Here is a 144,179-nt window from a genome sequence, read left to right on the forward strand (position 1 = left end):
TAAGTGTAATGATTCAACTTAACCTCTCTAAGAATGACGATAATAAATACTGTAAGAAGATTGATGTAATGGAGCAAAATAACCGATTTCTGCCAATTAAGAAGAAAGTAGAATATATAATAGCAGTTCAAAAAGAACTGTTATTATAACTGTTATTCTGTTTAAGAATGAGGAGTTACTAGACCAAGAAGTACTGCACCACCACTAGCAAGGACCACCACAGCTGCGACGCAAACGCAACGGCCGCGAAGGACCATCAAAGCGGCGAGAAGCGTCGTTACACACAACGTGTGTGGCGATGCAAACGCCGCGGCCATGGCCACCATCGCCATCGCCATCGCCATTGTCATCGTCACAAAATTTACGACCGCGGCCCTAATTTTTTTTTGTTTTCAAAGTTTATCTTAGCTTTTAGTAAAGTTCTCTAGTAGAAAATTATAATGAAATAGAATTAACATGCAGATATCAAAACAAACAATTTACAAAAATTAACCTGCATAAAAAAGAACGAATTTAATTTGTTACAAATTTACAAAGCCTGGAAACAATACAACCCTCAGATTACTCAGATTAAGGTTTCAGGTCTGCAATTTAGTGTTAAAAGAAGCACAAAGCGTCGCCACACACAACATGGGTAGCGACGAAAACGCAATGGCCGCGATAGACCTCCAAAGCGGCGACACAAGCGTCGTCACACACAACGTGTGTTGCGAGGCACATGCAACGGCCGCGAAGGACCTCCAAAGCGGCGACACACGTCCTCGTCACATACAACATGTGTGGCGATGCAAACGCCGCGGCCATGGCCACCATCTCTGGTGTGGCTGTGATCACCACAATAGCGGCGGCCGCAGCGGTATTTGTTTTTTTTTATTTTCATACTCAATCTTAGCTTTTAGCATAATTCTCTAGTAGAAAAACAAAATAGAATTACCATGCAGATAACCAAAACAAAAAATTGCACTTCATATGAAATTCTCAACTGCACTGATTGTATAATATTCTAGAACGGAAAAACCAAGATGTGCTGCTATAAACAAGATATACATCAAACATCATGAAATCATTATCAAATTGTTTAATTTTATGTGTAAGTTAGTGTTAAATGGAAATATATATACTGTAAAATTGTGTAATTCGGCTAAATAGCTGACTCCTGCCAATTAAGATTTAATTAGTAAAAAATATATTCCAAAAGGGGATTTAAAGGAATCCCTTTTTTAAGGCTAACAGGCCCGCTAACACGGTCAACAGTTGCTAATGACAAGTTTATAAGTTAAGAACATACAAATAAAATATTAAGTTATGTATGTATATATGTCGCAACGTGTTGCGACGCAAACGAAACGGCCGCGAAGGCCCAACAAAGTGGGGACACAATCGTCGTCACACACAACGTCTGTAGCGACGCAAACGTAACGGCCGCGAAGACCCAGCAAAGCGGCGACACAGGCATCGTCACACACAACTTGTTGCGACGCAAACGAAACGGCCGCGAAGGATCACCAAAGCTGCGACGCCAGCGCCTTTACACGCAACCTGTGTTGCGACGCAAACTCAACGGCCGCGAAGAACCACCAAAGCGGGGACACAAGAGACACAAACCGGAATCGAAACTGTACCCATAATAATAGGTGGAGTTCTTATGAAATCAGACTATAATACTTAAATGCCTTTAGTTGTCTAATGGTGTGAATGTTTCCTGAACCATTTCATTTTTTCACATATTCTGAATGTACTGGGATAAGTCAGAAAAATGTACATGTTTTTGTACCACATTTTAATGTTAAGAATTTTATGTAGTATGGGAGAGTCTTATATATTTCTTCACATAAAGGAAATAATGTTTACAACTGCTTTATGATATGTTTAATGTGCAATAATGATTTCATTGATTATTCAGTAGATGTTCGTAAAACAAACAGTACACAAACTCAAAAATATAACAGATAATAGTAAAGTTTTTAAGTGTAATGATTCAACTTAACCTCTCTAAGAATGACGATAATAAATACTGTAAGAAGATTGGTGTAATGGAGCAAAATAACCGATTTCTGACAATTAAGAAGAAAGTAGTAGAATATATTATAACAGTTCAAAAAGAACTGTTAGCTTAACAGTTCTGTTTAAGAATGAGGAGTTACTAGACCAAGAAGTACTGCACCACCACTAGCAAGGACCACCACAGCTGCGACGCAAACGCAACGGCCGCGAAGGACCATCAAAGCGGCGAGAAGCGTCGTTACACACAACGTGTGTGGCGATGCAAACGCCGCGGCCATGGCCACCATCGCCATCGCCATCGCCATTGTCATCGTCACAAAATTTACGACCGCGGCCCTAATTTTTTTTTGTTTTCAAAGTTTATCTTAGCTTTTAGTAAAGTTCTCTAGTAGAAAATTATAATGAAATAGAATTAACATGCAGATAATCAAAACAAACAATTTACAAAAATTAACCTGCATAAAAAAGAACGAATTTAATTTGTTACAAATTTACAAAGCCTGGAAACAATACAACCCTCAGATTACTCAGATTAAGGTTGTATTATTTCAGGTCTGCAATTTAGTGTTAAAAGAAGCACAAAGCGTCGTCACACACAACATGGGTAGCGACGAAAACGCATTGGCCGCGATAGACCTCCAAAGCGGCGACACAAGCGTCGTCACACACAACGTGTGTTGCGAGGCACATGCAACGGCCGCGAAGGACCTCCAAAGCGGCGACACACGCCTCGTCACATACAACATGTGTGGCGATGCAAACGCCGCGGCCATGGCCACCATCTCTGGTGTGGCTGTGATCACCACAATAGCGGCGGCCGCAGCCGTATTTGTTTTTTTTTGTTTTCATACTCAATCTTAGCTTTTAGCATAATTCTCTAGTAGAAAAACAAAATAGAATTACCATGCAGATAACCAAAACAAAAAATTGCACTTCATATGAAATTCTCAACTGCACTGATTGTATAATATTCTAGAACGGAAAAACCAAGATGTGCTGCTATAAACAAGATATACATCAAACATCATGAAATCATTATCAAATTGTTTAATTTTACGTGTAAGTTAGTGTTAAATGGAAATATATATACTGTAAAATTGTGTAATTCGGCTAAATAGCTGACTCCTGCCAATTAAGATTTAATTAGTAAAAAATATATTCCAAAAGGGGATTTAAAGGAATCCCTTTTCTAAGGCTAACAGGCCCGTTAAAGAATTGATCTTGGTAATATTTCTCCTAGCACGGTCAACAGTTGCTAATGACAAGAGCTGCTGGACCCAGAAGTTCTGCACCACCACTAGCAAGGACCACCACAGCGGCGAGGCAAACGAAACGGCCGCGAAGAAACACCAAAGCGGGGACACAAGCGTCGTCACACACAACGTGTATAGCGACGCAAACGCAACGGCCACGAAGACCCACCAAAGCGGCGCCACAGGCATCGTCACACACAACGTGTTGCGACGCAAACTCAACGGCCGCGAAGTACCACCAAATCGGGGACAGAAGGCCACGTCACATACGTGTGTTGCGATGTAAACGCCGCGGCCATGGCCACCATCGCCGCTGTGGCTGTGGTCTCCGGACTGTTGGGTCGATGACACCGTGGACCATGTCCTTTACATATGTCCCCGGTTCGAAGCTGAACGTACCGGAGTTGCGAGGGAACTGGAGAGAGTAAACTCTATTTTGGATCTACGAGTCAACTGGAGGACTCGTAGAGAGTGGACAATAGTTGCTGGCTTCATTCGCTTCCTCGCCCTGAGCAGGGCCGCCGAAGGGATCTAGTAGGTGATAGGAAGATGGGTGGATAGGGACCGCCTGGGCAGTTGACTGGCCGAAGGTAGGCGCTTAAGGCAGCGGTGCCTCGGTTAGATTGTATTAGTGGTATATATTTAATCATGCTGTCGGCGGAGTTGCGGCCGTTGGCAGGCGGTATTATTCTTGCCCGGTGGGTGCGGTCGCGCTCCGACGGGGGCACTAATGAGCTAATGACACTGTCTGCGGGTATTCTCTGGGTACTGCTTTGGTGGTATGCAAGGGAGTCTAATTACAATGCAGATAACTAAAACAAAAAATTGTATTTCTTTAATAAAAAAAAACGAATTTAATTAGTTACAAATTTACAAAGCCTGGAAACAATACAACCCTAAGATTAAAAACCAACTTATAATACCCAAATATGTTCGTAAAAGAAACAATACACTTGTAACATATAAACTCAACTGCTTTGATTGTATAACATTCTACAATAGAAAAACCAATATGTGCTGCTATAAACAAGATAAACATCATGAAATCAATATAAAATTGTTTAATTTTATGTGTAATTTAGTGTTAAATGGAAATACCTCCAATTTTATAAGTTAAGAACATACAAATAAAATATTAAGTTATGTATGTATATATGTCGCCACGTGTTGCGACGCAAACGAAACGGCCGCGAAGGCCCAACAAAGTGGGGAAACAATCGTCGTCACACACAACGTCTGTAGCGACGCAAACGTAACGGCCGCGAAGACCCAGCAAAGCGGCGACACAGGCATCGTCACACACAACTTGTTGCGACGCAAACGAAACGGCCGCGAAGAACCACCAAAGCGGGGACACAAGGGACACAACCCGGAATCGAAACTGTACCCATAATAGGTGGAGTTCTTATGAAATCAGACTATAATACTTAAATGCCTTTAGTTGTCTAATGCTGTGAATGTTTCCTGAACCATTTCATTTTTTCAAATATTCTGAATGTACTGGAATAAGTCAGAAAAATGTACATGTCTTTGTACCACATTTTAATGTTAAGAATTTTATGTAGTATGGGAGAGTCTTATATATTTCTTCACATAAAGGAAATAATGTTAATAAACTGCTTTATGATATGTTTCAATGTTCAATAATGACAGTACACAAACTCAAAAATATAACAGATAACAATAGTAAAGTTTTTAAGTTTAATGATTCAACTTAACCTCTCTAAGAATGACGATAATAAATACTGTAAGAAGATTGATGTAATGGAGCAAAATAACCGATTTCTGCCAATTAAGAAGAAAGTAGAATATATAATAACAGTTCAAAAAGAACTGTTAGCTGAACAGTTCTGTTTAAGAATGAGGAGTTACTAGACCAAGAAGTACTGCACCACCACTAGCAAGGACCACCACAGCTGCGACGCAAACGCAACGGCCGCGAAGGACCATCAAAGCGGCGAGAAGCGTCGTTACACACAACGTGTGTGGCGATGCAAACGCCGCGGCCATGGCCACCATCGCCATCGCCATCGCCATTGTCATCGTCACAAAATTTACGACCGCGGCCCTAATTTTTTTTTGTTTTCAAAGTTTATCTTAGCTTTTAGTAAAGTTCTCTAGTAGAAAATTATAATGAAATAGAATTAACATGCAGATATCAAAACAAACAATTTACAAAAATTAACCTGCATAAAAAAGAACGAATTTAATTTGTTACAAATTTACAAAGCCTGGAAACAATACAACCCTCAGATTACTCAGATTAAGGTTTCAGGTCTGCAATTTAGTGTTAAAAGAAGCACAAAGCGTCGCCACACACAACATGGGTAGCGACGAAAACGCAATGGCCGCGATAGACCTCCAAAGCGGCGACACAAGCGTCGTCACACACAACGTGTGTTGCGAGGCACATGCAACGGCCGCGAAGGACCTCCAAAGCGGCGACACACGTCCTCGTCACATACAACATGTGTGGCGATGCAAACGCCGCGGCCATGGCCACCATCTCTGGTGTGGCTGTGATCACCACAATAGCGGCGGCCGCAGCGGTATTTGTTTTTTTTTGTTTTCATACTCAATCTTAGCTTTTAGCATAATTCTCTAGTAGAAAAACAAAATAGAATTACCATGCAGATAACCAAAACAAAAAATTGCACTTCATATGAAATTCTCAACTGCACTGATTGTATAATATTCTAGAACGGAAAAACCAAGATGTGCTGCTATAAACAAGATATACATCAAACATCATGAAATCATTATCAAATTGTTTAATTTTATGTGTAAGTTAGTGTTAAATGGAAATATATATACTGTAAAATTGTGTAATTCGGCTAAATAGCTGACTCCTGCCAATTAAGATTTAATTAGTAAAAAATATATTCCAAAAGGGGATTTAAAGGAATCCCTTTTTTAAGGCTAACAGGCCCGCTAACACGGTCAACAGTTGCTAATGACAAGTTTATAAGTTAAGAACATACAAATAAAATATTAAGTTATGTATGTATATATGTCGCAACGTGTTGCGACGCAAACGAAACGGCCGCGAAGGCCCAACAAAGTGGGGACACAATCGTCGTCACACACATCGTCTGTAGCGACGCAAACGTAACGGCCGCGAAGACCCAGGCAAAGCGGCGACACAGGCATCGTCACACACAACTTGTTGCGACGCAAACGAAACGGCCGCGAAGGATCACCAAAGCTGCGACGCCAGCGCCTTTACACGCAACCTGTGTTGCGACGCAAACTCAACGGCCGCGAAGAACCACCAAAGCGGGGACACAAGGGACACAAACCGGAATATAAACTGTACCCATAATAATAGGTGGAGTTCTTATGAAATCAGACTATAATACTTAAATGCCTTTAGTTGTCTAATGGTGTGAATGTTTCCTGAACCATTTCATTTTTTCACATATTCTGAATGTACTGGGATAAGTCAGAAAAATGTACATGTTTTTGTACCACATTTTAATGTTAAGAATTTTATGTAGTATGGGAGAGTCTTATATATTTCTTCACATAAAGGAAATAATGTTTACAACTGCTTTATGATATGTTTCAATGTTCAATAATGATTTCATTGATTATTCAGTAGATGTTCGTAAAACAAACAGTACACAAACTCAAAAATATAACAGATAATAGTAAAGTTTTTAAGTGTAATGATTCAACTTAACCTCTCTAAGAATGACGATAATAAATACTGTAAGAAGATTGGTGTAATGGAGCAAAATAAACGATTTCTGACAATTAAGAAGAAAGTAGTAGAATATATTATAACAGTTCAAAAAGAACTGTTAGCTTAACAGTTCTGTTTAAGAATGAGGAGTTACTAGACCAAGAAGTACTGCACCACCACTAGCAAGGACCACCACAGCTGCGACGCAATCGCAACGGCCGCGAAGGACCATCAAAGCGGCGAGAAGCGTCGTTACACACAACGTGTGTGGCGATGCAAACGCCGCGGCCATGGCCACCATCGCCATCGCCATCGCCATTGTCATCGTCACAAAATTTACGACCGCGGCCCTAATTTTTTTTTGTTTTCAAAGTTTATCTTAGCTTTTAGTAAAGTTCTCTAGTAGAAAATTATAATGAAATAGAATTAACATGCAGATAATCAAAACAAACAATTTACAAAAATTAACCTGCATAAAAAAGAACGAATTTAATTTGTTACAAATTTACAAAGCCTGGAAACAATACAACCCTCAGATTACTCAGATTAAGGTTGTATTGTTTCAGGTCTGCAATTTAGTGTTAAAAGAAGCACAAAGCGTCGTCACACACAACATGGGTAGCGACGAAAACGCATTGGCCGCGATAGACCTCCAAAGCGGCGACACAAGCGTCGTCACACACAACGTGTGTTGCGAGGCACATGCAACGGCCGCGAAGGACCTCTAAAGCGGCGACACACGTCCTCGTCACATACAACATGTGTGGCGATGCAAACGCCGCGGCCATGGCCACCATCTCTGGTGTGGCTGTGATCACCACAATAGCGGCGGCCGCAGCGGTATTTGTTTTTTTTTGTTTTCATAGTCAATCTTAGCTTTTAGCATAATTCTCTAGTAGAAAAACAAAATAGAATTACCATGCAGATAACCAAAACAAAAAATTGCACTTCATATGAAATTCTCAACTGCACTGATTGTATAATATTCTAGAACGGAAAAACCAAGATGTGCTGCTATAAACAAGATATACATCAAACATCATGAAATCATCAAATTGTTTAATTTTATGTGTAAGTTAGTGTTAAATGGAAATATATATACTGTAAAATTGTGTAATTCGGCTAAATAGCTGACTCCTGCCAATTAAGATTTAATTAGTAAAAAATATATTCCAAAAGGGGATTTAAAGGAATCCCTTTTCTAAGGCTAACAGGCCCGTTAAAGAATTGATCTTTGTAATATTTCTCCTAGCACGGTCAACAGTTGCTAATGACAAGAGTTGCTGGAGCCAGACGTTCTGCACCACCACCAGCAAGGACCACCACAGCGACGAGGCAAACGAAACGGCCGCGAAGAAACACCAAAGCGGGGACACAAGCGTCGTCACACACAACGTGTATAGCGACGCAAACGCAACGGCCACGAAGACCCACCAAAGCGGCGCCACAGGCATCGTCACACACAACGTGTTGCGACGCAAACTCAACGGCCGCGAAGAACCACCAAAGCGGGGACACAAGGCCACGTCACATACGTGTGTTGCGATGTAAACGCCGCGGCCATGGCCACCATCGACGCTGTGGCTGTGGTCTCCGGACTGTTGGGTCGATGACACCGTGGACCGTGTCCTTTACATATGTCCCCGGTACGAAGCTGAACGTACCGGAGTTGCTAGGGAACTGGAGAGAGTAAACTCTATTTTGGATCTACGAGTCAACTGGAGGACTCGTAGAGAGTGGACAATAGTTGCTGGCTTCATTCGCTTCCTCGCCCTGAGCAGGGCTGCCGAAGGGATCTAGTAGGTGATAGGAACATGGGTGGCTAGGGACCGCCTGGGCAGTTGACTGGCCGAAGGTAAGCGCTTAAGGCAGCGGTGCCTCGGTTAGATTGTATTAGTGGTATATATTTAATCATGCTGTCGGCGGAGTTGCGGCCGTTGTCGGCGGGCGGTATTATTCTTGCCCGGTGGGTGCGGTCGCGCTCCGACGGGGGCACTAATGAGCTAATGACACTGTCGGCGGGTATTCTCTGGGTACTGCTTTGGTGGTATGCAAGGGAGTCTAATCACAATGCAGATAACTAAAACAAAAAATTGTATTTCTTTAATAAAAAAGAACGAATTTAATTAGTTACAAATTTACAAAGCCTGGAAACAATACAACCCTAAGATTAAAAACCAACTTATAATACCCAAATATGTTCGTAAAAGAAACAATACACTTGTAACATATAAACTCAACTGCTTTGATTGTATAACATTCTACAATAGAAAAACCAAGATGTGCTGCTATAAACAAGATAAACATCATGAAATCAATATAAAATTGTTTAATTTTATGTGTAATTTAGTGTTAAATGGAAATACCTCCAATTTTATAAGTTAAGAACATACAAATAAAATATTAAGTTATGTATGTATATATGTCGCAACGTGTTGCGACGCAAACGAAACGGCCGCGAAGGATCACCAAAGCGGCGACGCCAGCGTCTTTACAGGCAACCTGTCTTGCGACGCAAACTCAATGGCCGCGAAGAACCACCAAAGCGGGGACACAAGGGACACAACCCGGAATCGAAACTGTACCTATAATAATAGGTGGAGTTCTTATGAAATCAGACTATAATACTTAAATGCCTTTAGTTGTCTAATGCTGTGAATGTTTCCTGAACTATTTCATTTTTTTCACATATTCTCAATGTACTGGAATAAGTCAGAACAATGTATATGTTTTTGTACCACATTTTAATGTTAAGAATTTTATTTAGTATGGGAGAGTCCTATATTTCTTCACATAAAGGAATTAATGTTTACTACTGCTTTATGATATGTTTCAATGCTCAATGATTTCATTGATTATTCAGTAGATGTTCGTAAAACAAACAGTACACAAACTCAAAAATAGAAGAACGCCGCGGCCATGGCCACCATCGCCATCGCCATTGTCATCGTCACCAAATTTACGACCGAGGCCCTAATTTTTTTTTTGTTTTCATAGTTTATCTTAGCTTTTAGTAAAATTCTCTAGTAGAAAATTAAAATGAAATAGAATTACTATGTAGATAATCAAAACAAAAAGTACTGCATAAAAAAGAACGAATTTAATTTGTTACAAATTTACAAAGCCTGGAAACAATACAACCCCCAGATTACTCAGATTAGGGTTGTATTGTTTCACGTGTGCAATTTAGTGTTAAAAGAAGCACAGAGCGTCGTCACACACAACATTTGTAGCGACGAAAACGCAATGGCCGCGAAGGACCTTCAAAACTTCGACACAAGCGTCGTCTCACACAACGTGTGTTGCGAAGTAAACGCAACGGCCGCGAGGGACCTCCAAAGCGGCGACACACGTCCTCGTCACATACAACGTGTGTGGCGATGCAAACGCCGCGGCCATGGCCACCATCTCTGGTGTGGCTGTGATCACCACAATAGCGGCGACCGCAGCCGTATTTGTTTTTTTTTTTGTTTTCATAGTCAATCTTAGCTTTCAGCATAATTCTCTAGTAGAAAAACAAAATAGAATTACCATGCAGATAACCAAAACAAAAAATTGCACTTCATATGAAATTGTTTAATTTTATGTGTAATTTAGTGTTAAATGTAAATACCTCCAATTATATAAGTAAGGAACATACAAATAAAATATTATGTTTTGTATGTATATATGTCGCAACGTGTTGCGACGCAAACGAAACGGCCGCGAAGGCCCAACAAAGTGGGGACACAATCGTCGTCACACACAACGTCTGTAGCGACGCAAACGTAACGGTCGCGAAGACCCACCAACGCGGCGACACAGGCATCGTCACACACAACGTGTTTCGACGCAAACGAAACGGCCGCGAAGGATCACCAAAGCGGCGACGCCAGCGTCTTTACACGCAACCTGTGTTGCGACGCAAACTCAACGGCCGCGAAGAATTACCAAAGCGGGGACACAAGGGACACACCCCGAAATCGAAACTGTACCCATTATAATAGGTGGAGTTCTTATGAAATCAGACTATAATACTTAAATGCCTTTAGTTGTCTAATGCTGTGAATGTTTCCTGAACTATTTCATTTTTTCACATATCATACTGCAATGAATGCTCACGAAAGAGACCTTACCGAAATTTACAAAGAATTGCAGAGGATTAACGATGAGACTCCTGAAACAAACAACATAGGGACACAGACCGATGGACATTACCGGGAAGAGATGTCTGACATCTTGGACACAGATCTGACGGACGAGCAGCTGTTGGACAGCTGCTCGCAGAAATCCCGTGGTGGACTAGGAGTAGGGGAGAATTATCAAGTAATCTCACTCAGAGACGCATCTGGGATACAAAGAATGCCACAGTAATAACCACCTGTGTAATAAAACTAGTAGCTGCAAGACTTAAGAGTAGGCTGGGTAAATTGCAGAACCTATATCAGAACCGAAAATGAAAGATGCTACAGATGCTGGGGGACTGGACATGGCAGAAGGGACTGTAGGGACTGTAGAGGCCCTGATAGATCCAACCTACCTATGTTTCAACTGTGGGGGAAAGGACACACGATTAGAGACTGTCGTGAGGCTTCGAAGTGCTTAGACTGCAGAAGCCAGGAAGTCAAAGCTGTAAACAAGACATGATTAAGACGCTGCTATTAACAATAGGAGCGTGCACCTATTTGTTGTAATTAATATTCAAATGCAGTACTATTTAAACAAATAATGCATCTTTCCTATTTTTTAGCAAACTAATTTATCAGAATACAATTTTAGATAAATCTCATTTTTCAATTTATATGTACAATTGTATCTTACTGTATTTCTTTACCATAATTTTTTAATTCCTTTATTTTCTTCAAAATAATACTTAGTCCTTATCTGTAATTTCTTCGTATTTTACATATCAATTTAAATTATTTCTTAGATTGATATTATTTATTTGATTAAAATATTGTATATACTCCCGCGGTGAGTAAATAATATTTTAAACATTATTTTATACATTAAATATCAAACATTTAACATTATTTTTCAGATTTTTTTATTTCTAGTTAATGCTAAATTAGGTACTGAAAATTTTATATATATATATATATATATATATGTTACAAATTTTTTACAAAATTTTCATCAGGTATTAAAACACTTTAAATATATAATTTTTTAGTTTATTTTATCTCTCATTTTTAATTTTATTTCATTTCTATTCCTAATACTCTCAATAGTGGTAGCAATAACAAAAATGTTAATTAAAAAAGTTTTAGATAGTCCTTATCCTTAATTTCTTCATATTTTATATATCAATTTAAATTTTTTCTTCGATTGATATTTATTGGATTTAAATATTCCTGAAATGTATTTGAATAAATACATATATTTTATTATTTTGATTCAACAAAGGAAAATATTACAAAGTTTCTTTTTTTATTTGTTTGTTGTAATTAAATGCAGAGCTAATTAAATAATTTATTTTTCCTATTTTTTAGCAAATTGATTTATCAGAATAAAATTTTAGTACAACTGAATAGCAGTTACTTAGTAACTGAATAGTGTAAACTAAAATCACAAAGATAAATTAAAATAAAATTTTAATAACCTTGTAACTTTGTTCAGTAGCCAACTGTAATTTTTCAGCAATCCAATTTTCCATTTCATCAGCATCTCGACTAAACTGTTGTAGAGTTTGTGATTCCCCGAGACGAGAATGTTTTTCAATGAGAGCTTCTTTGAGATGGCACCAACAGTCTAATACCTGTCGTTTGTCATCTGTTGTGATGCATAATGTTCAGTTGCATTATGCATTCTTCTCTTCCTAAAAATAAAATATATAACTTTTATAATTGGAAATTTCTTTCTTATTAACATTGCAATTGAATAATACATATTTTCAAAACTTGCTAGAACAAAAAACCAATAAAGTTGAAATTAGAAGTAATGTTTAGCAAGGAAAGACAACTTGAAATTGTTTCTTCTAATTAACATGATGAATATGATAATCACAGACAGCTTATGAGAAAGTTTTATTTAAATTACTGTATTATTTACAAACATTACATTCATAAAAAAATTAAAGGAAAGACCACAGGCTTTAAACTGAAATTTTACTTAACAAAAAAGAAGGCTGGCATCATATCTATTTCAAAAAATCAATTGAATCATTCCAAAGAATAGTTCTATCACTCTATACAGACTGCAAACCACTAGCGAGCCAGTGAATTATATGGTTTCTGTGTGGTGGTTTTTCATTACTATTCTATTCACCACATCGTAATAGCTAAATATAATAGTAAATAGATAAGATGAGAATACAAAAAAAATCCTTTCACGAGTGCCTTAGTTATCACATGTTTTATTAATGCTAAAAAAGTAAAACCTTGACAAATTTAATAAAGAATTATAAGTGAATATGGATGAGTGAAAAATTTACTGTCTAATAAGAAATCAATTTTAAGGTTGAGCAGCATGGGAACAAAAACTGGTAAATATAAAAAACTGGTCTTCCTGGGCAACTATAAATCACAATGCTAAGCAATTAATATAATATTTATCCTTCTGTGCTAAAAAATATAATACTTAATATATATTAGGTACAAATATTTACTAAATTGTATTCAAGGGTTATATTATATACTGCACAACCCTGAATATATATTATATTAATGCTATACTATAAAAATATAAGGATTCCTAACTTTCTCTACCCCTTCACAGTTAATGGAATTACCTAATACAAACTAAAGGCAAAGTAAAGGAAATAAGTTTAATAAATTTTTTTTATGCAAACAAGCTTAGAATATCATATTAAATAATAAAATGTATAAGGTAATAAGAGAAAATAGAACAGTTCACAAATTAATTAACAGTAATTCTGTTACTCAGATTTTAAAATGAAAAACCTTGTGAGCGTTAACAAAATATATATTTACATAAAAAATACAAAGGTGCTATTTTTGTTATTTCTTTTATAGATAAAAGATGCTCCATATCAGATGATACATTGTCACTCATGTACTTTTTTATTTCTGAATATTTCAAGAAACCTTTATACTGCTGATCCAGACTGTTCATCATGTTCTCTTTCAACTTTCAGTTAAATTACTGTTTTCATAAACAAAATAATTTGTATATCTAAGAATAATATTAAATGTATGAAGTATTAATAATTTTACATTATTATAACTAAGCAGATACCTAATTAAAGTTTTTTGGGAGGGAGATGACACAAGTAAGATAAGGTTAACTAAGACATTCACATTATTAGCAACAGGAAAATCCATTTAATTAAAAATCTGTTCTCAAACAAGCCCTACCCCAATAAAGTATAGGTTTAAACCATCTCATTCTCATCAGATGGTTTCTCCATTGTACTAGTTTTCTTTTTCACAATTACCACTTTCTTACATCTCCAAAGTGCTAAATCATAAACAGCACAAATGCTAATAACTTGAGTGATAATTATACACATCAACTTAAAGAAAACAGAGTATGTTATTTAATAAACTTAATACTAATATTTTATACTCCCAGTTTTCAACTAATAAACATATTGACTACAATATCTACCTGAATACATCTTCACAAATGTGATAACATAATTTAATTAATGACATATTTAATTAATCAGAAGAAAATTAATGTAAAAAAAATATATATTTACATGGGGGCATTGATAGTTTTATCAAAATCTTTGAGCTTCATTATCTCCCTTTGAATCAACTAGTTCAGCTGCTAAGAAAGCTTCGAGCTGACATCCAGTTCTCAGCTTCTTCACAATCTCTGTAGAATAATTGAAGTTGAAGACGATCTAATTGCATTCGTTGAGCAATCCATGCTAATCAATTAGCTTATATGAACTTGAATTTCTCAGCTATATTCAACAAAACAATAAAAAAAGTATAACAATGGTGAAGTTAACATTTAAAAAATCTTGAACAGTAGTACAGTAAACATTTCTTCCATGATGATTTGATACTCATGGTCATATCTATGGCAGAATTATATATTTAAAGCTTTTAAGTACCTCATTCCTTGTGAGTGTATCAAACATACTAATAGCTAATAACATTCTCGGATTGTTAGGCCAGGATTTAATTAAACAAATCCAGAAAGATGATCACAAAAGTATAGAGGGATCTATGTTACAAAATATAACCAAAGTAGCCAGGCCTCAAACTGTTTGCATAACGTTCTTTAATCTATTTTTATTTTTTTTATTTAATGTAAGCATTAAATTTATTATTTTTCATTAGTTTTATATTTTGAGGTATGTATATTGGTCTCATTTCCTTTATTTTTCTTCTAATATATATAAATCATTTTCTTTTGGTTTTTAAATTTTATTATGCATTACTAATAGTTTTATGACTGTAAATCTTGATTTCTATGAGTCTGTACAGACTCAGCAGCATAATAAACCAATTAATTGATCTACTGCCTGTATTGTAAGGCAACTGCAAACACTCCATGACACTGACAGACAATATATTTCCATTAAAATTAAGGTAATTTATTTCATTAAAAAGTTCTATAACAGTTAACACTTCTATCAATTAATTAAATCATAAATATAGATTGATTTAAAATAAAACTTACTTTTCAAGTTCTTGATGAGCTTCAGTCATACTTTCCAAGATTTTCCTGAATTTAACTGTTGTAACTGAAGTAATTTTATTTGACTGAAGTAACTGTTGTCCAAACAATTCAAAAGCTTGAAATGTTCCAGATCTAGCATAGATTTCGGTTCTGTGTTCCTGATAAGGATAAATAAATATTTACATTTAGTACATGAGCATTATATTAGTTTCCAATTCTGTAAAAAATCCTGAGTTGTATGGTAAGATGATAAGTTTAATTTTATAGCATTAAATGGCAATAAAATTTTATATACTATAGAATAATGACACTATACATGCTCTTGTTAATTTGTAGTACATATAAATAAATATATACACACGTGATCAAGGTCCAAGCATTAACATAATCAGGCTTAGCCTTTTGTGAGGCATATAATCCTAAAATAAAATAAAATTATGCTACTTCCAAATAAACTAATATTTAACAGTAAATAATGAATAAGCTTAATATTTTTTTATTTTTTCCTTTTGTTTTCAATAAAGTCTTCTCTTCATCATAACTTCATCCCGTTTGCCTCTATAACAATGTTTCATCTGCAATATATATTGGTGGAACCTTTCTCCCAGTTCATTGCTGATGCCACCAGACTTTAAAGGGAAAAAGTCCCAATGAGAATGAAAAAAATAAATTTTCAATGACATTCTACAGCCTAAATTTTTGTAGTTCACTAAGAGTTCATTGATAAACCAATTGTTTTCAGCTTTTTGTTTCTAAGAAAACCAGTAATGATATCTTTCAAAAACTTACGTGCTGCTAGTTCTTTAAGTTTCAGTTTGCTTCAAATAAATTTTCACAAAATAATTTTCTTATTTGTGGCTCAATGAATATTCAGTCTTAATTTGGCTTCACTTAATCGTGAAAAAAATATCAGCTAAATATTTAAAGCAGTCTCCATCTTTAATGCTTTTACAAAATATTTCATCAGGCCTAATTTAATGTGTAGAAGTGGTAAAATAATATTAACATTTTCCTTTCCTGGAGGTAAACAGATTTCTATTTGGCCAGTCTAACTGCATAATGTTTATTTGTAGCCCGGTCTACCCCACAAACACGAAGAAATATATTTTGTAAAGCCGCTCTGGAGATCAAGAAGCCCTATTTTGTTTTCATATCAGTGATGTTTCACCATAAGTGTTAATCAGCTTAAAATTTTTGACACTTTCATATTCTATTTCACTCCACAGCATGTGCTATCAGTAAAGGCAACAGTGTTGTTGCCTTTCTTAAAGGCAACAACACTGCCTTTAAGAGCTTCTTTTTGATTTTAAACGCCATCATGAAAAACATCTAAAGTCCAGTTCAGAAGTAACATCATCGCAGGAACAAATTAAACCATCTCTTCTAGCATTTCAGTAAATTTTCATTTAGATTTCTATACATTGAAATTTACAAGTTCTGTCTGCTTTGACCAATACAAGTCATGAATTAGGTCACTCAGTTCTGCTTGTAGGATGAGGTGAGGTTTAATATTTGATTATTATGAAATTTAATATTTATTGAAAAATTGAGGATTCATCGATTGTGCCTTCTGGGGAATCAGATTTTGTGATCAGAATCAGTAAATTAACACCATGAAGTACCGGTCTCACAGCTGAATGAACATTTGGGTATGCGATACCTTTTATTGTTTGAATTGAAACTTAACATATGTTAAGCAAAAATAGCAGTCATGATAATGGGTAGTAGGTTCTTTCCAAATCATAGGTACGCCAAAAGGCAAATGCTCTTTTTTCTTTTTAGCCAATCAGTTAGTTAATTTAACTGAGGCATTTGATCATGCTACATATGGAGCCCAGGATTTATCTCAGTCTCCCAAGGAACAGTCAAAATAATATTTGTAACTTGTTTTCAGAGATTCAATACTAGTTTTTGTTGACTTAACAAAAAATATTTGGAGAACTTTTACAAGACAGATTTTTATTTATTGCAAAATTCAGTATGTTTTAATTAATGAAATTAATGATATGCTTTAATATTACAGAAATAATTATAAGGATAATTAAGTTATACTTAAGTTTATACTTATTACTCAAATATTTCATTGTTTCACCATGGAGTGCAATAAAAACAGAGAGAGAAACACACACACACACACACACACACACACACACACACACACACACACATACACACACACACACACACACACACACGCATACACACATACACACATACACACACACACACACACACACACATACACACATACACACACACACACACACACACACACACACACACACACACACATACATACACACATACACACACACACACACACACACACACACACACACACACACACACACACAGACACACAGACACACAGACACACAGACACACAGACACACAGACACACACACACACACACACACACACACACACACACACACACACACACACACACACACACACATTAAATTTTCAGATATGTTTCATCAAATCCATTACATATACACGTGTAAATAATGCCTGTAAATATACAATTACATACACATATTTTTATAAGTACATAAAATTTTATTTCACTAATTTATGAATCACAGGTGAATTATTAATAAATCAATATATTTAAATTTAAAAAAGAGATGAAGTCCAAATCGATGTGCCTTCCTTTGTAGATCCAAATATTTCATTTAAACTTTTATTTGGCTGTAACTGTGGAACCAATGAAAATAAGTACCACGTATGATATATCACTGAAAAGCACTCAATGAGGACTTATTACTGCAGTTAAGAAAGTCAAAAATCCAAATTTTTTGAATTTTTAGCTGTTTTGGACCCTTTTGTTTCAATCGACTGCAATCAAAGGAAAAGATGCAGAACTGATGTTACAACAGTCCTAAATCCAAAATTTAAACATCCTACGGTTAATCGTTTTTGAGTTATGCAAGATACTTACATACAAACGTCACGCCGAAACTCAAAATGGATTCAGGAATGGTCAAAATGGGCATTTCCGTTGAAATCTGATAACCGAAATTTTTCGCGATCACAATACTTCCTTTACTTCGTACAAGGAAGTAAAAATGAATTAATATATTTTCACAGATTCAAGTTTAATTAATTTACTCCAATTGCCAAACCTGTTTATATATTTCCCTTATAACTTACAGTTTTTAAAAAATGAACCTGAAATGTTCACCAGTCATTTTTTAAACGATTACTTTTCTTTCTTAATCTTAATTAAATATTAAAAAAAATAAATACCTTTAAAATACATGCAATCCAGGAACAACCATATTTTTTTAATCTAGATAACGGACGAATTAGAGCAATATTTCTATTCTTTATCGCCATTGCCAGAGAAATTAAAAAACCATGAATGCGTGAAACCAGTCAGAACTAAAAAATACTCCCATCATCAATTTCTTAACATCATAACACATATATTCTATCGGTGAATTCAGAATTTTTTCTTTTTCGCCATTAAACAACAACAGTAAGAACTGTCTATATTACTTTTAAAATGTGTGCACAATTTAAATTTTGGCTATTCGAGTCATCAGAAATCATTATATTAAAAAAAAGAATAATATATATGCGTGTATTATTTACAAATAAAGAAGAAAATTTCATAAAAATAAAAAAAAAATAATATAAACACATTTAAACTTAATTGTTAAAAGAATATTTATTTTTAATGTCAATAACAAATAAGAAAAAAATTATAAAAACAATTTCTTCTTATTTTTCTTTTTGAAAAATTGAAAATATTTATTTAAAAGTATTTTATTTTTATGTATAATTTTTTGGAAAGTTTATAAACATAATAAAAATTTAATACAAATTGTATTAGAATAATAGGATCTTATAAAAAAAAATTTCATTAATTTTATTACTGTATAACTAACATCTCAAAACAAATATTAAAAACAACGCACAAAATTAACAAAAAAAGTAAACTCAATTAGAAAAAAGTAGTGACATATGGCATATATTTACACAAAAAAGGTTAATTTGGTATTGTACCTCATAACTTATCGGGATGTTCTAGTGTTGAGCGCGTCTACCGAAAACAGCTGATTTAGAAATCGAGAGTTCCAGGGTTTAAGTCTTAGCGTTTTATTAATTACCTTCTCTTTATATTATAATTCTGTTATATCATAGAGTGACGTAGGTGTTTTAATAAGCAACTCGCTTTCACTGAAATTACATTTATTCTTTCCATTAATTGCTAAAATTACTTCTTTATTTTGTAATAGGTAGGCTAAAAATCCATTCTGTATATCACTTGAGTCCTCTAAAAAAGGACTCTGATTCCTTATAAAAATTAAGGATTCATAGGTAAATGCATATTATAAATGGAAGGAGGAAGGAAATATAATTTGGGGACTGATTTCACAGCTTCAAATAAGGGAAAATGTTGTTACTAAATTAACGTAGTGGTTTCTAAATCAGCCGATCAAAGGTTTAATCCTTGACAAGGGTTCGATATTTTTTCACCAGTAATTTTAAACATATTATCTTACTTACTAAAATATATGTCGCCAATTTGTGGCTGAATTATAAAAACTATAATTAAAACTAAACTTTATAAAACTAAATTATAAAAATTGTGGCTGAATAATAAAAATAATAATAAAATATTATTATTATTTTCATGTTAGGCTTGTCACCCATTGACAAACAGCATGAAACCAGTTCCTGACAAGCTGTTGCTTCCCATTGGGCGATAGCGCGGCAGATAAAAAGCCGCAGTTCGTCGTATTGGTGATACCTTGTCGTCGAAAAATAATCACCTGTATTGCGGCTTTCTAAATATCACTCGTCACCCGCTGGCAACCAACAGCTTGTCAAAAACTGGAAACATGCTGCTTGTCACCCAATGGCGTCCTCGTCTAAGAGAGCCGAGGATAATGAGCCCAGTGTCTCAACTGGTGCCCAGCCACCCAACGGCGTGCCATGGTTCCATGGCACAACCACCCAGTGACAAGCCTCGAGGATGTAGTATCTGCCTTTTCAGACGAGTAAAGTAAATATGAATTTGATTTTAGTTACGCATTGCTATGAAACAGTATTTATAATAATTTATTGTAACTTTAATTTAAATTTTATGTACTTGGAATTATTATTTTTATTATATTTATATATACAGAGTGTTTCGAAAATGGTGGGCTGGCTATAATTTTTTGAATTCTACTTGTAAAACTAAACAAAAACCATCGTTAGAAAAAAATGGCAATTTCTCCTTCTTTTACCCCTGGCCACCATTTTGTTATTTTTATATAAAAAATTATATCTCACGTCCGCATTAAGGAATGACATTAATATTTTGTAAGCCTCTTGGTAATAAGGTTTTAAAATTACTAAATAATCAGGAATTAAATATCTTCGCATATTATAAGATAGCGGCCATTTTTATTTTTCATTCCGTTATATCTCCATAAATATTATTTTTATCTTGGATAAAATATTAAGCATTTTATTTTGAACTAAATGACAATTCAGTTTTAAAAATCGGTTAACAAATAGTGGAGTTATGAGAGAAAAATTATGTAATTTTGTATCTGTTTTCATTTCCTCCACTTTACGTTCAATTCGATGAAATATTAATGGTTTTTATTTATTGTTAATTCTAGTATGTGTCAAATTAACATTTGACATTTTTTTTTATACATTTATTATATTTTCTATGTTTTTACAATAATAAATTTTATTTATAATAAGTTATTGCATTTGTTAATGTCTGAATATCCTTGTCGAACCTCGAACTCGCGCCATGATTTACTCGCAATAACAGTGGGATCTACTCTACTATTCAGTTCGGGCTACATCTTTTCCGATTAGTTTATAACTTTTTTACAAAAAAACATGGTGCTCACTAGTTTCGACGTGTCGTCTGTGTGTACTTATCTCACATAATTCAAAAACGATTAGCCGTAGGATGTTGATATTTTGGATTTAGGACTGACCAAAAAAAGCCAAAAATTCAAAAAATTAGGATTTTGGACTTTTTCGTAACTGCAGTAATAAGCCCTTGTTGAGACTTTTCAAGAAACTATATTATAAATGGCACTGATTTTCAATGCTTCCAGAGTTATAGCCAAATAAAATTGTAATTAATGAAATAATTGTATCTTACAATGGTAATTCAAAGTGATACGCATCAGTCTTCATCTTCTTTTTTTTTAAATTTAAATATATTGATTTAATAATAATTATTATTAACCTCTGATTGTAAAACAAAATATACTCAACACGACAATGGTTGCATATTTAACCATATTTAGATAGAGAGAGAGAGAGAGAGAGATTAATCGAGAGAGAGTGATAGAGGGGGTGAGTGAGAGGGAGAGGGTGAGAGGGAGACATACATAGAGTGAGAGAGAGATATAAAGATATAGAGAGAGAGATTGATCGAGACAAAGAGAGAGTGCGTTAGGGAGGGGCAGTGACAGAGATAGACATAGATAGGGAGAGAGAGAAAGAGATAGAGGGAGAGGGAGACACACATAAGAGAGAGAGATATAGAGATAGATAGAGAGAGATTGATCGAGACAAAAAGAAAGTGTGATATAGGGGGAGAGAGCAATAGACTTAGATAGATAGAGAGAGAGAGAGAGAAAGAGATAGATAGCGAGATTGATCGAGAGAAAGAGAAAGTGTGATATAGAGGGAGAGAGCAATAGACATAGATAGAGAGAGAGAAAGAGGTAGATAGAGAGATTGATCGAGAGAAAGAGAGAAATTGATTGAGAAGGGGAGTAAGAGAGATAGACATAGGTAGAGAGGGAGAGAGTGATAAAGAGATGGATAGAGAGAGAGAGAGAGTGAGAGAGAGAGTGATAAAGAGGGGGTGTGAGAGAGGAAGCGGGAGATAGACATACATAAAGAGAGAGGTTGAGAGAGAAAGAGATAGAGGGAGAGAGAGAGAAAGATAATGATAGAGAGAGATTGATCGAGACTAAGAGAAAGTGTGATATAGAGGGAGGGAGCGATAGACATAGATAGAGAGAGATTGATGGTGAGAGAGAGAGAGAGAGGGAGTCATACATAGAGAGAGAGTTATAGAGGCAGATAGAGAGAGATTGATCGAGAGAAAGAGAGAGAGTGATAGAGAGGGAGTGAGAGATGGACATAGATAGAAAGAGAAGGGAGAGTGAGAGATAAGCCCAATCTTTTTATAATTACCTAAAAGTTTTAGTAAATGTTTTAAGAACTAACGACCACTTTAAACCAATTCGATACTTTACCTATTAAGGAAAGTATAATTTTTTTTTTGTCTTTGAAACCCTATTTTTCCATCCCCTGTGCCAATAATTGATGATATTAAAAGATATTACTTAGATAAGTTTAGGCTGTTATCAAAAGAATAGAAGAAATTCTAAACGAATTCGTTATTTTACTTAATTAAAAATTTATAGCGATATTTTTTTTCGTAAACCCCACCCCATTTTCACCTCCATGGTCCGATTTTTCCATTAACGAAATGAACCAAGTTTTTGGGTCGTTATATTTTATGTATCAATTTGAAAGTGACTGGCACAAAATTCCGGTAGTTATCGTGTCCACAAGAAAGTGAAATATATAAACTTTTGAACTGACGGTGGTTTTGGTATCTGCGGGATGTGAAACGAGAAGATATGCAGAAATTTTCCGAAAGAAGAATCACGCACGGTACCCAATACAATAGGTAGTTTTCTTATGAAATCTACCTAACACTTTTCTTGTTTTTTACGGATTTCTTTCATAAAAAGCTTAAAAATAATCTTAAAAAATATTTCCGTAAAAAATGAAAATTTTCTGTAATAGCTTATAGGGAGTTTAATTGTGATTTATTTTATACCACACAGTTGTGGCTTCTGACAGACATTTCGTGGTGAAGTGTATTTAAATATAAGTACAACAGGTGATTGATATTTCCCCTTTAAAGTGCATACTATGTATGTTGTTTCCAGTCAGAAGTGTACATTATTAATGTGTATAGAATTTACCGATAAATTATATTATTGCTTGTAACTCAGGAGCACTGTCTCAGTAAACTTTGTAAGCTAAGACAGCAGTTTAGTATAAAAATAATGTACATGACGTACTTAAAAAAATTTTGTAATTTCTTGAAAAAAATTTATTATATGTATATTAATTAATTTTTTTTTTTTAAATTTATTAACATTTCTTGAGTTTTTTAAGATTTATTCAGATGAGTTGGTAGCTCAAATGTTGATGGTAGACGAAAAAACTGGGTGGGGCTGTGACGAAGCGAAAGACCGTTTGTTTAACCCGCAATGTTACAGACCTTGATGAAGTTACTCCAAGCAACAGACCGACGAATAGGAGAGCCACCATCGTATTTTTTTTTTATCAAAACTGAACGTCTATAATGGAAAATTTTAGTTTTTTCATTTGGTCAACTGTACAGATAAATTCGTCGGTCTGTATATCAGTGTGTATCGAATCGAAATAAAATCGAAACGCGTACTAAATTTAATTTTAACATAAAGCAGACACTAAATGGTGCATGATATTTATTTCGACTAATATTAGACGACAATTCTGTTCAACATCGGTCTGTGATATGAGAAGTAATAGACATAAGGCATAATAAGCAGAGGTAGAGGTGATCGCGCCGTCGGCACCGTTCACTGAGCGCACAGTGGCAGCTTTGAGACGCTTCCGAAACAGTCTAGCTCGCTCGGCACCGGACATCGAGGTACCTGTGCATAGCTGATAACCTCGCCTTTCCAAGGATATGTGAAATTTAAATTTCCGGCTGGCTTTTACGCGGGCTCAGGGTGACATATTCAATTTTTATACTTTTTTACATGTTTACTTTAAGTTTTTACACATAAATATTGTCCAAAATACATATATTATTACTTAAATCCATCTATCTCGAAAAACTGTAAACAGAAACACACGTATCCCTAAGGAATCACGTCTAAGTCGTAAGCTACATGAATGGAAATGAGCGAGAGCAACAGTTTTGGCAGATCAGCCCTGTGTCTTCTCCTCGCCAATCAGCTCACCAGTGACGAAAACACAAAGTCGTATTGGCGAGCTGACGATGTAAGTTATAAAATAACACCGTACTTATATCTCGGAGACAAAAGTTAGAGGTTTATTAAGGCAGGAATTTTCACCAGAACATGTTGTCTTCCGCTGTTCCAGGTCAATATAAGAAAGGCACGAATATGAAGGGCGAGTTAAAGCCACAGTGTTTCAGCGAGAGCGTGAATTTCAGACGATTAAAAAATACATTGTCACTATTATGCAAAGGAAGGATCAGGAAGCTAGTGGGAGAAGGAGACCCTCTCGTGGAGCCGTCGTTCGTCTGTGCTTGCTTGGTTAAGCAATGGCAAGTCGAAGTGGATGGACTCTGGATCCCCTGAGCTACTAAGGACCGATAAAAAGGAGTAGAATAAGCGACAAAAAATAAGAAAAGACCCGAAACCGGTGAGTGAAACCGGCAATGGTATATCCCCATTTAAATGTGCATTAAAAATAAAGATCCGACCTCTCATGCAGGACGTACAGCCGATAGCCGGGAAGGGGGAGGGCACTTCCTTGTGTCTAGTTATATATAATGTAGGTCCGGCACAGGGGAAATGGGGACAAAAAGAAAAACAAAATATCCCTGAAATGCTAATAGTATTCAGTGGAACAAGGTAAACATTCCCTCTTTGTAACATTGAGGAGTCACAGAACGAAAATTATTACAATAATTATGCAAGACAAATAACGAGTAAGAAGTTGACCAGTTTCGTTTACACCTTTTCAGGTTGTATTACATGCACTATTATAAATATCCATATTATTAATCGACTGTTTATTAATCGATTTTCAAAAATACAATGTCATTTTGTTCAAATTAAAAGGCTTAATATTTTAGAAATAACATACATTTTAATAAAACATATATTTATGAAGATATAGCAGATTGAAAAATGAGCATGCCCACCATTTTGTAATTTAAATGCTGATTTTAAAAATTTATCAAGTGGTCTACGAAATAATAATATGATTAGTTAATCCGAAATTGCAGATAAAGATTTTTATACAGAGCGTTTCATAATGTTCTTCGGAGTTTCGAAAATGCATTTACAAAAAACTATTTCACTCATAACAATAAAACAAGTACTGTACGAAAGAGCACTTCAAATAGTTTTTTCCCACATATACTAGGCAGTAAGTAAACCATTTGCTCGCTAGGCGTCGACAGTAGAGAAAATGGCTGTCACGGGAAGCGAGAAGTCGTTTTGTGTGTTAGAATTTCACTCGTCAAAGCCAGTAATTTCTGTGCAACGTGCGTTTCGGTTGAAATTTCATAAGGAGCCACCGAGTGACAAGTCAAATCGTGCACGGTATAAACAATTCAGTGAAACCGGTCGCTTGTGCAAGCGAAAATCAACCCGTCGTCCATCATCCTCAGAAGTCAATGTCGAACGTGTACGTGCAAGTTTCATTCGCAGCCCGTCAAAATCGACTGCGGCTGCAGGCAGAGCATTAGGAATTCCGAAAACAACAGTGTGGAGAGTTCTCCGTAAACGTTTATTATGCAAACCGTACCGTCTTCAATTAATCCAGCGTCTTTTTGATGGAGATAAATCACGTAGGCTCGATTTTTCTTTACGGTTACAGGAAAAGATGTTGTTAGATGAAGGTTTTCTAAACAAGATAATTTTTAGCGATGAAGCTACTTTCCATGTTAGCGGCAAAGTAAACCGTCATAACGTGCGAGTTTGGGGAACTGAAAACCCAGACGATTATGCGGAACACATTCGGGATTCTTCGAAAGTAAACGATTTTTGTGCAATCTCTCGTGATGAAGTGTACGGGCAGTTCTTTTTTACGGAAACGACAGTAACCGGCATGATATACCTGAATATGTTACAATTATGGCTTACGCCTCGGCTACTCAACGACTTCATTTTCCAGCAAGACTGTTGTCCTGCCCGTTTTCATAACGAGGTTCGACAGTACTTTAACACAACATTACCTCGACGCTGGATAGGACGTGCGTTTGAAGAAGACCAACACATTATGCTGTGGCCACCAAGATCACACCAGACCTCACGCCATGTGATTTCATTCTCTGGGGTTACGTGAAAGATAACGTGTTTAACCCACCGATGCCGCACGATATCGCTGAGCTAAAGCATCGCATAATCGATGCGATCAACTCTATCGAAAATGACATGTTAGAACGAGTTTGGCAAGAGCTAGACTTTCGTGTTGGTGTGCCGTGTCACCAGAGGAGCACATATTGAACATTTACAGATTTTAACAAAAACTGTTCCAGTCCCTGCATCACCTCGTACAACTTTCATTTAGGTAAGTGAAATACTTTTTTTGTACTGAATTTTTGTAACTCCTAATAACACTATGAAAAGCTCTGTATAAAAATAACAAAATGGTGGACAGGGGGTGAACAAAGGAGAAATTGTAATTTTTCCTAAGGAAAAATTTTTTGTTTAGTTTTATAAGTAGAAACCGAAAAATTATATCCAGCCCACCATTTTAGAAACACGCTGTATATATTTTAAATTTAAATAAATTAAGACATTTTATTAGAGTTTTTTATGAGGTATGAAATTGTTAGTTATAAAGAAACAGTAAAATTTACCTAAAATCTTAGATTAAATTTCTTTAATAATAAACAAATAATAGATTCAATCCTTTTTCGACATCTGATAGCGTGAAATCTGCAGTGGTCTCAATAGAAAGAAATACAACGGGAGGCTCAATTTTGTTTTCTATTATATTATCCAATTCCTAAATAATTGGTTCAACAGTATCCGTTACATGTTTTATCCAGTTTTTCCATTCCTGCTGGATGTCTTTTAAAAATTAATTTTTTACATCAGATATTTTAAAAACAGTATTTTCTGATTATATGTAACATTTGATTTGTCCCCAAATTAAATCGATAGGGGTTGAGTTTACAATGACACGGAGGTAATCGAAGTTCGGTTTTACCAGTGGATATTGTTAACCGATCAGTTTTATACACCTTAAAATTACTTGCGCTATTAGTCCGTCTATCACAACCGTAATGATCCTGTAACTTTGAAAATACTTCTAAGTTAAGGGATCGTTAACGTGTTTTACGTAGTAAAAATATTAACATTATTACTTATAAAAAGCATTTGTCTGTGTGTCTCCCTTTGCTTAGCAACGGATTACTAGCGGAAAATGCCGATTCGTTAGTACATGTCTCGTGGTGGTCAGTTTATAATATTATACATCGATATATCGCAAATATATCGATATAATGCGAAATATACAGAATGATTCAAAGAAACGGGAAATTTTGAAAGTTGTGTTGGTAGCCGTGGGCCATTGGTACCACTTGATAAGTGGCGCCAGCCTCTCTAACCTAACCTGCCATTTAGTTGTCATGGATCCTTGGAGTGGTGTGCAACGTGCATTTGCTATCAAAGCGTTTTACAAAAACAATGACAGTGTGGAGGGAGCGCGTAGAGAATTTCGCCGTCATTTTAATCTGGGACGGCACGACCGTGTTCCATCAGCACATGCAATTAAAACATGGATATCTAATTTTGAGGAAACTGGTTCGGCAATGAAAAAGAAACCTCCAGGCCGTGAACGAACCGTCCGTACACCACAGAATGTTTCTAGCTTTACAAGATGCTGTCACTCGAAGTCCACATCGGTCAATCCGTCGTCTCTCAGCATCTTTACAATTGCATAGTTCAAGTGTTCAAAGAATGTTAGTGAAGGACTTTCAATACCATCCATACAAGTTGCAGATCGTCCAGGAACTGAAACCGAACGATGCAGTTGTGCGAGCACAATTCTGTAATGTAATGCTTCAGAAGATAAACGATAACGAAGAGTTTGTTCACGAACTGTGGGTGTCAGACGAAGCGCATTTCCACCTCAGTGGATTTGTTAACAAGCAAAATTTCAGATACTGGGCACAAGAAAATCCTACGCAGCTACACCAGTGCCCGTTGCACAGCTAGAAAGTGACCGTGTGGTGTGCTAGTCATCTTACGGTGTTATAGGCCCTTAATTTTTTGAGGATGACAACGGTCTTGCGATTACAGTGATGTCGGCTCGTTACGTAGCCGTGCTTGAAACCTTTGTTGTGGAGCAACAAAAGAGATTTCCACCAATTCTTAACACAGCCTGGTTTCAACAAGACGGAGCAACGTCACATACTGCACGAATATCGATGGCAGCTGTACGCCGATTGTTTGGACAACGTGTAATTTCACGAAATGGTAACGTTAGATGGCCTCCCAGATCGCCTGATCTCTCAGCTTGCGATTACTTTTTGTAGGGTCACCTTAAAAGCAAAGTGTTCCACAGTAGACCTGCTACAACGGAAGAACTGAAGGCAAGATCCGAGAAGCAATCGCGGAAATTCAAGTTGAGATGTTACGTCAAACCATGAACAATTTAACGAAGAGACTTTGTGAGTGTTTACGTAGAAGAGGAGGTCACCTGCAAGATGTCATCTTTAAAAAATAAACTAAAATGTATGTATCCTAAAATGGCAACATTTGTACAATTACATGAAATAAAATTCATTTTCTAAAAAAAAATTTTCATTAACGTTATTTAATTTTTTTAATTTCTCGTTTCTTTGAATCACCTGTATATTAATAATATATTTTAAGGAAGATTTCGTAAGAAAGCTACCTATTGTAACGGGTACCAAGGTTCGAATTAGTGAAAAGTTTTACATATCTTCTCGTTTCACATCCCACACACCTCAAAACCGCCGTCAGTTTAAAGGTTTTTATATACATATATAAATATATATTTTTTGCAAATCACTTTCAAATTGATACATAAAATATAACGACCCAAATTTCGGTCGAGTTCGTTTGTCGGAAAAATCGGCCAAGAGGGGTGGAGGAGAAATGGGGGACTATAACAAAAATATATCGCTATAACTCCATTATTAACGAAAATATCGAACTCGTTTAAAGTTCGTACTATTTTTTGGATAAGGGCTTATTTCAGTAAAGTTTTTTGACATCATCATCCACTAGATCAGGGGGAGGGAAAAGGTGCTTTAAAAATAAATAAATATCATACCTCCCTTAATAGGCACAGCATCGAGTCGGCTTAAAGTGGGCGGTAGTCCTCTAAAACATAGTCTAAAACGTAGGTCTGAAACAATTTTTGATATGATCAACCCTTACGGCAAGGGATGAATAAATTTTAAGAAGATGGGGCTTGTCGTATGCTAAACATGCAACCATTGTCGTATCGAGTAAATTGAAAGTTTTTCTTAACTTCAAGGTGGAAATCTTTTTTATACCCTACTTAGCACCGGTGAAATCTACTTCCGCCAACCGGCGTGGCGAAAGTGATTTTTTTATTTATGCGGCTGTTTTTCTTCATAAAATGTAAAACTACAGCCAAAACGTAGTCACCGGAATGTACCGATCGCTAGCGGAAAATCTCGATTCGTTTGTATCAATTTCTAATTTAACTTTCGTTATATCGATTTTCATCATTCAAAAAAAGAAGATTTTTACGCAGAAATAATCGATTTTGGACACCTAATAATCCCGTTTCTCTCCGGAAGACGTGCCTATGGCAGGACTGTACAGATAATTATGAATATAAATTAACAAAACTCAACCTACGTTTGCTTCACTCGCTAACCCTGACATATTAACAGTAATGTTTTAATTATTTGCAAGAATTACAGAATTTATTATTTAAATAATGAAAACATTACTGATTAGTCAAAGATAACGAGCGAAGCGAGGGTAGATTAAGTCTGGTTAAATTATATTTATAAAATAAATAAATATAAATGGTTATATCGGGGGGTGTTAACAATAACTGAAATGTTTCCAATTTATTGGTCGACAGGTTAATAATACGCAAGGGCCAGTTAATTTTAATTCAGAACCAGTTGAGAGATATAGACTGTAATTTGAAGAAAATAGTATAACACAAAATTGATAAGGCAGTGGATTGTTTTTTATTATCGTCCACTACTATGTTTCTGGGTAGTTTGTTGTCGATATGCTTATTCGATAATTAATATTTAATCGCAAGGATAATTACTTATTTCATCTCATTAATTTCTTTTCAATTTATACATGTATAATTTTTTTGTAAAAAAATTAGAATTACGTTACATATGGTTTTATTGCTCCTCTCTCATTTTAATATGAAATCGTTTCCACTTGCATATCTAGTATTACACCGCGATGAAATAATCCAACGTTTCTATAACGCAACATTCGATTCGATACTGAAAACAATCGAGATAATAATAAAATAACGAATCATATTAATATTTGATAAGCGCCTTTGTAATAAAGTTTTAAATTAGCAAAACATCACGACTGTGGACTTTGAATCTCTATCACAGTGTAAGCTGAGTTTGAATTGAACGATTCGAATCAATAATATTACAAAAATAAAAAAATTAAATTTATTTTATACAATAAATTTAAAAAAATTGAGGACTGTATGAGAATAATCAGCGGTGTCGTATGGCAGCACCTCGTGGAAGGTTATAACGATCATCATCATCAAAAAAACGTGTTGTACCCGAGCCGCTGTTTTGGAAGGTACAATGCGGTGCTCTAATAATATCTATGCAAAAAATAGTCCGATTTTTAAAATTCAAACGGGATATTTTTTAGTTGGTTGAAGGCTAACTTTTTCACGAATTAGGTAAAATCTCGATTTAAGAGATCACGGTTTTTCGGAAATGTTTTATATATATATATATAAAATTTGTCTGTCTGTTTGTTATCGCATCACGCGTGAACCGCCGGCTCGATTAATTTCCTGTCATGCTGGACTTACAGCCGGTAGCCGGGAAGGGTCGTTATTGTTAAGGATATTTCTTTGCGCCTTATACCTCCCGCTTTATATTACACTCAAGTGTAGGTTTAGAGCAGGGGTGATGGGCAAAAAGAAAAGAAAGGTTCTCCTGAAATACTAATATTATTCGGTGGAACAAGTTAAACATTCTCTGTTTGTAACATGAGAAGTCATAAAACGAAAATTATTACAACAATAATTACGTAAAAGACAAATATCGAGTGAGAAATTGACTACTATCGTTTATACCTCTTCAGGGTCAGGTGTTCTTCGTTTCGGAACACACGTAAAGGAGGGACGTGAAAAAACCGATAGAACAAGTTAGTCACTGCCCTTCTCCCTCTCTCCCGCAGACAGAAGAAGATGGACACGCACAAGGAGGAGGAGATGGGGAACAAGTGGCAAGAACGGTGGGACGGCAGCACAAAAGACAGATGGACACACCGGCAGCTGAGAGATGTAAGGCGCTGGCGAGCCTCATGGCTCGCTGGATTACTGCCTTACCCAGTTTATGGCGGGCCGTGGGGGGGTACAGAGCATACCTTCACAAGTACGGCCTCGACGATGAACACAACTGCCCTGTATGCGAGGAGGTAAGTATAAGGGGTATGTATGTGCACCTGGTTAGTTTATGATGTAAGTTTGCTGTCCTGATATGTTTTTTTTTTTTTTTTGTTACGTATATATTTGTGTTTTGCTTTTAGTGTGTATATTATGTCTTTATGATCTTGGCTAATTCCCTGTTTCCCGGGGCCTTACGTAGTATGTAGTATTTTGTATTTACTGCATTCCGTGAGGATTAACTGTTTGGCTGCAGATTTATACTGCTGTCCGATGTATCCATTTTTAGTGTTGTGTTGCACTGATCGTGTAATATTAATGAATGTCTCTTTTCAGGCGTATTTTTAAGTTCTTGCTGTATCGGTTATAATACATTTTTTTATATGGTGTTTATATTGTTGTGAAACTTGTTTTCTTCTCTTGTATTTGTATATATTGTGACATTTTTCTTAGTATGTAGTTTCATAATCTGTTCTGTATCTTGATGTACGGTGATATCCAGGAATGGTGGTAGCCATGAGTGGTGGTTTAGTCGGTAGTGCGCAGGTTTACATAGGCATATTAATAACATTATGCGGCACCCGTTAGCGATCCCGACACTGCTTAGGCGTCCGTAAATGGGATTCCCCACCTCTTTAACAAAAAAAAGGTTCAGTTTGTTTATCGGCACCACACTTGCTAAGAGACTAGGATAAATTAAATAAACAGCAATTTGGAGCGCTTCTATTTGTTGAACTACAATACACACGCGAGTGCGCATACAAAAACACACAAAAAACATATATAAATACTGTGATACAAAGTGCCTTTTAAATCTGAGGCCAAACTCTAGGAAGTCATTCTACTTAAAATACTGAAGAATAAATGTCCAGTGAACATGGGCCTAAACACGCATATTTTTCTGTCTGTCCGCCGTTGTTTTTTGTTTTTTTTTAAGAAAAAAAAAATATTTTTCAAGAACGGTTGAAGAAGACGCAATAAAATTTTGTTCTTTATTTTAAACTAACATTTTTTAATAGGAAAAAAATAAGGACACTCTTCGTTGACAAAATTGAAAACGGCGGTCGTTTCAATTTTTATATTTTAAATATCTTAGGAATTATTAGATTTATCAAATCGTGTTGTATTATAAACATTATGAACCATTTTTTGAACAAAACATCTTAGTCGTAAAAATTCGACGACACATTACAGAGTTATTGCAAAAATTCAGCCTATACAGAAATAGCGGCCGTCTTGTTTTTTTTTATTACAGTGACTCACTTGATAACTAAATCAAATATTCTGATTAGAGTTGCTAATTTTTAGCAATATTAATCAGAAACAACGGTAATAAAAAAATAAGATGGCCGCGATATCGGTTTAGGTGTACTTTTTGCAATAACTCTGTGGGTTGTCGTCGGATTTTTACGACTAAGGTGGCGTTTTGTTCACCGAAAAATGAAGACGATTTTGTTGAGTGTTAGCTTCCTGTGAATAAACCAATTTCTAAAATTTTTTAATTCGTCCTTTTTGAAAGGTGATGAAGAAAGGTACAAATTGAAAAATGATTGCAAATTTTTCCATCCCAGAATATACTAAATATATATATATTTTATATATTATATTTTATATCTTTGCAATTAAAATAAATAAATAGAGAAATCTTCGGCTTTTACCTTTTTTATCTAAGTTATGTATCAGAAGAAATCCATATCTCACGTTATATCAGCTGCTTGTTTATTGATAATTTGGTTCTTTTTGGCAGCCATTTTTTTTTTCAATGTTTTCTTTCAGGTCATTGGGTATTTGCAGAGAAATTAAAAATATAATCTACCCAAACTAAATCTACGCTCCCTAATCTATTTTTTTATTTCCAATCGTTGATTTCCAAATGTACCCGAGAGAGGTGCAATATATGCTTATAAATATAAATACAGAGTGTTTTTAAAACGGTGGGCTGGCTATACTTTTTCGGATTCTACGTGTAAAATTAAACAAAAAAATTATTTTAAGAAAAATGTGGATTTCTCCTCCGTTCTCCCACTGTACACCATTTTGTTATTTTTATATAAAAATTTATATCACAAGTTTGGATAAACGAAACACATTGTTATTTGATAAGCGTTTTTATAATAAAATTTTTAAATTAGCAAAAATTCACAACTGTGGGTTATGAGTCTCTATCAAAGTGTAAGCCGGGTTTGACCTAAATGATTCGAACGAATAATATGACAAACATAATAGAATTAAATTTATGTTATATAAAATAAATTTAAAACCTTTCTATTTACAAATAATGAGCTTCGCTTGGGAATGCGTGTGAAGATACAACGGAGTCCTCGTGGAAGGATATAACAATCATCACCATCAAACTAATGTAGTGTCCCTCAGCCTCGTTTTGGGAGGTGCAATGCGGTGCTCTAATAATATCTCTGCCAAAAATAATCAGATTTTTCAAAATTCAAACGGGATATTTGTTAGTAATCTGAAGGCTAACTTTTGCACGAATTTGGTACAATGTCGATTTAAGAGATCACGGTTATTCGGAATGTGTATATATATATATATATATAAAATTTGTCTGTTTGTTATCGAATCACGCGTGAACCGCCCGACTAATTGTTTTGAGATTTGAAGTATACATTTGTGATATTGCAGGGAAGATTTTAAGTCATCGACCGAAAACGAAGCTCCCTGAAGTGTGTATTAAAAGTATTCATTTTTCTTCGTCACCAAGGAGAGTGAAGTTGTAAATTAAGGATATTCATTAACGAAAAATTAAATTATTAGTTTTACCTAGTTATTATATTTTTGCCATGTGGCAAAGATAAAAGTTATGAATTTTTCTTCGTTAAAGGTGCGTGTACTTTAGTTACCATGGTTACTATTATTCTATCTTTCGTAATTTATTCTCATTTTTAGGTTTCTATACAGCCTCAATTTTATAATTATTATTATTCTCACAACTACGAGAATAAGGTGTTATGCAGGAATCGAAGGGGTGGAGCCCTCTGGTTGGGAGCAGCGATAATTTCCAGATGAGGATAACGACTAATGCAAACTGTGCGAGTAACCAACCCGGTTAGTATAGTGGTGAACTTGTCGTTTAAAATCCGTTAATTTTCAAAGTCGAGAGTTCTAAGATTCAAATTCTAGTAAAGGCGGTAACTTTTATACGGATTTGAACACTAGATCGCGGATACCGTTGTTCATTGGTGGTTGGGGTTCAATTAACTACACATCTTAGGAATGGTCGACCTGAGACTGTACAAGACTAAAATTCATTTACATTTATACATATCATTCTCTGAAGTAATACCTTACGGTGGTTCCAGAGGCTAAACAGATAAACGAGGAAACTTGTGTTGGTGTCCAGGACGACAGTTTCCCTGGCCGATTGGGAATGCTGAACGAAGCAATTTCTGCGGCCATAGAGTAGAATGGCCACGCGGAACACATCATTTGGCTGTGGGATTCACCTAGGCCAACCTGAGCCTCGAGGGTCCAGGTTCTGGCTAGACGTTCGGCTATTTTATATATATATCATTTAGCAAACAAAAAAATATTTATATGCCGTTTTATTCTTTATTATAACCTGGGTAATTATTTTTCATTGTTAAAAATAATACTATTTATTTATAACTACATCAGATGATCAGGTTATATATATTGTAATAGGTATATCTATATTAGTTATATTAAAATCCCGCTTATAGCCAACTGCTCTACTCATACTGAATCGAGTCAAAACCAAATGCATCGATAGCTACCTATTATCGATTCAGTTTCTTTCCTCGAGATATTCCCATTGTAGTATAAATATATATATTCTTTATAAATATATAAAATTAGTAATGAAATTTTGTATTCTCACACAACTTACATCGCTGTGTAAAATGTGAACGTCGTATGACACGGGAAAATAGTTTAATTAAGGTTGCAATGTTTGAGGACACAGTAGAACTATTTTAAGTTTAAGAAATGCATTTAAGTTTTCTTTACCCATTTATTTATCGAAAAGTATTTTTAATATTTCCAATATTTTAATTTTGAGATCTGCAAAAACGAGCCGGGAACACCGTAAATTATATATATAAACACGGAAAATTTAATGTATAATTTTTATATATTAATTTATAACAACCTCCTCTTTTGATTGCAACTGACTGAACCAAAAGTGTCTAAAAAAAGGCCGAAACCTAATGTGTTTTATGGATTTTCGAATTTTCTTAACTGCAGTAATAAGCCCTAATTGAGTGAGAACTCTTCAAAGATATATCATAAGTGGTACTTATTTTCATTGGTTCCAGAGTTATAGCCAAATGAAATTTTAATTAATGAAATATTTGGAACTCACAAAGGGAAGGCACATCAGTTTGATCCTACATCAAATATTTTTTTTTTTTCATTTAAATATATTGATTTATTAACTTCTGATTGTAAAAAAGTTTTACAATAAATAATAATTCACTAATAACAAAAAAAAAGTATGAAAAAAACAGAAATTATAAATGAAATAAAATTTTATGTACTTTTCATTTTAAAATAAGTGTAAATGTAATATAATAGGTGTACAAGGAAGTCATGTGGTGTCCACATCCCGTATTTTGTGTATGAGAAAAGTACATCAACAAGGCTTCGTGGAGGAAAATTTAAAGTTTTTAATCGAAGGAGTACTGTAACTTATAAGAATACAAGAAAACTAATTTGAAGTTGGGGCAAGCTCGACGTAAATAATACAGGCTTTTTCTTTTCCTTCTGTTCACTAAGGATCAGATTTGCAAAGTTTTTATTTCTTTTCCTTTTCCAAATGTCACATTTATTTGGTCCATCTATTCAGGTTTATACCCTTCTTTTTCTTTTACACTGGAAACTTAGATTTTCAAATTAGTTTTCTAAATTTACCTCTTTCTTTACACAGATCATTAGAAATGTTAGTATTTTTAGATCTGTTTCTATTCCTTTGGAGCGGGTGGTGTTTGAGGCTCTGTTTATGTAGATATTAAATAGGGTTTAATCAATCTTTGCTTACAGTGTCAGCTTGTAGCTAATATAAGTGGGGGTTCTGCCCCAATAACCTTTTTACTGGGCTTTTTCAAAGCCGGGGATAAAGTTTTCTGTAAAATATTAGAACTGAAAAAAAATGAATAGAATACCTGGAAGCCGGATAATAATCTAATTCTACACTTTATCACATTCAAGAATACAGTACGCGGTTTTTTAAGCACATTATGTTTAAAAACCGTATTCCGTTTAACCAAATAAATAATAAAATGTCAATACAGATAATACTTTTCAATATTATTAGATAACTTAACAAAATCTCCCCTTAAAAACACTATAGTCCAACAGAGTATAAATTTCTATGTACACAGAAATAAATACATAATTAGTTTTTCCTAATTACCTTCTCTTTATATTATAATTTCGTTATTTCATAGAATGACGTAACTGTTTTAATAAGAACTCGCTTTCACTGAAATTACATTTATTCTTTCCGTTAATTCATAGAATTAATTCTATTTTGTAGTAGACTAAAAATACATCCTGTATCAGTCGAGTCCTCTAAAAAGGACTGTGATTCCTTATCAAAAGTGTTGATTCATGGGCAAATGCATTTACGCAAAACTGTCATGAAATACTTGAAGAAATTATTCAGTGAATATTATTTACATAAAATAATTTTTGTGTGTTAGTAGAATAGAAATGCCGGTTTAAACGCAATTTCAAGGTCATTCGACGCTGTGAACCCCTGGTGCGAGGCTAGATGAGGCGAGGTGAGCACCTCGTGCGAGGCTATAACAAGGCGAGGTGAGCACCTCGTGCGAGGCTATAACATTGAGCTACTGACAGCTCCGTGGCGTGAGTGGTAGAGTTTAAGCCTTTCATCCGGAGATCCCGGGTTCTAATCCCGGTAAAATAATAAAACCTTTTAAAATATAAATATACAAATTTAATAAAAACTATAACAATTACGTCAACGAACAAGTAGATATAAATCGTTATTATTTTCCTTATGAAAAACGCTAAATAACTGCACAATCATGTTATGTGAACACTGGTGCGAGGCTAGATGAGGCGAGGTGAGCACCTCGTGCGAGCCTATAACAAGGCGAGGTGAGCACCTCGTGCGAGGCTATAACATTGAGCTACTGACAGCTCCGTGGCGTGAGTGGTAGAGTTTCAGCCTTTCATCCGGAGATCCCGGTTCGAATCCCGGTAAAATAATAAAACCTTTTAAAATATAAATATACAAATTTAATAAAAACTATAACAATTACGTCAACGAACAAGTAGATATAAATCGTTATTATTTTCCTTATGAAAAACGCTAAATAACTGCACAATCATGTTTAGACCTGCTTATCTATTGCACACACATCTGCTCAAGTTTTAACAACAATTTTTTTCCTTATAAACAGGAAACGCTTATCAACCGCTTGTTTCGACATCCTTATCACCAATCACATCCGCTCGACTCTGATTAAAACAAAAATTAATCTTTTCCTTATAAAACAGGAAAACAGTCAACCCCGCATCCTACCAACTGGTATAATTAGCGAACTTCGAACAGTGCACTACCATTTCAAAAGTGGATTTGATTGCAGACGAAGAGTTTATACTGTACGTTGTTGAATGTGATATATTTGAAAATTTTGATCCGAATATTGGTATATGTTTATATTGAATCAATTCGGAATATATATGAACGAAAGAAGAAGAAGCATCATAGTAAATAATCAGGTAAGTGTTTTGATTCTTAATAAGATAAGTTATGTAGAAAGCATTAATGGTGTTCTCACCTAACTTTTAGTTCAAACACTATTTAAAAAACTACCTAAGATAAGTCAGTGTCTTAAGAAATTAGAAATAATAACAGTAAAATCTCTGAAAATATAAATTTAATAAAAAAGTAGAATAATAAATTTTAAAAATTAAAAGAGAACTATTAACAATGTCCGCTATTATGTTATGGCATATAGATATAATTAAAATTAAATTTTGAAATATATCTGAAAAGTTAAACATATTTATTTAAACAAAATCGAAAATGTATGACTAGTTTACGAGCTCAAAATGCCACATCCATATCGTTAATATCGTATCGATTATAATTCGATATATCGTCCTAACCTAAAGTATTCGATATATCAGCATAACGTATTTTTAGTCGATGTTAATTTACGCGCGCAATTTTCCACATCTAATACCGTTTATATCGTTTCATCCTAACTTAATTAGTCGGTGTTAATATTAAGCATGCAAAGTGATACATCCAGTATAATTAAAATATAAATTATCCATATCTAACATTAATCAAAAAACTAGAAAAAGTATTTTTTCTTATTTGTTTAAGATATGCTCAATAAGCTGCCATATAATATCGTATTACAACTTTACGTAACTCTTCAAGTTTTTTCGGCTGCAAATAAAAATTATTATAAAAATTACATCATGCTTCATGTGGGTAACAAAAAAAATATATGTAAGGTACATAAAAACGATGTAAACGAATATAAAATGAACATAAAAGATCATGAAAGAACCATAATCAAACGTGAAACATACATAAACGAACATGAACCATACCTGAACAGTATACGAAACGAACATGAAAGAAACTTACATGATAAAAACATGAATTCAACATAAACGAACATGAAACAACTTAATCAATCATAAAATGAAAATGAAAGAGTTATAATTCGAATATTAAAGATCATAACAGAAACGTAAAAAGTCAAACAAAATGAAAATGAAAATTATTATAAACAAATATGAAATGAGCATAAAAACAATGTCAACTTTGGACGATTTCTTCATGCTTACATTGGAATTCGTAAGTGTAAATCGTAGTTGTGCCTTTATCTTCTGATAACCAGCATTAGAGTTACTTAATCAGTCAAATTTAACAAGATACATAAAAACGATGTAAACGAATATAAAATGAACATAAAAGATCATGAAAGAACCATAATCAAACGTGAAACATACATAAACGAACATGAACCATACCTGAACAGTATACGAAACGAACATGAAAGAAACTTACATGATAAAAACATGAATTCAACATAAACGAACATGAAACAACTTAATCAATCATAAAATGAAAATGAAAGAGTTATAATTCGAATATTAAAGATCATAACAGAAACGTAAAAACGTCAAACAAAATGAAAATGAAAATTATTATAAACAAATATGAAATGAGCATAAAAACAATGTCAACTTTGGACGATTTCTTCATGCTTACATTGGAATTCGTAAGTGTAAATCGTACTAGTGCCTTTATCTTCTGATAACCAGCATTAGAGTTACTTAATCAGTCAAATTTAACTATAACTCAGTTGAGTTTGGTTTGATTTACGACTACATTAAAACTTAAGTAAATGTACAAGACATCTAAATTTAATTATCAAATGGACTTTACTCGTTTAAATCTGATCCGATTTCAAATGTTATTTGAGTTCCATCATATTAGTGGTCATATGTTGTATACCTGACTGGATACACATAGACGAGGTAACGCACAGGCTTTTAATAATCGTTTTTTCCTGTTCGAGGTCAAGACGTCGCTATCGATCACGTGATACCATTTCAATTTTTTTGTAATATCTGAAACAAATTAAAATAACATATATCGTAACATTGTTTTTTTTTTTGGTGTGTTTCATTATATATATTATTTATTTTATTTGTTTAAAAGTATTTTTTAATTGTATTTATTTTAATTGTTTAAAAGTATTTATTTTTTTTTAATTTATAAAGTATTTTTTTAAATTTAATTAAATAATTTATTTGATTTGATTTGATTGAAAGTTATTTGATAATACCATACTGTTCCATTAGTATTTATTTTTTTAATTAATTAAAGTAAAACTTACCTTGCTAATTAAGATGAAAATGTAATGATCTCTCTCCGATCGATGTATTCACTTTCAATAACAGATTGCGAATAATGAAATCACACAAATTTTTTCACTTATTTACAATCACAACCGGATTTAAACGACGCAAGTTATAGGTAAGAAATTAAAATAAATACGATTCGTGGAATTATTTATCGTGTCGATAAGAACAAAAAAAAAATAATTGGCTTGTGGTTTTAATTATTAAAAAAAAAAAAACATTTTCCTTATCGCATCCGCTCTTATTAGAGACGACGTTCCAGTTCGCACGTGCGCACTAACGGCTAGTGCGCATGCGCCGATTCATATACAAAAACGGCCCGAAAGAGAGAAGAGAGAAAATAAAGAGGGAAGGGGCAGGATAGGCATTCGTGTATCGGAGACTGCAACGATGGTATAGAAACGGTGGCTGTGTGTGTGTGTGTGTGTGTGTGTGTGTGTGTGTGTGTGTGTGTGTGTGTGTGTGTGTGTGTGTGTGTGTATTAATATTACTGTACCATAGCAAATACGATTCTTGGAATTATTTTTCGTGACGATAAGAATGATTTGATAAGAAAAATAATTGACTCAACCAGATGTTGTTAAGCAATTAAAATAAATATTGATAATAATAATTTATGGCTTTGATAAAAAAAAAAAAAAAAAAAAATTGGTTCAATTCGTGGAATTAATTATCGTGACGATAACAATAAAAAATTATTTATAGCGTTGATAAGAAATAATTGGCTCGACCGGATGTGATTAGTAGATAAGAACTTAAAATAAAAATAATTTATGGCTTTGATAAGAAAAATAATTGACTCAACCAGATGTTGTTAAGCAATTAAAATAAATATTGATAATAATAATTTATGGCTTTGATAAAAAAAAAAAAAAAAAAAATTGGTTCAATTCGTGGAATTAATTATCGTGACGATAACAATAAAAAATTATTTATAGCGTTGATAAGAAATAATTGGCTCGACCGGATGTGATTAGTAGATAAGAACTTAAAATAAAAATAATTTATGGCTTTATAAATTATATTAGGTATACATCATATTAGTGGTCATATGTTGTATACCTGACTGGATACACATAGACGAGGTAACGCGCAGGCTTTTAATATTCGTTTTTTCCTGTTCGAGGTCAAGACGTCGCTATCGATCACGTGGCTTGGGTGTGGTACTTTGTGCGCGTATGATAATTTCCATGTTTCTTTTGGTCGAGATGACGTAATGGTTTTTTCCTGTTCAAACATGTTTGAGCTCACGCGGCTTGGGTGTGGTACTTTGTGCGCGTGTAATAACTGTCATGTTTTCTATTGGTCGAGATGACGGCATTGTGTGAGTGGTGGGAAGAAGAGGTATATAATGCGTTATTATAAATACTGTTTAACTCATTCACTTCTTGTAACTCGCTGTGTTCGCTTGTATCTCATGTTTATATTGATTCAATACGGAATATATATTTGAACCAAAGAAGAAGAAGCATCATATTAAATAACAAGGTAAGTGTTTTGATTCTTAATAAGATATGTTTATGTAGAAAGCCTCTAAGCATTAATGGTGTTCTCACCTAACTTTTAGTACAAACACTAATTAAAACCTTCCTAAGATAAGTCAGTATCTTAGAAATTAGAAATATTAACAGTAAAATCTCTTAAAATATAAATTTAAAAAATTAAAAGAGAACTATTAAAAATGTCCTCTTTTATGTTATGTCACATAGATATAATTAAAATTAAATTTTGATGTATATCTGAAAAATTAAACATTTATTTAATTAAACAAAATCGAAAATGTTGTTTCCATTATAGAAACATCTAATTAAAAAAGTAAATATAATTACATTGTCTATGCATATAATCTTCGCTCATATTATATAACGAATCATGTTTTTTTAAATTGCAAATTTTATTGTAATCTGTACAACGTAAGTTATAGACTACTCATGCTTCATGTGGCTAACAAAAAAAAATATGTAAGGTACATAAAAACGATGGATATAAACGAATATAAAATGAACATAAAAGATCATGAAAGGATCATAATCGAACGTGATACACGCATAAACGAACATGAACCATACCTGAACAGTATACGAAACGAACATAAAAGTTCATGAAACTAACATGATAAAAACATGAATTCAACATAAACGAACATGAAATAACTTAAACAATCATAAAATGAAAATGAAAGTCATAATTCGAATATTAAAGATCATAACATAAACGTAAAAGCATCCTAAATTATTATAAACAAATATGAAATGTGCATAAAAACAATGATAACTTTGGTCGATTTCTTCATGCTTACATTGGAATTCGTAAGCGTAAATCGTACTAGCGCCTTTATCTTCTGATAACCAGCATTAGAGTTACTTAAACAGTCAAATTTATCTGTAACTCACACGAGTTTGGTTTAATTTACGACTAAGTTAAAACTTAAGTATACAAGACAACTAAATTAAATTATCAACTGAACTTTACTCGTTTGATTAACTCTTATCCGATTTCAATTGTTATCGATTCATTCTTACGAATCGATACTGTGTACACACATCCGGTTGAAAATTAAAACTCAAGTAGCTGCTCCCTTTAAAGTCCGCCAACTAGGTACTTAAGCTGTCTCCTCTAGGCGATTTCTTCAGTCCTGCATTGGATTTCGTGAGAGTAAGTTGTACTAGTGCTTATATTCGGATAACCAGCCTTAGATTTACTTAAACAGTCAAATTGTAAGTTATCCGAGTTTGGTTTGATCTACGCCTACAACATCATAATTGTTAGCTTAATACAGCAATTAGACCGACTACGATAAACTTAATGTAAGTATATAAGACTACATAAATATTATTCGCATTATTAATTCTCACCCGATATATAGGCTCATATTCGACCACAATCTAATTCGTGATTGTTACTGTTTTTTGTTGCAGGAACATGTCTGGAGTAAACCGTTACAAGAAGATCAGACTCTCTGCGATCGATCAAGTCGGCCGGTTCATCCTTGTTGAAAACGCATTCAATTGCAACCTGGCCACATATTACTACAAGAATGACAATCAAACAAACAAGGACATCGGACCACTTTTAAATTCTATGAAGCTTGAAATCGGAACGTTGCTGACCGAAACGGTTGATCGCTATGGTTCTATAAAATACAACATCTTAATCGAGCTGTCGTACGAAAAGCCAATGATCGATGAGTATAGAGACATATGCTTCAAAACAAAAAACTTTGCGGTCATCAACGTGAACGATATCGAACATTCGACAGAAGCTGCGTTCGAGTCATTGCTTCGCGAAGAGACCAATTTTGAAGGAAAGCAGAGCGGTTGGACGCTTCTGAGTATTGATGGGGTCTTAGTTCGCATAAATCGTTACCGTCCACTCAAAGGGTCATCTTTCATTCCTCTACCTAAATCCATCCTACACAAACATGCCGTCGTCAACGTGAAGAATAACGACGATCTTTGTTTCGTATGGTCGATCCTGTGCAAGTACGTGCAAGGTCGTGATCGTAATCGTATAGATAAGAGATACGACGCCCTATTAAACAAATACAATTTTGGTTCCCTTAACTTTCCAACACCTTTGAGTGATGTCTACAAATTCGAAAAAATGAACGATGGGGTTTCTGTAAACATTTACTCGGTAGATGAAAACGAAAACATCATTCCGATCAAGGTTTGTTCTGCTGAAAAACATGACCATTTTGATCTTTTGTTGCTAGTCGAAGGCGATCGCCATCATTTCTGTTTCATTTCCGATTTCGAAAGGTTGATAGGATCCCAGCTGACGAAACATGAGCATGGAATTAAGATTTGTAAAAGGTGTTTCACCTACTACAAAACTGATAAAGATTGTGCAAGAAAAATGGCGGATCATCTCGAAAGATGCAGCAGTAATCCTCCTGCAAGAGTAGTTCTCCCCGAAGTGCAGGAAGATGGCTCTCAACCCGTATTGCAATTCAAGAATTACCATCATATGTTTCCAGTTCCTATAGTATGTTACGCCGATTTTGAATGTATCTTAAAACCGATCGCAAAGTGCTATCCTAACCCCAAAAGTTCATACACCGTTTCTACGGAGCAGCACATCCCCATGAGCTATTGTGTGTATTTTGTAGTTCATCCTTCCACGCCGGAAGCCGTTCGAAACGTGATTCCAACAGACCCTATACTTTACAGAGGAAAAGAAGCGTCCTGTTCGTTTATGCAACTCCTCCATGACGTAGCTGCTCGTGTTGGTGAAGTCCTAAAAGTGTACAAAGTAATGGAATTTTCTGAAGAAGACAGAAATTCCTTCGACTCAGCCACAAAGTGTCAGATGTGTAATGTGAAATTCACCCCTGAGGTCCGACCGGTGAGAGACCACTGTCACATCACAGGAAACTACCGCGCAGCACTATGTTCCATATGTAACCTGAAAAGGGTTAGTCGGACCTTCATCCCCGTTTTCATACATAACAGTTCAAACTATGATTCCCATTTCATCGTCAGAGAACTAGGCTATGACGAAAAACAAATCACTGTGATCCCGAACTCTACCGAAAAATACATCTCCTTTTCGAAGAGAATCAACGACCGTATTTCCGTTCGCTTTATCGACACCTACCGATTCATGGCCTCCAGCCTAGATTACCTTGTAAAAACCATACCTACCGATAAATTCAACCATACCAAAAGGTTTTTCAACGAATCGGATATGCCCCTTGTTACCAGAAAAGGAGTCTACCCATACGAGTACACCACCTCTTGGGAAACCCTAGAAGAGACCTCTCTTCCTCCGATAGAGGAATTCTACAGCAGTCTCACGGGATCGGGTATATCCGAAGATGACTATGAACATGCGATAAAAGTGTGGGACCATTTCAAAATAAACACACTAGGTCAATATAGCGATCTTTACCTGAAATGCGACGTGCTGCTCCTGTCGGACGTTTTCGAAAATTTCAGATCCCTATGCCTTAGGGAATATAGTCTAGACTGTGCGCATTACTTCACCCTGCCTGGTTTCTCGTTCGATGCGATGTTGTTCAAAACGAATATCCAACTTGAACTGATCACAGATTACGACATCTACATGTTCTTTGAAAAAGGTATCCGCGGTGGTATTTCGGTTTGTGTTAAAAAACATGGGGAAGCAAATAACCCCTACATCCCAGATGGATATAATCCCCATCAACCGCCCAAATACCTCATCTACCTTGACGCCAACAACTTATACGGCTGGGCCTTGAGCCAATGTCTTCCGTACAAGGATATACGGTGGGTAACGACTGAAGAAAAAGATTCTGTGATGGCAAATTTCATGGCCATACCAGACGATGGTCCAACCGGATATATACTCGAAGTAGATGTCGAATATCCCTCACACCTCCACAATGCGCACAGTGACTTTCCCTTTCTGCCTACGAACGAAACCCCTCCGATCTCTAATTACCCCAAACTCATCCCATCGTTACGGAACAAGTCGAAATATATCTGTCACTTCTCCACCCTAAAACAGGCGATTAGAAACGGACTTCGGGTTACCAAAGTTCACAAAATGTTGCAGTTCGCACAGTCCGCATGGTTGAAGGGCTACATTGAGCTCAACACGCTGAATCGCCAAGCAGCTCGAAATGAATTTGAAAAAGACCTCTTTAAACTGATGAACAATGCAGTTTTCGGAAAATGTATGGAGAACGTTAGAAAGAGGGTTAACATCGAATTGGTTTCCTCTGAAAAAAGGCTGATGAAGCTCATCAGTAAACCTACCTTTCAGGATAGGATCATATATAATGAAACTCTATGCGCCGTTCAGTGCTCTAAGGAAAAGATATATTTCGACAAACCTATATACGTGGGTCTGTCCGTGCTCGAGTTGAGCAAGACTCTTATGTATGACTTTCACTATGATGTTATGAAAAAAAAGTACGGATCGAAAATATCTCTACTGTACATGGATACGGACAGTTTTTTCTACGAAGTGAAAACTGACGACTTTTACCAAGACCTACAAGAAAGTACGTTCGCAGATTACTTCGACACGTCCGACTACCCGGTAGCTCATCCCTGTCACTCGCTGAAGAATAAGAAAGTGATAGGAAAATTCAAGGATGAGTGCAGCGGAATACCGATCCGAGAGTTCATCGGCTTGAGAGCAAAACTATATACGTTCAAAACTGGTCCTGGAAAAATTATCAAAAAAGCTAAAGGAATAAAAAAGAATGTAGTTAAAAACGAAATTGAATTTGAAGATTATAAAAAGTGTTTGCTCGATAGTAATACTGTTGTGTACAGGACCATGAAGATGTTTAGATCTAAAAAACACATAATCGAAACTATCCAACAGAACAAATTAGCTCTAAGTTATTTTGACGATAAACGTGTCGCTATAGACAGACTAAATACTCTGCCGTGGGGTCATGTCAGTATCCCGCTGGAATTGAATCAAGTATTTAACGATAGGACCGAGGCGACCACATCGGAGGAAGTGATGGAGTAATTCGTGGCTAACATGGTATTCATATTAAAACATGGTCTGGAAGTGGGGTTGGAAGGCCAGCTTCTGGAGGTTGGCGGCGGGGGTCCAACAGGATCGCCGTCGCTGGATGCCCCAGGAGACGCTGGAAACCCTCACGGAAGGGCAGCACATGAAGAGCCACTAGCACGCGCGGAGACGATGCTATATGATAGTGTGTTCCATACCGTTTTGTGAGAGGGAGAGGTTTTTAGTAGGTCCCTGTGTCCGCAGGAAACCCCACATACCCCACACTTCTACTGATTATCTGGCTGCAGATTAAAAAATATATATATATATATAAAAAAGGAAAACAGGTATTTTAACGTTACGTTATACATATTTAAAAAAAAAAAAAAAAAAAAAAAAAAAAATTCGAGTGTTTTATAGTAGGCCTCTCGGGGAGAGATTTCACTCATGTAAAAAAAAAAATCTCAACGCGCCGCTGTTGCTACCTCCAGGGTGGTGTGGAAACGCAACAATCATTTTTTACTTATTTATGTAAAAACAATAAGTGAGAAATGAACCCGAGACCTACGGATGAAAGGCCGAGACAATAAAAACTATAACAGCGAGCGACTGAAAGCTATGATCTTCCATTCCACAGTAATCAAGCGAGAAATAACGTTATTTATCAGTTTGGCAATTAACTCTACACTGTTATCGCATCCTGTTTTTAAAATTATCGATCACGCGCATTCCGTAAACACTCACACATATACCGTTTCTAAGAATTGATACATCGTTTTCCCTCGTACAGTTACATCCCGTTATATTATTCAAAGACTACTAGTCATATCATTTATGCTCCTGCATTGTGTTTGTATCTTTAAATAATTGTTAAAAGGTGTAGTTAAATATTTTCTAAAAGTGACAGATCGGAACTGGATTTTATTAAACATCATCATCATCTTCTTAATAAGTTAAATGTTTTAAATATTTATCTCTTTGAAAAACATAAGTGTAGAAGGTCTGTAAGCATTAATGATATTCTCACCTAAATTTTAGCTCAAACGTTATTTAAAACCTCCTTAGATAAGAAGGTATCTCACGTCTCGAAGAGGCAGTCATTAATGCTTACAGACCTTCTACACTTATGTTTTTCAAAGAGATAAATATTTAAAACATTTAACTTATTAAGAAGATGATGATGATGTTTAATAAAATCCAGTTCCGATCTGTCACTTTTAGAAAATATTTAACTACACCTTTTAACAATTATTTAAAGATACAAACACAATGCAGGAGCATAAATGATATGACTAGTAGTCTTTGAATAATATAACGGGATGTAACTGTACGAGGGAAAACGATGTATCAATTCTTAGAAACGGTATATGTGTGAGTGTTTACGGAATGCGCGTGATCGATAATTTTAAAAACAGGATGCGATAACAGTGTAGAGTTAATTGCCAAACTGATAAATAACGTTATTTCTCGCTTGATTACTGTGGAATGGAAGATCATAGCTTTCAGTCGCTCGCTGTTATAGTTTTTATTGTCTCGGCCTTTCATCCGTAGGTCTCGGGTTCATTTCTCACTTATTGTTTTTACATAAATAAGTAAAAAATGATTGTTGCGTTTCCACACCACCCTGGAGGTAGCAACAGCGGCGCGTTGAGATTTTTTTTTTTACATGAGTGAAATCTCTCCCCGAGAGGCCTACTATAAAACACTCGAATTTTTTTTTTTTTTTTTTTTTTTTTTTTTAAATATGTATAACGTAACGTTAAAATACCTGTTTTCCTTTTTTATATATATATATATATTTTAATCTGCAGCCAGATAATCAGTAGAAGTGTGGGGTATGTGGGGTTTCCTGCGGACACAGGGACCTACTAAAAACCTCTCCCTCTCACAAAACGGTATGGAACACACTATCATATAGCATCGTCTCCGCGCGTGCTAGTGGCTCTTCATGTGCTGCCCTTCCGTGAGGGTTTCCAGCGTCTCCTGGGGCATCCAGCGACGGCGATCCTGTTGGACCCCCGCCGCCAACCTCCAGAAGCTGGCCTTCCAACCCCACTTCCAGACCATGTTTTAATATGAATACCATGTTAGCCACGAATTACTCCATCACTTCCTCCGATGTGGTCGCCTCGGTCCTATCGTTAAATACTTGATTCAATTCCAGCGGGATACTGACATGACCCCACGGCAGAGTATTTAGTCTGTCTATAGCGACACGTTTATCGTCAAAATAACTTAGAGCTAATTTGTTCTGTTGGATAGTTTCGATTATGTGTTTTTTAGATCTAAACATCTTCATGGTCCTGTACACAACAGTATTACTATCGAGCAAACACTTTTTATAATCTTCAAATTCAATTTCGTTTTTAACTACATTCTTTTTTATTCCTTTAGCTTTTTTGATAATTTTTCCAGGACCAGTTTTGAACGTATATAGTTTTGCTCTCAAGCCGATGAACTCTCGGATCGGTATTCCGCTGCACTCATCCTTGAATTTTCCTATCACTTTCTTATTCTTCAGCGAGTGACAGGGATGAGCTACCGGGTAGTCGGACGTGTCGAAGTAATCTGCGAACGTACTTTCTTGTAGGTCTTGGTAAAAGTCGTCAGTTTTCACTTCGTAGAAAAAACTGTCCGTATCCATGTACAGTAGAGATATTTTCGATCCGTACTTTTTTTTCATAACATCATAGTGAAAGTCATACATAAGAGTCTTGCTCAACTCGAGCACGGACAGACCCACGTATATAGGTTTGTCGAAATATATCTTTTCCTTAGAGCACTGAACGGCGCATAGAGTTTCATTATATATGATCCTATCCTGAAAGGTAGGTTTACTGATGAGCTTCATCAGCCTTTTTTCAGAGGAAACCAATTCGATGTTAACCCTCTTTCTAACGTTCTCCATACATTTTCCGAAAACTGCATTGTTCATCAGTTTAAAGAGGTCTTTTTCAAATTCATTTCGAGCTGCTTGGCGATTCAGCGTGTTGAGCTCAATGTAGCCCTTCAACCATGCGGACTGTGCGAACTGCAACATTTTGTGAACTTTGGTAACCCGAAGTCCGTTTCTAATCGCCTGTTTTAGGGTGGAGAAGTGACAGATATATTTCGACTTGTTCCGTAACGATGGGATGAGTTTGGGGTAATTAGAGATCGGAGGGGTTTCGTTCGTAGGCAGAAAGGGAAAGTCACTGTGCGCATTGTGGAGGTGTGAGGGATATTCGACATCTACTTCGAGTATATATCCGGTTGGACCATCGTCTGGTATGGCCATGAAATTTGCCATCACAGAATCTTTTTCTTCAGTCGTTACCCACCGTATATCCTTGTACGGAAGACATTGGCTCAAGGCCCAGCCGTATAAGTTGTTGGCGTCAAGGTAGATGAGGTATTTGGGCGGTTGATGGGGATTATATCCATCTGGGATGTAGGGGTTATTTGCTTCCCCATGTTTTTTAACACAAACCGAAATACCACCGCGGATACCTTTTTCAAAGAACATGTAGATGTCGTAATCTGTGATCAGTTCAAGTTGGATATTCGTTTTGAACAACATCGCATCGAACGAGAAACCAGGCAGGGTGAAGTAATGCGCACAGTCTAGACTATATTCCCTAAGGCATAGGGATCTGAAATTTTCGAAAACGTCCGACAGGAGCAGCACGTCGCATTTCAGGTAAAGATCGCTATATTGACCTAGTGTGTTTATTTTGAAATGGTCCCACACTTTTATCGCATGTTCATAGTCATCTTCGGATATACCCGATCCCGTGAGACTGCTGTAGAATTCCTCTATCGGAGGAAGAGAGGTCTCTTCTAGGGTTTCCCAAGAGGTGGTGTACTCGTATGGGTAGACTCCTTTTCTGGTAACAAGGGGCATATCCGATTCGTTGAAAAACCTTTTGGTATGGTTGAATTTATCGGTAGGTATGGTTTTTACAAGGTAATCTAGGCTGGAGGCCATGAATCGGTAGGTGTCGATAAAGCGAACGGAAATACGGTCGTTGATTCTCTTCGAAAAGGAGATGTATTTTTCGGTAGAGTTCGGGATCACAGTGATTTGTTTTTCGTCATAGCCTAGTTCTCTGACGATGAAATGGGAATCATAGTTTGAACTGTTATGTATGAAAACGGGGATGAAGGTCCGACTAACCCTTTTCAGGTTACATATGGAACATAGTGCTGCGCGGTAGTTTCCTGTGATGTGACAGTGGTCTCTCACCGGTCGGACCTCAGGGGTGAATTTCACATTACACATCTGACACTTTGTGGCTGAGTCGAAGGAATTTCTGTCTTCTTCAGAAAATTCCATTACTTTGTACACTTTTAGGACTTCACCAACACGAGCAGCTACGTCATGGAGGAGTTGCATAAACGAACAGGACGCTTCTTTTCCTCTGTAAAGTATAGGGTCTGTTGGAATCACGTTTCGAACGGCTTCCGGCGTGGAAGGATGAACTACAAGATACACACAATAGCTCATGGGGATGTGCTGCTCCGTAGAAACGGTGTATGAACTTTTGGGGTTAGGATAGCACTTTGCGATCGGTTTTAAGATACATTCAAAATCGGCGTAACATACTATAGGAACTGGAAACATATGATGGTAATTCTTGAATTGCAATACGGGTTGAGAGCCATCTTCCTGCACTTCGGGGAGAACTACTCTTGCAGGAGGATTACTGCTGCATCTTTCGAGATGATCCGCCATTTTTCTTGCACAATCTTTATCAGTTTTGTAGTAGGTGAAACACCTTTTACAAATCTTAATTCCATGCTCATGTTTCGTCAGCTGGGATCCTATCAACCTTTCGAAATCGGAAATGAAACAGAAATGATGGCGATCGCCTTCGACTAGCAACAAAAGATCAAAATGGTCATGTTTTTCAGCAGAACAAACCTTGATCGGAATGATGTTTTCGTTTTCATCTACCGAGTAAATGTTTACAGAAACCCCATCGTTCATTTTTTCGAATTTGTAGACATCACTCAAAGGTGTTGGAAAGTTAAGGGAACCAAAATTGTATTTGTTTAATAGGGCGTCGTATCTCTTATCTATACGATTACGATCACGACCTTGCACGTACTTGCACAGGATCGACCATACGAAACAAAGATCGTCGTTATTCTTCACGTTGACGACGGCATGTTTGTGTAGGATGGATTTAGGTAGAGGAATGAAAGATGACCCTTTGAGTGGACGGTAACGATTTATGCGAACTAAGACCCCATCAATACTCAGAAGCGTCCAACCGCTCTGCTTTCCTTCAAAATTGGTCTCTTCGCGAAGCAATGACTCGAACGCAGCTTCTGTCGAATGTTCGATATCGTTCACGTTGATGACCGCAAAGTTTTTTGTTTTGAAGCATATGTCTCTATACTCATCGATCATTGGCTTTTCGTACGACAGCTCGATTAAGATGTTGTATTTTATAGAACCATAGCGATCAACCGTTTCGGTCAGCAACGTTCCGATTTCAAGCTTCATAGAATTTAAAAGTGGTCCGATGTCCTTGTTTGTTTGATTGTCATTCTTGTAGTAATATGTGGCCAGGTTGCAATTGAATGCGTTTTCAACAAGGATGAACCGGCCGACTTGATCGATCGCAGAGAGTCTGATCTTCTTGTAACGGTTTACTCCAGACATGTTCCTGCAACAAAAAACAGTAACAATCACGAATTAGATTGTGGTCGAATATGAGCCTATATATCGGGTGAGAATTAATAATGCGAATAATATTTATGTAGTCTTATATACTTACATTAAGTTTATCGTAGTCGGTCTAATTGCTGTATTAAGCTAACAATTATGATGTTGTAGGCGTAGATCAAACCAAACTCGGATAACTTACAATTTGACTGTTTAAGTAAATCTAAGGCTGGTTATCCGAATATAAGCACTAGTACAACTTACTCTCACGAAATCCAATGCAGGACTGAAGAAATCGCCTAGAGGAGACAGCTTAAGTACCTAGTTGGCGGACTTTAAAGGGAGCAGCTACTTGAGTTTTAATTTTCAACCGGATGTGTGTACACAGTATCGATTCGTAAGAATGAATCGATAACAATTGAAATCGGATAAGAGTTAATCAAACGAGTAAAGTTCAGTTGATAATTTAATTTAGTTGTCTTGTATACTTAAGTTTTAACTTAGTCGTAAATTAAACCAAACTCGTGTGAGTTACAGATAAATTTGACTGTTTAAGTAACTCTAATGCTGGTTATCAGAAGATAAAGGCGCTAGTACGATTTACGCTTACGAATTCCAATGTAAGCATGAAGAAATCGACCAAAGTTATCATTGTTTTTATGCACATTTCATATTTGTTTATAATAATTTAGGATGCTTTTACGTTTATGTTATGATCTTTAATATTCGAATTATGACTTTCATTTTCATTTTATGATTGTTTAAGTTATTTCATGTTCGTTTATGTTGAATTCATGTTTTTATCATGTTAGTTTCATGAACTTTTATGTTCGTTTCGTATACTGTTCAGGTATGGTTCATGTTCGTTTATGCGTGTATCACGTTCGATTATGATCCTTTCATGATCTTTTATGTTCATTTTATATTCGTTTATATCCATCGTTTTTATGTACCTTACATATTTTTTTTTGTTAGCCACATGAAGCATGAGTAGTCTATAACTTACGTTGTACAGATTACAATAAAATTTGCAATTTAAAAAAACATGATTCGTTATATAATATGAGCGAAGATTATATGCATAGACAATGTAATTATATTTACTTTTTTAATTAGATGTTTCTATAATGGAAACAACATTTTCGATTTTGTTTAATTAAATAAATGTTTAATTTTTCAGATATACATCAAAATTTAATTTTAATTATATCTATGTGACATAACATAAAAGAGGACATTTTTAATAGTTCTCTTTTAATTTTTTAAATTTTTATTTTAAGAGATTTTACTGTTAATATTTCTAATTTCTAAGATACTGACTTATCTTAGGAAGGTTTTAATTAGTGTTTGTACTAAAAGTTAGGTGAGAACACCATTAATGCTTAGAGGCTTTCTACATAAACATATCTTATTAAGAATCAAAACACTTACCTTGTTATTTAATATGATGCTTCTTCTTCTTTGGTTCAAATATATATTCCGTATTGAATCAATATAAACATGAGATACAAGCGAACACAGCGAGTTACAAGAAGTGAATGAGTTAAACAGTATTTATAATAACGCATTATATACCTCTTCTTCCCACCACTCACACAATGCCGTCATCTCGACCAATAGAAAACATGACAGTTATTACACGCGCACAAAGTACCACACCCAAGCCGCGTGAGCTCAAACATGTTTGAACAGGAAAAAACCATTACGTCATCTCGACCAAAAGAAACATGGAAATTATCATACGCGCACAAAGTACCACACCCAAGCCACGTGATCGATAGCGACGTCTTGACCTCGAACAGGAAAAAACGAATATTAAAAGCCTGCGCGTTACCTCGTCTATGTGTATCCAGTCAGGTATACAACATATGACCACTAATATGATGTATACCTAATATAATTTATAAAGCCATAAATTATTTTTATTTTAAGTTCTTATCTACTAATCACATCCGGTCGAGCCAATTATTTCTTATCAACGCTATAAATAATTTTTTATTGTTATCGTCACGATAATTAATTCCACGAATTGAACCAATTTTTTTTTTTTTTTTTTTTTATCAAAGCCATAAATTATTATTATCAATATTTATTTTAATTGCTTAACAACATCTGGTTGAGTCAATTATTTTTCTTATCAAATCATTCTTATCGTCACGAAAAATAATTCCAAGAATCGTATTTGCTATGGTACAGTAATATTAATACACACACACACACACACACACACACACACACACACACACACACACAGCCACCGTTTCTATACCATCGTTGCAGTCTCCGATACACGAATGCCTATCCTGCCCCTTCCCTCTTTATTTTCTCTCTTCTCTCTTTCGGGCCGTTTTTGTATATGAATCGGCGCATGCGCACTAGCCGTTAGTGCGCACGTGCGAACTGGAACGTCGTCTCTAATAAGAGCGGATGCGATAAGGAAAATGTTTTTTTTTTTTTAATAATTAAAACCACAAGCCAATTATTTTTTTTTTGTTCTTATCGACACGATAAATAATTCCACGAATCGTATTTATTTTAATTTCTTACCTATAACTTGCGTCGTTTAAATCCGGTTGTGATTGTAAATAAGTGAAAAAATTTGTGTGATTTCATCATTCGCAATCTGTTATTGAAAGTGAATACATCGATCGGAGAGAGATCATTACATTTTCATCTTAATTAGCAAGGTAAGTTTTACTTTAATTAATTAAAAAAATAAATACTAATGGAACAGTATGGTATTATCAAATAACTTTCAATCAAATCAAATCAAATAAATTATTTAATTAAATTTAAAAAAATACTTTATAAATTAAAAAAAAATAAATACTTTTAAACAATTAAAATAAATACAATTAAAAAATACTTTTAAACAAATAAAATAAATAATATATATAATGAAACACACCAAAAAAAAAAAACAATGTTACGATATATGTTATTTTAATTTGTTTCAGATATTACAAAAAAATTGAAATGGTATCACGTGATCGATAGCGACGTCTTGACCTCGAACAGGAAAAAACGATTATTAAAAGCCTGTGCGTTACCTCGTCTATGTGTATCCAGTCAGGTATACAACATATGACCACTAATATGATGGAACTCAAATAACATTTGAAATCGGATCAGATTTAAACGAGTAAAGTCCATTTGATAATTAAATTTAGATGTCTTGTACATTTACTTAAGTTTTAATGTAGTCGTAAATCAAACCAAACTCAACTGAGTTATAGTTAAATTTGACTGATTAAGTAACTCTAATGCTGGTTATCAGAAGATAAAGGCACTAGTACGATTTACACTTACGAATTCCAATGTAAGCATGAAGAAATCGTCCAAAGTTGACATTGTTTTTATGCTCATTTCATATTTGTTTATAATAATTTTCATTTTCATTTTGTTTGACGTTTTTACGTTTCTGTTATGATCTTTAATATTCGAATTATAACTCTTTCATTTTCATTTTATGATTGATTAAGTTGTTTCATGTTCGTTTATGTTGAATTCATGTTTTTATCATGTAAGTTTCTTTCATGTTCGTTTCGTATACTGTTCAGGTATGGTTCATGTTCGTTTATGTATGTTTCACGTTTGATTATGGTTCTTTCATGATCTTTTATGTTCATTTTATATTCGTTTACATCGTTTTTATGTATCTTGTTAAATTTGACTGATTAAGTAACTCTAATGCTGGTTATCAGAAGATAAAGGCACAACTACGATTTACACTTACGAATTCCAATGTAAGCATGAAGAAATCGTCCAAAGTTGACATTGTTTTTATGCTCATTTCATATTTGTTTATAATAATTTTCATTTTCATTTTGTTTGACTTTTTACGTTTCTGTTATGATCTTTAATATTCGAATTATAACTCTTTCATTTTCATTTTATGATTGATTAAGTTGTTTCATGTTCGTTTATGTTGAATTCATGTTTTTATCATGTAAGTTTCTTTCATGTTCGTTTCGTATACTGTTCAGGTATGGTTCATGTTCGTTTATGTATGTTTCACGTTTGATTATGGTTCTTTCATGATCTTTTATGTTCATTTTATATTCGTTTACATCGTTTTTATGTACCTTACATATATTTTTTTTGTTACCCACATGAAGCATGATGTAATTTTTATAATAATTTTTATTTGCAGCCGAAAAAACTTGAAGAGTTACGTAAAGTTGTAATACGATATTATATGGCAGCTTATTGAGCATATCTTAAACAAATAAGAAAAAATACTTTTTCTAGTTTTTTGATTAATGTTAGATATGGATAATTTATATTTTAATTATACTGGATGTATCACTTTGCATGCTTAATATTAACACCGACTAATTAAGTTAGGATGAAACGATATAAACGGTATTAGATGTGGAAAATTGCGCGCGTAAATTAACATCGACTAAAAATACGTTATGCTGATATATCGAATACTTTAGGTTAGGACGATATATCGAATTATAATCGATACGATATTAACGATATGGATGTGGCATTTTGAGCTCGTAAACTAGTCATACATTTTCGATTTTGTTTAAATAAATATGTTTAACTTTTCAGATATATTTCAAAATTTAATTTTAATTATATCTATATGCCATAACATAATAGCGGACATTGTTAATAGTTCTCTTTTAATTTTTAAAATTTATTATTCTACTTTTTTATTAAATTTATATTTTCAGAGATTTTACTGTTATTATTTCTAATTTCTTAAGACACTGACTTATCTTAGGTAGTTTTTTAAATAGTGTTTGAACTAAAAGTTAGGTGAGAACACCATTAATGCTTTCTACATAACTTATCTTATTAAGAATCAAAACACTTACCTGATTATTTACTATGATGCTTCTTCTTCTTTCGTTCATATATATTCCGAATTGATTCAATATAAACATATACCAATATTCGGATCAAAATTTTCAAATATATCACATTCAACAACGTACAGTATAAACTCTTCGTCTGCAATCAAATCCACTTTTGAAATGGTAGTGCACTGTTCGAAGTTCGCTAATTATACCAGTTGGTAGGATGCGGGGTTGACTGTTTTCCTGTTTTATAAGGAAAAGATTAATTTTTGTTTTAATCAGAGTCGAGCGGATGTGATTGGTGATAAGGATGTCGAAACAAGCGGTTGATAAGCGTTTCCTGTTTATAAGGAAAAAAAAAATTGTTAAAACTTGAGCAGATGTGTCTGCAATAGATAAGCAGGTCTAAACATGATTGTGCAGTTATTTAGCGTTTTTCATAAGGAAAATAATAACGATTTATATCTACTTGTTCGTTGACGTAATTGTTATAGTTTTTATTATATTTGTATATTTATATTTTAAAAGGTTTTATTATTTTACCGGGATTCGAACCCGGGATCTCCGGATGAAAGGCTGAAACTCTACCACTCACGCCACGGAGCTGTCAGTAGCTCAATGTTATAGCCTCGCACGAGGTGCTCACCTCGCCTTGTTATAGCCTCGCACGAGGTGCTCACCTCGCCTCATCTAGCCTCGCACCAGGGTTCACATAACATGATTGTGCAGTTATTTAGCGTTTTTCATAAGGAAAATAATAACGATTTATATCTGCTTGTTCGTTGACGTAATTGTTATAGTTTTTATTAAATTTGTATATTTATATTTTAAAAGGTTTTATTATTTTACCGGGATTAGAACCCGAGATCTCCGGATGAAAGGCTGAAACTCTACCACTCACGCCACGGAGCTGTCAGTAGCTCAATGTTATAGCCTCGCACGAGGTGCTCACCTCGCCTTGTTATAGCCTCGCACGAGGTGCTCACCTCGCCTCATCTAGCCTCGCACCAGGGGTTCACAGCGTCGAATGACCTTGAAATTGCGTTTAAACCGGCATTTCTATTCTACTTGTGTTTGTATATCTATATTTATACATCTTATATATATAGAATGATTCAGGAGAAAGGAAAAATGATTGAGGACTGATTCTACAGCTTGAAACAAGGAAAAATGTTCATGCAAATTTAATGTAGTGGTTTCTAAATCAGCCGATCATAGGTTTAATCTCTGACGAGGGTTCGATACTTTTTTACTTATCATTCTAAACATTATACATAGTAAATAAAATATATGTTGCCAATCGGTAAGCCACGGCTTAGCCAAAAGTTATTTTTATTATTTTCATCTTATGCTTGTCACCCATTGACAAACAGCATGATACCAGTTCCTAACAAGCTGTTGCTTCCCAGCGGGTGATAGTGAGGAAGATAAAAAGGCTGCAGTTCGTCGTTGTATTGATGATATGTTGTTGTCGAAAAATAATCACCTGTATTGCGGCTTTCTAAATATCACTCGTCACCCGCTGGCAACCAACAGCTTGTCAAAAACTGGTAACATGCTGCTTGTCACCCATTGGCGTCCTCGTCTCAGGGAGCCAAGGATCAATGAGCCCAGTATATCAACCGGTGCCCAGCCACCCAATGGCGTGCCACAGTTCCATGGCACAACCACCCAGTGACAAGCCTTCCGGATGTAGTATCTGCTTTTTCAGACTAGTAAAGTAAATATGAATTTTATTTTAGGTACGCACTTTTAACTGTTGTTATGAAACGGTATTTATAATAATTTTATTATTACTTTAATTTTATATACTTAACACTTCTGACAAAAGTTACAAATATAATTTTTCTCTTCATTATGCGTAATAAGGTGGGATTTTAAATCATCATCTTGAATAAGGGAAGAGACTTTTGACAAAAGTTATTTTTTCTTTTTACCATGAAAGTTAATGCATCTCTAAAATTTACATTGAATATTTCATCACAATATTTTCACAAACCAATTTCTTTCCTTTCTGCATAGGTAACTTGTTTTCACTACTTATATTCTCGACTAAATTTTCTTCTGTTGGTACATCACCATATGCATACTTACATTCACTCATTTTTTTTTTTATAATTCCATCATGTACAGAATTATTTATCCATCAATACAATTTTTGGTAATTCCCTTGACGGTTCCTTTATCAATAGTAACCTGTAAAATTAAAAATAACTAATAATTACGATTGCAATAGAAAGGGACACAACAAAAAAGTCAATGTCCAATAATGACAGAACAAAAATGGCATCATCAGTTTGTTTTATTCATTGAGTCCACTGTTACAAGGTACACGTACCTTGACGTGCTTGAAAACTATGCTGTTTCTCAGATTTTTGTATGATACAGTTTCCAACAAGACGGTGCTCCACCACACTTTTATTAACATGTTCCTGAAAAATGCTTCGGGATTTTGAAACAGATGAGAGGTCCAACCGCACAGCAACCTAGATCTCTCAGATATCGCTCACTCTTTTGGATTTTTTTGTTTGGGGTTTTATTAGAAGTTGTAACGCAAGAAAAGTTTGAGATCTGGATGATTTTTAAAAAAAATAAAAATGATCTAATAATGCTGCAGATGCTCCTAAACACCTACGAAATTCCTAAGTTAGATTATCGTCTAGATGTCTGCCAAGCTACAAAAGGTGCATAACATTGGAGTTGAATAACCTACACTAAAATATGGAGAGTTGCTGTTTATTTTTAAAAAAAATTATTAAATTATATAACCTGGTTCTCTTAATATAAAATGTCGTACACTTTCATACTGTACAATTACTTACTCTTAGACCAGATACCGTATAGATATAATTTAGTATATATATATATATATATTAAAAATGTTTTTAAATTATAAAAATATGACGTCAAGGCATAAAGTCATATTAAAATAATTTTTAGTAAAGTAATTATGTATGTTGCCCATTTAAGTGAACTTACTTTACTACATACTGATTGAAATATATTAACTTTTTTTTTTTGGGGCGGACCGACTTGGTGGTATTGCACCGCCCAGGGGAGTGTCTTTTAACTCTAATAGGCCTCCCCACCTGCCGGCTACATACCGGCATGGCAGGTCGGCCTACCGGTGTAGCTCTTTTGAGAGAGTAAAAAATTAATTTGCTCTTTGTGTTGAGAAACAATGCATAATTACATTATCTCTAGGCTAAAAGAGAGGAAAATTTGTTCTTCATTTAATTTTAAAATAAAATTAAAATTTGTTGTTTTCTTAAAAAGAATTAAACAAACTTCGATCTAGAGAATCGGGCATTTAATCAGAGGGTTTCCTAGTTAAAATGTGGCTCAGGCCAGCTAAATTTCCATTTTAATGAATGGTTTTCATCCATATCTGTCTGTTACAGGTCACTTTAAGACCAGTGTTGCTTCAAATGTCGGTGGAAGTATTTCGGCGCATCCTCTTACCTCTTGGTGATAGTTCTGCTGGTAGGTATCTTAATGCGACTGTTTGTTATCAGCATGTTATCTTCAATTTAGTTTTCATTTATTTAATAATAATAATTATTATTAGTTTTTTATTTTTTATTCTTATTTAGTAATTTTTTGATCGCTTGTATGACTGTTTGATCTGTGTTGTAGATATAATATTGTAAAGCTTGTTATTTTTGAATTTGCTTTTGTATATTATTTTGTAGTTATGTAGTTTAGTTTATAATTAGTTATTATCCGATTTACCATATTTATGTAGTTAAATAAATTGAACGAAAAAGCGGTATTTAAAAGAAAAAGTGTGAATTTACCTTCAAATTTTATGTTTTTATTACCACCAGGAAAGTTTGAATCTGTAATTTCATAAAATAATCAGAAAAATTAATAAAAACAATCAATTTTATAAGTTCTTGTTAAATTAAATATGAATTTTAATCGCATTATTTTTTTGGCATTAATTTTTTTAAATTATTTTTTTGGATTTTACAATTTGTTACTATTTATTTGGGTAACAGAAATTATTTATTACTTTAAAAAAAATTGCTTGTTGATAGTTTACCACAAAATCTTACAGAGAATCAATCTTCTTGTACTTGGGAATATGGAAATGGAAATTTTGTAGCGCATGAGAAGTGCTGTATCATACAAACCCAGGACCCCCAAATGAAAGATCGAGATGCTACCACTCTGTCATTGAGATCAGCTATATTTAAATAAGAATAATAATAAGTAATAAATAAGTTATTTATTTCGTTTTGAATAACACAAAATTTTTGTGTTAAACTTTTTCTTGAGAATTTTGGTAGAAATTATTGACCATTTTTAATCAATTTCTCGACTCGGAAAACTAGAATCGTGTGTTGTTTAAAAATGTAAAATCCATGAAGTTTGTCAGATTTTCTTAGAAAGCATTTTGGTTTGGCAATGGCTGTTATTTCCTTATTCTTATTTAATAAAATTATTTGCATCTAAACTTTCCACCATCAATTCTCAGCTGAGGTTCACATTCCTGAAAAACCAGAAATGAGCTTTTCAGCTACCTCAGAAATCAGTTATTTGTTTACTTCCTGTACAGAAATATTATTTTCATAGCGGCATTCTACATAAAGAAACCAGTTCTTTTCAGAACATTACTTTTCCTCTAACCGCATTATTTCTTAACACAAAATACACTTTAACCCTAATTTTCCTTAGTTGAGGCTTTTTTCAGAAGTTATTTACTTATATTTTAATAATTTCCTTTTCTGTCTTTTTATTTTAGCCCTTTTCCTTTAATCACTAGCCATGTATATGTTATACTGTTATTATTGCAGTGTTTTTCTAACATAAAAGATCAAATTAATTGTGGACTAGAACAAGGCTGATTACTTCTGATCAGTTAAAATATTTATAAAAAAGAAAAAAGTAAAGAATTCTTTTAGCAAGTATGAGTAATTTCAAACAACAGCAATTCACGGTAAGAAACTATTAAAATAAAAATAAAATTCTTAAAACCCGTAATAAAAAAACCCATGATAAACCATAAAATATCAAAAATTTAACAGTAAAAAAGTTTTTTTTTTCTTTTAATCAGTAAATGAGAAGACTTAATGAAAGATAGAATTTATTCTTGTTGAGGAGTCTGGAACATAGAGGTTAGATGGGAAAGTATGTTAGTGACATGTTATTTAGAGAGATTGGTTATTTTTAATCACTGAACTCCTGATCAGTTGTAATACATTTGGATTAATAATTCATGAGTGTTAAGAAGGCAGGCTAATTACTGTATGAGAGAGGAATAGCATTTAAAATTGTGAATAAGCGGTAAAATTATTGAAATACAGAAAATAGTTGTTTGGAATATAAAATTAATAATAGTCTCAAATAGGAATTAGATTTTAACATTAATATTTAACAAGGAATCCCTACATTTATTTTAATTGTTTTATCAGAAATTAAACAGAATAGTTCAACATTACTGTTTATAAAAATAAGTTTTTTTTATTTTTGTTTTTGTCTTTGCATTTACTCATTTCTTTATTTACTATATAACAGCATAACATGCTAAAATGAAGCATTTGTAATGCAGGCTAGTAGAATTAATTTCTTAAGATTGTATTAATAAAATAAATCTTATCCTTTTTTAAATTCACTGTTGTAAGCATTATTCTTCTTTCAATTTCATGAATCTTTGTATTGTATTAGCAACTTTTTTAAGAGCGAACTGTTTCTTTGTTTGTATTGGTATCCTTTTATGTTGTAATCCATGTTTGGTAATTTTACTGTCTTAATATTTTGTTCATCATGATCCTTTTTTTTCTATCAAATTTTATTAGTCTGTTTTATTTCTCTTACTTTTTACACTTTATTCTTCTTAACCATCTTGGTTTATTGTGGAGGAGGTTAAGTTCAAGGCCCAGCTGAAGTAATTATACTATTACTGTACCAGCTCCTTCATGCTGACCTCAGCTACCATTCTGTTTTGTTTGATTGTAATTAATAACAACACATTGTAACAGTTAATCGTGGAAGTAATGAGGACATGAATGGATGTATGTCATTGAGTAAAAAATGGATGCTTATGGGCCTCAAATTGAGAAAGGCCTTAGCTATCATTCGGTTTTTAGAGTTTTGCTTGTTTGTCAACAACATTGTATCATAATTTTTTTTGATCGGTTCTGAATCTATCAAATTTTCTTTGTTATTTTTCTGAATTTCTTCTTTCATATATAAAGATTTAGTGAAAGACATTTTACATAAGAAGATTTACTTAAGAAGATTACATTCTTTTTCACATCCCTTTTTTTCCTTTATTTTCTTATAGTCTAAAATCAGGCTGCTGATTTCTGTAGGTATCTGCTTTTTAATGAAACTCGATTTAAAGAATGATTAATGATAATTTAATACATTACTGCCGGGTTGCCTAGCAAAAATTAGCCGAAATTACCTGTAATTAAATATATTGTAATTAATTCATTTTAATGAATTGAAACTATATTTTTTTTAAGTGAAGTTAAGGTCATTTGAAAGAAATGATGTGAAGAATGTAAAAAAAAAGTAGTTGCCAGCTCTCAGTCAAGCACAACCTCCAAGTTGACAGATGTAAACAGATATTTTATTGTTAATTATTTATGTTCCTTGTGTTTTTAAAAAAAATTGAAGTTTAATTTCTGTATACGATAGTCGCATTGTGTTCTTGTTTACAACATGAAGTAGCATGCGCATTCCTTCTCTCTCGTTCACACACATCCAGACTGAAAGTAATTAGTTCAAATAATGGCAACCACTACTTGTGGCCATTTTTTTTTAGGCAACCATGTGTTATCATGTACTGAAAAAATTAAACTTCAGTTTAGTATACAGTTTTTTTTAAAACATGATGAGTGTAAATAATTAACAATAACATACTTGTTTATATATGGCAACTTTCAGGTTGCAGCTGACTGAGAGCTAGCAACCATATTTTTTTATAGTTTTCATATCATCTTCTTTCAAATGAAGTTTAATTCACTTAAAAAAAATATAGTTGAAATTCATTAGAATGAATTAATTACGATATATGTAATTAAATGTAATTGCTGCTAATTTTTGTTAGGCAATCTGGCAGTAATGTGTTAAATTATCATTAATCATTCATTTAAATCAAGTTTCATTAAAAAAACAGATACCTGCAGAAATCAGCTGCCGGATCGTGTACTATTTTCTTAATTTCATTATTTTTTCTTTACACTTTAATCATTGACATAATTTTTTGTAAAATTTTAAACATTTTCTACTAAATAAATTATTAATTTACAATTAGGTAAATTAATTTTAGATTAACATTTTTTTTAACTTTTAACCTTTTTTCTTTTGTCTTTTGTCTTTCATAGAGATTCATTCTTTGTAAACTTCATTTGTATTTATTTTTTTAAAATGTAATTTAATTCTGATATGGCCACTGGAAGTGTTCATTTCAGAATCAGTTTCAGTATTATTTTTTTATGGAATTCATAACAGAAAAATCCATGTTCGCATTCTGGGTTGGATGCTTGAAAAGTTCCTGTAATGTTATATATAGAGGAAAGATTGGAAGGAGGATTGGTTCAAGGTTAGTTTGGACAAAGGTTAATGTATCGATAAAGTCTTGAACAGTCGTAGATTAGTTTTCTGTAGAATTGCAAATTTCAATTCTGAATATTAGTTTCATATTTTATTTGTATTAACATTTTTATTTGCCAAAACGTGTGAGTGCTGTTTGGAAAGCTGTATTATATTTTGCTTTCCGAAATTAAAATTGTTTCCTGAATTTGTAATAATTTCATTATCAAATGCTTGCCAACCTTTTGATAATGATAGTCTGCTCTGATATGATGATTTGATAAACTGGAAATCTGCTCTCTAAGTGCAAACATACACGTTCAGTAAATCAAGTAATAGTAATAATCTCAATGTAATTTTGATGCTGTGATGATATTTCTCTTACAGTGTCACTCCAAAAAATTTCTTGTCTCAAATATTTGGTTTTTATTCTGTTCATTTTAATTTCCGATGAGCATCAGTAATTATTAAATCACTTTTTTGTAGATATGTACAAGTAAGCTCGTCCATTACATCTTTCAGAGCTAATATTGTTACCCGATATTGTAAGTTAGTCAGAATCTTTTCACAATATTTACAATTAGGGTCATTCCATTCTGCTATCTGACTTTTACAATACTCAATTAATGTACTGTCTCATAATTACTGAAGCGCTAACTGTGAAATACCTGGACAATCATCTAACCTCGTTTAACGGTTTAAATAATATAACATCATGATCTGACGCTTAGCAAATTCTTTAGAATTTTTCTTGTTTGTACTAGATTGATGTAACATTTTGTATACAAATGTACAAAATGGAAATAAAATTTTCTATATCCTACATAATAGATACATTTTTCCACTAGTCATCTAATCCTATTTCTTCCCTAAGAATATCTTCCGTAAGAAAGTTGCGTTGTATGCTACGCCCTAGTCTCAACTAAATGTTTCATTGAGTATATTTGCAATAGCTGATTGTAGATGCACAGGGAATAAATTGCTGTGTGCAATTTATTCCAATACTTCTAAAATCATTGCGCAGCTGTGCATCTGCACAGCTTTAAGGGAACTAAGCACACAAAATAATTGCAAGTTATATTTTTATATACTTAAAATAAAAAAAGGTACTCATTACTATTTTTAATTTAACGCGATTAAATGTTGTAATGCGAATAAACAGTATCAACTCAGAAAGCGATTTGGGCCAATTAAAATAATAAAAAAGATTGTATAAACCTGTGCTATACATTTACGTGAAAATGCTTAATTTTCTGTTTGCATTTTATATTTTTTAAAGTAGAAGTTCATATCTGATGAATAGTACAGTTCTTATACTGTTGTTGAGATATGTATTCTTTTCAATAATAACTGTTCAGTTACAAAACTTTTGTAAGCTATTGTATGCAAAATGTAATAATCTATTATGCAGGGTGTTCCACGAAGAAACTGAGGAATTTTCACGATATGTTCTATCGGTGAAAATAATGAAAAAACTTCACATAAACAATTCTGGCAACGCTTTATTTTCAAATTATGACTAATGAAAGATTTCACCCAAATTTAAGCTCTTCTAATAAAAAGAAGCCCTACTGTAATTTTTTGGACCCAAATAAGGAATAAAGTTGGTGGTTTCTTATGTAAATTGAGTCGGGAAACCCAATAAAAAGTAAATAAAAACTTTTAAAAATCAGTCTTTTTTATTGAAGCAAAACAGACCAAAAATAGACAGAAAATCATATTACTTTTTCTGTTCCTAATTAACATTTTCCTTAATATAGCAAAACAAAAAATAAAATACATGAAATGATAAAAGGTAGAATAATTAACATGTTACAGTAATTTTTCAAAATTCCCTCCTACACAATGTACACAGCATTCTTCCTGACATAAAATGTTTCCAACGGCTTTCTGTATCATCTCAGGATCGTTTTGTATAATTCAATAACATTTTGTATTTTAATGAGTAACACTTCTTTAGTATTAACATTTTGCCGGTATAGTATCGTTTTCATGTGGTCCCAAATGAAGTAATCTAGTGGCGTTAAGTTAGCTGATTATGGTGTCTAATTGTTTGTTTATCACATCCAATCCAGTTTAAGAAATTAGCATTCAAATGATTTAGAACAACTAAAGGAAATTGTGGCGTTGCACCATCTTGCGGGAAAATCATTTGCAATCTAGTTTTCCAAAAAGCCAGGAAATTATTTCTCAAGAAATGAATGTATGCATCTTCGTAAGGTTTTTCATTTAAAACAAACGGTCCAGAATTTTGTTATAAATAATACCACACCAAACATTGAAGTTAAGTCTATGTTGGAAACTAGTTCCACCATACATGTGGATTGTCTTCGCTCCATAAATGACTATTTTTAGAATTCTAAAGAAGAATTTCAGTTTTTAAAGTTCTCTGTTGTAAAAGTGGCTTCATCAGTAAATAAAATTGAATTTACCTCATCGGCGTTGTCTGGAAGCCAATGACAGAAGTTTAACTGCTGGGAGTAATCTGTTGGCTCAAAATTTTGAACCTTCTGCAGGCGGAAAGGATAAAAATTTTTTTTTGTATAGGATATGCCACACTTTGTAACAAACCAGTGCAACATGAAATTCACTTGTACTAGTGCCTGGGCTATGTTGAATATGCTGAATCACAGTGTTCATCATTAACACGATGATTTACTTGCATTCAATAGAAAATGTACATGTTGGAAATTTCGCTTTTGTCCGTAAATGTTGATTAACTAAAAATTTTTTAAAAAGAATGTTTATTAGGTGCTGAAAGAATAATATGATTTTCTGTCTGGTTTGCTTTAATAAAAAATGATCTTTAAAAGTTTTTATTGGCTGCATTTACATTAATTTTCTCAGAATTAAATTCCCTACAAGTTTTGCTAATATTTAACATTTATTAATCGTTTAACAAAGCTGTTGTCTTACAAACGTAAAAAAATTTTGTTTTTCAATATCAGATTTTGTATTTTACGTCACATATTTTAAAGACTACTGGAGTTATAGTTCTGGGACCTGTTTTATCCTATTTCTCGGCTCAAATTACATAATATACCGTAAAATTTACTCCTTAATTTGGTTCTTAAAAATTACAGTAGTGTTTCTTTTTATTAGAAGATCTGAAATCTGGAAGAAATCTTCAGTAGCTGTAACTCGAAAACAAAGCATTTTCAGACCTATGTTTGTATGAACTTATTTCATTATTTTCACTGATAGAACACGAACTAAAAGTTTTTCTGTTTTTCGTGGGACACTATATATCAAAAACTACATCTTTTAAAGATAGATAATTTACTAAATATTAAAAATAAAATGTTTATCTTATACCGTTCATGTTAGTATAATTAGTTATAACAGGTTCTCAATTAGAGAAGAATGCAGTCGCTTCACAGTGGTCTGCCGCAAGGCAGCTATGTAAAACATATTGTGGGGTTATCTGAAACAACTGAATTTTTTCAGTTTTTTTTCCAGTTTTTTGTTTTTTAAATATAGTTCTGCTGAAACTGATGATTTGAAGAACAAAAAAGCTTTTATGACGAATAAAAACTCTGTCCTTAATCATAAGTAAATATTGATTTTTTAAAAATGTAATCTTTTAAATTTATGGAATTTGTAGAACTTAATAAGGTTTAATATGGTATAGTTAAGTCTAGTAAGGCACTCAAGACAGGACGGACCGGCATTGGGTAGCTCAGATGGCAGTGTAATTTGTGAGTGTAATTGTTGTGTTATGTGTAAAAGTTTTTTACAACAAAACATAGAGTAAGACGTGTATTCTAGTGAAAGTTTCATCAAAATCGGACGGAAAATAGCTGAGTTATAAGTGTTTTAGTCTCAAATACGGTACCGCATGGCAGGAACAGGTGAAGCCGTTAGTTGTAATTTTTTAAACACAGTATATAGTTTTGTAAGGTATTGTGAATTGTAGGGTGTGTTTCTAGAAGTATTCCAAAACAAGTTTGTGCAAAATCGATGCGTTAGAAGTGTAGTTATTTAAGTTTTTCTGTAGCAATAGGTTAACACGTGGTGTCACTTTTAGGCGCTTACTGTATTTTTTAGGGTATAATTAGGGCCTATTAGGAAGTGTTAGAACTTAATATAGATTAGGATAAGTGCTGGTGTTAAATTTGACGACGATCGTACCGGTAGTTTAGAAGATATTAAGCTTTTAAGTTTCTGTAAAAAACACGTTGTTGGTTAAAAATTGTCCAGGAAGTGGCGGAATAATACCAGCATAGAGGTTGCAGGCAAAACTACACTGCAGCCAGAGTACGGGAGAGTACAAAGCAGGGCTTCCAGCGACGGGAGTTGGCAACTCATAGGGTATTATACCAATAAATTTATATTTTATTCTTTTTCATATAAGACTTGATTTCACCACTCTTTTTAGTCAGCGTGGAAGACCATAGGCAGTAGTACTCCATCCAGAGTACAGGGAGGACTGAAGTAGCGCTCCTAACAGTGAAAGGTGGTACCTTATAGGGTACTTTACCAATTAGTTATATTTTATCATTATTCATACGCGTTTTATTTATTTTAATTTTTTTTAGTTAGTTTTTGTACTTGTGGTACCAGCCGACAGGCAAAAAAGTGGGTTTTTTTGGATTCTTTTTCAAAATTAAGTTAGTGGTTCGTCGTTCACTACGACTCACGCCATCAAAGACTGAAAAAAATTTCCGAAGTTTTTCTAAGTCTTTCTACTAAGCATATATATTGAGTTAGGGGTCATCTAGCCCCAAACCCTTTTGGGTCTAGGCCGGAGCCAAACTTTTGATACGTGTGTGACATATGTATCAAAAGAGTAAAAAGTAAAATAAAGATACAATGCAGCGGTGGGAGAGGGTTTTCCCTCATAAGGAATTTTTTTTTGAAAGCCTGTATATCTTTTGTTTTTTATAAATAAATTACATTGCACTATGACGGATCATGTCACGATTAGTCTGGTAGATACGGTGTTCCATTAGTAAATAAAGATAGCTGCTTGAAGTAAATAGTAAGAAAATTTAACAGTGCGTTTCAAAACACCAAAAGAGAAGCGGTTAGAGTACTTATTAATATGTAAAAATAGGAAATATTTGAAATAACAGTGATGCAATCAGTTATTTGTTGATAAAATAAAGTAAAAATTCAGATAACCGTACTACTTGTAAAGTATAAAGAGGAGGATGCAACCGATCCGGTTTTTTTTTTATTAATGACGGTTAACTTTGACTAGCCGTGGCAGCAGTTTTCTCATTAATTTTTTTTTATTTCTGTTTTGATATGAATATTTGATACATTAATATAGTCATTACCACAGAACATCAGTTAAAAGTGAAAATATTGGGAATGTAAAATATTTTTTTTAATATTATTTAATTAATTATATTACATAATTTGAAATAAATTATGATATAATTAATTATGATTAAAAGAGTTAAATTTTATTATTTACTTATTACAGTATAAATTATGCAATATAACATATAAATAAATAAAAAAATGTGTTATGTATATATATATGTGTGTGTGTGTGTATGTGCGCGCTTGTAAATTATACTAATGTTTTATATTATTATGAAATTATAAATATTATTGTTGTTATTATAAAATTCTGTTATATTATTGATTATTATTATTATTATATATATTTGGTGCTAATTATTTATATTTTAAGTTAGTTGTAATTATTTACAAATGTTGACAGCAAATGATTTTAAAAATATCAATCTAGAGAGGGTTGTCCATATATAATATTTAGATTTTATGAGTTAAAATTGATATACTGACTCGTTTTGGGCTTCATATGGTCATTTGCATTACGGCATCATACAGTCATGTTCTAGTAATACAGCAGAACAATCTCTTCTTTTTTTGTTGAGGTTGTATTCTTTGTAATGATGTATTGTCTTGGATCTATCTGGGGAGGGTTGAAAAAAACAAATTCTCACCTGAAATCTTTTTGTATAACTAATACTCTTTTCCTTAAAAATTCGAACTTAACTAAAATTTTCTGACAACAAAGTTGTTATATTTTTCTGGGATTGGTAATTTATTTGTCTTAAGAGTGGAAATATAATGGTATATTAAAAACAGTTTAAAAGTTGAAAAAATAATCTATATTTGTAGACTTTGATTGGTTTCCTCAATCCCAATATACCCCCGACTTATTATTATTTTTTTTTGGCTGCTTGTACAACTACTATGCTTAGAAGACATAAAAAAAAGTTTTTGGTTAAAAAATATGCAGTAGATAAAAAAATAACTTTTTTGATTTTTGACTAAGGGGAGAGTTTGGGGCAAAATTTTGTTTAAATGGTAAGATTAGGATATATGTCTGTACTGAGCTTTATATAAATTGGGGTTATGCTTATAAAATTTTCAGAAATTGACCCCAAACATGTAACAATAAACTGCATATATATGGTGATATACACGAGTCTCTATGCTAAATTTCGTGTGCCTGGTTTAAAATTAATTAATCCAGTCAAAAGTTAAGCCTCAAACATGCCAACATTCATACATATGTATGAGCATTACCTTCCTTTTTCTGCTTTTTATCAATTTACTGTTGAGTAAAGACATTGTATTTTTTATATTTTTTTCACAGAAGGAGCGTACATGAATTTTTTTTACATTATCTAAAGTGTTTGATGCATATAAAGAATCTGAAAGTATAATCTGTGCTGAGCAGAGTTACTTTTTCTGAAAATAATGTTGTTTACTAAACAACTAGTCTTTGGTAGTGAACAGAGTGAGATGTCCCCCTGGAATTAGTGATGAAGCCATTGAGAAACCATTCTCTCTTGTTTTTTTTAATTAAAATCTGGCTCATTTTAAATGCCAGGTCACCTGTTGAATTTTATTTTACAAAATTTTTTATGAAAATTTTACTTACCAAATTGTTAATAATAAAGAGTGTGAAATACTATCAAGCTTCTTTTTTCTACTCTGTACTAAATCTTTGAAAGATTTTTTAATTTTGAGTTTTTTTTTTTAATGGATTATTTATGGATAGCATATAATTATTTGGTTAATTGAAAGCTTAAATATATTATTTATAATTGATGAGAATATTTTTTTGGTAATTTGATAGTATTATCCGAAGGAAGTTGATAAAATCCAAAATGTTTCTAATTTCATGTAAATTAGATAATAATGAAGATTGATTATATGCACAACACTATCAGTTGACTTTGCTGGTAATGTAATACATAATATTAATTTCAGATTATAATTAATAAAACTGTTACATGTTACATTATTTGTATATTAGTTGTAAAGAAAATTTTATCTAATGAAACTACGAAAAAGATGATATTTTAATCATATTTTCAGTAACAGTATAGGTTAACCTGGAATTTTACAAATAAATTTTATTTCTACATTAGTTTAAACAATTAAAAAAAAAAATTATTGAGTATTCATTGAAGATTATAAATAAAATATTTATTGTTCCTTATGAATATTTAAATTGATGTTATTTACTGGCGTTCTTTATATTAAGAAGTTAGCGTTTAGAGTGTTGTAGGCCTACTGAGAACTAGTTGAACAAGTCTATTTGTTTTAACCCTCGAGTTGGTTATATTGTTATACTTTTTCATTCATGAATTCCAGCACTATTAAGAATATCTTTATAAATAGATTAAAGTTTTATATATATAATTACATAATTTAATTAATTATAAAATCAAAACCACCAGATACAGTACATTAAAAGTAAGAGACACTTACTTGCATACTTACTTTGGTTTTACTTGCATACTGTGGTACGAGAAAGATATTTTAATGTTATATGACAATGCTATTGTATTCTACATCTAATTTCTGATTTTAACTGCTGACAATGAAGTAAATCTTTGAAAGCGCTATAGTTGGTAAGCATCTTACTTTTAATAAACTGTACCTGGCTGTTTTGATTTAACTAATTTGTGATTTTAATTTAATTAATTAAATTATATTATTCGATACATTAGGAAAAATGTCTGAAAAAATAATAAAATATATGTATATATATATATATATATATATATATTTGCATGGATTGCTTGGAGTAACGTTTTTTATTTTTTTTTTAAATTTAGGGAAATCATCCCATCCCATTGATCTAACTTTTTGTTTATTTATCATACAGGATTAATAAAATCACAATAAAATTAGGATGATGAAAATTTATTGTGAATTTATTTGGAATATAGGTCATGTTTTAAAAAGTCCAGTTTATTGAAACTGGAATAAAAGGAAATAAAAGATATATTTGAACTTTAACATAACATCATTTAAAAATCTTTCCGTGTAATAAATGATCGTACTTTGATATGATGGTACATATACGTTTGTAATAAACAAAAGTATTTAATAATGGTTCTTTTATAAACTATCTAACAGGGGTGTACTTGTAAATTTTCCAGTACTGAACATTTAATTTATACTATAGGATACTGCAAAATTACGGTTCACAGTCACAGCAGCTGGTTATATGACACCGTTATGAAAAATGCATGTTAATTTTTATGTTTACATTAAAAATCTTTTCTTTTTTTTGCCATATTTGTAACTGTTTTTTGTGAATTAGATTTTTAGTGACTTATTTTACTGCCAAGGACTATTTTTCGTGCTGTCTTGATTTTTATAATTTAGGTTATTTTTTTTTTTTATAAGCTAATAGTTTGTTAATAATATATCAGTAAAAACAAAGATGAAGAATTAAAGCAAAGTTTTAATATCCACAAAAACATTTTAATAGGTAAAAATTCATCATACATGACTGACTTAAAGAAGTGATAATTTCTTTCATTAAGAAATATAATAATAACATAGGCCAGACAGACTTTAAGTTAAAACTAATTTTATGAGAAAGGGCAATTTTTTATTTCTCCTAAAAAGCGCTGTACTGGAACAGCATTCCTGTGCTCTCTGGCATCAATGCATTCCTGATATGAAAGCACGTTCTACAAAATAATGTACGATTAAAAATTTGTTTTATAAGAATCTAAATACAACCAGAAAAGTAATTTGTAATGTGTTTCAATGTAAGAAGTAAAATTTGGATGGATTCCCATCATAAATTATAAACAGAATTTTTTAAAAAAAAAAGTAGAAAGCTTTGAATTATACGTTACCTCACTTCCTTGATATACTTGATTTGGTGCTGATTTATATATATATTTTTTTAAAGTAGCATACGTTTAGTTATTGATGAGCACGGGATTGTTTCTCATAAATTCTGGCTAAATTTATACTTTCTGTATTGTCAAACAATTTTTCATGCATGTACTTTTTTTGGGCATAAGAACTAAATAAGAGAGACTTCTGTGATTTAAAATCAACTAACCAAGATTTGTGTTGATTTCAGATCCAATATACAAAGCGCTGATTAATTAATGTAATTACATTTCTTTTGTAATGTTACTTTGTTTACGCTTATTAAATTATGATTAATTTTTCTTCCGTGAACTTTAAAATGTCTTGTTTTATATATCAAAGAAATCGGTATTGTCAAAAGTTAAAAACTTCTGTTGTTTTATGAGATATTGACTTTTATTTTTATGACGCTTATTGAAAAAATTAAATCAAGTGGAAAACCAATTTTATTTACCACCTGTGAGGGGGAGTTATCCTTATAAGTATTCCAGTTGTAATTTTTTTTTACTTATATTTCTTCCACTTTGTATATTTTTCATCTATACATTTAATTTTTATGTGCTTTTTTTTACAAATGCACGTGTATGTATTATTTTCTTTATTAATTCATTTTTATGTTTTGAGTGTATGCGTATATTAATTTTAATTAATTTATTTTATCGTTTAATTACCAGTTAATATTAAACAAAATTAATTAATAAAGGTAAGAAAAAATAATAGTTATCATGTTAAGATGAAGATAAGTTAAGTACTAAAAAAGTTGAAAATTTTTTTTGATTATAATATCTGCAATATTGATCTTTATTTGTTGAAATAAACTTTATTAAAAAATAAATTTAGATTCAGGAGGTCTTATAAAAATGAAATAATACAAAAAGTATTAGGTAGTTTGTTTCAGTTAAAATAAATTTATTATTAGCGGTAGTAATTGTTAACGGGTTAATATTTTTATTGTAACATGTAAATTTTTTTAAATTGTGGTTACCGGGTGAGGCATCATCTTTTGTGTAACTGCTCTTTGATATTATTGCACTCTGCAGTATATTTTTTGGCCAATCAAACTGTTAACCGGCATATCGTTACGGGTGTTATGCTCTGCTGTCATCACAGATAAATTATGATGACCACGTTCACCAGTCTAAAAACATTTAGCATTTTATCAACTTATTATTAAATCGTTTTTATGAGGTAATGTTAGAAAGTAAGTTTTTCATAACCGGTTTATTTTTATGATTTCATATTACAGATATATGTACATATTTTGAAAAGATATATATATATATATATATATATATATATATATATACTGTGTTTTTTTTTTGTAATCACCCTTTTGGTTGAAAGATTTGTTGTAAGTACAAGATCTACAATCCAAAACCATTTTTTGATGGAAGTGAAAATTTGTTGACAGAACAATTATCATTCTTGAATGCTTTCCTGGGATACTCCTGTTCACAGTGATTAAGATTTTATCTTTTGAGAGTAATTGAATATTCTATCATTCGTTAGGTAACTCTTTGATTCAGGATTTACCCCCTTTATCCCTTTTTGATACTAATCTAATCAAAGATTATCAATTCTTAACGTACTGTTGCTAATTATTTATACTGGATTTGTATAGTTTTTATTGCCATTTTCTAATTTTTAAATCTGTAAGTTATAGATGATATATTTTTAGTGTGATGATTTTTATGTAAGTTCTTTGAGACTTAAAACATATTATGTACGGCTGATTCTTTTATACAGATTATACGTGCATTTCATTTCAAATTTATCATTTTTAAATCTTTGATTTTTATTATATCGTTAACATAAAATATATCTCATTTATTTATTTTTGAATATCTGTTGTGGTTAAATTGCCGGTTACTATACTCAAATCATCTGGGTTTCAATTTCACATTTTGGGTAGTAGAAAACTGTTAAAAAAAAAAATCGGCATTAACTGCTGACATCATTAACTCTTAATAAAGCCAGTATGCAGTACTGTTTTAAATTAATCTATACCCTACACGTATTGATTTATTAAATAAGGATATAGATGTTGGCAGTTATCATGATAAAATTCCAGATTGTTTTCCCAAAACACATAGACCGTGGCCGCTAAGGATCTAGGACTTTTGTCATTTATTTTAGGTGTAGTGCAAGTTTAATTACTGAAATGTGTCTGTAAAAAACATACATTCAGAACTGTACATTAGTGGCTATTACCTCTTCAAAGTATACCATTTGTATGTCTGTGCAGTAGTTCATATGCTAGTTACATTTCTAAATATAAATTTAGAATGCTCTGAAGTATTTTTGATTTTGGTTGATTTCATTGATGTAAAAAAATCCCCATCTGCAGTTGCAGGCTGACTGTGCATTTCCATATGTAATTCTGGAAATGACAAGAAATAAATCATATGAATTAAAGGTAATTTAATCCAGTAATTAATATTTTGGCGCGCTAATGTAAAAATTCATTCTGAAGAAGGTGAGATCTCTATAAAAATAATCTAATCTTCAGAAAACAAGCTAGTAATGGAAAGCATTTAGTGTATAACCTCAATTAGTTGATATAATTTGTACTATTTTTTTACAATATTCAACAGAATGCTTTTATAAATGATACTTTCTGATTCAGTTGATGATAAATCTTTGAAGCCAAACAATAAAAAATAAAGTTTTAAATGAATTTCCAACAAGTGACCCTTAAATTATTACTTTCACCCTTTAAATTCCAGGCTGTATGAAGGAAAAATACAATTATAAAATCTTTAAAAAAGTTGGTAAAAATTCTATTTCTTGTTAAACATAAAATATTATCTTCTTTTTTTCACATATTTCTTGTATATATGACTTATTTTGTGTGTATATTATAAGTGTTAAAATCCTTTTTTCTTTGTACAAGTTTGACTGTTTTAACTTTACCGGTTTGAATTAAATGTCAATAATTTGTATATATGTCCATGATATTTTGAATAAGAACTGGTTTTAATGAAATGATGTTATAATTTTTTATCACTAATTTTGTGTAAATATCTTTCATCTTGTATGCTGAAAAAACTTTGATTTCCTACTTAAATGGAGGCGATTGCTTGCTGTTCAATAAAATAATTTGTTTATTCATTTATTTTATGAGGTAACAAGATTATCAAGCTTAATATATTCATAATTATGCTTTATTTTGAGATACCTTTGGGAGTAATTATTCTTCTAATTTGTTTGTTATAGTTAGTTGTTCAGAGAAACAGTGTGCAAATTTTTACATATTTGTTTCCCTTTTATTTTTTTTTTACAGTAGTCCTGCTGTTACATGTTTAATAAGTAGATCATTTTCTTAAAGTTTTTTTTTTTTTAGGTTTTTAGGGGCATCGACTACTTTGGTCATTAGCCCCATCCCACTTAAAAAAAAAAAAAATAAAAAAAAAGTTTGATAATTCATATTTTCATGGAAAAATGTTAAAAATTTCACATTCTTCTAATTTCAAATCCAACACATTACCGCCTAGGCTTTCCTTTTGGCCATCCTTTCTTGCGTTTTTCCATTCTGCGAACGGCCTCAACTTCCGATGACAGTGTGTCTGAGGCTTCAGACATGTACTATACTAAAAATTTACTATGCTTTACTATACTAGATTTACTATACTTTAAATTTCATTTAAAAAACCTTATAAGTAAACAAAAAATGTGTTGCATAGAAATTGATTTGAGTTACTTGTGTTATAAAATTATAATTTCTTAAAAATTATAAAATATAAAAAAATTACTGCAGTTGTAATATAATAAAATTTAGTGACAGTTAGTAATCAAAACACCTTTAAAAATTCTACTTCTTAAAAAAAATTTTTATCTATATTTGTTTTAATTTGATCTTCTGTTGTGAGCTGCAAGATCATGTAATTATTTTAAACAAAGAATGCGTGTAGAATCGCATTCTTTTTGTCGCTTCAACCAGTCCATAGCAATAGACAAAGATTCACGAGCTTTTTTGTATGACAGCAATTCATTAATGCTTGACCAATTAATATGCTTATCAGAAGTATATTTTATAATTTGTTTAATATAGGCCTAAATTTACTTGTGTTTTCTTCTTCTTCATGTAATACTATAAATTGCAAAAAAGTCAATTAAAAATCCAATAAAATCAAAGATTGTTGAAGCAAAGCTTTGTTTAAATAGTATTATAGATTTTTTAAGTAACATATTAATTTTTTAAAATCGCCTAGTACTGATGTAAGTAAGCAGTCTAAGTAGTTAGACATCCAGAAAATGTGCGTTTGGTTAATCGGTGTCCCACTGTATACACTTTATATATTTATGTAGATTTTAGTTTGAACCGGTTATATGAAATTTCATAATTTTAAAAATAAAATAAAAAATTAAAGCTATTCCACTTTAAACAATATTTACCCATATTAATTATTTAAAGTCATTTTTTAGGGTGGGGGGAACTATAAAAGATTGTTTTGTTGTAGTACTTTGAACTAGTTTAATGTAGATTAAGAGCCACTAACTAAAAGTAGTATTGCAACATGTTACCTGTAAGTTGGAATAGCTTCCGGTAAATCCAGAATTTTGTTGATCTAGACTGAGTGTGGTCATCTCATTAACAATTATTCGAATGATTTTTATTCTGCTGGAACCGGTGAATTTAATTTCAAGGGATTGTAATCAAATATATCTATATGAGTGTTATCCAACTAATAACATTAATTGTTTCTATTGCTTTTATTCATCTAGTAATTCTAAATTTCAATTTTTTGAAATGTTTTATTTATTTATTTTTCAAAATCTTTTAGTATCTTGCAGTTGAAATTAAAGTCATTTTGAATGGTTTATGACAAATGATGCTTAGTTCATTTTGGCCGGTAGGCTAACTTATAATTTAAAGGTTAACTTACAAAGTTGTAAATTTATAGGAGAAAATGTAGTCTGCATATGACAGCAATACCTGTTTTCTTTCTTTCTTAAGAATCTGTATTTCCATGTCTGCGATGTAAATAAATATTGTTTTCTACCGTTCAGGCTATCTTATAAAGCAATCCTTTAAGTAAGTCATAATAATAATACAATCGTATAAATAAAGTTTATATATTTTTATGTAAATGTTAGATGACATTACTTAAGTAATAATTAATCACAAATAAGTAACAACAGAGACTATTAAAATCGCATTACTAGGATAGTGTTTAACCGGTTTATTAAACCTGGTTTTTGCTGTTGGAATTTTATCTCGGTTCACATCCTTCAACTTCCTGAATATTATCAGAAATGTTCCAGATGTTGGTCGTAAAGTTGCAAATTATTTTTTACTAACTATTTATGCAAAATTAAATAGGAAGTGCATTAAAAAAAAATTATATAACTGAAGTCGATAATGTTTCATTATATATTTTTTTTATTTAAATCTTATAAATTCTTTACTGTGCGAGTGTAATGAAATTTTTTATTTATTTTAATATTATTGACTAATATGTTATAGATTGTTATCAGTAGAATTTTATGAATGAAATTTTTGGTGTAAGAGATCACTAACTGGAATTTTTTTTTTAGAGAAAACATTGTCAAATTAAATGTTATCCATCATAAGTAACTTTTGTGTAATAGCAGTTCCTTAGAAAATGTTAAAAGATATTTTGGCTGTTTCAATTACTGTTTTAGAAGAATAAAATAATTATTTTTAAAATTGTGTTTGTATGGTATTTGTAATTAAAAATTCCTGTAAAACGTGAACTATGTAAATCTTTTATGAAATAATATATTAGTGAAAATAATATTTACTTGTACACCAAACATTTTATTGTGCTTGTTGATTATCGTTTTTTTAAAGTGAACTGATGTGCGTAGGTGCCAAATAAATATTTCTTAACTGTATGTTAAAATCATTGTACCATTCTTTATATGTAATTTTTCAGTATGGAATTAAATGGATGCTAATGAATTATTTATTTTGGAATTTTTCTTAATAAATTTAGAACTTACTAAAAAAAAAACACTGATTTTTATCTGTTGTAATAATAGTGGAAATTTGATAAATTTATCAGAATTTTTAAATATCTTAAACTTTTTTAGTTTTTATATTCTGTTATACAATCAATTATTTTGTTTGCTTTAAGATTCTACTGTCTCACAAGTTGTTAGTCACAGTCAGTTTCGTGTCATCCATTCCCAAGAAAGCACAGTTAATCGAACAGTAATGATAAAAGTATAGCGTTAACACCAAAATTCTAATCCGGCTATTCCTTAATCTGGATATAAAATATATTTTTTAAGAGAAAAGAGTGTTCGTTATATAGTATTTTTTGTTCATTTTTCACGTAGATTGCCGACAGCATATTAAAAGAAAGAAAAAAAAATCACATTGAGGATAATTTCAATACATCAGAGTTTGAATAGTTCATCTTAATTAAATATAACTGGAATGAGTCAGAATATTCATCTCAAATAAGGGCAAAACCAATCCTAAAGTTTAATACTTATTTTTACTGTGTCGATGAATAGTAATGCCCTAAATTTCTATTATCTACTGTTTCTATATTTTAATTCAATAAGTTTCAGGTTTGATTCTGCTAAAACGTGAAATTTTTTATTCTACAAATTTCTATATTTAATTTTTTCGATTTCAGGAAGGTGTCAACCTTCCTGAAATCGAAAAAATATAGTTTTATAAGTAGTTTTAAGTAGTTAAAATAAATAAATAAATAAATAAAAAGTAGTTAAAATATAAATAAGTAGTTTATAAGTAGTTTTATAAGACTGTGATAGTCTTATAAAACTATCACAGAAATTACTCCTGCTTAACCTCTCCCGCAAAAAAAAATAAAGTTTGAACAGTAATAAAATTTATTGCAAACATGAATCAAAGATTGTATCTATTAAAATGGAGCATAATAAGGTTGCTGAACGTACATTTAGATTGACAGTTGAAATTTCATAAGGAGATGGTACAACAAATAATCGTGGGATTAAAAAATTTAGTTCTGCGTTGTTTTGATACCATGTCACCTCCATGCGGAGAAGTGGCTAAAATTTTATTTCGTTTAATAGATACTGAAAAAGTAAGTTCTGATTACCTTTTGTTATATTTTTAATACGGGACGTATTTATAAATCTATTTATTATTTTCATTTTACTTAAATAAAATTTTAATACTTAAAAGAAATGAGTGTAATTATTTTATTTATATCTATATATTTTTAATTGTATTTATATATAAATATATAAAATAAATTATAAGTAAAAAACCCCAAAAAAAGTTACAATGAATTTTTAAGAAAAAACATATTGTTTATTATTATAAAAAGTACACCCATACATACATACTATTTTCAAATTATATATATATATATATATATATATATATATATACATATATATAATAATAATAATATTACGGAATATATTTATACTGTACATAGAGTTTAAATATTTATAAATTATATTATATACAATAAATAAAAAAAATTATAAATAAATAATTGAAACAATCAAATAAAAATACCATACATTATCGGTAATTGAAAGAATTTTAGTAATTTATTATCGATAAATGATTTGCGAGTTGCAAGTAGAAATGTGTTCTGTAAGGTTGGGGTCTTTAAGAGCGAGTTATTTGATGGTGTTAGTATATGTATTATGTATTTAACATATTGCTATATTGTATTAAATGTAATATGATTTCAATTTGTTTATTTTGTAATGGTAAATTGTGCGTAGAACCTTTTTTTAAGTATGATAATTCAATGACGGTTTGAACTTTATCAGACGTTTGATTTAATTTGGACATCCAGACTGATAATTACACTTATGAATCTGCTTCTGTTAAAAAATTTGTAACAGCTGATTTTTTTTTAATGTTACCACAGATTCTGAGGAGGTTTTATGTTTTCATGTTTCACAGTCGGTTGTCTTCTTTGGTATATTTATGTAACTCTCAAGAATATCCTAACTGTACTGAATTGAGTATATATAATGGAGTATAACTACTAGAACTATTACTTTTTGAATACTTTTAGAGTGATGGCACAGTAATAATCTCTCATTTTTTGTTTGTATACAGGCTACTTCCTGTGTTTATACAATTTTATTATATGTCACGAAGAACACTGCAGTTTTAGGAAAGTATGTTCATGTATTTATATCTTTACGCGTTTACAACTGTTTGAGGAAACACAAGAGTACCGTTTAAAAACTCAAATTGTTTTTATCAATATATTCCACTCTAAAAAAAAAATATATTCCAAAATATATTATTAATATATTCCACTCATCTATCGACCTTCTCTTTTGTATTATAAATCGGTGTACCATCTTTGTTTAACACATTATTCGATTTTAATTTTTGCACCACAAATTCTTCCTTAACTTTCCTGTGTTCTGTCTATTTTACCAATGATCATTTCTCTTTCCACTTCTAAACACTTTTCTTTAATCCACTCTTCTTTTGCTAATTTACACTTCCTGTTTATAGCATTTCTTATTTGCCGATAGTTCCTTTTACTTTCTTCATCACTAGCATTCTTATACTTTCTACATTCATCCATCCATCAGCTCCAATATATCCTTTGATAATTAAGACCAGTTCTCTTTGTTACCTTATGTTCACTTCTGTTGGTTTAAGAATTTCCTTTTTAACATTTTCCTGTCCTATATTTTCTACCTTAACGTTTTTACTCAAACCTCTTGTGATGTCCTCCTCAAAAATCTTCTTTACCTCTTCCTCAAGCTTCTCTAAATTCCATTGATTCATCTGACACCTTTTCTTCAGTTTTTAACCTTAATCTATATTTCATTATCACTAAATTGTGTTCACTATCAATGTCTGCTCCAGGATAAGCTTTGCAGTCGCAGAGTTGATTTCTAAATCTTTGTTTAACTGTGATAATCTATGTGATACCTTGCACTATCACTTGGCTGTTTCCATGTGTATATTCTTCTATTTTATTATTAAACTGGGTGTAGGCAAATACTAAATCATACTTCGTGCAAAACTCAATGAGTCAGTCCCCTCTTTCATTTCTTTTTCCCAGTCCATATTCACGCACAATATTTCCTTCCTTGCCTTTTCAATACTTGCATTCCAATATCCAACTATTAATTTTTCATTCCCTTTTATGTGTTTAATTGCTTTTAAATTACTTGAAAATTGATTTACCGGTGAACATTTATGATATTTATACAACTGGTTTTTTTGTAGTTAGTGATAGTAATGGTACCCATGTTAAAAAAAGATTTAGTTAAATATTTTTAGTGTAAGATATTGATTTTTTCTCTTTTCAAATCTTATGCGTTTATAAATAATCATATTGTAATACACTATTATAATAAAATATTTGGTACAGATTAATACCTTCTTACACTTAAAAAAAAAGAAAAAAACCATGCTACGTAATGAAATTACACACCTAGTACAGAGAATTCATAATTCTTGCATATATCGAAAACTGTGATAACCCAAAAAATTATTAGATTTATTTTAATAGATCAAATTTGTCATAATTATTATGCCTATGTACATTTTCTTGTAAATTATAATGCCATCTCTTAAAACTCCCTTAAAAATTCAAAATGAATTTTTAAATACAAAAATGGACTGTTAAATCTTTCTGGTATCAGTAAGTATGAATCGTGGATTTTATATTTAGAAAATTAAATTTGTTAACTTATCCTTGTGTTTATATTTATGAATATGCAATCTTTGCTAATAAAAATAATTGCTTATTCTTAAAAAAATAACAATATCCATCTTTACTAAACCACAGGATTTACAAAAAAGAGAAGCTTATAATGCTTCCGTTGTAATCTTTAATAATTTGCCAAACTATCTGAAAAATCTTTCCTTCAAAAGATTTCTTTACAAACTAATTTTACAAAAAGATTGTTCAAAAGAATTCCGATATATTTTGAAAGTATGAGATTTATTATTGTTTTTATTTTAAATAATTTTTATGTTTGTCTTTTTTTTTTAACTCTTATTATTTTACAAAACATGTGCAAATATTTTTAATTATTTCTTTCTAATGTTGCTGTATTTATTATATAATAAATACATAGATAATCACAAAAATAAATTCATAGCTAATCACAATGCCAATTTTTGTTTTGTATATTACATCTTAATTCAGTTTTTATTATTTCCGTTCTACTACATTTATTATACTTTTTTCTCTATTTCTTTCTTTCTTATTTATTATTATTAAAATTTAAATAGCATAAACTTGAAATAAAATGCTAATAGCGTGGAGCAGAACTGCACTTTTACACTACTTATGTTATCTTTGTAAAACATTTCTAAAACTTTTATTCTTATTTCCAATATTGTTCATTTTTTAGGATGCTATTTCTGATAATTTTATGTATACATGAACGGATCAGGTTATAAGGGATATTTTCAGTTTGTTGAGGTATTTATAATTAAATATATATATATATTTTTTATGAGTTTTCCAGTTGATATAAAACAACAAATGTAAAAATCTCAATTCAGATATATGTGTATTTTAAAAATACAACAGGTATTAAGTATATAATTCATAATAAAAATTTTGTGGCTAAAATATCGAAAATAATCTAATAATTTAAAAAAAAATAAATAAAAACAGTATTTTTCACTACCTCCATTTTGGATTAACAGGTTAAATATTAATATAAAGGAACAGTGAGTAATTAACTCATGGTCAAATAATGGGCAGGCAGGAGTAGGTTTCGTAATGAACAAGAAGATAGGGAGGAGAGTGGAGTATTTCAAGACGCATAGCGATAGAATCATACAACGATTGTTAACGTCTATATGCCTACAAGCGCCCATGATGATGATAAGGAGGTAGAGTGTGTATACGAAGAGATTGATGAAGCAATTAAACACGTAAAAGTAGATGAAAATTTAATAATAGTTGGAGATTGGAATGCAAGCATTGGAAAAGGCAAGGAAGGAAATATAGTGGGTGAATACGGGCTGGGCAAAAGGAATGAAAAAGGGGACCGACTTATAGAGTTTTGCACGAAGTATAATTTGGTAATTGCCAACACCCAATTTAAAAATCATAATAGAAGAATATACACTTGGAAAAAGCCAGGCGATACTGCAAGGCATCAAATAGATTATATCATGGTTAAGCAAAGATTTAGAAATCAACTCGTTGACTGCAAAACTTACCCTGGAGCAGACATTGATAGCGACCATAATTTGGTGATAATGAAATGTAGATTGGGGTTTAAAAACCTGAAGAAAAGTTGTCAGATGAATCGGTGGAATTTAGAGAAGCTTGAGGAAGAGGAAGTAAAGAAGATTTTGAGGAGGACATCACAAGAGATCTGAGTAAAAAAGGTAAGGTAGAAAATGTAGAAGAAGAATAGGAGAGTGTTAAAAAGGAAATTCTTAAATCAGCAGAAGAAAACTTAGGCAGAATAAAGAGAACTAGTAGAAAACCTTGGGTTTCAGACGATATATTGCAGCTGATGGATGAACGTAGAAAATATACAGATGCTAGTGATGAAAAAAGTAAAAGGAACTATCGGCAATTAAGAAATGCTATAAACAGGAAGTGCAAACTGGCGAAAGAAGAGTGGATTAAAGAAAAGTGTTCAGAAGTGGAAAGAGAAATGAACATTGGTAAAATTGACGGAGCATACAGGAAAGTTAAGGAAAATTTTGGGGTACATAAATTAAAATCTAATAATGTGTTAAACAAAGATGGTACACCAATATATAATACGAAGGGTAAAGTCGATAGATGGGTGGAATATATTGAAGAGTTATACGGAGGAAATGAATTAGAAAATGGTGTTATAGAGGAAGAAGAGGAAGTTGAGGAGGATGAAATGGGAGAAACAATACTGAGATCTGAATTTAAGAGAGCATTAAAAGATTTAAATGGCAGAAAGGCTCCTGGAATAGACAGATTACCTGTAGAATTACTGCGCAGTGCAGTTGAGGAAGCGATTGATAGATTATACAAACTGGTGTGTAATATTTATGAAAAAGGGGAATTTCCGTCAGACTTCAAAAAAAGTGTTATAGTCATGATACCAAAGAAAGCAGGGGCAGATAAATGTGAAGAATACAGAACAATTAGTTTAACTAGTCATGCATCAAAAATCTTAACTAGAATTCTATACAGAAGAATTGAGAGGAGAGTGGAGGAAGTGTTAGGAGAAGACCAATTTGGTTTCAGGAAAAGTATAGGGACAAGGGAAGCAATTTTAGGACTCAGATTAATAGTAGAAGGAAGATTAAAGAAAAACAAACCGACATACTTGGCGATTATAGACCTAGAAAAGGCATTCGATAACGTAGACTGGAAAAAATGTTCAGCATTTAAAAAAAATTAGGGTTCAAATACAGAGATAGAAGAACAATTGCTAACATGTACAGGAACCAAACAGCAACAGTAACAATTGAAGAACATAAGAAAGAAGCTGTAATAAGAAAGGGAGTTCGACAAGGATGTTCCCTATCTCCGTTACTTTTTAATCTTTCCATGGAACTAGCAGTTAATGATGTTAAAGAACAGTTTAGATTCGGAGTAACAGTACAAGGTGAAATGATAAAGATGCTACGATTTGCTGATGATATAGTAATTCTAGCCGAAAGTAAAAAGGATTTAGAAGAAACAATGAACGGCATAGATGAAGTCCTACGCAAGAACTATCGCATGAAAATAAACAAGAAGAAAACAAAAGTAATGAAATGTACGAGAAATAACAAAGATGGACCACTGAATGTGAAAATAGGAGGAGAAAAGATTATGGAGGTAGTAGAATTTTGTTATTTGAGAAGTAGAATTGCTAAAGATGGACGAAGCAGGAGCGATATAAATTGCTGAATAGCACAAGCTAATTGAACCTTCAGTAAGAAATATAATTTGTTTACATCAAAAATTATATTAAATGTCAGGAAAAGATTTTTGAAAGTGTATGTTTGGAGTGTCACTTTATATGGAAGTGAAACTTGGACGATCGGAGTATCTGAGAAGAAAAGATTAGAAGCTTTTCAAATGCGGTGCTATAGGAGAATGTTAAAAATCAGACGGGTGGATAAAGTGACAAATGAAGAGGTATTGCGGCAAATAGATGAAGAAAGAAGCATTTGGAAAAATATAGTTAAAAGAAGAGACAGACTTATAGGCCACATACTAAGGCATCCTGGAATAGTCGCTTTAATATTGGAAGGACAGGTAGAAGGGGAAAATTGTGTAGGCAGGCCACATTTGGAATATGTAAAACAAATTGTTAGGGATGTAGGATGTAGAGGGTATACTGAAATGAAAAGACTAGCACTAGATAGGGAATCTTGGAGAGCTGCATCAGACCAGTCAAATGACTGAAGACAAAAAAAAAAATAAAAAATAAAAGGAACAGTGTTCAATTATATTTGTATTTCTGATTTAATAAAGAGTAGAGAAGCTGAAATCCTTACTTATTATCACTTTTTAAAATTTTTTATGATTATGTGTTAAAAGACATTTTTTTACAATGTATGTTATTTTATTTTATTTTTTTTAACAACGGTAAATAGGGTTCTGATCCTTTAATTTCTAATTTTATAATTTAATAGCTTCTGCCAGTCAAACCATATAACTTAATATATAGTAAATAAGATGGTAAACTGCACTCTTACAATCCTGTAGTTCTGCAATGCCTTGAACGTCTCTTGAAATCAAATTCATTAAGATGGAAAGCGAAACATTAAACCAAGTTCAGTGAACTTGTTGCCTAGAGATAACTGAAGATGTAAATAATGCTTATTACACTTCACTCCATAACATTGATCATTTTTGTAGATAATAATGTAGTACAGGACGCCAAGGCTTTTTAAGGGGTTTAACTAAGTAAATGTCTATCCCCGTGGCAGAGTGGTGGCATATCTCTGCTTTTTACCCGAAGGTCCTGGGTTTCAATCTCATCCATGGCATGTTTCTTATACTACAAAAATTTCATTTCCAATTCTCATGCACAAGCTTCAAGCTTTGTAGTGAAATCAAGGAAAAGAAAAAAAATGTTTATACCATTTAAAAAAAAAAGAAATGGTTATTTTGTTATGTTATAGACATTTTTGACTATTCAAAAAAAAATATTTGCGCTTTACAATTAAATTCACTTGTTTTAAGCGGTTGATGTCGTTGTTTTTATTATTGATTATTGGATTTATTTGGTCACATGCCAATAAATTATCCATGTATTGTCGGATACTTTTTTTTTTTTATTTATCTTTTGGTTAGATTGATTAGAAGTCGGAGATAGTCTGAATTTACTCAGTATATACCTCACCCACTAGGTTGGCTTTTTGTTTGACTCTGTACAGTAGAGTCTTTGGATAGTCAACAGCAACAAAAGTTCTTTGCTAAATTCCAATAAAGAATTGGTTGCTCTGCAGACTGCTAGAAGTTACCCAGCTTTACGGTGGCGTGGCTAAAAAAAGTAAGGGTGGCTGAGTAAATTTTCATGGGATTTGTTTAAGGAAAAAGGAACTACAGAATGAGGAAAGGGTAGTAGGGAACTGGAAAGAGGAGAAAAATTATTTTTGTTGTACGAGGTGTGGCCCAAGTAAATAATGAGACTAGTGCTGTAAAATATTTTATTTTAAATTTATACATGTTTAGTTATTATCCTCTTCAATAGGCATCCCTCCTCTATCTCTACAACGCTCTATGTCAATTTTCCATTGTTTAAAACAGTGCTGTAAATCTTCTTCTTTGAGCGCTTTAATGATGCGTTCTGCTTTTTCTTTCACAGCTTCAGTGGTCTGAAATTTTGTTCCTTTTAATGCAGATTTGACTTTGAGGAACAGATAAAAGTCACATCGTGTCAGGTCAGGCAAATAAGGCGGATGGTCTAACACTGGATTGTTATACTTGGCTAGAAACGTCTTGACAGACAATACAGTGTGAGCCGGTGCGTTGTCCTGATGAAGAACCCGTGACTTATTTTTCCACAATTCGGGTTGTTATTGTCTTAATTTTTCACAGAGTTGAGCAAGGACCTTGAATAAAGACAAGAATAGTTAACCGACGATCAGATTACCAATTTTTTCAATATTTTTATCCGTTTTTGACGTGTAAGGGCGACCTGGATGAACATCATCTTCAATGTTTTCCTGGCCATCTTGGAAACACTTAAACTACTCAAAAATCAGCGCATGTGACAAATATTCATTGCCGTATACTGTTTTTTAATAGAAGATAAGTTTCAGTAGCGGTTTTTCCAAATTTCATATGAAATTTCATGACAATTCTTTCGTGTAATGAAACACTTATTATTCTTTCAGCAGTACAAAAAAAAAACATTTTATCCAAATGAAGGCCACAGCCAGACTAATATGTCTACAGAAATTGGAGTGACAACAATCGAAAGAAAATGCTTCACACTACACAGCTGTCAGTCATGTGAATTTGGCGCATACACAGTTCTTTTGTAGCAGCATTAGTATTATTATTTAATAGCCTTATATTTTGGTTGTATTTATGAGTATTTTGAGATTATATAATATGATTTTTCTTCTTTACTCAATCGCAGTTTGTTGATTGGTCTTGCACACTCTCAAGTAAGTTATTAATACAGTGTGAATAGTACAACTTGGGATCTGTTGTGTACTTTATATTATTAAAAGAATCCTTGCAACAAAAAAATATTTACGTCATTAATCGTTAATTTGTTTTTTTGTATAATTTATTGTTGTCACACCATTTGAGCTGGTATTTAAGAAGAAAGCAAGTTTAGATTAGTAAATAAAAATAACTGACTGACACTTTCTCTTCTTTCTTGTTTATCTTTTACTGAAGGTAATTTCTATTTAGAATATGCCCAATAAAGCTATTTCCTTCTTCCATATTTTCATCAGATTTTCTGCTTCTCACATTTTTCTCAACTACTTCCGATTCCTATATCATTTACTTGGAGTATCATGTATACATTATACTATATGAAGGTGTTTACTAATTTTATTCCTTATAAATTTTAAATATTGTGGTAATTTTTTTTATTTGACAAGATTTTTTTATTAGTTTTTCATAGTTTGTAGTTTTGTGACGCTTCATCCACCAATCTTGCTTTTGTAATTTATCTCCATAATCGTATTTCAAAATTATCCAAGTACTTTTCTTCCTTCTTCTGACTGTTCACTCTATATAAAGCGTACTCTATTAGCTGCTACTACTACTTTTATCTGTTTAGCCTTCTGAACCGCCGTAAGTTATTACTTCAGTGGATGAATGCGGATGATATGTATGAATGCAAATGAAGTGTAGTCTAGTACAGTCTCAGGTCAACCATTACTGTGGCGTGTAATTAGTTGAAACCGGAATGCCAATTACCGGTGGATACACAGGTATCCACGATCTAGTATTCAAATCTGTATAAAAGTAGTTACTTTTATACGGTTCAAATCCTAGCCTTAGAACTCTCAACTTTGAAATCAGCTGATTTGCAATGATGAAGAGTTAACTGCTAGACAAACCCGATGAGTTCTATAAAGCTATACTACATAAAGCATACTCTATATAAAGCATTTGGAAAATCTGTCATCACATCAATTGGAATCCTTCTTGCTGTCAATTGTCCTTTTACTTTTTTATTTCTATGTAATTATTTTGTAATTACTTCATGTTTCTAGCTTTATTAGAAAAATATTTTAAGACAGGAAAGGGTTTGTTGTAATCATTTCTACAATGTTGGTTTTTTTTAAACGACGGGTGAGAATTAACATAGGATTGCCATGATAACTTGTATTGTATTCTTTGAAAGACACTGGCGATTGGTAAATCCGATGGACTCTATTACTGTTTTCCCAAGATATTTTCTTTGCTTTTTGACTTAAATTCTACATTTATTTTAATGTTTTAGTGAGTTATGCTAGTGAGCTTTAGTTAGTGTATGCTAGTGAGTTAGCGTGATTTAAAAAAAATTACTAATTTTTTGTGTAATAGTTTGTTTTACAACAATTACCGACCAATAAAATCTATTTACTCATTTTAATTAGTCAGAAACTGTTTATCTTCAGATTTTCTTATTGTTCCTTTTTTTATTCTTTTTTGCTGTTGGTGTTGTTTTTTTATAATTAAATATTATATATGTTCTTTATAATTAATATTTAGTTCTGTCTAAAAATGATGAACTCTACTTGTATACTATTTTTGAAGAATTTTATATTTATAGATTGACATTAATAAAACTTAATTATTAATATAACAACCTGTTTTTCATTAAAAAAAATATTTTTTTGTAAGTGAATTGGCTGGCTTTGGCTGTTCATATCTGTGAAATAGTAATTATTATTTATTTACTTACGTAAAAAAAAAAATTAAACTAAAAAAAGAATTAATGTAAAAACATTATGAAATCAAAAAAAAATTAAAAAAAGAAAAAGATATAAAGGTACAATGAAACTGACATGATGTATGCATAAAATAAATTTTTACTGAATTACTGTAAGATATTTTGAAATTTATTAGAATAACTATGTCTGATATAATACACATAATGAGCGCATATAAATTAGAATAATGATGGTTTTTGCCATCTCTCAGTGATACCAATATGAATCACCGTTGTAATCTGTGAATCCATTTGCTTATCGGTTGAATTATGTTTCCAAATGTAGCAAGTTTATAACTAATGGGATGAAGAGCATCATTTAATATTGTTAAAGTTACCTTGATTAGTATTTGTTAAATAATAGTTGTTATAGTAATTTTATCTGTTAACACAGGATGTATTTATTGATATGTTTACTGAGATTAGATTGATTATTTTTATGGTATATTTTTTTAATAATATATATATATATATTTTTTTTTTTTGCAAGTAACATGCTTAACTCAGTTGTCAAGTTATACTGTGACTATTACAATACAATAAATAAAGGTGACATGATCAGCCGCATCCGGCTTAACTTATCTGGTTTCATATTATCAGGGCGATTTAAAAACACCTATATTACAAAGTAGTGCTTCTGTTAATATGAATCCTGATAAAGTAACTGTAAATAACACATGCTTTACTATTTTATTTTTTGTTACTAAGCGGTTATTGTTTTCTAATTAACGTGTATGTATTTTTTTATTTTTTTATTTATGAAAAGGTTTCAGTTCTTCTGAATGTTTGAAATCTGTTCGTGGAACACGAGGTAAACTGATTTAATAAGTATACCTGTGATGTTTAGTAGTGTAGTAAATGGTTTTCAGATTAATTTTAGTTTCTTTTACATTTGAACTCATTTGATCGGTCGTTCCTTCTGTTTAAAATGTATTAATGTAACGTAAGAATTATAAGATGATTGATTGTAGAATTGTAAATGTTTTTTTAAGATTGATTGAAGCTGTGCATACTGTGTGCCACAAAAATGATGCTATGTTCTAACAATTGTATATTTGTTAAAAAAAATTAAAGTAATTATTTGAAAGAATGAAAATGCTGATGGTATCTAATTATTTCTTTGCAAAACAAAAATCGGTCGAGTTAACATTTAAATAGTTTTGTAAACTTATTTGTTTATACCAGGAGTTTCAATACGATTAAATTATAAGAAATATTTTTTTATGCGTGCGTGTTTTGGAATCTTTTAAGCGACAATAATTTCATTATATTATTTTATATTATAATTAAAATGCTTTGGATGCTTGTAATAGAGTATTGAAGGAAATAAATAAATAACATATCTAAAAAGGTGATTGATTTGTTTTACTGAAAGTACAGCCTTAACTAGTTCAGGTACATAAATTACTTAACGATCCTACTACTGATTTATTATTATCCATCAGTAATTGTTACTGGGTGTCGATCTTAGTTGATATATAAATAAATAAAATGTACCCTAGAATAAATGTATGTCTATTTTTCTTTAATCGGCAATAATTAAACATTAGTAACCCATTACTTAACCTAGGATATTAAACGTAAGTTATTTAATATGTTTTGTGCAAAAGTAATGTAGGTTTGGTAGTAGTTTAATTTTTATTGTATTATTTTTTTTTAAAGAAAGATATCGTAGTTGAACAGTAGCTTCATATTTTGTGAAACACATTTAGCTAAAAAAAAAAAATATATATGTATAAATTAATATAAGGAAACTTTTATCCTTGTGGCTGGATGCAGTAAAGAATTTTCAGAGGGGGATTTGAAAATTATAATTAACCACACCTGTGAGATAGATTGAAAACAATAATAATTTTAGATTCCTAGACACTGGTTCTTGTTTTATCTGTTAGATTGAATTAGAAATAATTTCTAGCCGTTTGAAAATTATTATAATTGCATTAAATTGGTGTTTTTTTGTTAATTATTTTTCAAGATGTTTTTAATTCATCATGTGTTAATAATTAATCACGTAAAAAAAAAATAAAAACCCTTTTTTTATTATAATTTTATTTAAATATATTTAAATAAGTCATTTTATTGCAATATAAGGGTTGAAGATTAGTAAGACTACAAGTGCTGCTCGAGCATTACGTGTGAGTACTAACATAAAATATTTATTAATGTATAAAATGTTGTTAGTTAATTTTGATGTGCTGCTTGATGTTTATTTTTTTTAATTTATATAAATTTTTTCATTCGTATATATATATATATATATATTTTTTATTATAGACTCATTTGTTTTATGTATATACAATTTTTTTTTTATCAGTCATGTTACATTGTATGTACATTCATATGTTTGTTATAGGTTAGATACATATAGTTTATATAAATTTTATATATATATATATAATATTTTTATATTTATTTAAAGCTATTTGTATTGTTTCATCATTGTTTGTTGTTAATTTTATAATGTTCATGTCAGCTTAGATGTTAGAACCTATTTCCTGTTAGAATTTACATATAGTTACAACGCATGGCTGACTTAATTCGAGCTATTTCTTTATTTAAAAAAACATTTATTTTTTATTTAATACTCTGTAAAATGTTCTGGTAATCTTTATGATAATCGGTACCATTTGTAAATTTGTGTACACCATACTGCCAATTAATTTATCTCCTAAAATTTATATTATTTATTGTAAAATATAAATTAGATATGCTAACCGAATGTAATATGCAAAAATTTAAAAATACCGCCCGTTTTTTTCGGCAGTTAAAGCTAATGGATCTCTCTTGCATGGTATCTATTTGAATTTATAATAATATTGTTATGCCCGCACTTCTTTGTGTGTAACCTGTTTGAAATATAAATAATTTCAAGTTAGATATCAGGCAAAAGATTTACTGATTATCAGATTGAATAATTTCAAGTTAGATATCACGCAAAAGATTTACTGATTATCAGATTGACAAAACTAGCGGAGGCCTATGCAAAAAATAAGCTGTAAAATATGTATTAATTAACAATACTCATTAATTATCTATTATTGATATGTATCGATAAGCTATTGAGTTTTTCCAATTATCTTAACATGTCAAAGTATAAAAATAAAAATGTTGTTGGGAGCTGGAACAAGTACCAATATTTCTGATGGTAGCGTTAGAAAAAAATTGGTTATATGTGTCAAAAATTATATTAATTTGTATTAGTTACACATTTAAAGTGAAATTGTACTTCATTATTTACCTGCTTGAAGAATTTTTGTCAAATGGAAAACAGATGTTCATTCCTGTCCCTTTATTTTTAATGGCTATGTTACCGAAAGTTTAGACTAAGATAATATTGATAAACTGTAATTTTGTAGCGATCGATATTTTATAGATATTATTGTTGTAACTAAGAGTGGTGTGTCAAAACATCCTTATATACAAATCACTTATTTAGTCTCTATAATATTTCTTTTTTTTTAAATTTGTTTTTGTTTTGAAGTTTGATATTTGATTGTGTCTTGTTTTCAACCTGTCGTTGTTAGTATTATTAATTAAACTCTCAGCAAAAGGTTTGGATTACCTGTTTTGGAAATGTCATGTCAGTATCTTGTAAGCACAGTTAAATTTGGATGATGTGTTTTGAAGAAGCAGTATTTACTTAATTGTCTTTATAAAAGATCGGTTTTTAATTACTTAAATTTATCAGAATATTTTATAAACTTATCCTGAAGAAATAAAAGTCTAAAGTTAGTTAAAATGCCTATTTTTTTGTATATGTAAAGTCTAAATAAAATTACAGAACACAAAAAAATTTACTACAAGTTAAAACAAATTAAAAACTAGATACTTTTTGTGATTGATTATTACAGGTTTTAAGGAAGTTGAACTGTCAATAATAATGCGGAAAGTAATAACATTTAATGAATTATTTAAGACATTAATGAGATAAAACTCTTTAAAGAAAACCTTTGTCTTTTGTGATAAATATTTTAATTAAAAAAAAAAATGTTTTAATTTGACTAAGATTACATATCTTTTGATTTTGTTAATTTTTCTAGATTTATAGTAAACATGCCCTAAACATAGCAAAATTCATAGATATGTGGATGTATTCATAAGTAATTAATTTGAAAGTGTTTTGTAATTATTTGAAATGTTTAAGCTATGGTATTTTTACAACACGACAATCTATCAGTACAGTTGTGAGCTAATAATTAAAAAAATCGAAATTAATAAATATACCAAAAATGCTTGTTTTCAGACTACATTCTGAAATGTGAAGTTATTAATTTGTTGTATGCCTTTTTAGAACTCAATTTTTAGTCGTAATTTTTTATATTTGTTGTTACTGGGAGATCAATGATGGAATGTTTATTATCGTCTTGAGTCGATCTTGTGTATTTGTTTATTCTTTTTAATTCCATTACTGTGTAGAATAGACCTTCTACCTTAATAATTTTTTCATTAGATTTAAATAGATTTTAATTCATATTCAACATTAGTGTTATTATGAATGCCTTAGCATGCTAAATATATATAATTTTCTTTTTGAATGCAGTGGTTTAGTGTTATATATTTTATACCATCTGTTTATTTCTTAAATTGATTTTTCTACTGCTTTTTTCATTTTTAAATTTAATCTTTTAAAAATATTTTTAAATGTTCAATTCAAATCTGTTAATTTTATTATTGTTGTCCAGACTTTTAAATAATACAAACTGCACAGATCAATAATATGAAATTTGTAGGTAAAAGTAATGTGTGGAATTATACTCGGTCTGAACATTAAAACATAGTTTGCATTATTGAAAAGTGAATGAAAGATTTTTCTAAAAATGAATCAGAAAATTCTACAAAAAATTTCATTACTGTACTTGGAACCAGATTATAAGAAATTTAAATGTATTATATTAATACATGTTTTATAATGTAAATAAATGTTTGATAATGTAAATAAAAGTTAGGACTTTATGGTCAATTTTGAGGTTCACTAAAGTATATCAATTGAATTCATGCTGGCTTCTTACTTTTATTTTATTTATTTTTTGTTAACTTTGGAATTTTGTTTCTTCTTATCAGATGTAAATTTTGTGGCCAAATTTTGTTAAAAATATTATTGCATATTTTAAAGAAGTTTGGTTATTTTATTATACATAGTTTTCCTGCCTTTTATCAACATATTCCAATGTTTTATAGATGTCCTAATGTAGCTTTAATTTTGTATATGTTTCTTTCTAAAGCTTTGGCAAGCTTTTGGTTCTTCAGTGATTGAATTTGGTGAAATGTGTGCACTGTTTATCCGATCTGCTGTAACAACTTTTTAATGTGTTCCATATTATAAAACAGTGAGATAGATAATGATTGCAGATCAAATCCAGTAGCAGAAGTATCTAATTAAATTTCACTAGCAAGCAGATGTTCCATCTTATTGCTGGTGGCCGTTGCAGTTCTTATCATTTCAGAACTGGAAGATCCTGTTTTCCTGGATTGCTTAATTATCAATCAAGAAATGGACAATTGGCCCCTCAACAGACCTGTTTTAGTTAAATTATTTACGTACGTTGTACTTGATCAATGTATGCTTTTTTCTGTTATCTATATTGCGGTTGGAACTGCTTTAATATAAACACAGCTTCAACAAAGAATCATGGGAATTATTCACAACTGCACTTTTTCCATTCTTCCACCATCTTCGTATGGTTAATCCTTACCAACATCACAGACGCCCATCCTTTTGGTTTGCAATGTAGTTCCTATGTGTTATCTGAGGAAGAATAAACACCCTCCAGCATGCTGCAGGAACTGATTGCACGTAAACACTGTATGTTCTGCATTGTTCTTTTCCCGACAATAGTCACACTTCGCAGAGGGTCTCTATGACCCATACCATAATTGGATCAACCTCACTGTTAAGCCTCATTTCACTATTCTTGCAGTCCAGCCATGTCTAGAGGTCTGGGATCAGCCTGTGGGTCCATCTATATAATTAGGTAAGCCTAATTATTAAAAATGTTAACTTCTGTAAGTCTCCCTTCGATTAGTAACCAGGTGTTTACCTTGAGAAATACATTCAAATGTGTGTTTGCATTTTGACTGTAGCAGATCAGAACGGTTTTTACACAAATCTGAAAATTTTACATTATCTGGTTAATAAATATGCCGCAATGTGTTTACCGTTCCTTTAATAACAAAGAAACTAAAAACCAACAGGTCCAGGCTGTCTCATTATACCTGTATTCATATTCAATTCAGTTTTATGTAACTTTTTGAACTACACAACTCTCAGCAATTTATTGGAAGTTTTTGTACCCCTTATTAATGATGAAATATTTTGGGTGTGTATTTTTTTGGGCAATTTTCTAATAGGTTGTTTTACAAACAATTAAAACCCATGATTTTTTTTCAATTATACACATGCAATAAGGTGTTAACATCATTCTACACTTTTCAAGAAAATAGCCATTAATGTGTCTTTCTTTTTCCTGTTTAGCCTCCGGTAATTACCGTTCAGATAATACTTAAGAGGATGATAAGTATGAGTGTAAATGAAGTGTAGTCTTGTACATTCTCAGTTCGACCATACCTGAGATGTGTGGTTAATTGAAACCCAACCACCAAAGAACACCGGTATCCACGATCTAGTATTCAAGTCCGTGTAAAAATAGCTGGCTTTACTAGGACTTGAACACTGGAACTCTCGACTTCCAAATCAGCTGATTTGGGAAGACGCGTTCACAACTAGACCAACCCAGTGGGTTAACATATATCATCTGGTTTCAGTTATGATGTTTTGTTTACTGATGTGGGCACAATAAAGAAACTGAAATAAATTCTTTTATTGAACCTTGGAATTTGTTAGTTGTAATAAAACCTCTATATTTACCATGGTCTAAAGAAGAATATGCTTACACGTTAGTTGGAATTACCAACAGTATTAGAAAAATGTTTTGATAAGTGCTTTCTTAAATTTTGATTACGTTAATGCATGCTTTTTATGTAATATTTTTTAAATTTTTTACAGGTGTATAGCCTTGTAAAACTAATCTAAATGTTCGAATGACAAATAAAATAATGCTAACTATATGTATTTAGGAAATAGAGAATATTTTGCAATGAAAAAACGTAATACTTTACGGAAAAGTTCAAAGTTTAAATTTTGATCAGGCTTGACATTCTTCTCCCACTGTAAAATTTGTCATATAAAATTCATTAACTGTAACCAACAGAATTTGCTCAGTAAATAAATAAATAATGAAAATCCAGAGATAATATTCATCTATTAAAAAATTAATACATATTATTGATTAGAGACATTGTGTATAAGCATTATTTTTTTGATTGAAATAGAACAATCGTTTTTGTTTTACATTATCTGTCTCAATCTTTATTATGGGCATGTTGCATGTAAAACATTTTGAGATGTATGAGGCACTTAGCTGCTTTCTTTGAGAGTGATGATGTTCATTATACAGGTAATTCTTGTTATGAATTTAGTCAAGGTATTAATTTATAGGACTAAATATCATCTGTATTTCAGTGGGCTTGGCATATCTATATGCAACAATATATTTAGTTCAGCAAAGAAGTAACTTTTAGGCCTATACTAACATTATTTTTTTATTAAATTTTTAACAAACTTAATTGGCAGTGGTATATTTTAAAATAAAAATATTGTAGTTAAACAACTAGGTTATGGTGAACCCTTAAATGTTTTCAACCCAATTCAAATGAAAATCCGTCCAAATGTAGAACGAGAGAAGGTGAAAGTTGAGGGTCCAGGTGTTTCTGGTTAAAGAGTTCCGGCATTAATACCAGCTGAATTTACAATTTATACAACTCAAGCTGGATATGGAGATCTTGAAGTGCAAGTTCTGGTAATTGTTCTTGAATTTGTTTTAAAAGATATTAAGTTTAGCTAATCTTTATAAAAAATGTTCAATAAGTGAAATTTGACCACATATTAAGTTTACTGATACTTTATATTAAAAGAATATTAAAAGAAGGATTTTTAAAGTAGTTTCAATGTAATGAAATGAAATTAAAAGGTAATCCATTTTTACATGTTTTGAATATTGTAATTTTGATTTTTATGTTTGAATAAAAGTAAAAGAAAACAGTATTTTACCACAAATTTTTATTTAGTATAAAACCTTTAATTGTGTAGTTTAAGCCATTAATTTCTGATTATGTAGAGAATATTTAAAGGTAGTAGGGAATACTGCATGCATTCAAACAGCCAAATAAACTAGTGTTTATGTCTAATAAATACAGTAAAAATAAACACAGTATCATCTTGCTACATAAATGCGAGATGAATTTGATATTTTTGTTATTGTAGTATCATCTGGAATTTGTAACACATCTGGAATTGTACTTTTTATTGTGTTGATACAGTGTATGCTACTACTAAAACTCAAACCTTGTGAGCCAAGTCTTTAAAAACATAACTAATATTAATGAATTATAACAGACAGCAATCTAGATGAGTCTGTATTCCAGAGAACTTCATATTTTATTGATTGAGCAAATTTTTTTTCAAAGAAGTCTGTGTTTTAGTACTTCACAAATTTCTTTTAGTTTAATGTTTGTTTTTCCAAAGTTATTTTATTTTTGAATTCTGAATGATATTTTATCTTTACGAAAATAAAAGTGAAGTATTTATTCTTTTAATTGAGGTGTTAGAGCTCTGTCTCCTTTATTGTAATGGGTAACAAGGACTTAGATCTTGTATTCTAACCTTCCTACTTCCATCAGCCCAATTTCCTTGAACAAATTTCTAGCTTATGTAAAAAATCATGATCTGAGGTTTTATGGCAAATTATTAAATTTTTGATAAGTCATGTTTATTTCATGTATAGTAGTACAGTTTCAGTTTATGTTGATGAAATGAGGATTTCTAAATCGAATAATAATTCTGAAAAGTTGTCATATCTTTTTTTTTTTTAAAGCAACTATAATTTGTGTTTAAGCAGAAGTAATTCTTAAAATAATAATGTTTGCTATTTATTACAGGGACCAGATGGATATCCACGTAAAGTAAGTTGTTGAAAGTGAAGATGGAAAATTTACAACAAGATATGTTCCAGATGATTGTGGGCGTTATCAGGTGACAGTAAAATATGGTGGAGAAGAGATTCCACAATCACCAGTGCAAGTCCAAGCTTTTACCACAGGCAGTGTATGTACTTTTATTAAACAACTTCTGTTTGGTATTTTTAGAAGATTGTTGGTTATTACAGTTACTATCTATTATATTTTAGCACCTTTTCAAATGGAAAACAGATGTATTGTTGCTGTTGTCAATTTAAATAGAGTAAAGCAAGTGAAGATACAGATTTTCTGTTACAATGCAGGTGTGAGGGAGACATAATGCTATGTAATTTGAAAAAGTGTTATTAACAACTTTAATAATTAAAAAAATATATAAAGCTTCATCATGCTGTTTAGGTAATTACAACTTGTTTGTTTGTTAGTTATTATAGCCAATGATTGTAATCTGTTCATTGGATCAAAAATGTGTTAAAAAATGACTAAAATGTGATTTTTTTAAAAAAATACTTAATTTACTTTATCTGTTTTAAAATCCTTTTTCTTAATGTAAACAGTTTTTTGTCTTCTCTGAAACTTATTAATATGATTCTATCATTATTTTAAAATGATGATGTAACATTACTTTTACTATTTTAGCTTCATTGGTTTTGTTTTCTTTGTTTGTTTTCTATTGGAATATTAAGTGATCTGGTTTGTGGATTAGGGTTGTTTATTTAGGCTTTAGGAAGTAATACTAGCTGTCACATTAATACAACTGATCTGTTAAAGTGATCAAAGATGATCAATCTAATTAGAAATAGCTACCAGTGTGCTGATCAAATGTATAAAAGCAATATTCCTTTACATAATTTGAGAACTTAATTTTTTTTGCAAAGGGATAAAAGGAATAGTAATTAATTATTTTTATTGAAATGATGTTCACAAATTAGATGAATTTTATATATATAAAAAAAAAATTAAGTATATTAATGTTGGACATTTCATTTTATATATTTTTTAAGTGAATATTTTTCTATTGTAGGCAGAAAAATGTAAAATAACAGAAGGTATTCAGAAGACAGTTGTGAGTGGAGAAGAGTATTGCATAACAGTTAATGCTAAGAATGCTGGTAGAGGGAACGTAACATGCAGAATACGTTCAACATCAGGAAGGTAAGTTCAATTTTATTATTTACTACACCGGTGAAATAATAAATAAAACTATAATAATTTTTTGTTATTAAATTTTGATTCGCTGATAAAATGTTTTATTAGGCTGGCGAATAAAATAATAATGATAATGATTTAACAGTGTTCCTGTCCCAGAGGTTAGTTTGGTTATAATCTTCCAAACTTTAATTTTAAACTGTTTACAGAATTATATTTAAATTAGTGTTTTGAATTAATTTTTTTTTTTGGTTGGGGAAAATGCTCAGCCTATGTTTATTGAAAAGTTAATGTAGTTATATCTGAATATTGAAATCAGAAAATCAACAGTATGGACTGTACTACGTTTGAGGCCAATATTCTTTGCATTGAATTATCTAGACAACTTATTTATCTGAATATAATGTATCTTTCTTATTTTTTTTAAAATGTGGTGTAAAGATTTTTTCAGCTGTCTAAAAATAACTGTGTAGTCATAGTTGTGTTTTAACTCTATATTAAAAAAAGAGATAGATCATTAAATGTAAAATTCAAAATCATGTTTTTAAGAGTCGAGTAAAAGTAAGATTGATTATGGAGAAAATATTTCTGATCTTGTTTTATCATCACCACATAAATTCACTGTGTTAAAATTAAGTACAAGAACAAATTGTAACTACAAACAACACAATCTGTTAATATTCTTGGCTAGTGTTTTAATACGATTAAATTTATTTTAACTAGAAGGTTTCTTACCAGTAACCGCATTTTGAAATCATTTAAGTGGAATTTTAACTGTTCTCTAATTGAATTTTTTCCTTGAAGACATGTGATATATATATCTTGTATATGCAATATCAAAAATATATTAATTAACAAGTCCAAAAATAGATTCAATTTTTAAACTTTTTTTATAATGCAATATTGAGAAAAATCATATTTCTTCAATTAAAGTAAAGTTGTTAATTTCAACAGTAACACTGCCTTATTTGGAGTAATATGTTGACTGCTGGCCGAAATTTGTAAAAGTTGTCCTGAAGATGATTTTATTTTTACTTTTTTTTTTGTTTTTGAGGTAAAATATTGCTTCCTGCTTTCTGATAGTACTACAATCTACTTCTTCGTAAATAAAATCATTCCAGATGTAAAAACATCTGAAAAAATAAGATAGTCAGAACATGGTGCTTGGTCCACCTCGTGTACTGACTTGACAACTTGTTATGTACAATATCCAATATTTAATGAGCAGTAAATATTTTAATTTAACTACTTCATTTACCTAACGATTCTTTGGATAATAATTTACTGTTATTACCATTGTAGTAGTGTTATTATAACTGGCTGAATATGCTGTCCTCAAAATGTCAGTTTTGAAAAAAAAACAATTTTTGTGGTAATCGTGTAATATTTAATTCCTCATCTAGCACTAATTATTCTTTCATCTAATTTTTTTGTTATTCTCACATCTAGTGCACTAAAAAAGCAAACAAAAGAGTAGCTTTTTATTTTGTTTTAATAGATTCACATTATATTACATTCTCTGATATAATACGTGTCCTGGAGGGTAGATAGTTTCTAATGTGGAACAAAAACAACTGTACTGTTGATTAAAGTAGGTTAGATTGAGGCATGTTTACAAGTGTGGAATTGACTAAACGGGTAGTTTTCCCTAGTAATAAAACATACTAGAGCTGACTAAATGCTGTGTATATTCTATAGCCAACATGCTAAGTTAGATAATATTGGCTCTACTAATTTTAATTATTTTGTGGAATGTCAGAAAGTACTTTCTTGTACAGCTCGTTTGTTGGTTGTACTATCTGTGTTAACATTTGTGTAAGTACTGACTGTGACTCCCACATTTTTTGTTAGATTTTTTTTTTATATCATTTTTGGGAGTTGATCATCTTTAATCATTAGAAAATGAAAATTATGAGAAGCGATGTATCATTTTTTTTAAGTTCAAGAAGTATTGAATAGTAAAATTCATTGTGAAGTAAAAAAAAGAGAATTGGATGTGTGTGAATGGATTTAGATATTTAACATAGGATGTACAAAAAAGAACAGTGAAGTTTTCTAATCGGAAACCAATTAAAAACTATTTTATATCTTGGAAAATTTTTCTCCTACTTTAGTAATGTTAATATGCAATTGTCACCATAACATTCTTCCTACTGGGAATCCTAGATATAGTTAAATGTATAGTAATTTTTAATGCGATGCCGTAAGGGAAGTGCTGTATAGTGACATATTATTTGATAATGGTGTAGTTTACAAACAAAAAATTAATAAAATGGAGAATACAGTCATTAAAATGGGAAAAATTAAATAAACCACGTTAATAGGAAGTTCAGGGTTTATGTTGTGGAACAGACTGGAAATTGTTCTGATGGAATTTGTGCTACAAAGGACAAATCTATATAATATATCATTCTTCTGTGTAGTGTTATAAACATATTATTGTGCGTTTCAAAATAAACATTAAATGATTTTAAAGAATGTATATCTATAGTAAAACCTTTTATCAATCTTTTGCCTTATGTTTATTTTATATATTTTTAAAGTTGCCTTTATTTTTGTAATTATTTTCAGATTGATTTATTCAGAATAATGCACTTTAAATCATCACATTAATTATTAATTTTTTTCAGTACTTTTAAAGATTTATTTTCTCAATCGATAATTATTTCAGTTTTCCATTTTTGATAAATCTTACTTTTCATAATTTTCATTTTAATTCTATTTTCTTGTTTGGGTTTCTTGCTTTGTGTATGAATTAGAAGCTTAGTTGAAAGAAAAAAAATGATTTTTTAAAAGGCAATTATTTGTAATGATGCATTTGGTTTAATTGCTCATTTGAACAAGATTTTTTGGACTTACGTTTTTTTCAAGAATTAGTCATTATAGACTAAAAAAATATTAAACAAAATGTTAATTTTTTTACATAAGTGAAGTATATTGATAACTAGTGGCTTCTTGCCGCTCGCATTGTTATTATTACAAAGTAATGTATATATTTAAAAAATCTGCTAACAACCTATTCCATTTACAACACGTCTTGCTCCCAATCTCCTTGTTTTTCTCTTTCCTTTCCTTTCCTACAAAAGTAAAATGCATGTTCAAAACCAATTTCCAGTTCATCCAGATGTTCTCACTGATCGGGTTGATTTTTTTTATTCTGCTTGGAATGGGCAACAGGTATGTCATCAAGCATTGACAGACCTTCAAAATGATTTTCCTGCGGTAATAACCTCGAAACATTCCTCAGTTATGTAATAAGTGAGGATTTTTTGAGGGATTCTCAGAAAGATTCAGTTTTGGGTCCGATAAAGCTTGATGATATTCTAAGCAGAATAAAAAAAACAGCCCGATCCATCCAGTAGAATACTCACACAGTCTGGAAATAAGTTTTCAGATCAACTTTTTTTAATGTATAAGATATGGATTTGCTAGGATCTCACTTGTCTGTATAAGGTATCCTCAAAAATGACATGATTTTTTTTAAAATAATAATTAATGAACATGGATATCTGCCATTTGCTTCAATGATCTCTATTTAGTCCATTTTATTGACATAATTAAACTTTTTCTATTTTGGTTTTACCCCTTTCTGAATAAATACACTTTTTATCTAAGCAGAGTAAGATCAGCAATGAGTAGTAGTCGGTAAGGTGATAAATTGTTTGATCCATCTTGATCAAAGGCAGTTCTTCTGCAAACTGATTGTCCTTTTCCTCTACCTTCCACATTTCTTTACTCTATTCTCTTCTTCCTTGAATAGTTATCGTGAGAAATGTATCGGCCACTATCTGCAGTATCGTGCTGGTCCTTTCTAGAAGCATCTGGTGAATGGCTGTTTTTTTTTATTAAGTAATCAGTGATGTATGTCCAGAGATTTTATTTCCTAGTCAGTAGATAGAACAGCCTAACTGTGATGTCTGACATCTATATTGGGTAAATTCATGCCTCCTTTGCTTTTGTAAAACTTTAATTCTAAAGGTTAGTGCGATAATTTTCCACTAACATTCATATTTTTTTTTTTAATCTTTGAATGAAACCTGAGTAGATTAAAAAAAAATTGCAAGAATTTTATTGAAGAAGAAAATTTACTGAGTTAAATGAGTCGGGTGGAAAATGATCGATCATCCCTTTCATTAATGTCTGTTTTCTCAGTGTTCTGTTTCTTATTCATCCCAGAATCTTTTTCATAGTACATGATTTGGATGTGGACTGTATTATACTAATCCATATCAGTTTTATTCATTTAGTTATAATGATATGCATGACTTTCCTCTCAGTCCTTGTGTCCACTGATTCCAGTGCCCGTATACAGAGTTCATATTTTTACACATGTTTAAAAAGTGCCATTCAATTCAGTTTAGGTGGATTTTAATTGAATTTAATCCCATTGCTGCTGAGGTTTAATTAATGGCATTGTTTTATATGGTTATCTGAGATCATACAGGACAAAATGATTAACTTTAATTGCCTCGAAATGTGTTTTAGACTGTCAAATATCACAATAAAAGAAAACAATAAAATATAGTGATTCTTTACACTGTATTCAAGATATAGAGTTTTTGAAGATTTTACCTTTTTTTGTAACATAATTAAGAATAAATGTCAGTGTTCAATTTTCATATGAAGTTGAATACAAATATTTTCTTAACTTTTATCTATTTCCTTTGATAATTTTATTTTGAGAATACATTCACATAATTTATATTCAAATTAAATTAAACTAAAAAAACAATTTTTTAATCTGCCACTGTTAATGACATCAGCATTATTATTTTAATTTTTTTTTATTGTCAAAATACATTGAATCTAATAGAAGAGAAAACACTTCTAATGTTAGTATTATATGTTTTTAATTGGCACATTTGTAAAGTGATAAGGTTTTATTATATCTTAGTATGCCTTTTACTCTTTAGTTTAAATGCTGAACTCCTTATATCTCTTAAATTCTCCCCTCTGCTGATTTTTCTAACAATTATTTGCTCCTTTTATTCTCTTTTGCACTTGTTAAGAATTCTCCTTGATAGTTGTTTCCAACTTTTATGTGTTGTATATATCTATTAGTTTTATGTGGTTGAATGCAGAACTGAAAAAAAACTTTGTTCAGATCACCAATTGGATTTGAGTGAGCTCATAACATATTTTATTGGTATTTCAACATAGTAATTTCTATTAGTATTTGCTGGTTTATTCAGTTATTGCAAATTTTTATGACTGCATCTTTTACAAAGTGAACAATATGTGTTCTTATGTTTTTCTACATATTTCTTTACTGTTTGCCTGTTTATAATACTTCCAAGTAATACTCATGTTCACACACACAAACCACACAAACAGTTTTAGTTAAATGCTTGTGTTAAAAAGGAGTTCTAAAAATACTATATTTCATGAAAGGAAACCATTAAAATAAATCTGATTTTTTAACATAAATTTATTGCTGTGAAATTACTTTGAACATTAAAAAATATTAAAACTATTAGTGTTAGAAATCATTAACGTAACAAAGTTGTTTTATCTGAAAATAATTTGTTCTATATTAAATGTTTTGCTCATTTATATTGGAATTTTTCCCCCCAGTGATTTTTCTTTAACTATTGATTTTATATCTAACAGTTGTAAGAATGATTGCACGATAATAATTTATAAATTAGATAATAATTAATTAATTATTAATTAGATAATTATCAGCAAAATATTTAAAACTGTAAACTTTTAAAATAACAAAGTTATTTTGAAATAATGCTACCCTGTAATAACCTAGATTCAAATGACACTAAACTGAATTTCAGAATAAATAATAATAATAATAAGTTAGATTGAATTGCCATTTTGTTTGTATTTATTTTCATGAAAGTCAGTTTCTGAACTATCTTTTATATCACCCTAGATATTATTTCTGATTTAAAATAAGATAAAATTGAGAGATAAAACTTCTCAAGATAATTATTTGCTTTAAGATATCGCTGAAGAAAACAATAGGGGCTAATTGAAGTGCAAGTTGAAATTTATATAGCAGAAAAATCTCTGTCATCAAAATATTCCCAGAAATTTTTTTTTTCTTTAATTATAAAGGTGCTTGTTGAAATCAGACATGATCATCAGGTTCTCTCCTTTTCGGCAAAAATTCTTGAAAACGATCTTGTACTTACCTGAACTGACCATTACAATTTCATCATCTTCATTCTGGCCAAAATATTATTTCGTTCTACAGATTCTCTTCTACATACATTGATGTTAGTGAAAAATTTGGCCTTAATAAATTCACTTTAGATTTTTAGTCCCCCTAGAATTTAAATATCATATGTAAATGTAAGTTTTTATGTTACATTTATTTTTTTCTAAATATAATTGCACCCCTAAAAATTAAAGTTTTATATGGCAAATAATACTGTTATTTATATCAGCCTGTGTGTACCGGCTTGTTATAGCCGATTTACCACACCTGTTCCTAAGTTTAAAACTGACTTTCACATAATATTTTTTTACATTAAAACCTTATTATATATTTCTGTTAAAATTTGTTTGTTATATTTTTTATACATACTTTTTTAACTTATTAAAAAGAATATATATTTTTAATTTTTGTTTATAAGTGACACACACCCTAGAGAGAATTATTTGCAATTTATATCACCATATAAGGGGGTTAATTTTTGTTAACTTTACAAAAAAATTTTTTTTTTAACTATCCAGTGTTTTTAATATATATATTTTTCATTAAAATAGAATTTTCTAGTTCAGTAATGATTTTTTTCTAAATTTCTGTTCATTTAAAAATCTTTTAAAAACTATTTTGTTTTATTTTTTACATGACTGCCCAAAAAGGAGTTTAATGTGTTTGGGGTGTATGTTCTTGTATGTATGTTTGTTCCACTATAGCAACTCAACAGCTGAACTGATTTAGATGTAGGACCCCACGTTGGAATCCTTATGTTACTGGGAATGTCATAAGCTATATAAAAATGTATATATATATATATATATATATATTTTTTTTTCCTAAAGTCGATCTATCAAGACCCATATCACCTCTGTACTCTAATAATTATTGTATATATAAAATAGATTCAACTTTATCCACCCAAATACAGAATTGAATAAAATAAAGTGACACTCACCTTATTTTTCATACAATTTCTACAAAAGCTCTTCGTGGCAACCCACATCTTCAGTTGTAAATTTTTTTTTTTAGTAAAATATGTAGTGTTGAATTACATATGAAACTCAAAATTAAAGTATAATAAATTTAAATATATAAAAAATAAAATTTAATACAATACAATATATATATGTAGTAGTGAAGATTTGCCAGTTGAAGCACAAACTTTAATGAATTGAATTAATGAACTGTGAGCCTCTATCAATGTGTTAGCTGGGTTTGAACTGAATGATTTGAATCAATCGAACGAATAATATTACAAAAATGATAGAATTAAATTAAAATATAAAAGTAATATAAAATAAAATATAAATAAAATATAAATATTAACATAAAATAAAATAAAATAATATTAAATAAATTTAAAAAAATTATGTTAAATAATAATGGGCTTCCCACGGGGACTGCATGTGGAGTTGGAGTGGTAAGGTGATGCGAGCACCTCGTGCAACGCTAGACCAATCATATCATTAACTGGTAGCAAACAGGGTACCTTTTGGGATGTGCAATGGGATGCTCTTATAATATCTCTGCAAACAGTTGTCCCATTTTCAAAATTCAAACGGGGTATTTGTTAGTAGGTTAACTTTTGTTGAAGGCTAACTTTAGCACGCATCAGGCACACACTTGATCTAACAGATCATGATCATTCAGAAATATTGTTGTGTCTTTACAACCAATCTTCCAGTTTTCAAAATTCAAATAGGGTATTTGTTACACGACTGCCCAAAAAGGAGTGTAATATATTTAGGGTGTATGTATGTATGTTTGTTGCACTGTAGCAACTCAACGGCCGAACTGATTTAGATGTATGACTTTGGAATGGAATCCTTATATTACAGTATTATAGAGAGTGTCATAGGCCTTATAAATATGTGTATATATATATAAAAACTGGATTGTGGCAAGGAGACGGCCTCTCACCACTCCTTTTTAACTGCGCCCTTGAATTTGTCATGAGAAAATGGTATGAAATAAATCCCAAAAATATAAAAATGGGTACTAAGAAAAACTCCATCACACTAAATCGCCTGGGATTTGCAGATGACCTCGCTCTTTTAGCAAATAATATTCAAGAAGCCAAAACACAAATCAGGAGCCTTCAAAACCTAGCACAAAAGATAGGGCTTCATATCTTTCGAAAAAACTGAACTAATGGCCATAGATCCTCAGGTAATAGAGCACATTACGGTAAACAATCAGAAAATTAAAATAGTAAAACAATTTAAATATCTAGGGGAAATAATAACTTATAATTTAAATGAAAAAATGACATGGCAAAACAGGACAAATAAAATGATTAAATCCCAAAAATTAACTCGGTCAACATATAACAAAAAATGCCTTTCTGCTAAAACAAAACTTAAACATTATAAAACTGTAGTTCAGCCAGAAGTCACCTACGGAAGCGAGACCCTTTTCAAAATCACTCAGAAAAACCAAATTGAAAAAATTCTGAAAATAGAGAGGAGAATTGTCAGAACGTGTATCAATAAAAAACACCAAAAAGAAGGCCGATGGTGGATTGTGCCAAATGAGGCGGTGTATCGAGAAATAGAGCCTGTTACTGATACTATGCGGAAAAAAAGAATCTCTTTCTTTGGTCATCTCATAAGGACACCGGAAACAAGACCGTCAAGAAATATCATTGAAAAGCTCTGGTTCCAAAAGCTAGAAGTAGGATGGATCAAAGAAATTAGAGAAGATATGAAAGAATTGGGAATTTCCCTGACTGACCTACAGAATAAAACTGGAATAATTACAAAGCTAAAAGACAAAAGCATTAGATTTAAACAAAAGACAGACAAACAACAAAATACAACGAAGAGGGTGTTTACGGATGAAGAAAAGAAAGCAAGATCTGAACGGATGAAGAAATACTGGGCAGCTCGGAAGAGTAAAATAACACTCTTTTCTCAGAAAAGATCCAACTAAAATTGACTTAAGTGGTCCCATGTTGGCCGTAAAAGCATAATAATAATAATAATAATAATAATAATAATAATAATAATAATAATAATAATAATAATAATAATAATAATAATAATAATAATAATAATAATATATATATATATATATGTTTAAATAATTTTTAAAAAAATTATAATATATACAAAATTGTTACCTGCATGTTCTTTAATTATCCTATAATAACCAGGAATGTTTGTCAGCAATGTTTTTTTTTGGCAGTCAGGGATTTTAATTTTTAATATTTATCTCTTGTTCAGGTGTGACTTCATAGGAAAAAGATTTATTATTTATCATTAGTAAGAGATCGAATTAAATTGTTTGTTGTAAATAAATGCCAGGAATATTCAAAAATGCTATTTAGTTATGTAGATTTTGTTAATGTTGAAACTGTTAGCATCTTTTCCAAGAAATTGTGGGTGAATTATTAGAGCCGTATTTCTTGTTCGTATATTAATAAGATTTACTTTAATTGTGTGGACTTTTCATATCCATGATTTACACTATGTTTTTACACAATAAATTAATTATAATTACTGAGAATAATGTATAAATAACTTAAGTATAAAATATATAGTAATATAGTGTTTTATCAATTATATTCGTTCCGTGCAGCTTTGATATATTCATGGAAAATTGGTCGAAAGATTTGTATGTGTCATGATCACTTTTATAGTGTTAAAAAAAATATATATATGTATGTATTCTTGTTACCAAAAAAAAAATTTTGTGACCTTGATACTGAAAAGTACCGCTGCAGTTTAAAACTTAGTAGTAAAATGGGTCACACTAAACTACACATCTAAACCGACATAATTTTTATATACATTTAAGTTAATTTTAATGATCTTTCATTCGGTTGAAAATATTTTATTAATGAAATTGAATAATGCAATGATGTTATCAACTGTGTTGTTGATAAATAAAGGCCATGCATCTTAATTCAACAATTTAAGTATTTATACAAGGTGGACTGGAATATGTCAAAAGCCGAGGTTTTGAAGATGACTTCCACTAAAGCCATAAGGGCTAAGAACAGAGGAGGCAGAGGGTGTCTTCCCCTATGGGGGTCAGTTCTGGTGTACAGAGTGAAGTTGTTAATTGTAAGTCTGAATATTTCACTAATAAGTTTGGCTTGGCATGCCTGTTTGTATAGTTTGTTTTTTGTTTTTGCTAGTTCTAGGTGATGAAAACAGAAAAATTACTTTTAAAGTACATGACTGTCACTTTCTATTTTACTCATGTTGATTATTTTTCCCTATGTCTAGCGTTTGTGATGGTGAATTCCATCAGTACAGAGGCCCAAGAGATAAAGAGTCATTCGTCATTTTTTGAAGAATGAAAGTGGAAGGCATCAGAAGCCATTCCAAGTTGGAAGTCTCCACCTTCTCTACAGGATTGTTGCCTTATTAAATCTAAAACAAATTATGCAGATGTATACATTACAATATTTAACAAGTAATCTTATTATTTCAAATTTATTATGTAAAATATTGTTATTTCATTTTTACATTTTATTGTGGTTCTATTCCTTGTGAACAGTGCCAAAAGTAGGTTATTAAAATTTTACAGAATATGCCTTTTTTATAATAATAATTTTCTACTCTTGAAACAATAGTAAAAATAGAAGAAAATTATATGCATAACACAGTAAAAACTACACAGAATTATATCTGTTTACTCCCAACTGATGTACCTCAAAAACTAGCATGATATATCAAAAAGTTGTCACTTGCAAATACTAGTAATCAAAACTCTGTGTACTGGTTGGCATGTTATCATAAAAGTTAAGTTTATTATAAAAACATGTTTTTAACACACTTCATCTTCCCTGTATGCCATTTAACATATATATACACAAATGCATCTACGAAAAGAGTAAAAATATTCAAAATTGTTTTTTTTTTTAGGATGATTTAGAAGACTAAATCATCCTAAATCATCCTAATCATCTAAATCAATCAGGAAACTGAAGACTCGGCAGAACAGAATAACCATGTATGTACGTAAGCATAAAGCACGCAAAGCAGATTAAATATCAACGAAGATACAATGAGATTGGCTGTTATTTATGTCATAGTAATCCCATTGTTTTTGAATGCACAAAAAAAACAAAATGTAATGAACTATTTATCTAGCAGTTATGTATTTATATATATAATATGTGTATTAATTTCGATTTCATAGATCTAATTTATTTAATTTGAAGCGCTTAAAAATAATAGATTTTCTTGTGACTATGTTAAAATTACAGTCTTGCAAAATAACTTATTTTTTTACATGTAGAATATTTAAAATAAAGTAAAATATGTTTGATTTCTTATTAAATGAGAAACTAATATAAATTGTGAATATTAGTATTATTTTTAAATGCGATAAGTTATGAATCACTAAATTGTAAGTATATTTATATTTAATATAATTTTAAGTTAGATTAGGGAAATTGTATTTATTGTGAAAATGAATAAAGGTTTTTTATTGTTAATTTTTTGTAATTAACAAATGTTTGTTTTTATTTCAAAGAATTCCAAATTTACCGGTTTTCTAACTTGCCTAGTGTTTATATAAAGCAGATATGGTGAAGTAATACTAGTAATTTAGCAGATTTTTTTCTAATAATTAATGAAAATAAAAAAGTTATACATTTTAAATATGTAGTAAAATTAATTTTTTTGATTATATTGCAATAAAATAATACTAAATTAGAATTAAAGGCAAGTGCAATTATTATTACTGCTGGATCAACCAGTTGTAGTTGCCATAAATATTTATATAATTTTCAAATATTTTTGTAATCGGTTTAACAGAAAGAAAGAAATCTTCCCAAAGATGAAATTAACCCAGTGATGCTTGTTTAAATTTAGAACTGATAAATTAGCCAGAGTTTTGAAAAGTGTATTATAAAAACACTGTGTATTTAAAAATCAAAAATCATTCATAAAAACAGCTTTTATGTTAATTGTATATATATAAAATTTGTGGATTTATTTATGTTATCTGTAAAATTTCATTAAATACAAGAAAAATATACTTTTTGTGGACTCCAGTTGTACAATTGTAGAATTCAATAGTCTGTTTTTTTATTTTTTTTTTAGGGCGAAAAACGCTTGTGCATTATCATCGCTCGGATCCTTTTTTTTATATAGAAAAATAAATGTTTTAATACTATTCTGAAAGATGATTAAAACTTAGAACTAATATCAAAGGTAAAATTAATATAAGATCAAAGTATACAAAGTCCAAGATGGGTGTAAAGGGCCCATTCTTGGATAACAAAAGATTAAAAAAACCTAAAAACCATAAAAGATCTAATATAAAACTTAAAACTAAAATAACAAAATTAAATAAATCTTAGAACTAACACAAATTATATAATTAAAACTAGGTTAAAAATAAAAATTAAAAAGTTGAAATAAAACTTAAAACTAACATTACTAAAATCTTACAACTAATATCACAGACAGTCTTTAAAATATTAAAAAAAAAAAAACTTATAAAATTTAACAAATTCCGATAAGGAGTGTAAAAGGCTCCTAATCGGATAAAAAAAATCAAAAACTCAGAAAAAACTTATTTAAAAACTAAAAGCATTAAAAAATATAAGCAACAATATTAAATTTTTTGCATTAACCCAGCACTACGCAGAAATAGAAACATCCGGGTTAAAATTTCATTATCATTGCACAAGACACCACGGATGTTTCTAGGTAGATTAAATTTACGACGCAACGCCGCAAAACATATGCAATCCACGAGTATATGGTGCACAGTCATGGGGCAGTTGCATCGTGCGCATAGGGGTGCTTGTCATCAGGTAATCGTGTGTCCTATCCGCAATCGACAGAGAACTACTTCCTCACGCCGGGATTTTCTATATGAGCAGTCCCATTGTAACACAGAATCCTTAATCCGACGGAGTTTATTATCAACGGTAGCCGTCCAGTTACCTTGCCACTTTGCTCTTAGTGATTGTTTTACATAGTTAATGAAATCAGAAGTAGCAACTCGGATGGTGAAAGGGGGCTGGTTACATGCTTCTTTGGCAGCGGAATCTGCATGTTCATTACCTGGAATCCCTACATGGCTAGGGACCCAGCTAAAACTTAATTCTGTGTTGCGATTATTCAACTCAGCGATTGCGTTGTAAATTTCAATGACGATAGGATGTTTAGAATAAAAGTTTTTTAGGCTTGGAGAGCACTCCACGAGTCACTGCAAATAAGAAGTTTTCTATATTTAAGGTTAATGATGTTTAGAGCCTTATTTATAGCGTATAGTTCAGCGGTAAACACACTCATAATACCGGGTAGACCAAACATATAAGTTCTTTCAATGACAACAAATGCACAGCCAACTGTATCGTTTTGATCAATCAGTGTATACAACCGCGTCTGGTTTCAATAGTCTGTTAATAATAATATATTGCAACAATTTTTTTGTTTACAAAAAAATTGCCTCTACAACTTTTATTATTAGGTAAGACTTAGTGTTTAGATAAAACCAAGTGTCACTTACTTTTGTCGCCATGTTCAGGATAACCAAAGAAGAAATAGTGAACAGTATAAAAAGATCTATGCTATTAATACCAATTATATTGTTGAGGAGGGTACTCTTTGAACAGTTAGGCATTGATTGTTCTTTTATTTAATTTTTTTATTAAAGGTATGAATAAATTAAGTTTATTTCTGTAGATATTCATGTAAATATAGTGTTTGATGATATGGATTCTGTACTTTTTAATAGTTTTCAATGGTCAAATGTTGTTTCATTTTTATGTTTCGCTAGTTTATTTTTCTTCTTTCTACATAAAGAGGTTTAATGTAAGCAGCTTTTTTACTACAATCACCAGCCATATTTATTGATAGGCATTTAATATTTTGGACTGCACTTTTTTTTTAGCAATTGTCTATTTTATGTGTAAATGATGCTATCAGCAATTGAAAAGAATGATCTAACACTTGTTAATTTTTTTCATTATCCATATCATCGGCACAACACTACTAAAATTAAATTATCATTTTAAAAAATACATTTGCAGTATATCCTGCCTTATCATGTAATTATAAGCACTTTTGTGCATGTATTGAATACCACTTGCCCTCAGTGAAAATAACTTTATTTTTTGCTTTCATTGATCAGATTTATGCATTCTGATTCCACCCCTTCTGAATTTCGATAAAAATTTATCAATGTGTCATTCTTCCTTGGTGTTGGTCAAAGGAACAATCATCTTAAATTGACTTAAACACAACCACAAATAGCTAATGATGAAATAATACTTTCAATGATATGAGGTTATTATTTATGGCAAGATCATATACATTATATATATACATTATATATATAAATGTATTGCAAGATGTGATTAAAAGGAAAAATTCTGTTGTTGAATTACTAAAAATGGCTATACGAGTAAGAAAAATATTAAAAAAGATTTTGTCATGGCATATATGAAATAGTATACTATTTATTAAAATGCATTACTGCTTCAGGTGAATTTTATTTGCTTGATGAAATTCTGTACAGAAACTCGAAGTTTGTGCATTAGTAACATTATAATATCTTATTTTATATTTGATCCCTTCTTCGCTTATGGTTTTCTGTCAGTAGATTACCTTAACATAATCACTGCATACAGATGGTTAGGAACTATGTACAATTAACTTGATTATAACAGTATTTTGTGTTGATACGGATTTGACTATAAACATATCAGACTATTTATTATTTTGTGCCTGTTTAAAAAATCGCAATGTAAAGCTAAATTTCTTATCGGGCGAAAGTGGAACTTTTATTCCTTATTTTAGTGTAATTCAATCAAACCGAGGACATAGGATACTAATTAAAAAAGTTGTAATAGGTTATTTTAGATGTTTCAGATATTTGTTCGGTCGTAAACCTTCTATATGACATATTACTCGATGAGGATTTATATTTAAATTTTTAATTCACTCGCTTCAGTGAAATTACTCATTACAAGTTTAAATGATAAGCACTTAAAGTTTTCAAAAGTTACCTATTGTTATTTAGTTTACAATTTATTTATTTAATCTGACTATAAATATTCTGTATAATATCCTGTTAAAATATATTTTTAAAATGAAAAAAAACTGTTGCGCAGTTCTGCACAAGAAGACCGATTTTTCAGTTTCTGATGCCTTCAATATTTCGCACTGATTTTCAGAATATTAGGCGCACTACATACGTTCCATTAACCAGTACAAACAAGCATCAAATTTGAACTCTCACTTCACTGTTAATAACTGCATAAGCACATTTGAAAAATATACCACTACACAGGTAATTTAACCTCGGTTTGAGATTACGTTGTTTGTTTTTGACATTAAATTGAGCGTAACTAAAGAAGGACTCGACCAATCTTCATCAAATTTTCTCATGCACAACTTCAGATACATTACTACAGCATATCTGAATTTCAATGAAATCGTTCTAGTAGTATTGAAAATTTTTGAGCCATAGTATTTTATACATTGGCTTATATATAGATAAATATATATATAAAAGGAAACTCATTTTAAGTGATTGGTATTTTCATACTCCTCTTTCCTCAAAATGTGAAGAAGTTTAAATTTCATTCCTCAATCTCACCATGCGACTGAAAATAATACTGTACTTTTTTCAAAATTCAGTAAAAATACCCGACAAATGTACATATATAGTATATATATATAATTTCCCCATTTTCAACCAGATTTCAAGCTGTGAAAGAGTTTTCCCTCGACAGACAAACATTACTTTAATAGGAAAAATTAAGTGGAACGTTAAAATATGTAAGTAAACATGTAAAGATTTGGCATCCAAGGAGATTATATCTCCCTACCCCTGTAAAAAATTGTGACAATATTAAATGGAGTCAATTACTGATATTCAAACGTTATCGTATTAAATTTCATAAAATGCATTTTATCATCCTGAAGACAGTAAGCAAAGTTTATAATTGATGAAAAAATGGAATAAAAATTATACTCCTTGCCCACCTCCTAGAATGATTGTACCCTAATAAGCAAAGATCCACACTAATTTAATAGAATGATCCATTTAGTACAAGACTTTTTGATTTTCAGACCAGAGATTTAAAAAGTAAAAATTTTTTTGTCCCCTTTTTAGAGTATAAAATAATATCAAATGTAAATAATCAATATACTTGACTGTTAAGTTCCATATCTCACTGCCCATTTTGACCAATCATTATGAAAATAAAACTGCATCGCTTTTCTATATTCAGAAATAATGTTGCCAAATTTCATTTCATCCAGTCTGCAGATATAAAGACAACACACATACAGAATTTTTCATATTTTTTAGAGATGTCATGGAATTTCAAGTTCTGCAACAACCCTGATGTACAAAAATCTTATCAAATTTGTAGGCAGGGCTTCAATCGTCCCCTCCCATCGAGCCTTCTTAGGCTCCAAGAAGGAAACTAATATTCCTTACTGGACTTTCTTTGCATTTATTATTCTCATGCATGTTAGAATAATACTGATTAATAACAATTAAAGTCTATTCAATTTATAAAAACTAACAGTGCGTTGTAATTTGTTCAGAGCAAACAGTGTGATAAGAAAAGAGCTCAAAACTTCTGAAGTATTCGATTTTAGAAAGTCAGCCAGCATCTTAAAAATAGTGGTTATAGCTGGTTACCTGTCTTTTGTACAGGTAAAAAAGTATTTTGGACGGTTCATAGTGTTAGCTGACAAACACCACAAGAAGATGACAAGTCTTCTTTCTTTTTCTTTTTTAACAATTTTCTTTGTAAAAAAGTTTGCGATATATTACGTTGAAAAATCATAATTGAAGCAGTGAAATTTCATACAAAATTATAGCTCTTCTTTCTAGAATATGCATTTATAGATTGTTCCTACATGAGAATTTGGGTCAAGCCACATACAGCTGTCCTTGCGAGAAGCATTAACTCTCCAAACGGAGACCATCCACTTGAAACATCTGCTATTTTGACTTTTAATTTTCATAAAAAAGGACCTTTATTTGAAAACTGGAGATGTTTTAATGTAAAGGGCAAGCCTAAAGGAATGTATGCCGTAAACATCGCACCTGTAAAGGTACATTTACTGATAACCCAAAGAGATGTTGTAAAAGATGAACACCTCTTTTTGTAGAAAATTTAATTTAAAAAACTGTAAATGGAGTCAAAATTCAATTTGATCAACGGTTTGGCCATAGTAAATTTAAATATCGGAAAAGGAACATAACCCGGATGTTACCGCAAGCAATTTAAACGACAAGCAAGAATTTGGGTAGCTAAAATCCGATGTAATCGCAAACGAATCATTTTAGGACAAATGTTTATTATGAATTTTTTCCATTATCTTCACGAGTAGAATAGATTGTGAAAGTCCCGGGAGAAATCCGTGATACACCTTGTATATGTAATGGATAATACATTTCCAGGAAGATAAAAATTCAATTGTATCAATTTTTTTTTTCTATAACTGATGAATGACTCACCGTAGAAGTTATTGGAAAGGAATGTGAAAATAGAAATTTTAAGCATACGGAAAATGTTACGCCTGACCGGTATTCAAATCTGGGACCTCCAGATGAAATGCCGAGACGCTACCACTCAGTCACGGTGATCAGAAGAGTGGTATGCTTAATTTATTATATCAGTAAGTTTTCTAAAACCTGAGTTCGTTTTTTAAACTATTAATCTATTTTTCTTTAAATAAACCAAATTTTAAATTATGTTGAACAATTTATTTTAAAGCTGCTTTAATAATTTATTTTATTATTCTTCGAGTTCAAAAGAGAGAGTTGGCGGTTCTGCCAACTTTCAAGTAGAGTTTCTTGGCTTCCACGAAGTGTTTGAGACCAGCGCCTCTGGAGTCAGTGAGTGGTGAACCCCAGGTGGAAGACTTGGAATTAGCATTCAGAGCAACCAGCACTCTGATGCCTGGGAGACCGTCCAGAATTCTGCCCAACTTCGCCAGCAAGTCATCGATACTCCACCAAAGCTTGAAGTACCCCGACATGGAGTGTACCTCTCGTGATTCGCACGATAGTGAATTGCTCTCAGATCAATGGGACATCCAGAAGACACCCAACGAATCTGAGCCAACCACGATCGCGGAGAGTGGCTGTCCCCCACAAGAATAAATAACATCCACCCTCGCGGAAGCCGACCACTCTATCTGTGACCGCGTACGGCTCCTGGACGAAGAAGACCTCATGGTTTCACTGAATGGCCGCCCGGGAATGATGCAGATTTAACTGCCCAGGCGCAATCGTTCAACATGGTGGCATCCGTCCTCAATTCAGGTGTCACCATAAGCTATATTTTTCATAGCTCTCGTCCGAGCAGTATCATACGCACTACACTGCCTACTCCTGACTCGGTGTCCAGCATCGCTGCCTTTCACCAAGGTATAGGCGGTGCACTTGGCAGGGCAGTTGGTTGCCCTGTGCCCCGGAAGATCACAGTCCCCACACATCTCTGACTCTGTTCTGCTGCGGAGTGAGGTGTGACCAAAGCCCTAACAGTTAAAAGCAACAGGCGACTTCTATATGGTCGACGACCTTACATGAGGTCCACCCGAAAAACAAACATCCACCGGCCACAAAGATCTGCCAGATCTTTGGTGAGGTCTTCAACACCCAGTGACTCTTTGGGGCTTCCTTCCTTCCTAGCTGCCGATCCATCTTGGTTTTCACGAAGGATATCTTCGACGGCCATCTTATCCGTGACCTTGATCGTATCCAATAACGGTCACTTAGATGTGAATAAGCAAACATACAGATTTACTAATATGTTTATATTGTTTGTCGCATGAATGATGGTACAAATAAATTTAAAGGGTTTAACTTAAGAAATCTGTAGTAATTTAAAAGATTACTATTTTACAAGACAGCAGATTTTTTTCCAATATTTATTATATTCTGTAAAATTTTCTTTCTTTCTTTCGTATTTTAAAGATTAATTGCCAGTTGCAATTTTCAGTTTATTACATTCTTCCATTACAGGGATGGATCATCCATTAAATGTGAGTAACCGACGTAAAAAATTAGTTGAAATAGCAAAAAAAAAAGTCAGTGGAAGAGAATTCTGTTCAAAATGAAATAAAAGGATAAAAACATTGAACATTTAGATATAAGTAACATGCCTATTTGAATTGCTGTGGATAGAGAAAATTTTCTAGATATTTCATCAGCTAGCATGACAGACCCAAGTAACAGTGTGATAGATGAAGTGTAAAAGTATTGGAGAATATGATAGAAAAATAATTTTTGAACGATTTTGAACAAATCTTGACTAGAGTGGAAAGAAATTGTTGCCACTTTAGTAGATGTATACCTGCCAAAAGGGAAGAAAAATAAATGGAATAAAGTTTTTCAAAACATACGTCTATAATTTTCACTTACGAGCTGAATGACTAAGAAAAAGAGTTTGTAAAACTTTGTTTTTAAACGCTTTAGGATTGGGAAAATGGTCAGCCTCATCGTGGATTCAAAATAACAAAACTTTGCCCACAAACCAGGTTTCCAAATGCGACTCAGATGAGCCGGTTGATGAACCATCTTGTTTGTCTGAAAAATCTAAAAGAAGTTGCCTTGTGTCAGGTAAGAAATTTATAGAACAAAAGAATCATCCGGAATAATTTTTGAAAGACTTGCCCAAAATGGAATCCCATTATCGCCGACATGATACTGAGAAACTGTACTTTGAAACGGTTTGGAACTCAAAGGTGGAATTGTTCAAATATAAAGAAGTGTGCCATTCACAAGAAAGAACACCTTTGAGATTCAATACGTTTGGACAAATGTTGAAAAAGCTTAGATTTGTCGTGTATCTGTGAAAAAGGATCAGTTCAATCTGTAAATCAATTATTAACACAACTAAAGAGGATAAAAACTACATAAAAATTAAAAGGAATGCTAAGAAATAGAAAAAACAAGATAATTTGAGTAGTGATGGAGTTAATGTGTTCACAATGGATTTAGAAAAAGTACTTCTGGAACCAAACCGTAAAGTTTCAGCTCTTTATTACAAACTAAAACTCTGTGTGCATAATTTACATTTTATAGTTACAAAACAAAAGATTGCTGCTTATAGCATGAATCAGAAGGTATCACCTCCAAGAATTTTATTTTGTTTGAAAATGATTTCAGATTTAAGGTAATGAATGTATTCCAAAAAAATAAATAAATAAATAAAAATGTATTCTAAAACAAAAAAAAATGTAAATACAACTTATATTAATAAAAATGTATATTATTAATGTAGGATGTAGGGTAATTTTATGGTTAAATTATATTTAACCTTAAAAATATGTAATACATTTAATTCTGTCGTACTAATCCAAGGTACGTAAATGTGTCTTTTCGTGTCTAGGTGCGTGCATGCAGGTATGTGAGTGTTATTATAATTTATTTTTGCTTTACTTTCTCCTACTCCTTACTCCCATAGTTTATACCAACATGTACTCCATGTCAATATTGATTGATTAATGTTTGGATAACTACATGAATTACTGAAGATTGCACAGTCTATTCATAATCAGAATTTTTTACTTCAATTTTGGTTACACATGTAATTGACAGGCTATATTAATTACACTGAATTTGCTGAAACCAGTATGTACACAATAGCAGGGATGCTTGCGTAAGTTTCTTACTAAAAAGTTATGGTAAAAAATAAACGTAAAAGTTTTACAAAACATTTGATTAAATTTTTATCCAGAAATGAAATGAAAGTAATACAAATACACTACAATTACTGCATTTATAAAAATTCATTTAAAAAGAAAAATTAGAAAGAATTCTTTTATACTATCAGTTCAAAAGATAATAAATATAAGTAGCATAAGAAACACAATAGAAGGTTCATTTAATTTTTAAGGATTTTAAATTCATTATCAACATCGTAGAAATTAAATTATACCTTCAAGAAAAAACCGGTCTAGATAAACAAAAAGAAATTGAAGAATAAATTCTATTCTTCAGCTTTCATCATTTCTAGTTGCAACAGTGAATTCTGAAAATGTGTTTCATAAAAATATTTTGTTAAATCGCTAAATGATATTTTAAGATTCATTTCAATATTGGTAGGCCTGTTAAAATAATTCTAAAAAAAGGGGTATGTTCATAAATAAATAAATAGATTATATATATATATATATATATATATACCCACACACAAAAATGTAATTATCACTCATTAGTGAATAGCACATTATCATAGAATAAATAGTATTCATTTAAATATGAGTATACATATTAATATTAAATACACTGAAAAACATAATTTTTGTTTCCTAACATGCAATACATGTTTTCATCTGTGTTCTGATGCTGAAAACAAATATAAACTCAAGACTCTTTGTATCACCTAACATTTTTGAAAATTTCATAGATGTGAAACACGTAAAGAGACTTCTTCTCCATTGTCGTAACCTGATAACTAATATCAGGTCATTCATAATATATATTACGAATGATTTTTATTTTAATCAAAATAGCTTACAAAATGTTTGTTTTAAATGCATTTATGAACCTGGTTTACTTACTATAAACAGTAATTATTGATAAAAGATTAGAAAATTGATAATTATCGGGAACATTTTAAGTAAACAACACAGTCATTATTGTTTCATGTGGTGCTACTGTACTATACATGCAATGGCAACGTTGAACAAAGTTGTTTGGTTCTCACAACAGTGTTGAAATGATGAACGCTCTGCCACTCATTTACTTTTAGATGTAGTAGGCAATGGAGATAAGTATAATTATTTGCGTTATATTATATTTTGAGTACCTACTCAAATAGAAAAACTGTAAATAAATAAAGGTATACAAGGTGAAGTTGAATAAATAGATTTAAATAATTATCTGTATGGTTTTATAACATGTTCATTGTTATTATTAAATATTTTTGAACAAATTTGTGTTAAAACAAAACAAATATTGTTTTATTATTCTGATTAAATTATAATATGCATTCGCAAAAAAATTTAAGCACAAACCATGAAAGCAAAATGAACTGTTAAGGCATTTGCCTTATAACCAAGGGAAACCATGGTAAAACCTTGGTCAGAACATCAAAAATATTTTAAAACATTTATTGCACAAAAAAAAATAAACGTTACAATCAGAAATAATTTAAATTCTTCCAATTATGTTCTGAAATAAAATCAATTAAGAAAGAAAAATCTCATATTTTTTAACATATTCTTGTCAGGAAGGAGTCCTACATTAGTGACCATCAAACATTTACAATTGTCTTTGCACATTTATGATTATAAATACAAATAAGAACAAACCCTTCTTTTGATATACAAGAAATTAAATTTTAGTACCTTAAAATATATTTTTTGGGCAAGGTAAAATTTTTATTCAAAATATTTGTAATTAACAGTTTAAATATTTTTTGTTTTTCTTTTGTAGAAGAAATAACAATTAACATATTTACATAAATAAAAGAGTATAAATGTTAATAAATGTTTTTCAGTAATAAAATATTTTAAAAACATTTCTTAATATAAATTTAACATACAACAAAATCTGAAAGAAATTAATCAAATAAATATAAAAAAAAATATTGTACTTGCAATAATAATTAACAATATTACTTTCAATGGCGAAAGAAAAATTCATTTTACATAATATAAAACTAAGTATTATAATCTTAATGAATAATTTCTCCACAATATTTCCAAATAAGAATTTAAAACATTACAATACATTTAATAATGAAATAAAACATGATTCAAAATCATATATTATTATGTTGTTCGTTTTACTTGAAACATTGATTTTCTGTATTCATTTTATAATTATTTACTAATAATTTTATATTTAAATAATTTCCTAATGATTTTCCATACGATCATATTAGGTCATCAGGAATGAATCTGTATAAAAATTCAAGCAGATAGAAGAGTTAAAAAAACAGAAATACAGATGATAAGAATTATATATTAATTAGGTATTTACAATATCTAATCACTAAAACTGTTATACATCATTCTCTTTTAGTTTGACTGTACTTCATTTAGTTTTATTGTTTTATGGTACTTGATGCTTTTAATTTTTAAAGTTTGTTAGTTGACTTTACAGTAATATCGATCAATATAATGGCACAGCCATCATAAAATTTAGTTATGAAGTTTATCATCATGAAGTCTATGACTGCCATATGAAATAACTAAATGGATGTTATTAAACGATTTGGCTCCTTAATTCTTGAACGCGATGATCATATCTTAAATTATAAGTGTTGTACTTCCTCTGTCTTGATGATCCTACATTTGATGAAATCTGCAAAGATATATAAATAGTCATTCAAATACTTGCATAACAAAAAAATGGATAAAATAAATAAACCTAATGGATAATTACCAAAAACACTTGATAGAACACATTTAGATTTTTGCATCTAGAGACAGATGAGAAATGTCATATATAAAACAAAAATACATTCTCATGAATTATTGTTTGCATTATGGATGCTGCTGAGAAACTTAGGATAGCCCTGAAGTACTATAAAGAGCTACAAAAGCACTACAGAAGGGTTTTGAATATTTGTTATAAACTGGTAGGTACGATTTACTGTATCGTTTCTAAACTGAATTCTAATTTTTCTAACTTTGTTTGTTTTATCCTACTTATCTTGCACCTTTATGTTCAGAATTACATTCTCTACAAGTTTTACATGTTTATTACCCATTTAACAAAGTTATTGTAGATCAAACATAATAACGCGTTTTTTACTCTAAATTATTGATTTTCATACCAGATTTCTTAAAACCTATTGCAGGTGTTTTGATGGCTATTTTATTAAATTTTTAAGGTAAAAAACCAATAGAAATCACTAATTCTACACCTTAATTATTGTCCTATAAATTTTCAGTACGACCTCTTGCACCGGGATTGCTGAAACCCGAGGGAAATCATTCATTAACCGTTACTTACAAACGAAGCATTTTCGCCTTGTTTGATAAAATATTTTATTTTTTTAATTTCACAAGCAGGATAGGTTATGAAAATCACGGGAAAAGCTTTGATATACACAATCTATATAACGTGATCTCAATTTCTAATTTTTTTCTGTAGTATCCGTGAATCACCGAGAGTATTATTTCTGAAATAATGAGTATTACAAATCATATTGCTACGATTTGAACTTGTAACTCGCGACTACGAAATCAGCTGATTTTCAAAGAACACGTTCACCACTACCAACCCGGTTGGTATAATCTCAATTTAAAGAAAAAATATATGTAACGATGTATTTAAAATTCTATTACTTTTTAAGTTAACTTTTTAAAACATCAATTTTATACACAATAGCGATTCTACTAAAATAAGGAAATAAATATCTTAGATAGACAAGATTGGTATAGTTTAAAACGTGAAAACTACCGTCAACAATATACTGTAATGACCAACCGTTCTTTTTCTATTAGAGCTAAATAACATATTAATAGTATAAAGAAAGGCTGTTTCGATAAATCCAATTATGCTAAACACATTTTATAAAATGAACATAATTACAGCCCGGATAATTTTATTTATATATTAGATTTTCCAACAATTTTGATAACACCAGCAACCTCAAAAAAATTATGTATATTTTTACAACAATAAATTAATAAAGGGACATATAAAATTTGAAGATGATTTTCTATTTAAATTAATAGTTATCAAGTTGCCTAATAGACTATAGAGTTACAAGATGGCTTGTTTTGTTAATAATATTTTGTTTACGTTTTTAATTTTAATTACAAAAAAATCTATCTCCTGATGATGGTCAAATGACCCAAAACTCTAGTGAGATAATATAAACTTTCGGTAAGGTTGATTCTTATAACAAATTATTTAACCTAACTTGCTACTTTATAAATAAATGTTTTTTCCGGATCCGAACAAATTATAAAATTTGTAAAACGAAATTGTGTTTAAAGTTCATATTAATTATTTAACCAAATACATGAAATGACGGTAAGGTAAATAAATTAATTATGAAATATTACTTCAAAATATTAACAGTAAAGAAATCGCTACTGAAAATCATTTTGAACATATACTAATATCTGTACATGTAGAGTGGACGCAGATAAATCATATAATTGTATTTTCATCAACAGAACAATATTGTTTCTGTAAAACTAAATCTTTTAATTGTAATATAAGCTGACGGGTAACTGATTCTACAGTTTACTTTTTCATAAAGTATGCCTTAATAATGATCTGAAAGCACTTTTTTTTTATCCTAAAAGGTTATGTTTTTAAAAAGCCCACAAATTGGACTTTACACATTATACGAGAAAATATTTAGGCGTAAAAGTAATCGATAATGATTACAAGCTTAGTGTTTTATAAACATGCTTCAGAGTAAAACTGTTCGCTCAATTTTCGTAAACAAAATCAGTTTTATCATCCCACAATAATTTTTCAAATAAAAAACCCAAAGGTTTTGCTTTATGGACAACAAAATTACCATCAATATAATGGGAATTCTGGCCATACAATCTGCAATGTTATGTTTAACCAAGAAGCACAGTGTGACAGTTTTATCCATATTTTAAGTTACATTGTTACAATCCGTCCAGTGAAAATCTTTTAAAGCTGCAATTGTGAAAGTTTCAATTTATTTTTATTAATTATCTAGAAATAGATACAGTTGTGTCATCTGTGAAAAGACAAAACAGTCTCTTTATTAATTTTAATAATGGTTATTTATATTTATTTATTTTATAAATATAATTTAACCAAACTTAACCTACGCTCGCTTCGCTCGCTAACCTTGACTAATTAACAGGAGTGTTTTGATTATTTAAATAATAAGTAATTGCAATAATTACTGAATTTATTAAATAAATACTCAAAAAATTGAGTATTTTATAATTGTTATTTATATTTATTTATAAAATAAATAAATATAAATAACAATTTATTAAAATTAATAAAGAGGCTGTTCATTTTCCACTTTATTTTTAAATAAAGATATAGCTGCAGTGGCGTTAATATATAAGTGCCAATAAATGTTTTTATATTTCAGAAAATTGAAAATGAAATTTTTTTTGACTAAAGAATTTAAAATATTTTCCAAAATCTGGGAAATGGCTACGTCTTTTAAGACATGTTTGCTAATGGAAATATAAAAATTAGATTACCTTATAAATATAATGGTGCACTTGCTGTTAAGCTGTCCCATCAGTACATGCACAATAATATTTATCAATAATATTTAACATAGCAATATAAGTATACACTTTCTTTTAGTTATCACCGCATTTGAGTATGATATTTTAAGTACGCAATATACACATCTTACTCGGATCAAGTAGCATTTGGATAGGTAATGCTGAACATACTTTAAGAACAGATTCAGTATATGAAAAACAGAATAAAAGTTCATTTATTACCATCAAAAGTTCTATGTATCTACATTACTGTCCCATTTTTGTTTTTCTAAAAATTATTTCTCAGTAAGTTTTGAGGTATCTTGATAATATTTTATATAGTTATTACATTTTCTGATAAACAAGTATTTGTGACAAATAAAGCTTCATTTTGTAATAAATTTAACAATAAATTAAGCTCTAAAAAGAGAGAACAACTACAGTGAAGATTAAATTAAATTGTAAAATGGAATTATTGTTTGCAATAGTATTGTATTGTAATTTACATATAAATTTATGGTAACAATATTTTAAAATTTACAACCACCATATCCCCATTTTTTTTTGTGTTTTTGTTTTCTTTTAGTTCACAAAAGTTATTTGAAGGTCAAATGAAAAATAAAATATTTGTAAAATTAAGAATGTAATATACTACTAAGAAAAAAGTAATGCTACATAATAACAGAATGATCTCAGAGAAAAATGTTAGATTTGAAGGTGTAATAAATCATGAAAGTGTATTTTATATGACTGCCGAGAATAGATTGGAACTGACAGATTACGTCGATGGTAGGTTACATCAACAGCAGCTGGAAGGTTTGTTCATTTTTTTTTTTTTTAATTATGGTGTGATAACAAATCTTTCCACCACTGTACCTGTCCTGAACAATATTACAAAATGCCAAAAGTCTGGTTTAAAATAAAATTTTTATTTACTAGTTAATAAGTAAACTGTGATGATTATGTTAATTTTCAAACAATTATTACCTCTTCATCTCATATGTTCTATTAAAATTATATTTTTGGGCTTAACTGTTAAAAATTTTATAATAACAAAATGACATCATTTATTAAAATATAATTTTAAACTAAGTTATGGCAGATTCTACATGCAAATGCAGGTACAGAAATTTTTAGTGGATAACAAAGTAGATTATTTTCTACCATAATTTACAGGTAAGTTACAAATAAAAATCATGCCTGAAAGTGAATTAATGATTTAAAGGTGTTTTCATTTGATGAGCTTGATGCTCTTAACTCTTACTCAAAAGAATAAGTGATCTTTATATTGTTTGAAACTTATAATATTCCAGCAAATTTTGTAAATTCTGCTAAAGAATATCGGTGATTATAAATGAAATTTCTGGACAATGAAAGTGTAAATGTCACTCTTATCCCAAAAAAACTTAAAAAATTTTCCCTTTAAAATTAAGTAGATCGTTTCTCTCTTTGGTAAATACATTGAAACCCACCAGGATATGCTGCATTTCTTATATGAAGTAATCTAAAAGACTTGAAGTTAACTTGGAACTTTCAATGTTATCCAAATTAATCGCTTCATTACTAATATTGTATTGATCTTCAAGACAAATAATTTTTGATATAATGTAATTTAATTACATTTATAAACTTTGATATAGAGCTAATCCTTCAAATGTAATAAAATAAATAAAAATTTGTAGAATCAAGAAGCGATGAGTTAATCCCAGGTTTTCATAATCCTTTTAAGTATTTTCTCTGAACTTAAAAAAACCTATGGAATGTTTTTTCTTAGAGCCCTTCCAATCTTCTGTTACAACTGTCTTCCCCTCTCTAACAGCTGCTGGACACTTAAATGTACGTTGATGTTACCACTTTTTTACATTAATTTTTTATGGTTTTTACTTATTGTGTTGCACATTTTATATATTATAATAATTAAATTAAAAACTTACCGATTTACAGTTTCCTCTCCAATCTAATTTAATGAAAATGAAGATTCTATTTCTGATTAAATTCTGGGATAAAAGTCCTCCATATCAGTACGCCTTCTGACATTGCTGAAAAAGAAAAATTACCAGTTTAGTTATTATTAAATTATTGCAAATAAATAGCAAAGAAGTCTACAAGTTGTATTAGGATAATTATTTGTTTAATGATAAGTTCACACATAATTGTGAATACAGTTTATAAATAAATTATAAAATTATCTTTATGCTTTATGTTATGAAGAAATTCAGTGAATTAAATTATAAGAAATGTAAATTAATTCATCAAGATATCCAAGTCTAGTATGTTGTGCTTTTAATATAATAATTTGCCTGGGAAATAAGTTTCATAAGCAGACAAATATCACTCTGTTAAGGGGACATTAAGAAAGTAGCTATTGCCTCGGTACAAGAGATAAATCCAGAATTTTATCAAAGACGAAGTTCAAAGATGTAATTGATATTCATGGAATCCATATGAGGGAAAGGGGTTCCAATCGACTCAAGAAGTCTAATTCACAATAATAATAATAATTAATATTTATATGTCTCTGAAGATGTCACAATTCAACAGATAACCTGACATGACACATATCTATTCCCAAAAAAAAAACGCTGAGCCAGTCTTAATAAAAACTCAACATCACGAATTAGGCTTGCTGAGGAAAATGGATATTTTAATTGTTTTTCTGATGCCTTTGCCTCAAAATTATTGCACATCAGCACGAAGTTAACTAAACTGTAGCTGATATTCAGCCCTGAAATTGGTCCTTTTACTCTAATTCACATTGAATGGTTATATTGTGTCATAATAAATGTAAAGAAATCAACTTTATATGGTATCAGTTGTATCTTGCATTACTTGTATAACACAAAAGTCACAAATCAGGAATTTATTATGTAATCACTTGTTATCACTTGTTAAAGACATGATGTTATCGCCGTTTCCAACTTGTAATTCAGTGTTTTGTAATTCATTTTTATGAGCAAGCATACAGTGAAACTAAAATCTGCAGATGATAATCTCATGTTTATACTAATATTATGAGTGGCATAGTCATGATGCCAGAAAATCAGAGAGAAGTGAACCATACAAATTCAGATGATATTATTGAACTGAAAAATGATTGTCACAACATTTTGGAAACAAAAGAATCTACTAGCAGAATTGATGGAGCTTGGGACTGCAGCCGTATCAGAGTCTTATTATGAATTGAAGGATGTTAGACAAATCAAACTGTGCAGGCTGCTCTCGATGGCTGTTATTTTTCTGAATGAAAATGCATAACCTTACGCTATAAGCCACTCAAAGGCTTTAGTTGTCGGTTGAAGTTGAAGATTTTTATTGTTTGGATATTGCTTGAATACCTTCTCTTTATTACGATAAAGATTTGTCTGTTAATCGGTATAATGAAACTAACAAGGGGCTCAGAAATGGATGGGTGGTGGATTTTAAAAATCATTTCTACAAAAGTCAGTGTTGTGGTGTAACAAGTGCCCAAGAGTGGAAATCGACTAGAGGAAACTCTAGTGCAGATATGTTTATAAGATATAGTGATCCAAATAACAAAATATTTAGACACTGTTTTTTTCTTACCAGAATTCATGTAAATGCCATATTTGTCTATACATTGTGGAGAATGGACTTTTCACGATAGCTTTAGATTTTTACTAAAGTAAAACTTGCCAGTTTTTATCCATTTGTCCTAACATTGCATAAGAAGATCTGAACAATTTTTTGTAATTAAGAATTACATTAAACCTGATTGAAGTTTAGATATTTATTTTAAAACATGATAGAGGCACCACAGCCGTTATGGTAATTTTTTAAAAATTTATTTCTACTTACTTAGGAAGAAATTGTAGTTTAAAAAAAGTCAATAAAATAGTTAGAGACATTTATATATGTCATTTGCCATAAACAAAGTATTGAATGTGATAAGATATGAGATACAAGTCTCACAAAACGGCATTGCCATTGTCAAAAAAAAAGCATTTCACGCCAGGCTTAATAAGGAAAGCGATCTTCTACCCAGAGTAGGCCAAGCCCACTAAAAGACAAGAAATCTTTCACCTGTACAAGCGACACCTTCACTCTGTTCAACACTGGGACTGATCGCGTATGTAAATCGATATTCTTAATGAAAGTGACAGATCAACAGATCTCTTGCATCTGTTGTGCTTTATATGCATCACCGCATTGTGATTGTGATAGATTATGTAACAATTATTTAAGAATAAGTTTTCCTAAATCGAGTGATGAATAAAAAGTTTTTAGGATAAACTTAGCAAATGTGAATTAGCTGCATGGAAGTTCTTCAAAGACATTGTTGGTGATTTCTTAGGCAACAGAAAATATGAAAACTATGTTTTTTTGTTAATAAGCTATTAAAAAACTACAAACATTTAGCATGTAGGATGTCATTAAAAATTCATTTTCTACATTTCCACTTAGACTTTTATCCTGAAAATTTGGGCTCTGTCACTGATGAGCAGGGAGAGTGTTTCTGTCAAGGATATTCTGACCATGAAGCATCAGTACCAAGGAAGATGGGATCTAGAATGATTGACGACTATTGTTGGTTTTTATTTAGAGATACTGATCAAACATCGCACGAATGAAAAAATTTGTCAACATATTTTAAAAATTCAATTCCAATGATTTAAATGTTTAAAAACTGTATTGAATATATTTCAATTCATTTGTATTTGAATAAACAAATATTTAGGCGATTTAAATAAATTATAAATGAATACACATAAAATAACTTTTTTGGAATATTGTTATCCTACTGATTATGCATTTATTGATAAATAAAACGTATGTATCTAAAAATGCAATGTATTACACAAAATTTTATAAGTTTTGAATTCAGCACCCAAAATTTGTTAAAATCACCATGTACAATTCTAGATATACATATTTTTTTCATGTTTTACTGCGTTTTAAAAATTCTATTAGACATTTACGGTACTTACTTTTTATTCAATCCAGATTTGAAACTACGGTTGATAGTCACTTTAATTAAAATTTTCCTTATCTTCCATAATTATTCTCCACTTTCAATATTACATTTGAGAATCAGTAACCATTTTTTTGTCACAGCTTCCATGAATTTAAAAGTACTCCTGGTACAGCACCTACAACTCAAAAACTTAATATGAACTGTTAATTTTTTTTTTTTTTTTTTTTTTTTTTTTGCGTAGGAGGAGGAAAAAGCTCTTCCAGCCACCGTCTGCGCCCGCAACAGACGGTAGTGTCGGGCTCTCACCGACTAAAAAACCTCCCCCTTAGGGAGGAGGACCCTATTAGGGATTGGGATCGCGGACGCTACTTAACTAACTAATAATAAAATAATATCTACGTTGTACCTGAAAAAAAATACACAGCATATACAAAATTTAAATATATTTTCATAAAACTTAATTTACACTGCTTATCTAAGTAATTTTAATGTAAAATTTATGTCAAACCTGAAATAGAAACATACACAAAAATACACATAAAAAATTCCTACAGGTAAGTTCCTATCAGGGAACCCTACTGGGACTTGGGACCTACCGCGATTTTATCAGAATATTATACTATCAACTTAAAAACTACACAACTTATTTTTAACATGCAAATTTATAATATTAAACAATAATAACAAAAGTAAGTACCTTTAGTAGAAAATTATCCTACAGTAAAAGGAAGTACCGCAATGTAAGGAGGGCCACTTACGTTGCAGCTCTCCCTTAGAATATTAAATGAACCGTTGAGTTACCTGAAACAAAAGAAAATAAGACAAATTCAATTAGCGGTTGTGAAATTAGTTTTGTTTTAGTTATTAAATTCATTACATTTGTGATAGCATTGACCCTTTTCAAACAAAAATATTTATTAGGAATGATTAGGTGGTCCATTTTTACTCCTTAAATATTTAGCCTGAGGTAGAACTATTTATATAGACTTTTTTTTACAGAAATAGAATCGCTAGCTAGGTAGGTACATAAGAAAAGCTATACCCTCCTCCAGACTAGATAGATACAAAGAAAACTGAATTTTTACATCCCACATCGTTAGATATCCAGTGAGAAATCATTGAAAAACACCATTTTAATATCAAGGTGGAAGAAAATAAAGGAAAAAAGTGGAGGTTAGAAAGGAGTAATCCACAGAAGGATTGCTAAACAAGACAACTCGCTCAAAGAAATTCTAAGCCCCCTTTAAGGCAGCAGGGATTCCTCTCGTACAAGATCAGAGCACTTTTACCAAGATTAGAAGCAAAAAAATTATTCTGAATTTAGGTTCACTGATATAGATGGTAACAGATCTATCCAGGAATGTGTGTTATATAAACCTATTTGACCAAGCTAAAATTTTCAGCTAAGAATAATGTTGAATGGTAACAAAAATCGATACAGGACACCACCTGATCCTTTTACTAATTTTTATATTATTATTTTTTTAAATCATGCTTAATATTTTTATATAATGAAATGCATCATTTATTTTCTTATTATTTCTACAATTTTATACAGGTTTCCACTTGCTTTGATTGCTCTGGTATTTAAAATTCATGAAATATTTATGGTACCATCTACTTTTATTCTACAACAAGTTTTGACAAAGAGGTGCGAGCATGGTTTCATTAAATTTTCAAACCGCTGTCAGGCAAGAGATTCATCGCCAAAGCAAGCAAAACAATAAAGGACTAAACAGAATTTCCATGTCAAAAAAGAAAAAAAAAAGTGAAACAACTACTTCTAAATTTTCACACAGTATATCTTCTATTAAAATAATACGTTAAATGAAGATAGCGCTTTGTTTCATCAATCAAAATCCGTTCTCTATCTGTAAACGTAGATAAAATTCATTTTTATTATAATTAAATGTTTGGGGGTATCTAAGGAAAAGTTGACTGTCACGGCAATAATTTTATTCTTATTTCATTTATTTTACACAATGAAATGTCTCAAAATCAATTGCTTTTCATGGCTATTCTTTACATTATAAACAAATAATTGTTGTGTACAATAAGAATAATTTAGTTAAATTATATATTGCATTTCAATTTTATAACAATGATGAAAAAATCAAGTGATGTACTCTGTTAACTGATAAATACTCAAAATATTATTAGAAAGGTTTAAAATATGAAAACAGTCTTCTTGAAATATTAGCCAACCAATGTATTAGATAATCTTATGAAGTTTCATTGCAGTAACTAACAAAACTCATAAAAATTTGTATATATATATAATTTAACATTATATGAAATATAAACCACCTGAACACAGTAATTAGATTAGTTATACTTACCTTATTTAACTGGTTTGTGCAGTAACAAACCAATTGTTGGAAATAAATAAGGTAAGTATAACTAATCTAATTACTGTGTTTAGGTGTTTTATGTATCTTGCACCTTCAGTTTGTATTAAATTATAACTTATATTCTTCTTAATTGATTTGTATTTGTTTTTGTTTATAAATATTTTCACAACTACATTTATGTTCATAATATCATTTAAAATTTCACAATGATAACATTATAATTTATGTTAAAAAAGAGAAATCATTAAAAAGAATAAGTTTTAATGTAATAAAAATAGAATTTAATACAGACTGAAGATAAAATATATAGCAGAAACAGATAAGGCACTGACCAGATACTGGCATATCTTGATATGTAATGTTACTAAGTTTCTTCTCTTTATTATACTGATATTTCATTTGTTGCATTTATATTGTAATTTGCCACACAAAATATCTTTGTTTCGCATGACATTTAATGCCAGATCTACATAAAATTATTAAAAAAGTTAGAAATAAAAGTAACTGCAGTATCAAAAGAGAAAGTTACCTATTGATGATGTAACCTGGGGCTAAAACATTGCCCTGACCCTCTCTTTTTCTGTTTAGCCTTTGGAACCACCATAAGGTATTACTTCAGAAGATGATATGTATGAATGCAAATTAAGTGTAGTTTTGTTCAGTCTCGCATCGACTATTCCTGAAATGTGTGGTTAATTGAAACCCTACCATGAAGAACACTGATATCTACAATCTAGTATTCAAATCCATTTAAAAGTCTTTACTAGGATTTGAACCTTAACTCTCGACTTTGAAATCATTTGACTTGCAATGATGAGTTATCCACTAGACTAGACCGGGTGAGGTAAAGCCCTGACCCTGGCCCCTGGTACAAGGTAAGTGATAGTGGCTGGTTGAAGCCACAGAATGAGTAGCTCCATTACTTGGTTGCTTTAGCTGAAGCTAAACATTACATAAATGGATGGAGTCTTTTAATAAATACTAGTATTATTGTGAAATATATATGATGTAGTAAAGAATTAGTAGTACCTTAATATTTTACCATTTGGCTGCACAGCTTTACATTCATCACCACAGCTAATCCAAGGATCAAATCCATCAAGCAGCTGAAAGAGTCGATTGATCTGGTACTCTGAAGATATAGGATGCAGGAGGAAGTGAAAAGTTGATGAGATGTTGAATATAACCTGGTAATTTGCATTATTTAAAGTCTCATTTTTATTTATAGTTTGTAAATTTTTCTAGTGAGGAAGATAACGTTAATTTCACACTTTGATTTTGATTGCACTTCAAATTCACACTTTATTTACACCAATCACTTATTTCCCCAACAATTTCAAAATATGTAAAATAAAATGATTACACACTAAAAACCAGAATCAGTTCATGCCTTTTAATATGCAAGGCAAATATATTACATATAAAAATGATTAAATTTTGAAGTAATTTGGATTACTGTGTTATGCGAGATGGATTTTTTTTCAAATAATCATTCTACTTAGGATTTACCACAAAAAATTGGTAAGTTTTGCAAGTAAGTTAATTTTTTTAATAAAAAAATTAGCGAATAAAATGAAATAATTTATTACGGGACCTCTAAAATCAACTGACCCTGGTTTGAAAAAATTAAACTAACATGCAAGCATGCATCTTCTTTGAAGCAGATGGCTGACGCTGATTGGGGAAAGCAAAGGGGTATTAAAATTTAAAATAAAAGAAAAAAAAATTTTAAAACTGTAATTAGATATAAATATGCTCTAACCTTCAACTTGATTTAACCAAAAAAATTTTAAGAAAAATCTTATGTAATATAATAAATATAAAAAAAAAAATATTTATATATATAAAAATAAATATGAATTATATCCTATGTGAAGCAGATTTTAAAGCTACAGTTAATTAAGAAATTGCCTCTATATCTTTACTTATTTTTTTAATTGAACTTATTTAAATGATTAATTTTGTCAATGAAATGAATAAAATTTAAATAATTTGTAAAAAGGGTAATTTTAAAAACCTACTCATTAATATTTCAAATAAAATTTTATAAAGCAATTTAAACTACAAAAGGAATTTTTACATGATGTAATACTAAAAAAAAAAATGTAAATTGATTTATAAGGAGGACTTCAGCCACTGGTAGTGAAGTGATGAGCTGAAAAGACAAAGAAACATAGAATAACTATAAATATTATGAATAAACTATTTCTAACATTAACATATTTATATATCACCACCCCCCAATATATAGACACATTTATATACACAGCACCCCCCAACCGAAACCCGATGAACGATATCGGGATGATGAAATACGGTCGCGACGCGGTTCGAATGCTTTATGAACCCGTTCACTCGCGAGAACTATTCAATGCATACAACATAGATATTTACAATGTCAATATATACACAAGTGTATTAATTAAAAGTAATTGTGTATCATATTACGTAACTGATAAGCTAAGATGCGAATAATACACCCGGAACTGTGCAAGAGCATATCAGACTTGCTAAGTTGGTAAAAAATTTATAACAAAACACTGAACTGTTTCAGAGCATATCAGACTTGCTATGTTGATAAAAAATTTATAACAATACACTCTGAAATGTGTTAGAGCACATCAGACTTGCTAAGTTTATAAAACATTTATAACAATACATCCTGAACTGTTTCAGAGCATATCAGACTTGCTATGTTGAAAAAAAAAATTTATAACAATACACCCTGAACTGTTTCAGAGCATATCAGATTTACTAAGTTGATCAAAAATTTATAACAAAACACCCTGAAGTGTTTCAGAGCATATCAGACTTGCTATGTTGAAAAAAAAATTATAACAATACACGCTGAAGTGTTTCAGAGCATATCAGACTTGCTAAGTTTATAAAACATTTATAACAATACACCCTGAACTGTTTCAGAGCATATCAGACTTGCTAAGTTGATAAAAAAATTATAACAATACACCCTGAAGTGTTTCAGAGCATATCAGACTTGCTAAGTTGATAAAAAGTTTATAACAATACACCCTGAACTGTTTCAGAGCATATCAGACTTGCTAAGTTTATAAAACATTTATAACAATACACCCTGAACTGTTTCAGAGCATATCAGACTTGCTATGTTGAAAAAAAAATGTATAACAATACACCCTGAACTGTTTCAGAGCATATCAGACTTGCTATGTTGAAAAAAAAATGTATAACAATACACCCTGAAGTGTTTCAGAGCATATCAGACTTGCTTAGTTGATAAAAAGTTTATAACAATACACCCTGAAGTGTTTCAGAGCATATCAGACTTGCTTAGTTGATAAAAATTTTATAACAATACACCCTGAACTGTTTCAGAGCATATCAGATTTACTAAGTTGATCAAAAATTTAAAACAATACACCTGAACTATATGAGAGCATATAAAATTTTCTGTCTGTATATACACTCTAATCTGTGTGTTGTTACAATTACATAATTTGAAACTGTATTTCTAAAAATGAAACCGAATTAAAATACTGAACTAGGGAAATATTAACCAGAAGATTTTTGTTTTATAATCTCAACAGAAATATGTTATCGATTTGAAGAAATATAACTTACGGGATTTTTCTATTATTTTCAATATTAAAAATAGAAGATTTTTCAAAGAAATCAATTACTCAGAGAGTCTTTAATCATAATGAATTTACTTGTATTTTCCATATTTCTTTTTTTCCCTTTTGCACTTGTGCAGATCTATGCATTACCATCCTGACCTCTTAATTACCCCGTTTAAGATTCTCTTAAGAATGCATTTTCACAGCATAATATGGCCAATCCCAATTGGAATTAAAAACAACAAAGTCTAATTTGTTTTTTTTTCTATAATTTAAATTATAGAAAAAAAAAGTAAAGTTACTAATGAATAGCAAATGGAATCAATTTGTGATTGATGACAATCCAAGTTAAAAAAAGGGGTATTAAAAAATGCAAATACTAAATGTAATATTGAGGTTACCTTTATCTATGGGATTATAGAAAAAAATTAAATCTTATTATTCAGTAATCCATAAGGAGGGTCTTTTTTTATCAACAATGTGAAATATAATTACAGTTTAATTCTATATGTGAACACTGGGAGGTGCAAAATGATTAACAGCAGGTTACAGGTACCAATTAAATTACAAATTCTGATCTCGTATAAGAAAAGAGAATGTGCTACATTTCAGTTTTACATGGTTTTGGAGAATGGTTTATAAAAAACATACATTTATAGAAAAATAAACTAATAATTTCAGTGGATAACCACCAGGCAAGATATGGCATATACTCTAGAAGACTAAAACAGGGGGTTTATATATTTAGATTGCTCATACAAAAGGTTTAATGTAGTGTATTTTTAGGTTTAATATTCCTGTAAAAGTTATCAAAGATGTAATAGTTATGGGCCTTTTAAATAGAACTAAAATGATTCCTGACCGACATACTGTAATAGTTCCTTGATGTTTCTGGGCAGAAGACCAGTATATGTTCAAATACTGCATGACTGTGTCAAAAATAGATTTATGTAATGTTAGATGCTTTTATAATACTTAGGACAAGGATGAAGATGTTTTTAAATGAAAGCTAAAAAAATCTGATGATGTGCTGTATTCTTAAATTTGTTTATATATAGATAATAAAAGGGACGTTTTCGATTTAATTTTGTTGTTAAATATGATTATTTATTTAAGAAATTATTTCAAATAATTCCTTCTCTACGAATCGGCAAGGTCTCATCCTTGCCGTTGGTAAGAGATACAGAGTAGCTGGACCGAAGGTGCAACCTTATCGGAGAGGTATCTGTTGAGAGCCAGACTAAGGAATGATTCCTGAAAGAGGGCAGCAGCTCTTTCAGTAGTTGTTAGGGGCGTGAGTCACAATGAATTAAACGGCCATATCAACATCACTCAGTCCTCTGAGTACTGCGCAGCTGAAAGCAATGGAAAACTACAGCTGTTTTTTTTTTTTTCCAAGAAAATGTGGCTCTGCATTTTCACATAATAATAATGGAGGCGCCTTCCTTGGTAAAATATTCTGGAGGTATGTAAAACAAATTGTTAGGGATGTAGAATGTAGAGGATATACTGAAATGAAACAACTGGCACTAGATAGGGAATCTTGGAGAGCTGCATCAAACCAGTCAAATGACTGAAGACAAAAATAAAATTTCATATAATTATAAAAATAAAGGCAAATTAGACTGTTTTACATAAACAGATCTAATACGATTGAGAAAAGCCAATACTATGAATTAACAAATCACAAATTTCTATTTATTTTTAAAAAATGGTAAAGTTGTATAAACAGTCTTAAGTGGTTTATATACCCTCTTCCTTAAAATCAATTATATTATAATTTAACCTCTTTGAAGACACAGTTCTAATTTAATACTTGAAAATCAAATTATATTACATTTAAATTTAAATATTCGACTCAAATACAGCAGAATGAATGATATACATAAAATACCCATCAACTAAACTTAAATTAGTGTAATTAATGTTAGTCGATGTTAGTAAAACAATTTTTTATGATAAAACAATTATATTTCTAAGCTACACAAAAAGAACATGCAATTACAAACAACATGAAATTACTAGCTACATAACAAGTACATGCAATTACAAGCTACCTAATTATTTTATGTATATTATTCAAATTACTGTATATGAGCCAACAAAACCATGTAAACATAATTTGTATATGAAATATACATAGTAAAAAGATTTATCTCTCTCCAAAGAGGTTAAATTTAAATATTTAATTAAAAGGTTAGGAAACTAATGCTTATTAATATTTTTGAGAAATTGTATTATTTGCATTACATTTAGCTGAAAGTAAAAAGGATTTAGAAGAAACAATGAACGGCATAGATGAAGTCCTACGCAAGAACTATCACGTGAAAATAAACAAGAACAAAACAAAAATAATGAAATGTAGTAGAAATAACAAAGATGGACCGCTGAATGTGAAAATAGGAGGAGAAAAGATTACAGAGGTAGAAGAATTTTGTTATTTGGGAAGTAGAATTACTAAAGATGGACGAAGCAGGAGCGATATAAAATGCCGAATAGCATAAGCTAAACGAGCCTTCAGTAAGAAATATAATTTGTTTACATCAAAAATTAATTTAAATGTCAGGAAAAGATTTTTGAAAGTGTATGTTTGGAGTGTCGCTTTATATGGAAGTGAAACTTGGACGATCGGAGTATCTGAGAAGAAGAGGTTAGAAGCTTTTGAAATGCGGTGCTATAGGAGAATATTAAAAATCAGACGGGTGGATAAAGTGACAAATGAAGAGGTATTGCGGCAAATAGATGAAGAAAGAAGCGTTTGGAAAAATATAGTTAAAAGAAGAGACAGACTTATAGGCCACATACTAAGGCATCCTGGAATAGTAGCTTTAGTATCGGAAGGACAGGTAGAAGGAAAAAATTGTGTGGGCAGGCCACGTTTGGAATATGTAAAACAAATTGTTAGGGATGTAGGATGTAGAGGGTATACTGAAATGAAACGACTAGCACTAGATAGGGAATCTTGGAGAGCTGCATCAAACCAGTCAAATGACTGAAGACAAAAAAAAAAGCATTACATTAAAAAACAGAGAATTCACATAAAGAACAAAATTACAGTGTACTACTTGTTATTATGAAAATAAATGGAACCTTTACAGTATATGGTCATTTGACTATTTTCTTAAACGTAGGAATATAAACTGGGATTGTATTTTTCTTCCTGTATGAAGTTTTACAAATGGCTATACATAAATTCAGTAAAATAATTGTAACTGAAAGAAAAAGCAGAGTAAAAAATTGTAAATGATTTCAATGAAGAAATTAAGATTGTATTACAGTATTCAGAAATTTAAGTGTCGGTTGGCAATTCACTACAAATGGTAATGGATCAAATGAAAATGGATTAGAACAAGTATTAATTGGATTTGAACATTCTGTTTTTATTTATTAGTGAGCTGAAAAAAATTAAAATAAATTTAGCTAAAACAGGAATGGTTGATTACACAATAAAACAGCTTTACAAAAGATTTCTTTTTCAGGTTACAATAGAGAGACCCAGAAATGAATGCAGTTAACTGCAAGTGACGTCCAGAAAAAATTTAGAAATATGGGAAACAAAAATAAATTTTTAATTATCTTTAATTAAGATAAAAGATAATTTCTTATTATTATAAACTCTTGAGAAATAAATGAAGAATACCTATGCGATAATAGAAAATATTTGTACAAGTGATTATTGGGGCTTACAGAAAAAAGAAATTAAACAGAATAGATGTGAAAATGTGTGAATGTCCAATAAGGTTTGGTTCAATGATTTTGTTTGAAAGAAGATTCTGATTGTTCTAGTGGGGAGATAACACCATTATGATCTGAAAAACTAAAAAGGAATAAGTATATTTTAAATATGATATAAAACTGCACATTGTTTTTTTCCTAATTCAAAATACAAACTACTCTCTTAATACAGTTTATAAAAAAATATTTCCTGTTTTCAGCAATAATAACTAAAGCATTCAATACAGTTCCTGGGATATATTCATTGTACTAAGGTATTTGTACTTAAAGTAGACAAAGGTAGCAAAGCGCAAGATAAATCATGTCTATTCAGTACAGATAAATTACATTTACTATTTATACAAATAATGTATCCAGATGCAATATAAAAATTAGGCAATTCCTATAAAATTATTGAAAATATTTAATACATTTTATAGCATTTTGTTGAATAAAATTCATTTTAATTCCTACATAAAATTTATCAGTAATTAATATTATAAAAATTTTGTCATGTTGATGTATCTATTTCAAAAAAAGATTACATCGCCTGTTTTTTTTTTTGTTGAATAAAACAAATTTTGTAAAATGTAACATTATTATTTATCTATAATAGATATTAAATTTTAAAACATCATTAAACAAAATTACATGTAAAAACATTCAACAAATAAATTGTAACAACGTGCTTTAAAAAACCACGTTAAATTTTCATTTTCATTAAACTGTAAATTAAGAAAGAAATGTTTAATTTAAAACCGATATATTAAAAAAAAAAAATAAATCTATGTTGCATACAATAAAATAAATGTCCCTCACTTAAAATAATGTCCTAAATTGTGTGGTTTTCTTTTCTAGTAGATTGTTCAAAGTCCACACGAACGACTAGCACACGGGAACGTATACGACGCAACTAAAAGGATACGACGGTCTTTTACTGCGTATGACGTTCAAAACAAGTTAATTACAGTTCTGTGTCTCTGATTGGTCAATCATATCGGAGTTGTGTAGTCGCTAGAAACTCGAGCGCTCCCTCATGACGTTTCTTAATCCGAACAAACAACTATAGACAATAGACAAAAGAATTGAAAAACAAGTTAATTACTTTTCTGTGTTTCTGATTGGTCAATGTTATTACAGTTGTTTAATCTTTGAATCCCTCCTGACATAACTTCTTAGTAATTTTCAATACGTAATCACTTTAAAATATAATAAATTTAAAATAAAAAGAAGGAACTAATTTCAAAACGATTTTTTTTGCCTTTACCCTTATTAAAATATTGTTTTATAAAAAAAAATTACGTCTTCAGAATTGCCGATGTAGTCGAAAATTAACAGAATTTTTTTTGCAATAATAATTTACAGAACTGAACTTTTGTTTTTTGCACCGATATTTATTTTTTTCAGTTAAGAAAAAAAATTTGGTAAAATTATGTTCTCTAACACAGAATAACATAT

The 144,179-nt window shown here is 31.1% G+C and overlaps 1 long non-coding RNA gene across 1 annotated transcript; it reads left to right on the plus strand.

Moving 5' to 3' along the window:
* The first annotated feature begins 61,127 nt into the window (after positions 1 to 61,127).
* LOC142322966 (uncharacterized) lies at positions 61,128 to 112,395 on the plus strand. The gene is made up of 4 exons (XR_012755978.1): positions 61,128 to 61,197; positions 100,660 to 100,825; positions 101,720 to 101,850; positions 112,237 to 112,395. It is a non-coding gene; the product is annotated as an uncharacterized LOC142322966 (long non-coding RNA).
* Positions 112,396 to 144,179: the final 31,784 nt, after the last annotated feature.

This window comes from Lycorma delicatula, chromosome 4, assembly GCF_047948215.1.
Source record: "Lycorma delicatula isolate Av1 chromosome 4, ASM4794821v1, whole genome shotgun sequence".
NCBI classification, from domain to species: Eukaryota; Metazoa; Arthropoda; class Insecta; order Hemiptera; family Fulgoridae; genus Lycorma; species Lycorma delicatula.